The 144,179-nt window shown below is 41.7% G+C and overlaps 1 protein-coding gene and 1 long non-coding RNA gene across 2 annotated transcripts in view; both read left to right on the top strand.

Moving 5' to 3' along the window:
* The window catches only part of LOC124616763, a 10,523-nt gene extending 9,165 nt beyond the window's left edge, over positions 1-1,358 (top strand). The window contains exon 3 of the long non-coding RNA XR_006979879.1: positions 1,249-1,358. This is a non-coding gene — a long non-coding RNA (uncharacterized LOC124616763). The remainder of the gene's footprint in view (positions 1-1,248) is intronic.
* A 33,530-nt stretch (positions 1,359-34,888) lies between these two features.
* On the top strand, positions 34,889-94,615 carry LOC124616439. Its single transcript, XM_047144747.1, has 7 exons — positions 34,889-34,972; positions 39,704-39,839; positions 49,840-49,996; positions 74,572-74,791; positions 79,533-79,668; positions 84,705-84,859; positions 94,421-94,615. The coding sequence occupies exons 1-7, from the start codon at positions 34,913-34,915 to the stop codon at positions 94,613-94,615; spliced, it is 1,059 nt and encodes a 352-aa protein (XP_047000703.1). The 5' UTR covers positions 34,889-34,912.
* Positions 94,616-144,179: the final 49,564 nt, after the last annotated feature.

The raw sequence follows: 144,179 nt of genomic DNA, 5'->3' as shown, positions 1-144,179 counted from the left end.
TAATTATAAGATTCCTTTCTTTCGAGTCTATTCGTAAACGTCTCTGTGTACCAAAAAATGTAAACAGCTTCGAAATGTTAACGCTTGTGAACTTGTACCAATACTTTTTTGGAACAAGGATGATTTCTGGTGAAAAATCGTCTTCTCAGCATGTCTTTACAACAAGTGTTCTTTTATCTTTATCCACAAGCTGTATGATTGTGAGGTAGTTATCTGTAAGCCTAAACTGGAAAAGCTATTACTGTCGTCGATATCCCTACGTACAGAATTTGTAGGAGTTACATATGCTGCAGAACTGCTCATATTTGCCGTGATATAGTTTATGATAAATTTTCTGTATATGTTATTACCTAGTACATCTTATTATTCTGTATGTAATCCTGTTGTTGTCAAATATTTATACGTCCTCGTAACAAAGTTAACATGTAAACCAATGTTCCATTACGTTCGTGACTTAATGTTTCCCCATATGAAGTCGTAGTAGCGTGGTTGGTACCTAAGTTTTTCTTTAATGGCGTAGTTTCTTCTGTAGTATAGTCAATTAGCCAAATGGCTATGTTTTAAAACGCCTGAGACCCGTCATTCATCTTTTGTCGTTGGCTACAGCCTTGATACTGCAGACCTGATGTCAAACGACAAGTTTTGAATCTGGGAATGTGATTGTGGCAGAACTGTTGAGATGTCGCGATAGTATTTCCAGAAAAATCAAGGAGTAGTTGTGTTTTGGCCGAGCGTTTGTAGGCGCTACAGTCTGGAACCGCGCCACCGCTACGGTCGCAGGTTCAAATCCTGCCTCTTGCATGGCTGTGTGTGATGTCCTTAGGTTATTTAGGTTTAAGTAGTTCTGTGATCTTGGGGACAGATGACCTCAGAAGTTAAGTCCCATAGTGCTCAGAGTTATTTGAACAAACCATTTTAGTTGTGTTTGACGCCTGAGGACACTAACGACTATGTCAACAATTACGCACTGCTCACCCCAATCTACACATTCTAAACAGCCTTGATACTGCAGGCCTGACGTCAAACGACAAGTTTTGATTCTGGGAATGTGATTATGTGGCAGAACGGTTGAGACGACGCAGTAGTATTTCCAGAAAAATTAAGGAGTAGTTGTGTTTTGACGCCTGAGGACCCTAGCGACTATGTCAACAATTTACGCACTGCTCACCCCAATCTACAAATTCAAAACCGGCCTCCATCCCGAAGCACAACAAAATTCGATGATTTTAACAGTATTTTCTTTTGCAGAGGTGCTGCCCGAAATAGTGCGTACAGACTGCGCCAAGTGCACTGAGACACAGCTCAAGAAGATCGGAGGTTTCTTCGGAGAGATTTCGCACCGCCACCCAGACCTCATGAAGAAGTTTCTGGACAAGTACGACCCATCTGGAGAATACAGGAAGAAGTACGCCAAGTCCTGGGCTGAGCACGGCATCCACCTCTAATCACCATCATCCCTTGTAACTCTTATATTCAATAAATCTATAATTTACCCTACAATGTAAAAAATCATTTCGATCTACCCACAAACACGGAAATACATGCAGCTGCTAAACTCGTTTGTTCTGTGAACACAGAAACGATCTGCTTTCACCTCAGTGATGAAGCAACCTTTTATTTTAATATCAGCGCCAATTGCACTTTTGGGTCTCAAGAACCAGAAGTCAATCTTTCAGCATGAAAGAGACTAGCCATAAGTGAAAGTGTTTTGTTTAATTTTTTATGACAAGGTGTACCATACATTCTTTTTGAGGACATACACAGAAACTGGAAAGATGGTCATGGAGTGCCACAGCCGTAGATTTTTCAACAAATTGAAGAAGACACTAGTGATTTCCTATGCAAACAACAGGGAGTCTCACTTCACTGGCACAACAACGAGCGGCAATTTCCCATTGACACACTGCCCCAGTTTCTTGATGTCCATGTCTCCAGACATGGTATCATCCTACAGTTCATGTGTACCTAAAGGATTCGTTACATCATTATCTCATGACATGAATCAGGCCTTCGGCAGAACTACAAGAACAGTGACTTTTGTCTTCAAAGGAATCTTGCTTAGCGTAAGTGAAGTTTTTTGTAGACGTTATCTGCATAATTAATGACAATAATATAGCGAAAAACTTTGGTTTTGTAAAAATTTTGCAGTTTTTTTCCTTTTTTATAGTGATTTGCCAACAGTAAATATAAATTCTTATATTCATATCGTTCTCTTTGAAACCCAACATCCTAGCACCATCAGTGTCCAACGTAGATTTCCAAGGTATTAGCAGCAGAGAAACAGCTTAGCTACTTGTAACTACTGCCTCATATAGCTTAGGGAGAGAGAATGCGGATTATCGCAATTTATCTGTCACGGTGGTAAATATTGTATGGGTATTCTGAAGTAAATACATGTTGTAGTTCCACGCAGTAGATTGCAGTAGTGCCAGCAGTACGGTATTACCGCTCGTAGAAACGGCTTGTGGTTTTTTTAGCCTTAATACCTGAAACTTTGGCAACGTCTTACAAGCACAAGCCAACTGTCTATGAAGCATAAAGGGATTCACAGAAGAAGAACTAGATCACAACAAGAGAAACGTGTCGCTTTGGAATGTTTCGGAGCTAGCATTATTTTGCATTTAATTATATATGCGAGTGTTGTATTCTGCAGTGTTGCCATTCCCAGTCAGTATTTAGCTAGTATTTGATCGACTCACCACGTTGTTATATAGAAATTTTTGCCGCTGTGTATGGGATCTTCAGCTGACTGGTGCACTACTACTCCGCCAGTACCACGTCCAGATCTTATGTATTGACATTTCTCCTGCCCACAGGTGTAGAGACGACAATTAAAATCAAGTTATTACTAGCTGGCAGTAGTGTGTGGCCGCGAGTGACGCGATGTTCGGACAGTAGGCAACTAGACGACGAGGCATATACACGGATACGTTAACATCGAAGACTAATTATGTGTTGTAATATCAGCATTGCACGTGGAGAGAAATAGTTGCATAGGTGGCAGCCGTCCTCATAATTTTCCACTCTCAATGTACTACGCAAATTTTGCAGCAGTTAAAAGCTACTTTATTGACAGTTGCTGAAGCTGTCAAAATGGAGAATGGTGGGCCAGTACCTTATGTAACATAAAACTGGCTCATCTGGTGATTTCAGTAGCAGTTTTCTATTTGTCTTCTTTCTGCGCATAGTTCATGTGCTACTAATTTATTCTTAATGTGGTTAACAGAGAGACAACCCAGTAATTCTTTTATTAAGTGTCCACTTAACTTTCACCATCCTTCTGCAATGTTACATGCAAACCGTTTCGAATTTCTTCTTTTCCGGTTTTCCCAGAGTCCATGGCTCACTTTCATGCAGTGCTGTTTTCGCCTCCGTAGCGCAGTGGTAGCGTTACCTGGGTTCGATTCCCGGCAAGGGACTGGGTGTTGAGTATACTTCATCACCATTTTCATCATCATTGACACACAAGTCGCCGAAGTGGCGTCAACTAAAAAGACATGCAATACGGCGGCCGAACCCCAAAGTGGATATCCCGACCAATAAATTCCGTACGATCATTTCATTCAGTGCCGTGATTCAGACGTGCTTTCTCAAGAATTTCGTCCTCAATTTAAGACCTACGGTTGATACTAGTAGACATACTTTGCCTGTGGTAGTGTTCTCCTTAAATCCTCCTTACTTGGTCCATCGAGAGCTAATATGCCGCTACGGCAGCAGAATTTCTTCACTTCGAGTGCTTCACTCACGCTCATAAACTAAGGATAATGCTGATACATTGTGAAACAAAGCTCTGGTTGGCGGTTTGTGGGTTTAAATCACCTCGGGTTATGACGATGTGATGTATTTGACCTGCGGTCGTCGCACGGTGGCGCTGGCAGCAGTCCACATACGCAGACGTGTGTTGGTACATGTCAGAGTACGGTGCAGTGAGTAAGTGTGCAAACGTTTTCAGATGTGCTAATGGTTACTGTCTGTTGCAAATGGATCAAAGAACACATATTGATGACTTTATGAAGGGTAAAATACTATGCTGAATGGAGACAGTTCAAACACAGCAGGTCGTAGCATGGGCCCTCCGTGTGCCACAATGTGTGATCTCAGGATTATGGCAACGATTCCAGCAGACAGGAAACGTATCCAGGCGCTACTGTAGGGGACGTCCATGGTGTACAATACCACAAGAAGACCGATATCTCATCATCAGTGCCCGCAGACGCCTACGAAGTGCTTCAGGTGGCTTTGCTCAGGATCTTAACGCAGCCACTGGAACAGTTGTCTCCAGACACACAGTCTACAGACGACTGAACAGACATGGTTTATTCGCCCTGAGACCTGCAAGGTGCGTTCCACTGACCCCTGGTCACAGGAGAGCCCGTAAAGCCAGGTGTCAAGAGCACAGTACATGGTCATTGGAATAGTGGTCCCAGGTTATGTTCACGGACGAGTCCAGGTATAGTCTGAACAGTGATTCTCGCCGAGTTTCCATCTGGCGTGAACCAGGAACCAGATATCAACCCCTTAATGTCCTTGAAAGGGACCTGTGTGGAGGTCGTGGTTTGATGGTGTGGGGTGGGTTTATGATTTTTGCACGTACATCACTGCATGTCTTTGACAGAGGAACTGTCGGATGTATCTGGACGTCATTTTGCACCTGTAGGTCTGCATTTTCAGGGGTGCAGTGGGTCCCACATTCCTGCTGATGGATGATAACGTACGCCCCCACAGAGCTGCCATCGTGGAAGAGTACCTTTAAACAGAAGATATCAGGTGAATGGAGTGTCCTGCCTGTTCTCCAGACCTAAACTCCATCGACCACGTCTTGGATGCTCTCCGTCGACATATCGCTGCACGTCTTCAAACCCGTACGACACTTCAGGAGCTCCGACAGGCTCTAGTGCAAGAATGGGAGGCTAAACCCCAGCAGCTTTTCGACATCCTGATCCAGAGTGCGCCAACCCGTTGTGCGGCCTGTGTACGTGTGCATGGTGATAACATCCCATATTGATGTCGGAGTACATGCGCGGGAAACAGTGGCGTTTTGTAGCACATGTGTTTCGGGACAGTTCTGAACCGTCATTCATCATTTATTGCATACAAAACAATTTATTCATAAAACGTTTTAGAATTAAAACAACGTATTTTTCGTGTAAATATAAAGGTTCTCGAAACTCAGATGAAGTTTACAATTTTAAAGAAACAATTCGATAATATAATGCTTTTTGACTTAAAAAGAATGATTTAATTTAAAGGAACTTCAAAACTTGTTTGAATGACTGTAATAACAAACTCTCATTGGGCAACGGGTCAACATGTAATACTTCATTTCAGATGAACCAATTAATAACAAAGTTCCGAAAGAACAATGACAATTCCCAGAATTTGTTTACAACAGATAAGAAACCCCAAGGGCTGGCAACCATTCTAATAATGCCTTGCCCCTAAAAACAAACGGCAAGAACTCGATACAGGGATATGAGGTGATCAAACCCCGCTCATTAAAATAAATTTCAACAATACGCAGTAATCGCTGTTACTGGGGACAAGACATCCCCATAGTCTTAATGAATGCAATGGGCGGGCGCAATTCGCGTCCACCAACATTTTTAGGAAAGCATTAACATGTGAATATTTTTCTTTTAGAAGTATAAAAATACGATAGTAAGAAACATGCCAATTTCACTACAGAACCCCAAGTTATGATAACATAAAAAATTAGAACTCTTTTTCCTTAAAATAGAATTTAGTGTCTGCTTGGAGAGCACAAGCTATTAAAGCAAACACTCCAAAATTGTATCAAAGACTTTTCCAGGTAGTACAAAACGAGTTCAACTTATCTTTTGTGTAAGTTCCGTTCACGGAGTGGTTTCCGACGACGCATTCGCAGACAACGGTTGCCACAGTTAAAGCCTCGCTAGCGCGCCCGCTCGCCAGACGCCGGAGGGACAAACAGTGTACCGGTAGACTGCGAAGGTGGGAAGCAAGGATCACAAGCCCCAACCAGGCTCGAAAACTCACACGTTACAAAGCCCTCAAAAACTCAAGTTTTGCCTAGATATATACAGTACAAACCATGCACTAATGAACATTAAATTACGGACACCCCAACTGCGCGCACACCGAACCAAAGCCGGCCTGTGTGGCCGAGCGGTTCTAGGCGCTACGGTCGGAGGTTCGAATCTTGCCTTGGGCATGGATGTGTGTGATGTCCTTAGATTAGTTAGGTTGGAGTAGTTCTAAGTCTAGAGGACTGATGACCTCAAATATTAAGTCCCATAGTGATTAGAGGCATTTGAACCATTTTGTACCAAACCAAATTAACACAGCTAAGCCCATAATATCCCATGGAACCCCTACGCGCTGACACAATTTCATCTGAGTGTACAAAATATAAATTACAAACACATAGGAGGCTACAGCGAAAACAAGTGAATATAAAATTTAATTATTGAAACGCTCGGGTCAAAACTACATCAAAAATGCCATGAAACTAGTTCAATAAATATCCAACTATAAATCTGCCATATAGTCATTGGTTATCCGGTGCAAAGACAGTATCCAGGTCGGCAGTGCACAGACTATATGTCAGTACTGAGAGAGGGTAAAATAACAAACACCCACATTGATCACTGATTTTCAAGGTAACAATGTCAGTGAAACAACTCGAACACTGGGGCGGATAACTTGAATTACTGTTCTGCACCACTCTGAACTTAATGGATCGTAACATCGACAAGCGCAATAAATCATGAATATGAGTTAAGAGTTGCAGGAGCAGACAGGAAACTGCACTTATAAACAACTTTAGGCTAAACACACCTGCCGATATAGGGGCCAGAAAACACGTTAAAATAAAACGACGTAGGCGCAGGAAGCTCAGTTTAAAGCATTTTGAAGAGCCCACTTTTGACAGCATGAATTCTCCATTTCGCAGATACCAGGTACACGTAGCAACAACCGTTGAGCCCCCCCCCCCCCTCCCCCGTCAATTCTAGGGCCTAGGCTCCCCGCCTAGTCCAGCACGTACCCCACACTCCGCAAGTACAGCCGACGCCGGCCAAATCGGCGACCACTTCGCAAGGCACTTGCTGGCTCGTAGTGCTCTGATCTCTTTCCAGAGACCCATTTCCTCTCTCGTACAGTGCGCCACATCGTGCTCGAGTTTAACCACTGACCGAAGACCAAAACGAGGGAAAGAGTCGGTACCAAGAGAGCCGCCACGACTCAAAGCTGATCTTGTAATTTTCAAGTGTGTTCAAGTGTGTGTGAAATCTTACGGGACTTAACTGCTATGCTAAGGTCATCAGTCCCTAAGCTTACACAATACTGAACCTAAATTATCCTAAGGACAAACACACACACCCATGGCCGAGGGAGGACTCGAACCTCCGCCGGGACCAGCCGCACAATCCATGACTGAAGCGCCTCAGACCGCTCGGCTAATCCCGCGCGGCTTGTAATTTTTCTTTACTTCCACTAATAATAGCAATGTAAACAATGGTATACTTTCACCCTGAGTTTTAGTCTCCATGTACTGCTTCTCTCATGCCTGGTATCCCAGCTTGACGTGCTTCAAGGTTCGCCGGACGGTATGGAAATCGATTGAGATCTCTGGCCAGTGCGGCTGGGCCTGTGGGCGCTGGTGCAAAGACATGCCCCCCCCCCTCCACCCCTCGTCACCGTCCGCGTGTCAGCTTATTGGCTCCTGTGGCTGTGGCTTTCCTTTAAAGCCTGCAGCGCAGTGGTTTTAAGTCAGTTGTGGTTCTCTGCGCTGCTGATTGATCTCCATACACACCGTTGGCTTGCTTCTGAATTCGCTACGTCTTAGTTTTCGATCTTGATTTGAGCGCTGGACTCGTTCTTATTCTGTCTTGCGTCCCCCTTTTCTGCCAGTCTTTCGTATTGTCGACCTGTTTGTCTCTGGCAGTTCGCTGTCGATGCTCTCTGCCAGTCGGCCAGTCTCCGCTGGATCTCGTGTCATTTCCGGTTTTGTCTCATTACGGTTCTATACCACGTACAGATTGAACAGTATGGGAGGAAGACTGTAACCCTTTCTAGTTCGGTCACTTCTTCCACCCCCTCTCATTCTTATTGCGCCTTCTCGGTTGTTGTCTGTATTGTATATTACACATCTAGCTGCACAAACTTTTGCACATTTTAGATGGTCGGACACATTTTCTAGGTCTTACACGTCGTTTAAAAGTGTCTTAAGTTTTCTTAAATGTAAACTTCGTCGTCAGTCACAATGCCAGAATTGCTTTTCTTGAGGCTTTACCTTCCGTAAAGAGAATTTTATGATCTAACTAGTCCTCACTTTTCTTTTCAATTCATCAGTTCTTGTCAACGTTTTCGGTGTTTGAGCCATTATATTATAGTTCTCACATTCATTGGCCTTGATATTTTTGTCATTTTGTGGATGATACACTCCTGCAAGCATGTGTCTCATAGATTCAAACACCACTACGTGAATAATCCTTCTGTAGGAATGTTTATGCCTCATGCTTTGTTTAGTTGCAAGTCTCACAAAGGTCTCACAAACTCTAAATTTAGATACCCTAAGTGTTAGAAATCGCTATTCATTTCCTTCTCCATCTTGTTAGCAGATTTCCTACCTTCGTAGTGATCTTTAACCGGTTAACTGCTAGCGACGTATATTATCCGTCCACTGTCGTCGTGCTGTGACGTACGCTGAGATGATAAAAGTCGTGGGGTACTCCTAATATCATTTCGGGTCTCGTTTGGTCCGACGTAGTGCAGTATTCCACGTTGTTTTAATTTTATTATTAGATGTGCTAATCTCAGACATAAGGACATACTTCTGAACTTTTTAAAAACTTTTCTTAATACAGTGCAGTAGTTTTTATAATGTTTCATTGTTTTGTGGTCATGACTCCTCCTAGCTATAAGATACATTTCCCTTTTCTGTTTGTAAGATATTTTTATCCGTTTAGTAAGCCATGGCTTTTACAATTATATTTCACTGTTTTCTTAGGAAACTGTTTTCAAATATACTCTCAAAGGTATCATGAAATAGGTCAACTTTTAAATTAGCATCATGTTCCCTGTACACCTCATCCCAGTCTGTTGCAAGGTTCCCCTAAAATTTTGAAGTTTTAAATCGTTAATGGGACACACTATTTTGGAGGGCTGTTTTGCATTCCTGTACTGAGCTATATCATATACTGTAACTAGCTTTGCATCATGATCAGACAGACCACGCTTAACTGGATAATTTTTTATGTAATTGAACTTATTTTCGTCTATGAAAACGTTATCTATCAGTGTGCTGATTTCCTGTACCACCCGAGTAGGAAAATCAATAACTGATGTCAAATTGAAAGAATCAAGTAATACTTCTAGGTCAAGCTTTCTATCGGACTCTTTCAGAAAATCTACGTTGAAATCCCCACAAACAATAATTTGTTTCCTCTTTCTGACAGGATTCACAACAAATAATCCACGTTTTTCTACAATAGTTGAAAATTTCCCAATGGGGAAACAGCTACAATTATAAAAGTGCCTTTATTTAGTTTCAGCTCATATGCACATGATTCTATGCGTTGGTCTGCGCAAAATTTTTTAGTTTCCAAATTTTTCGCACTATGACTGACTTTAACATACATCCTCTTTCCATAGTGACTCTACTTACATGTGCTGAAAGCTTATATCCACCTACATTTACCATTTCCATACCTGTGACTACATGATGTTCAGACGGGCATAGTATATCTATTCCATCCTCAGTTTCTAAATCTTCTGTACAAACAAGAAGCTTATCTACTTTGTTTTTTAATCCCCTGATATTCTGATGCAATATATTAACATTATTTTTACTGCACTTTTATGTGAATCTTGTGACATACTAACATTATTTTCACTGTACCGTCATGAGAATCTTGTGATATTTTCACATCCCTAGTACCTGCCTGTCTGAACTTTTCATGAAGTTTGATTCCAACCAATGTAGGATGATTGGATACTGATCTTAGCCTAAAAAAGTAATCCCATGAGTTCCAGTGCCCCCACTTAAAGATTTTGCTATCATCCCAGCCAGTTTATCCTTCCCTTTCCTACTGAGATGCAGGCCATGTCTCGTGAAGTCCCACCTACCAATACCATCAGTAGGAACCAAACCTATGCTTGAAAAAGTAGCAGACCAAAGCAACTGATCTAGCTTCATATTGACCTTCCTGACAAAGCAGTTCCATTGGGGCCAGTCATACCGCATGAGAGCAGGAACCAAGCCAACATTTGTATGGTTCGTTGCAGATGCCGTTTTCACTAGGTCACACTTAATATTGTAGCCCTGGTCCCCATCAATACTGTTTCCCGCTCCACCCACTACCACAACATGATCCTACTTTGTAAAACCTTTGCACAATCATCCTACATCCTCTATCACTTGGCTAAGGCATGCACTGGGCTTGAAAATACTTGTGACTTTGTACCTGTCACCTAATTTTTTCTGCAAATTCTGGCCTACACCTCTTTCATGGCTACTACCTGACAACAGAACTTTCCACCTACTTTCTAGGTTTTTTGCCACAGTTGGTTTCCTAGTGAAAGTCTGTTGAGTGCTGAATACACTTTCATCTAGTTCAGACTCTTCCTTAGCTGACTTAGGTAACAAGGCAAATCTATTGTTTGTGCCAATGATAAATTTGTCTGATACTGTTCTCTTTCAGTGGCCCCTGTTCCTTGCTACCACTTCCCACCTGTCTTCACCCTCCTCCGCCCTTAACCTCATCAGTTCCTCCCTAGCACTATCCAGTTCAGCCTGATGGCCTCTTATGTTCCCTTCCCCTTCCGCTATTTTCCTATGCCTTGAAGATAATCTGCAATACCATGAAAGAGACCCATTCACTTCTCCGATTCCAATGGCACTATCGTCATCCCAATGTAAACATCTGCCACAACAGCTGCACAGAACCCCAGAACTGACTTTCGTACGGCAGCTCAAACACCTCTTGCTCATGGTTGTTTAAATATTTTTAACAAAATTCATTTAGGCAATAACAATAATATTCTATTAACTACAGATCACAAAAGCCACTAAAGTTATGTGGAACACTAATATACATGTATAATATTAATACAGTAAAGTAATACAGTTAAACTAACGTTAAAAATCAAAACTTGTATACCCGAAAAATTAGGCTTAAGATCGTGTATGTGCGATACGTACTTTATGCGTTTTGAAAGGAAATAAAAGATAGAAATTAAAACCTTTAATTCTCCTAGTACATACGGTACTACTAAATATATGTGTAATTAAAACAACCTAAATTCTTCACTTAATTCTTAATGTAGTACATCTTATAATTCTCTCCGTAATCCTGTTGTTGTCAGACATTTAAACGTCCTCGTAACAAAGTTAACCTGTAAAACATGGCCCACTATTTACTTCACCAATGTTCCATTAAGTTCTTCACTTGATGTTTTCCCATAAGAAGACGTAGCAGCTTGATTGGTACCTAAGTTTTTGTTTAATGGCGTAGTTTCTTCTGCAGTATACGCAATTAGCCAAATGGCTATTTTTTAAAACGCCTGGGATCTGTCATTCATCTTTTGTCGTTGGCTACAGCCTTGATACTTCAGATCTGATGTCAAACGACAAGTTTTGAATCTGGGAATGTGATGATGTGGCAGAACTGTTGAGATGACGTAGTAGTATTTCCAGAAAAATTAAGGAGTAGCTGTGTTTGACGCCTGAGGACCCTAGCGACTATGTCAACAATTTACGCACTGCTCACCCCAATCTACACATTCAAAACCGGCCTACATCCCGAAGCACAACAAAATTCAATGATTTTAACAGTATTTTCTTTTGCAGAGGTGCTGCCCGAAATAGTGCGTACAGACTGCGCCAAGTGCACTGAGACACAGCACAAGAAGATCGGAGGTTTCTTCGGAGAGATTTCGCGCCGCCACCCAGACCTCATGAAGAAGCTGCTGGACAAGTACGACCCATCAGGAGAATACAGGAAGAAATACGCCAAGTCCTGGGCCGAGCACGGCATCCGCCTCTAATCACCATCATCCCTTGCAACTCTTATATTCAATAAATCTATGATTTACCCTATAATGTAAAAAAATTATTTCGATCTACCCACAAACACGGATATACATGCAGCTGCTAAATTCGTTTGTTCTGTCAACTCAGAAACGATCTGCTTTCACCTCAGTGATGAAGCAACATTTCATTTTAAAATCACCGTCATTTGCACTTATGGGTCTCAAGAATCAAAACTGACAATGTTGAATGTCTATGGAAAAAGTTCAAGCCAATCGTAAAATACGTTTTAGACAGGTACGTACCGAGTACAACTGTGAGGCACGGGAGAAATCCACCGTGGTTCAACAACAAAGTTAGGACACTACTGCGAAAGCAAAGAGAGCTTCACTGCAAGTTTAAACGCAGCCAAAACCTCTCAGACAAACAGAAGATAAACGATGTAAAAGTTAGCGTAAGGAGGGCTATGCGTGAAGCGTTCAGTGAATTCGAAAGTAAAATTCTATGTACCGACTTGACAGAAACTCCTAGGAAATTCTGGTCTTACGTTAAATAAGTGGATTGAAACAGTATATCGAGACACTCTGGGATGATGATGGCATTGAAACAGACGATGACACGCGTAAAGCTGAAATACTAAACACCTTTTCCCAAAGCTGTTACACAGTGGAAGACCGCACTGCAGTTCCTTCTCCAAATGCTCGAACGAACGAAAAAATGGCTGACATCGAAATAAGTGTCCAAAGAATAGAAAAGCTACTGAAATCACTCAACAGAGGAACATCCACTGAACCTGACTGGATATCAATTCGAATCTATACAGAGTACGGAAAGAACTTGCCCCCATTCTAACAGGCGTGTACCGCAAGTCTCTAGAGGAACGGAAGGTTCCAAATGATTGGAAAAGAGCACAGGTAGTCCCAGTTTTCAAGAAGGGTCGCCGAGCAGATGCGCAAAACTATAGGCCTATATCTCTGACATCCATATGTTGTAGAATTTTAGAACATGTGTTTTGCTCGCGTATCATGTCATTTCCGGAAACCCAGAATCTACTCTGTAGGAATCGACATGGATTCCGAAAAAAACGATCGTGTGAGACCCAACTCGCTTTATTTGTTCATGAGACACAGAAAATATTAGATACAGGCTCCCAGGTAGATGCCATTTTCCTTGACTTCCTGAAGGCGTTCAATACAGTTTCACACTGTCGCCTGATAAACAAAGTAAGAAACTACGGAATATGAGACCAGCTGTGTGGTTGGATTGAAGAGTTTTTAGCAAACAGAACACAGCATGTTGTTCTCAATGGAGAGACGTCTACAGACATTAAAGTAACCTCTGGTGGACCACAGGGGTGTGTTATGGGACCATTGCTTTTCACAATATATATAAATGACCTACTAGATAGTGTCGGAAGTTCCGTGCGGCTTTTCGCCGATGATTCTATAGTATACAGAGAAGTTGCAGCATTAGAAAATTGCAGCGAAATGCAGGAAGATCTGCAGCGGATAGGAACTTGGCGCAGGGCGTGGCAACTGACCCTTAACATAGACAAACGTAATGTACTGCGAATACATAGAAAGAAGGATCCTTTATTCTATGATAATATGATAGCGGAAAAAACACTGGTAGCAGTTACTTCTGCAAAATATCTGGGAGTATGCGTACGGAACGATTTGAAGTGGAATGATCATATAAAATTGATTGTTGGTAAGGCGGATGCCAGGTTGAGATTCATTGGAAGAGTCCTTAGAAAATGTAGTCCATCAACAAAGGAGGTGTCTTACAAAACACTCGTTCGGCCTATACTTGAGTATAGCTCATCATTGTGGGATCCGTACCAGGTTGGGTTGACAGAGGAGATCGAGAAGATCCAAAGAATAGCGGCTCGTTTCGTCACAGGGTTATTTGGTAACCGTGATAGCGTTACGGAAATGTTTAGCAAACTCAAGTGGCAGACTCTTCAAGAGAGGCGCTCTGCATCGCGGTGTAGCTTGCTGTCCAGGTTTAGAGAGGGTGCGTTTCTGGATGAGGTATCGAATATGTTGCTTCCCCCTACTTATACCTCCGGAGGAGATCACGAATATAAAATTAGAGAGATAAGAGCGCGCACGGAGGCTTTCCGGCAGTCGTTCTTCCCGCGAACCATACGCGAGTGGAACAGGAAAGGGAGGTGATGACAGTGGCACGTAAAGTGTTCTCCGCCACACACCGTTGGGTGGCTTGCGGAGTAGAAATGTAGATGTAGATGTAGAAGAACCAGAAGTCAATCGTTCAGCATAAAAGAGACTAGCCATAAGTGAAAGTGTTTTGTTTAATTTTTTATGACAAGGTGTACCATATATTCTTTTTGAGGACATACACAGAAACTGGAAAGATAGTCATGGAGTGCCACAGCCGTAGATTTTTCCAACAAATTCAAGAAGACACTAGTGATTTCATATGCAAACAACAAGGAGTCTCACTTCACTGGCGCAACAACGAGCGGCAATTCCTCAGTGACACACTGCTCCATGTTCTTGATGTCCATGTTTCCAGACATGATACCATCCTATAGTTCATGTGTACCTAAAGGATCCCTTACAACTTCTTCTCGTGACATGAAATAGCTCTTCGGCAGAACAACAAGAGCAGTGACTTTCGTCGTCAAAGGAATCTTACTTAGCGTAAGTGAAGAATTTTGTAGACGTCATCTACATGATCAGTGATAATAACACAGCGAAAAACTTTGGTTTTGTAAACATTTTGCGGTTTTCTCCCATTTTAAAGTGATATTCCACTGTTAAATATAAGTGCTTATGCTCATTGCATTCTTTTAGAAACCCAACATCCTAGCACCACCAGTGTCCAACGAAGATCAAGCTAACATAGATAACCAGATATCCAAGGTATTAGCAGCAGAGAAACAGCTTAGCTACTTTTAACTACTGCTTGATATAGCTTATGGAGACAGAATTCATCGACACGCAAGTCGCTGAAACGGCGTCAGATAAAGAGATTTGAAATACGGCGGCCGAACCCCGAAGGGAATATCTCGACCAATAAATGCCATACGATAATTTCATACACTGCTGTGGTCCAGACGTACTTTCTCAGGAATTTCGTCTTCAATTTAAGACCTACGGTTTATGCTAGTACACATACTTTGCCTGTTTGCCTGTGTTAGTGTTCTCCTTACAGCCTCCTTACTTCATCCATCGAGAGCCAATATGCCGCTACGGCATCAGAATTTCTTCATTTCGAGTGCTATTTTGTCAGCAGGATTGATGTTAGGTATATTGCTAGTGTAACTTCAGCTGTAAATTGTTGCAACCACTTTGGTTTCATTTATTATTAATTCTGATACTGAGCTGAGTAATTTGGTCATTCTGTACAACAGTGTAATGGGGTTACAATCGCCAACGTCAATGTTAATGGAAGGACTGGACCACAGACCTCTGATTCGTCATTCATCATTCATTGCATACAAAACAATTTCTTCATGAAAAGATTTAGAATGAAAGCAATGTATTTTACGTGGAAATACAAAGATCCTGAAACTCAAACAAAGTTTACAATTTTAAAGCAACAATTCGGAAATATAAAGCTTTTAGATATAAAAACAATAATTTAATTTAAAGGAACTTCAAAATTTGCTTGAATGACTGCAATAACAACCTCTTATTGAGCAACAGGTCAATAAGTAATACTTAATTTCAGATGAACCAATTAAAAACCAAGTTCCAAATGAATAATGTCAAATCTCAGAATTTATTTACAACGCATATGAAACCCGAAGGGCTGGCAACCATACTAGTAATGCCTTGCCCCTAAAAAGCAAGATGATGGTAATAAACACCAAGAGCTCGATACAGGGATATGAGGTGATTACAACCCCACTCATTAAAGTAAATTTGAATAATACGCAGTAATCGCTGTCACTGGGGCAAGAGACCCCCCACAGTCTTAAAGAATGCCATTGGAGGGCGAAATTCATGTCCACTACCATTTTTAGGAACACATTAACATGGGAATATTTTTTTTTTAGACGTATAAAAATACAATAGTAAGAAACATGCCAATCTCACTAGAGAATTTCAAGTTATGTTAATATACAAAATTAGAACTCTTTTCCCTAAAATAGGATTTGGTGTCTGCTTGGAGAGTACAAGCTACTAAAGAAAACACTCTCAACTTATGTCAAAGACTTTTCCAGGTGGTACAGAAGGAATTCAACTAATCTTTTGTGTAAGCTCCGTTCATGGAGAGGATCCCGATGATACCGTCGCACACAACGGTAGCCACAGCTAAAGCCTCGCTATCGCGTCGGCTCGCCAGACGCTGTACGGACAAGAAGTGTACTGACAGACTGCGGAGGTGGGAATTAAGGATCACAAGCCCCAATCAGGCTCGAAAACTCAAGCATTACAAGGCCCTTAAGAAGCCAAATTTAGCGCAGATACCTACAGTACAAACCATCTACTAGTAAATATTCAGTTATGAACACCCCAGCTGCCCGCACACCAAACCAATTCAACACGGCTAATCTCACAACATCCCATTGAACCCCTATGCGCTGACACAATTTCCATTGTGTGTTCAAAATATAAATTATAAACAGATAGGAGGCTACAGACAAATCATTGAAACAAAAAATTTAATTATTGAAATGCTCAGGTCAAAACTACATCATAAATGCCATGAAACTAGTTCACCAAGTATCCAATTATAAATCTGCCATATAGGCATTATATATCTGGTTCATAGACAGTATCCAGATCGGCAGTACACAGAGAAAATGTCAGTACTGAGAGAGGGTAAAATAACAACACCCACATTGATTACTGATTTTCAAGGTAACAATGTCAATGAAGCAACTTTGACGCTGGGCCCGGTGACTTGAATTACTGTTCTACACCACTCCAACACAATAAATCATGAATATGAATTCTGAATTCCCGGAGCAAACAGGAAACTGCAATTAAAACAACTTCAGGGTAAACACACCGACCGCCGTGTCTTATAGACTGGCTTATGTACTTAAACTGTCGAATTTGTAAAAAAACTCCAGCCCACATATATTTTGATATAAAATAATTTCATTTTAATCTTTGGTACATACGCTACGTATATGTCTCGAAACTGTTGTGCACCTTAAGTGGGAAAAGCAAAAAAATAAGATTATGTCTATAGAGAAACTTTTAATCGGGAAAATAACACTGCAATAACATCATCTCTATATCGTCGCTGTCAATCCCTATGCAATTGTATCATCTCTTGACAACGTAGTTCCAATCTCAAGGAAGCATTGCAGCATCTTTCATATCTGCTCGTTCAATGTCTTCACAACTTTCTGAAAGAGTTGATCCTTCATCGGATCCAAAAAGTGAAAATTATGCGTAGGACGTCACGACTGTAGGATGGGTGTAAGTCAGCTCATAAGTAAAATTTTTAATGCTCTGTAGTACTTCACCAGATGCGTAAAAGAGGGTATCATCCTGAAGTAACTTCGAAAGCTCCACTTTCCTTTTCGGTTTGAGTCAGGTTTTACGTGTCGCAGTAACTCACTGTAGCTGTCACTGTTCACCGTTCGACCACACATATTGCAGTGAACAGCACTGGACCTTCCATATCCGAAGGCACTGTTATGACAGCCTCTCCTGCGGAAGATTGGTGTCTGAAACTTTTGCTGCGGGCTAAGGTGAAGGTTTGCACAGCATATCCGTCCATTTCGATGGTTCACAGTAATGGACCCACGTCCCAACACTTACTGGGAGACTGTTAATTATTTTTCTTCGTCTTGAAAATCCTTTAAATCGGAATTCCACATCTCCGAAAGCTTTCTGTTTGCTACTTCACGTGGTACCAAATGAGTACCAACTTTGCGACAGTTCAGATATTCATAGGCAAATGCAAAACCTGAAGCGTGGCCAAAGTTCAACTCATACCCAATATCACTGAGTCTGGCACGACAAATTCTTCAAGTCATTGGCTCAGCTGAATAAGATATCTTAGACCAGAGAAGGAATGTAAAAGAACAGACAAAATACGATAAGGAGATATTCGACAGGAGGTAAAAATCTAGATTGTGAATGAAAAGCTGGACGAAACAAAATGAAATGCAACGAACATCTACAATGAATGGATCCAGAGAGGCTAGGTGAGATAAAGAACTTTAAACCAAAAGGGAGGGATCCTGGAAGACTGACAAAATGTTGGTAACCGTATCAGGACATAACTGGCCCTGTACGGAAAGTGCGTGAGAAGAAGATTTCCTTTTCAATTGATTTTTTTTTTTTACTACCCAATACGACATATACAGTACAACAGTGTTATTCCTGTTTACGGCTGGACATGCAACCTGGACTTTTTTCCTTTGTTTCCTCCTACATATAGCTCACTAAGAGACGATTAAAGTAAAATGAGAGAGATTCGAGCTCACACAGAAGCTCAGTAACAATTGTTGATTCCACAGACAATTCGCTACTGAAACAAGATTACAGGGAAGTAATGGTGGCAACAAAGTACATTAAGAACAGTACGGTGCCTTACTGAGTACAGATATTGACGGAGATGTAGACATGTAAAATTTTACCGTTATGGTTTTAGTGGTTTTAGTTGACACTGGTTGTCTCCACAGGCTGTAACCCGAATCCTAGACATTCGCTCAGCAGAAGGAAGTTGACCTGGTACCTCCTGAACTTCTGTGACTTTTCGTTACCACTTACAGCAGAAATTTCACTACACCTTAGTGTTACATTTCTCTTAATAAAAGTAATCGCTACTGAATTTTATTGGTTTCTTTTAGCTTCATTTATTGGCAGTTCTTTTTCGTGAGCTATGTGGTGTTGGTTCACAACGTATGATACTCTTACACGGATACCTCGATGTAGCAATAACTGGCTTCATGATTTCCCCGCCTCATTGACCCTCTTTGCTTTCTACAGCGCACTGCAGTATCTGCGGGAGAGCAGGCTTATCTCGTGCATAAGCCCGAACATGGGAGTTGAACCTTCTTCTTTTTCTTATATCGCCTTGTGCGCTATATTCTCACGAACTTCGGCAAGAATAATTTGTTCATCAAGAATCAACAAATTACGTTGTATGAGTGGCTATAAAATGACATGGTTGCTATTCTCACAGAGTAAGTAGGTATGTGACAAAGATGAACGATCAATATCTGGGAATCTTGAGGACTTTTCAGTCGATTTCTGCATCTCTGGTGTATGTAGACAAGTCAGTGCGACCGTGGCCTTCGTTTGTGAACTTTTTTTGCAGGAATAATGGTAATGTAATACTAGAGCCACGAACTGTAGTGAAGTTTCGCACGTAACTTGGAGAAACTGCTGTTAAAAACTGTCTCCTGCTGAAACAACTGTATGGTGGAGACTGTATATCTAGTACACGAGGCTTTGAGTGGTTCAAGCATCTCCGAAGTCACCTAGAAGACGCTGAAGACGACTCCCGCACGAGATGCCCTTCAACATCAACAACACATGGAAATATCGAAAAGTAGGTAAGCTGATTCGATATAACAATCGGCTGAGTATTCGGCCGCTCGCGGAAACTCTAGGAATTTACAAAGAACCAATTTAACACGAAAAAAGTTATCGCAAATTCTCACGATCGATCAACAAGAAGTTCGTGAAAATGTTTGTACTCACATTTTGAATACCACTAAAAATGATCCTAATATCTTGGAAAGGACAACAAAATTTGACGAATCTTTATATTTTATTTATGAATTATACAGTAAGCGCCAATCCATACACCGGAAGCTCCTAACTTTAGGTAGCGAAAGAAACTCGAATGGACATATCAGGATAAAGCGATGACGATTGTTGTTTTCGATAATAATAGAACTATTATCTTCACTGGGTTCCTGAATGTCTAACTATTAATCAGTATTAGTATCTTGAGGTTACGGAGAAGCAGTTCATGGGTTCTGCATAAAGAGAACGCACTGGCCAACACCGCAGTGCCTGTTAAGGTGAACACCATCCTGGGTTTGGACGATCCACTTTACTCTTGGATCTAGCGGCATGTGTATTATGTACGCCCCAAGTTCAAATCTGCATTAAAAGAAACAAGACATCAGCGCGCTGAAGCATCGAAAGAAAAGGCAGTACGTGCTATCAGGTCCCCACAGTGGAACCTTTCCAGCACTACTATCATCAATGGAAAATTTGTATGGAGCGTTGTAGGCATAGAGGAGGGACTAAGTACGTACGTTCCTGAAGTAAAATGTTTTTAACAGCAATAATCCCGTTATTTTATAACCACACCTCACTCAATGGACACACTTCTCTGACGTAGTTCCACGCCTTAGCGATAAATTATTTAGGGTTCAACTGTTATGTTAAGGTATACAGTTACAGATTATATGGCAGAGAAACATAGTCGATTATAATTTTACTGCAATGTACTCAACAATTAAGTTACATGAAGAGTGTTTGTTTCCACTAGCCTCAAAGGAACGTTACATCATAACATGTCGCGGTAAACTCCAACCAAGCAAATAAATTCCTTGTGATGCCTCAAGATTTCATGATCTGTCCAACTGTTCTATATCAACTTGCTTAATATCTGCATAAATGGACGCGGGTGTAAATTTAATATGATGCAGGAGTCTCATTTCAGCGCTTTTTGAAATTCGGCCCTATTATTTACGACAAAATTGGACAAGAATATTTTGCCACTTTAAAGCTAAATCCTATATGTGCTTCACTTTCACCATAAAGTCGTCTATTCGTTTTCCAGGAACAAAGATAGCGGCAAGTATTGCAGAAACAAGCGGTGATGACGTGAGTAGCAGCTTTGCGTCAAACAGGAACTGGTAATTGCCCTATTAAATACCCCCTGAAAATATTTTACTTCTAATCTGTCCTTTGCAAATGTCTGGACAGCTCATAAATCACGCAGCTATATGCAAAATCTCCCCTGTGAAACGTTCAGTGACAGTCAGCAAACGGTGCCCAGTTCTACGTGTAACGAAGTATCGCGCACTATGGGCAGTTTTAGGGAATGCAAAAGAGTTTGGGGCGTGGCACAACACACGCCTATCTCTGCCACACAGGCAGTCTGTGATACCCGTTGCTCGAGCTGCCACTACCGTTCTGCTTTCTACAGCTCAGTCGTTTCAATGACAGTTGTATCCTAACTGCTGTTTTCTGTTCTTTGTTAAGACAGAGTAAATGGTGGGCAACTCTTTCTTCGTAGAGTGGAAAATTATAGCAAGCGCATGCCATTGCTTGCGTGAATACTACCTTTAATAACGGCCTCATAATTTGGGTTAGAGACATCATCCGATACAACTTTTAAATCGCAACTGAAGAAGTCCAGTTATTACTCTAAATGTATGATAAATGAAAATTCTATTGTTGGATATCAGAAATGGGACTTATTGTGTGATTTAGTGTTAAATCATGAACGAATTTTTTATTGGAAACCTGTACGCTCCTCATAATTAATTTCAAATGTGACTTCGTATTTTTGTAATGTTATCAGTTTTAATAAAATCCTGCTTTTAGTTTTTCTCCTTGAAATTAATATATTTGTCCCGGGAATGTTAACTAACTGATCGTAACTTTAGGTATGATATGCTTGGTTACAGACAGGATCAATGGACTAAAATAGATAACTAGGACGCGTTCGACGGTTGCAAGTGCCTTTGTCTGCGTCTTCAAGTATCTCAGTTTCTTCATTCCATCACCTCACCAGTTTCCAGCTTTCCGTGTCTTTGCTCTCTGGGTGCAGGCTTTATATTATATTGTGAGGGTACTTTTCCGTCCATCCCTTGTAGCACAGTAAGATTTCAGGAATCATGCGTGATGCCTCCTTTTAATTTAATTCGGACGCCTGAATAGGAAGGGCGTCTGTGCGCTCTCTTCACTGAGCACATTTACTTTGGCGGTGAGAGCATTGGGTAACGCAACAGCAAGAGGTGCTCCACGGGCTGAAACACAGCAGCAGAGAAGATTTTAATGTACGGGGACTGCGACCCACTGCTAGGATTCAATGAGAGGTCATCGGCGCAGACGTACTCTTAAGGCGAAAGGTGGGAAAATGTATTGCACCCACGAACATGATCGTTTTAGCAGCCCAGGTGACATGGTAAGTGGAGGCGTAATGTTGCGTGTGTGTACTGACCAGTCACCAGTCAACGTTTTTACTGCACTGTACGTCTCACCCATGAGCGTACACTCCGCCCTGATGCAAAAGTGCGACCGCATCTAACAGCGCAGGTGAGTAACTCTTGGAACGAGAGGATATTACTCGGCGAATGGACTGGTCTGCCAATTCTCGCTCGACTTGAGTCCCATCGATCAAGTGTTGGATGTGTTGCTAAGACGTACAGCAGCACGTCCACATGCACTAACGGTCCCAACAGTTGTCAACCCGAGCAGGTGGAGGTACGGAAGGAATGTGGCCAGCATGGGAGTATTGCCGTCCGTGGTGATTACTCATCGTACGTTGAATTAATGAGTCATTCCTGTTCGTCTCGTTTCGTCTCAACTTCACAGAAGCTCTCCTGGCAGGAGGTAGGGGAAGTAGACGAGGTACTGGCGGAAGTAAAGCTGTGACGACGGGTTGTGAGTCGTGCTTGGGGAGCTCAGTCGATAGAGCATTTGCACGCGAAAGGCGAAGGTCCCGACTTCGAGTATGGGTCCGACCCACAGTTTTAATCTGTCAGGAAGTTTCATATCAGCGCACACACCGCTCAAGAGTGAAAATTTCATTCTGGAATGCTCAAAATGTCTTCTGTCATTAGGATTCAGACTAGTTATCTCAGGTTAAGTGTCTTCAAAATAGCGAATGTTACGAGGGCTGCTAAGAAAATGGCGTGTTTTGTAAGTAATTGGCAACAGCACAAACAGTACACACATAGGTGGAAACATCGCCAGCTATACAAGCCAGATGAATACACACCATGTCGTAAATAAAACCGACATTACTGCCGCCATGGTAACGGGAACGGCATAGCCGGGCGTTCTACCGTCCCTAAGGGGCAGGTAACGGCTCTATCAATCGATGCTCTGTCGAATAACTGGCTGCATGAGGGTCAGATATGCTGAATTTGTGAAGCTCTTTATCTAGAATAAACCATCTAATTTTTCTGAAACTGTAACCAATTGTTTGTCTGAACATGTTCATCACGTCTACCGAATTCCGTCCCATTCTAATAATTCCCTTGTGGTGCGTCGGTTTTTGTTTGTCTTAGAGTATATTTACAAAGAGTTTCTGAGTCTGAAATGTTATATGATAATCTTCCTTGACCTTGTGGTGGACGTTCTCCTTACGGCATAAAATCGTCTGTCGTTTGTAAATGAATACTGCTCACAAATAGTGTGCTCTGAGATGCACCGATGTACTGTAGCTCAAAATTGCAGTTTGGCACCTAAGGTATAATTTTTTTTATATCGTACAGAAAGTGAAGTCTGGAAGCACTGACTACATCGGTGTCATGCTCATAAAGTACTGCTATGTAACAGTTCTGATAAAGACTCATCTAGAATATCGCGTCAAAGTTCTTGAGGAAAAACGATCTTTTAGCTTACAGAAACTAGAGAGGTATAATTTAACTATTATTCGAAGCATCATGAGGAAAATACATATGAAAAGGTTACAGAAGTAGGTCGATGTTCTTACCTCATACCAGTCGGGATTCGGGAAACGTACGACAAGTCTAAGTCAGATCAGTATTATACAAATCATCAAGCAATAGTTTTCACAGTTTAACGTAACTTCTTGGATTTTGATCGTGCTTAGGAAATTGATTTATAAAACATCAGATGAAAAATATTGAAATAAGAACCCTTGACGTGGATTCGCAAGTAAGACACAAATGTCTGCTACCTCTTGTCCTAAATTAAACAGACCCTTTTACTAAGAAAATTTCGAGTCATTATTAGTAATAGAAATTTCCAGCGAACTGAGAATCAATACGGCATCCACGTAAGTGGAAACGCTATAGAGGAAGAAATTAAGTTCACTAATACCAGCAGATTGATGACAAGAGAAGATGGCGGATTATTAGCGCCAAATCAACAGTTCAAGGAGTACGCTCTGACATATGCAATCTATTTGTGAAGCTAGCCAAATTCAATATCAAACACCCAATATTTAACAGAATCTTTCAAGTATTTGTGTTCCTCAAATATAACTCATCCCTGAAAGAGTTACGTAACCTACCTTTTTAAAGGATTCCTGAAATAATGCTACTGTAGGAGGATCTATGTCTTCTATATTTAGTAACGTTTGGGAAATACTCATATAGAGACCAACAGAAGAGCGAATTAAGAAGAGAATGTGGAGGCTCCTTTCAAATCCTTCACCTTGTCTCAGGGCAACCGACGACTGATGGGGTCACACAAGCTGGAGGAAACTAGGACGACCTCGGATTACGTGAAGGAGATCTGCGGGCCGGGTACTTAGAAAGACGCAAAAGATACGACTCTAGAAGGCCTTTGGGGCTCTTCCAGGATAGCCAGTGTTTAACTACGAATTAGAGTATTCTGTTATCGGCTGTCCACTCGGAACTATTAGACGGCCTGAGTTGCCGTGCGGTTCTAGGCGCTACACTCTAGAGCCGCGAGACCACTACGGTCACAGGTTCCAATCCTGCCTCGGGCATGGATGTGTGTGATGTCTCTAGGTTAGTTAGGTTTATGTAGTTCAAAGTTCTAGGGTACTGATGACCTCCTAGCTGAAAAAGGTTTGAATGCTGTTGCTTTTTATAGACCAATAACACGGCGATCCAGAGAAGCAATTTTGCTGTTCAATTACCTCATACCACCTCACTTTGCTTCTAATCCTTCGAAAAGGCATTTACAAATTTTAAACGTTATGACACGGTAACTTTGTTCTTCTTCTTCTTCAATTGGCACTACATCCCGGGGTGGGACTTGGCCTCCTCAATAATTTTCTGCCATTCTTCTCTGGACTTCGACCTCAGTTACGGCAACCGACTCGGGCAGCGTCCTCTCCAACCTCGTCGCTCCGTCTCAACCTATGACTTACTATTGCTCTCCTTCCTCCAGGTTCACTGCAGCAGGCTTTCCTTGCGGGATCTGTCTCATCTAGTCGCATTACATGTCCAGCCCATCTCAGTCTACACATCTTTATGAACTTTACCACATCATCCGCCTTATAAAATTCGTTGTTCCTTCGCCTTCCCCAGGTCCAAAATTCCTCCTCAGTATACTTCTCTCACGTGATCTCAGTTTCTTTTCACCCTGCTTTGTAATTATCCATATTTCTGAGCCATAAGTAGGTACTGGGTGTATCAGCGTTTTGCTAAGTCGGCACTTTGTCCCTCGTGATAGATTTAAAATGTCGCAACATTCCAAAGTAGCGACGGCTAGAAGTACTTATGCGAGCGGTAATTTCAGTAAAGATGGTCCCATTTGCTTTTATCTTTAACCCCACATTCCACTCGCTCAAATGTCATTCCATCAAGGGTTATCGTGGGCTGTAAGGGGTGGTTAGTGCAATTACACATATACTTCGTATTTTCTTCATTAATTCTTAGGCCTATCTTCTCTGCACTCAATTTCAGAGCTGAAAATGTATTTTGTAGATCTCTAAGTGTTTTGCTCATTAAATACAAGTCATCTGCATATCCCAGCAACTGTACAGACTTATAGTGGATTTTACCTCTTGTCTGAATTCCGGTTTCACTTACTTCTTTTTCAAGTGCCAAGATGAAAAGTTGGTAGGAAAGCCCATCTCCTTGTCTTAGCCCAGTTCGAAAGGGAAACTGAGGTAATAGCCTGGGCTGCACCCGCAAGGTACACGGGGGATGCTTTAGGGTGACCTATAATAATTTTTCAGGCACTATAAATTCTCTCATTGCCTCATAAAGTTTGGCCAGATTTATTGTGTCATACGCATATTTAAAGTCAATGAAAAGATGGTGGACACCAACATTGAATTCATGTGCCTTTTCTACTATTTGTCGGAGAACCAATATCTAATTTACAGTTGAGTTTTCTGCTCTGAACCCGCATTGATAGTTTTCAATAATGTCTTCTGCTACAGGTGAAAATCCACTAAACAGGGTATTTTATAGTACTTTACTCGTATAATATTTAAAGGCTGTTATCCCTCTGTAGTGGCTGCATTCAAATAGAGCTCCTTTCTTATGCACCAGACGCACTGTCCCTACATTCCATTCTTCTGGAAACTCTTCCTTTTCCCAGATGAGGCACACAGTCTTGTAGATCCTACGATTTAGCTCAATTCTTCCAGCTTTCAATAGTTCAGATGTTCTATTGTCAGTCCCTGATGCTTTATTGTTCTTGAATGTAACAATTTCTTTGTTCATTTCTCCTTGGGAAGGGGTGAAGTACTAAGTCATCATCTTCTGGACGAACTGGGATATCTTCGATAGGGACTCTGAAGCATTCAACAGTTCACTGAAATACTCTACCCAACGCTCCAATACCTCTTGATCATCGGTTAGTAGTGTCCCATTTTACTTTTACTCAGGTTGGTGCCGTCTTAAATGCTCTTCTTTCTCAATTAATTTACTGATAAAATTTTCTAGTATCATTTGTCTTTCCAGTTGTCTCCAGTTCTACCATCTTCTTTCTTTCACGTTCCCTTTTCTTCCACCGGTGCAGTTTCTTGTCTTCTTTCCTTTTATCTTGATAATTTCTTACCGCTAGACGAGTATATGATTACTCAAGCATTTTCCTGTATGCCAGGTTCTTCTCGCTTTCCCTTATTCCACAACCATCTTCAGACACAAGTGGACAGTCAGCACCTCTGATCACAGATGTTGCACTGAGGGTCGATAAAAGGGACAAACGCGCACGAAGCTGGACGCATTTACTGAATTCTAATAAGCTATTGAACGTTATCCGTATTTTTCGCTTGTGAATGTGACCGTATACAATCCACCGGAAGTTACATAATTTCTTTCCTGATTCAAAAAAAAAAAAAAAAAGAAACCGCGAGAAAATTGTGACTGACTCCTACGTTATTTAGGAGTTCTTTTGTACTGAAATGTGTTCTATAACGTCTGTCTTTGATCCGCTAAGAGAGGGGACTGTTGTTTCCAGTATTTTTCTGCATTTATAAAAAAATTTGGACCGCCATTATAGCTGTCACGAGTCCAGTAACTAAATCTCAGATAGCTCATTGCAGAAGGCTGGAAAATCCAACATGTTGTGTAAGTGTTTTACAGCTGTGTATTACAGGTTGTGCCGATTCCTCAACTGATGTTCAAATATCCATCATTCCGGTTCCGGTCACTAGTGACACTTAGTTTCATTCCTGGGATGCTGAAATCTACAGTCAGAAGCTGCTGCGTAGGTAGATCATTGTTACTTGGGGCCGCTGTCAGCTAGGAGTATCGATAACCGTTTGCACACATTTTGGCCTATGAACAAGCAGCCTCGTACCAGGCATCCTCTCACACATTAATACTGATCGGGCTTCCGTTTGTAGCGTAACGAAAGCTGCCACTGGAGCTATGAATCAGCTACCATTAGCTATTATGCCATGGAGCCCCTTTCAGCTAGGTAGAGGCAGTATATATCCGATCAGTGTGTGTGGTCGGGCCAGTGTGGCCGAGCGGTTTTAGGCGCTTCAGTCTGAAGCCGCGCGATCGCTACAGTGGCAGATTCGAATCCTGCCTCGGGCATGGATGTGTGTGATGTCCTTAGGTTAGTTAGGTTTAAGTAGTTCTAAGTTCTAGTCGACTGATGACCTCAGATGTTAAGTCCCATTGTGCTCAGAGCCATTTGATTTTTAGTGTGAGTGGAAACAACTGGGCAATACCAGGCAGCAGCATTAGTCACAAATCCGTATATGATGTGCAGATCCGTGGAATGGTATAACTGCACTCATTCAGTGTTTAATGATGAGAAGCTATGCATTAGCGAGACTATTAAGTGGACGTCCACATCAACATCGTGAATCCTTGTGCAGACAGTTTTCGTGTTGCTTAAAATATTATTAGCATTGTGTCGAATTGTGTCATAAAAACTGGACAACAATTCAATGAGTCAGTCGAACATATAGATGACGAGCAGCAGCCTTGTTGGAATGTTGCACAAATTCTATGACAGCATATGCCATATGCAGCTGCTACGACCAAAGAGTCTCAAACAGGACATTTTTCACGCTGGTCTACATGGTACAAAATGTTTCTGGGTTACTCTCTCCATCGCAGTCAGAGGCATGAGATGCGCATCAGAGGTGGTATGGGAGAGTCATTAGTGGACGGCCATCGATCCACACTACATTACCGAGAAAATCCTTTGACTACGTTTATTTTATTTATTTATTTTTTTTTTTTTTTTTGAGTCAACAGTCATCTGACTGGTTTGATGCAGCCCAGCACGAATTTTCTCAGAGTAGCGCTTGCAACCTACGTTCTCAATTATCAGCCGCATGTATTCCAAGAGCAGTCTTCCTCTACAGTTTTTGCCCTCTACAGCCCCCTCTAGTACCATGGAAGTCAGTCCCTAATAACATAATAGATGTCCTCTCATCCTGTCCCTTCTCCTTGTCAGTGATTTCCTCTCCGATTCTGCGCAGCACCTCATTCCTTACCTCACCAGTCCACCTAATTTTCAACATTTTCTTGTAGCAACACAAATAAAATGCTTCCATTCTCTTTTGTTCCGGTTTTCCCACAGCCCATCTTTCACTACCATACAATGCTGTGCTCCAAACGTATATTCCAAGAAATTTCTTCCTCCAGTTTAGGCCTATGTTTGATACTAGTAGACTTCTCTTGGCCATCATTGCCCTTTTTGCCAGTGCTCGTCTGCTTTTGATGTCCTCCTTGCTCTGTCCGTGATTAGGCAATAGTAATACTGCACGAAAAAGTATTCGAAGATGACACACGACACTTCTGTGGTTGTCTCTCGTACGATTTTGTATTCCAGCGAACAGAGTGTTTGCAAATATCTGCTATAATGACTGAAGCTAATCTGCCACAAATCTGTGGATTGGTAAATGATAATAATCACCAAGTGTGCAACCCGTGTTGTACAACAATAAAATTTCTTTCTTCTCGCACCACAGACACAGACATGCACACACACACACACACACACACACACACACACACACACACACACACACAAACATAAATATACATGCATCATCAACGAACATCTGTCAAAGCTCAATATCAAAATTTCTAGCGCTTGGCAGTCACAATAATAAACATAATAATCGAGTTTGGTCACTTTTCGTACAGTGGAGTAGAAGTTTGTGGAATCTGTTGTCCTAACAATGGTTTGTGACAGTGGTTTATCCTGTCACCATATTATCAATATCCAAACGTGTTTTCATATTTAAGTCCACTTGTCTCTCCAGAATTACATAAAAAGCTTGGCAGTTCCATTAAAAACAATTCGGTATCATAATGCGGCAGGTATGAACGTAAAAATAACTTGCGTACGTCACAAAATTCATCCTAATGATCGCTGCGACTTTCTGGGAACCGCATCTCGAAGTACTCACTGATTACAGATATACGTTTGTATATGATCGTATCAGGTAGGTTCAAGTTATATTTAGTATACCATCATTTCCAAATAAAATCTAGCATTCTAAAAAGTAATGCCTCTGAATTTTTCATGTAAAGACTCTAAACAGTTTTTTTAATTAAATGACTTTATTAATACTCTACATCTTCAGTCCTCATGCCTAAATATTTATTTCTCAACAGTCAGCCTGGCGATGAACACATTTCTGTCTACGAGACACCAGTTTTTTCATATCGTCACCGAAGAATGTTTGACTTTTTTGATGGAGTCCAACCTCACCTCTGCTTGCACCGCTTCATCACTATGAAAGTTAAACTCTTGAAGGTGTTGTTTAAGTTCTGAAAGCATGAAAATCGGATGGGTTGAAATCAGGATTGTATGGAGGAAAATGAGTGACAGTGAACCCAAGGCGTCAGACTTTTGCGGATGTAGCTGCGCTCATGTGTGATCTTTTATTCTCATGTTCAAGGAGAGGGAGCTTATGTGTGGGCGAAGTCTTCAAATTCGTGCCGTCAGGTTTCTGTGCTGTTTCACACTCACTGACATAGTTACGTTACCAATGCCGTGTTAGACGCTTCAGTTCTGTACCCTCTGACGGCAGAGGGTTACAACATGCGTTAGTGATGCTACAAAGTCGACCGTCTAATAAGCATGACAGGTAACAAGTCAACCGATACTTAGAACAGAATGAAAAACTTGGTGGCATTACGTTTCAGCATACCCTCGTAACTGTTCCCTACTTCGGTAGAAGTGCTTAATCTGCCTCCACGTCTGCCAGCGGACATTGCAACACTATCTCACAAAGACGTCGAAACCCCGGTTAACAGCACCAGGCCTCCGTTTCGTTCTTACGCCACCATATTCTCTACCTCATCACGGTGACTGCAAGGCTAAAATCTCATTTAGTCAGTCTCCTTTGAACCCGACGGCACTGACACACATCTCAGCTTTATCTCTGTCTCATCCTCAGACCTTACAATACCTGCAATTATTTTTAAATAACAAATGTGAACGAGCCCAACATAATCATAACAGACTACATGGCAGATATCGGAAAAAAGTATTTATCTATGCAATTTGGAAAGAAACGTTTCCATCAGTACTAAAAATTCAGGCACGAAATCTTATGAATTTTATTGTGCTTAGTTTGAGAGCGACTGCGATTTCTTCGTCAACCAGAAGCAATACTACGAAGACTGCACTAAATCTTGTGACAGAAACGGTGCTAGGAATGACTTCTTGCTCCCGAATTTATATATTTTGGGATTTTGCAAAACCGATCAATAAATAGGATCCATTTTCTTCACAGCAACAGTGTCATTTGAAGGTCATAATAATGGTATTATTCGACAGAACAGAAGAATAAAATAATGCTAAACAGTGTCAAAACATTACAGACCAGGAAACTTCACGTTTATTTGAAGTTTCAATTCTTTGAGAATATTTCCGAAGTTGTCGATTTCAACTAAGATATTTTACCCCGTTTCCTTCACCAAACGTTAGAAAGACTTTTGCGCAATGTTGATTGGAAACAACACAGGGCAAATTTTAGTACTGGGAATCTGTCGTTTACCTAAGTTGGGTTCGTCGTTTAACGTGGGATACAAATCAGTCATTTACTTCTGGAAGCAAACATGCAATTTTATCCTTAGTTTTCCTGGGTCAGAAATGGGAACCTTCACGTTGTGTCTGTGTTATACTCTGCACATCTATGGCAGAGGGTAAAGATGCCATCAACATTTTTCCTGCGTGTGAGAAAGCATCAGAAATGAAACGCCGTCCTGATCTATCCAGTGAAACTACGGAAATAAAACCACGCCTAATGTTAAGGGAGCGCAGATATCCTTCTAAGCGGTATCCACTTCGAAGAACGCCTATCTTTTAATGATTGGCTCAAATGGTTCAAATGGTTCTGAGCACTATGGGACTTAACTTCTGAGGTCATTAGTCCCCTAGAACTTAGAACTACTTAAACCTAACTAACCTAAGGACATCACACACATCCATGCCCGAGGCAGGATTCGAACCTGCGACCGTAACGGTCGCACGGTTCCAGACTGTAGCGCCTAGAACCGCTCGGCCACCCTGGCCTGCTTTTAATGATTGAGACAACTCGCGTTTCATATCCGTGACAACTCTCCCCTATTTCGTGATAATACAAAACGAGCTGCCCTTCTTTGAACTTTTCTCACGTTATCCGTTCATAGCCGGTAAGGATCCTATATGTGCTGCGATACTACAAAAAAGCGTAGTATGTGCAGTCTTCTTAGTAATTCTGTTGCATATTCTAATACTTTAGTCTTTGGTTCATCTCTCCTATGACATTTCCTAAGTGATTTCAGTTCGTGCGTAGTGGTAAAATCAATGTATTTAGTTCAATCTCTCTCTTTTTATTTTTTTCAGATTGGTATGATGTTTCATGCGACACCACGAATTCCTCTCCTGTATCAGTCTTTTCGTCTCAGAGTAGCACCGTACGTCTCAGTTATTTGCTGGATGTGTTCCAATCTTATTCTTCATAAACAGTATTTATCCTCTATAGTTCTCTCTTCCATCGTGGAAACAGTTCCCTCATGTCTCAACAGATGTCCTATCATGCTGGCCCTTCTTCTTACCGGTTTTGTCCATACACTCCTATGATCGCCGATTCTGCGGATAACCTCCCCACTCCTTACCTTTTCACTCCGCCTAATTCTTCTGTTGCACTATATGTCAGATACTTCGGTTCACTTCCGTTCCGATTTTCTCTCAATTCATGTTTCACTACCATACAATGCTGTTCTTTAAATGTTCATTCTCAAAAATTTCTTCCTTAAAATGAAGCAGACTTCTCTTGGCTAGGAATGCCCTTTTCTCCAGTGCTAGTTTGCTTTTTGTGTGCTCCTTGCTCCGTCCGTCCTCGGTTATTTTACTTCCTAGGTGGCAAAATTCCTTAATTTCGGCTATTTCGAGATTCCTGATTTCGATATCAAGTTTGTCATTTTTCCTACCGCTCATTCTTTTTGTCTTTCTTCGATGTAATCTCAGTCCATACTTTGTACTCATTGGACTGTTCATTCCACTCAACAGATCCTGTAATTCTCTTTCACTTTCACTGAGAGCAGCAAATCATCAGCGAATCTCATCATTGATATCCTTTCAACCTGGATTTCAGTCTCACTCTTGAACCTTTCTTTTATTTCCGTCATGGTTCCTTCAATGTTTAGATTGAATAGTAGGGACGAAAGACTACCTCCCTCTCTTACACCCTTTTTACTCCGAGCACTTCGCTCATGGTCTTCCACTCTCATTATTCCCTGTCGGCGCTTGTACATATTGTATATTACTCGTTTTGCCCTACATCTTACCCCTATTCGCCTCAGAATTTCGAACATTTTGCACATTTCGACATTCAGGAACGCTTATTCCCGGTCGACAAATTCTATGAACGTGGATGATGTTTTTTAAGTCTTGCTTCCACTATCAATTGCAACGTCAGAACTGCCTCTCTAGTGCTTTCACCTTTATTAAAGCTGAACTGATCGTCATCTAGTAATTCCGATATTTCTTTTCCCATTCTTAAATCTACAACCATTAAATCTGTGTTATTTAACATATAACCGAAATTTTATGAAATTTATTAGTATTCGTGAGAAGGCCTTCACACTATTTCTTCTTTGGGGCCAACTGTGCAGATATCTTGTCGAAATTATTCTGCAATTCGTTCACATAGACCAGACAAACCGATAGGGCGACTGAGATTGTCTGTTAAATTCTTTAAATAATTACGAACAGCAGAAGGCCTATAACGTTACATTTGAGAACCTCAGATACCATTTCTGTTTGAGTAGATGACGTCCCATGATACTACTCACTGTGATAGTTTTAACAGGAAGTCACGAATCCAGTCGGACAACTATGAGGATGTCACACTGAATAGAAGCCATCTGTGATGAAAATTGTCAGTCGCCCTTTGGAAATCTGGAAATAATCTTCTTGAGATCACTTGTCGTTAGAGCTCATTATTTGTTGAGAATAAACAGCCAATTGTCTTTCACAAGAGCGACATTTTCTGAATCGGTGCTGGTTATGAGTCAACAGAGTCATTTCGTGCATTGCGAAAGAAAAATAAACAAATAAACATCCGGAGAAGTGCGAGTAGGACTCACGTACCGAGGGTTTGGTACAAACTTTATTATTTATACAGACATTTCATTGATACCAGGAATTGAGAATCTAGACATTTCTGGCTTTTTATCGATATCGATGCAGGGAAGATATACACCTACACATTCCTGGGAAAAGGGGATCTTAACAGGATAGGCAGGCATTCGGATAACAAATGAGAAAGAAGTGATATGATTTAATTAAAAATGACCAATTATGGACTTTTTTCCTTTGCATGTAGAGTGAGAGCTTGCTTCCTTGCAGATACTCTATAGTTTGGATGAGCTAGTTTGTGAGCACGAAAATTTGTGACATAAATAGCAATACCTTTTGATTCCATTGAGTTTGAAGCTTACGTTAATTACACCGCCAAGGACTGCAGACCTTAGAATACGTCACAAATTTCAAATTTATACGTCTACCTGTTGCTAATAAAAAGAGGTCTTAAAAGATGGATGAATAGACAGACAGTTATTTAATAAACAACCCAAAAGAATTTTTTTCATGTGTTATAATTCCGTTTTAATAATTTTCGGATTTTTTTCTTTAGTTGTAATGTGAAATTTTTATTCTTGTCAAATTTCATATTTCTAGGTCACATGAAATACCGTATAGGTTTTGATGAGTTAGTTAGCGAGTATCGAAATATGTGACATAAGTGGCCTTATCTTTTTGACCTTGTTAACCCAATAGCTTAAACTCATTCACCGTCAGAGACCTTACAGATTAAAATATGATATAAATTTAACCTTGATATTTTTAACCATTCTTTCCTTGAGAAAAGTGTGACAGACAGGCACCCAGAGGGGCAGATGCAACAAAGTGATGCTATAAGGATTTCTCTTCTACCGACTGAGGTGTGGAACACTAATAACTGGAACAACACAGACTGAGAATTCGCCTAGAAAAAACGAAAGTTACTTTGTAACTCACAAAATTTAATAAGAAAGCTTTGGTCAACGATGATACCTGAACCTTGATGTGTCTTCGGCATTTGTGTGAGGCGGTGGAGAGTGTTTGAGGAGACTAGGTCGTGGCTTGTAATCAATGTGGAACACCGGCCGTGGTGGTGGAGGTGGTAACCGGCCGTGGCCCGCTGTGAACCAGTGGGGCTGAGGTGTCGGGTGATCGACCCCCGCTCCCTCCTCCGGCAACCACAGAGCGATACGCCGCCACTCCAGACCACGCCAGGCCGGCATATAAGCCGCGCCAGCCGTCACTGCGGCACAGTCGACAACAGGTAGCTCACAGCGCCGACACCACCAGCATGAACCGTCACGTAGCTCTGCTCCTCTGCGCCTCATTGGCGTTCGTCGCGGCCACCGAGGTAAGCATCACCTCTCGTCGCCAAGGGCCACTCCGCGTTTCTAGTGCATAGTCTTCAATTAGACACAATCTTCCATAAGCACCCACAATTCTTGATACACAGTTGCCCACAATGCTTTCAGGTAGCAAACCTACTTCAGGCGCACCACTAAGGAACTGCTGTAGGACCTTTGTATTCTAGTAAGTTTATAAGTAGCCTGGTGGCTATGGCCCCATGCTGACATTCTCCTACAATGATGTTCTGTTCGTGGGTCCCCAAATATTTGAGATATCTCATTTTACACTTCTTAGACTGCTGTAGTTTCAATAGGGAATATATGACTTCAAGTTTGTAAGCATTCCTAACTTCAGCTGTCTTCTTAATAACCTACCAGATAGTTATTATTAAAGTTCAGCTACTCACAGAGGCCCAGTGTCGGCTGTGATAATCATACGGCACCGACACTTGTACATATTCTATTGCTTTAAAGTGGAACCCATTTACACTGGAAAAAGAATTAGTTCCAATTTTGGCCACCAGGTGCAAATTTGGCGCTGTGAATGCAAGAAGTATATAAATGTTACCGTATGTAATGGATTAGGAACAGGACGTGGGCAGAAAATGTTAAACCAATGAGAAAGGAATAATGTTGATTTACACAAATTGTTCAGTGTGTGCGCCGGAAACGTCGGCGAGATATTTTACAGGGCTAGAGTTGCACCTTGTGGGCAAATTCGAAACTATTTTTTTTCAGCATAAATAGGTTCCACATTAATGCACTAGCATAATTACCACATCTCGTTGCCATACAATAATTACAGCTCACACAGAACGGTGAGTAGTTTCATTTTAATCATAACCACACAGCAGTTGAATATGTCGTACGACAACTTATTTTTATTCAGTCAGTGAAACTGGCAGCATCGTTTCCATCATGGTACCCAAAATTGCTTCCATGTTCAGGTAGATTTCTATGTTGACCTGAATTTTACACCTTCATTAAAGACTTGTCCTTTGATTTTTCTTCGATTTTTGCTTCCATGTTTCCAACTGTGGTTCTGTCACATTCACTGATAGGCATTCTGATTTGAGAACGCGCAGTAGCACGTAGTTTGTGAGATTCCTGTGAACGCACTTGTTTTGCTGTTCTATTATGCATACTTGCCCTTCCGCCGTAAGGAGTAGTTACCGACAATAGTGACGTAAGCTAAGACATAATTTGTTGTTATGGTATTCAGTGCGAAGACTGATGTAGCTGTTCTAGTCTTCTCTCCTGCAGACGCCGCTACGTTTAAAATATGTGCTACTCCATGTTTCGACCTACAGATCAAGGGATTTGTTTTTCTTAATGACAACGACCAGTTCAGTAGTCCTCATCCGAAATTCCTGGTGGGGAACTATTTTACCTCCACAATATTTTATCAAAGGGGCTACCATCATCAATAAACGTAGGATTAAATCGGCACGTACTCGGAAAATATAATAGCTGTAAATTCCCGTCCTTTTCAGCCAATCACAGTACCAACACACCAACTCCTTGTTGGCTTATGTAAGATTACAGCATAAGTCATTCAGACTGTTGCTCCTGCAACTACATGGAAACGTTGCTGTACTACTTCCGGAACCCTATGCTAGTCTGGCCTCTCTACGGATATGTATGTGTTGTGGTTGCACGAACCGTACGGTGGCTGAATCGTAGAGGAGCACAAACACGACTGTCCACTCCACTCCCCCGCCTCCCGCCCCCTTTAATGGTTAGGTGCGTGGTACGTAAGGGGTGGCATTGTTATCATGAAGCTCACTTTTACCTTAAGAATGGCAGCGAATGTCTAATTTATGGATACTACCAAACACTTATGAAATGTATTGAAATGATCCCGTCGCCACTACTGACAGCTAAATATTCACTATAAACGTCAACCAAGGGACCTGTGCATAACCTTCTTACTTTTATAGTCTTCAACAATGGCAGTATGTGAAATGAATGCATTCGTTGGGATGAGGGTGGTTGTGGAAATGAGAGAAAACTCTTTAAAAACGTATCGTACGACGTGAAATAGTAATCATGAATTTATGATACGTCCTTGTATACACATGACTATGTGTCTAAAACTATGTTTTGGATTCAGAATTTTTCTTCTGGCTTGTACAACGTGCAGAGATCAGCGAGTGTCAGTAGGGCCACATAACCTGTAATTGCAACTCGACTAACATTTTCAATTACAGTAAGCACGTTAGGTCGTAGTAGCAATAGGTAACTTCGATTTTATCCATACATCCAATAGGCAAATCACAACTCAAGGCGACAATGACAAATATGTTTGTCGTCCAGGAAAATAAATTCATTTAGAAAAATCGGCTTGTACGACAGATAATGGACTACCGCACTGGCCACGGTTATTATTTATGGCTATGCTGTATACATATTATACAGTTAATAAATACTTTCAAACAAATAAAATGTATTTGTGATAAGACAAAATGAAAAGGGAGTCTCTAATTCGTTATTAATATGTTACATTTGTGAAATAGAGGTCTGCAGCTGCGCATCCATGATGCCTTTTTGCCTATGGTAGTTGAAAATCTCTTTTATGTTAAAATTTTCCACAAACAGTGAACTTTAGCGCAATATTGTTGCACAATGTCAGAAACTGGTTAAAAAAACTTTCTGACCACATCGCATTCGTTTCTGCCGATCAGAGTGTGTTGAGGAAAAGGGATGTTGACTTAAAAAATAATGTATACGATCACAAAAGTAAGTAAAATATGGTTGCTTGGGAGAGAAACGGGAGAAACAAATAGCGCTACAGGGAAGATTAATTATATCTCTACGCGAAGAAGTGATTACCGGCTAGCAGAAGTAGACTGGCTGCAAAGATACGCTGTATGCAAACCGGGTAACCGTACTTGGCTTTGGAAAACAATAAGTCAGTGTGGGTCAGCGGTACCCATACACACACACACACACACACACAGGCGTACATGCGATGTGGGTCGGGAGTGAGAGCGGTCCAGTCGGCTGTTGCTCACCATTACCGCAGGTCGCGGTTTCACCGACACGCCAGAATAGCTGCATCTGCAACTGAATAGCAGCATACCACGCGATAGTAAACCATTTATTAGTCCCATAACGCGCGATAGTATTACATTTATTGGTCCCATCCGCTACTGAATAACTAGGATCCTGAACAAATGTGAGGTCAACATCAGTTTGTCGTTCAAAAGTAACTCATTAATCCATCATACCCAATTAGCAAATAACGTAAACCCAATTAAGGCTTCAGTGTATAAATTTCAGCATAGTTGTCACAACTTGTATATTAGACACAGGGAAGCGTATTAGAACGTATGGAGGCCTTCCACGAAATAATTACAGTAAGTGAACTGTTGGAATCCTTCTGCACCAGGGAGAACACAAAACGACAAACATGAATACCTGACTGACCATTTCGAATGCACAATCAAAAGGCATAAAGTAAAAGATTACGGAAAGCTCAGACGTACACAGAAACCAAAAACGACAGTCAGCTGTCATTCTGAACGAAACGATTGACAACGAACACACAAAAGTAATAAGGACCCTAGCGAAACTTGCCTCTTCTCTCGAACCACATCATATGCAACAGATTCCACTTAGTTTTATTTACTGTACATCCTCTTTTTGTAGAAAATGTTATTTTTGCAAACATATCAAATTACAAACCGAGGAAGTTTATCCAATATCATTCAGAATTCAAATTCTGTGATACGCTTTAGAGTTTTTAATTAAATGGATGACATATTTGAGAAACAGACTATACTTATTACACTTTAACGTAAAAAACTGTAAAAAATTAATATCTTCATAAATAGAAAAACTACGTAATACCTCTCTTAACGAGGAAACGCTAGGTGCGTGTAACATTTGTAGTGATGTCTGTAAACTCTGAATGTGTTAAGTCCGAATGCAGCGCCCTCGAGAAAGGTAAGCAAAAAATATTAAGGGAATATTTCGTCTTATGAATCCACCAAAAGAATTCTGAACAAAAAGCGATAAATTTAAAACCTACACACTTTTACATCAATGATTTTCCAAGAACAATGTAACTAGAACTAAACCTGCGAACCAGCAGCTGTTGAAGGAGCAAAGCCTCCAAATTACGTCGTAAATAATAATATAAGAGGAACTTAAAATTTAGTAACTGTTTGCGATGGGTCTATATTTCTATTTCAAACAGAGTCACAGTAAGTGCCTGCACAGCATGTGTATATGTAAAGTAACGGAGTTCTAGTTTGAAATACAAGTGACAGTATCAACGATCAATTTCCGCTGTCGTTTTTTAAGTTTCCTCTACTTCTTCATCTTCTGGTGCTGTACCCGAGTTAGGTGACAAAGTTTTGGGATGTGGTCGTTAACGACATTTTCACCTTTTGTGCATATAAAATTAATCGTGTAATTTATGTACACACTTAGCAAACATTTATTGCGTACACACATACCAATGCTAATTTTAGTATATATGCCTTCAACAACTCATTAAGGAAGACTTCAGAAATGTACTACGTGAGGTGGATCATTGGCAAGGTGCTAGAGACATTTTCGGGAAGAAGGTGGCTTCAGTTCCCCGACAGGCTCCCGAGTTGCAGTTTAAAGCGATTGCCAGGATGGTAATTTGAAGGGTACGGGCAATATCGACAGTTTCTTTCGGAAATACGAATTACTGTGCCTGCAATGAGTCCTCTGGTTACAGCGAGTGGTGTGCTGTGTTGCAGGAGAAGTACGCGGCCACGTTTGACAGCCTAGACCTGAAGGAGGTACTGTCGGATGAAACTCGAGTCCAGGATGCGATGCGCTGCCTGCTGGAAGAAGGAGATGCAGCGTGCAGACCCGCCGCGAAGGCGCTCAAGAGTGAGACCAATCGTAGTCTACAGTCTGCTACCCAGTAGTATGGTATAGCCCACACCACAGGCTCACACACTTAAAATGAGGCCCATGCCGTGGATGCAGTGAGTCTGTATTCAGTAATCACGTAGCTGCAGATTGCAGTAACGGGACCCCAATGGAGCAATGACTATTGGAACATGATTGTTCCCCGAATTTAAATAAGTTTGCTTAGAAAGAAATATATGGGTTGGGATAAAGGTATAAGTCAGTCTGAAATTCCTGTCTACTGTGGTTGATACTGCAAGAACTATGTTGTGCACAGTGAACAACCTCCGAGACCATACTCCAATTCCATACAGGAAATTAATTCTTCTCCCAGAATACATAGTACTTATTGGTCCCCAGTGTAAAATTAGAGAAATCCCGGTTTACTGCGGTACGAGTCAACTTTTCCAAGGCACGCACATTTGATTAGCTGTGCAGCTTATCTCCTTACCCTGTAACGCAACGCCAGGCCACCTATATATCTTCTTCCTTAGTGAATAATCTAATATTATTTGTGTTACGTGGTTAGCAAGAAGAGAAAGCGGAATTATCTTGTTAGCGGGAGTGGCGATAAAAACCGGCACAATCAATGACTGTTGATCCGTCACTAACAGAATGATTTGTGGCCATGGAAAGAAATAAACGTATATTAACACCAGTATTTGCGTTGGTTAAGAATGCTTCTTTTAAAAAGATCGAACTCCTTAAAACGAATGTTCAGTAAACACTGGTTCCATTATGCCGATCAATAGCAACGCCGTATTAACAACATCCAAATTCATTTGGTGTTACTCGTTAAATTCCAGGAAAATCATTTAAAACAATGTTAGGACAGAGATTATTATTAATACGGAACAAAAGTAATACAGCTTTGGAGCATATTAACCTAAGTTGTACAAGGATTATCAATATCACCTTCTGCTTTCTGTACAGACAGGAGAGAGGCCAAGAAATAAGTTGTACAAGAAACTGAACTAGTTGCAAGAAATGCTTTCAAACAAAAGCACAACGAAAAGTTGACATAGGTGACTGTGGATTCTCTTTCATATAATAATGTTCTATTGCACTCCACAGGATGCACACAGATATACCCACTGCAGAAATCACTGTGGTCACACTATACCCCTTTATCACCAGTGGACTAGTAAAAACATAACAATTTGGTCGATTAAAATGGTACATTGTTTATCAATCACAAGCGTTAATTCTTCCCTACGACATGTGTTGAATTGCTCTGTAGTCCTCAATTATAGAGGGCGGTCAGAAACAGTCTGAAAAGCTAGTAAAAGTGTTCCAGGGTAGCTTGTGCTGAGAAACAACTTTTAAGAATGAAATTCCAAACATTGCGCCGTTCCTGACTGAGTTAGCATTTAAATTAGTCAATCAGGGCGTTGCGCGAGCCAGAGAAGGCGTCGCCAAACGTGTTCCTCGTTTGGTTTCCTAAAACCGAACAAGACAGTGATACAAAAGTTGAACATGGGACGGTAGCAAGGATCTAACTCGAGGCAAAGCCTGCCCTATCATCTACGCCTGATTAGCTAACTACAATGGTAATTAACTCCGGAACAGCGCAACTTATCGTGTTATCAGCTGAACAATTATTTATTAGCATAACCTAATCTGCAACACCCTTACAAGCTTTTCAGTTTATTCCTCACCACCCTGTGTACCATCAACAAAGCTGTCTGGGAACAAAAATCAGTTCAAAATACTACACACACCGTCTCTAAATGAAAGAAAGAATATTAATTGGTTCACCAAAGCATAACACATGACACTAAAACACTACTCATGGTGTTAACTCACCTTCCATCCTATTACATCTTCAAGCTCGTCTAATGACTGTAGTGATGTAGCAATCCATTCAGATAGTGAGAGGCCTAGGTATCGTCCAGTTGTTCATTGTTATTACCGTTCAAAATTGCGTTTAATTCCACACCCTACTGAGCCAAAATTTTGTGACCAGCTGATTAGTAGCCTTTTGGTGCACTTATAGTACGTAATAAGTAAGTGTGCGCGGCAAGAATTTTAAAATTCCTTGTTGGGTCTGTGAAGGTTTATGACACCAAATATCTACGCACTGGCCACGAGTTTTCTGTAAATCACGGGCCGGAGATATGTAGGGGTGAAGTTGGCGCCCTGAAGCGACACAGATGCGTTCCATTTGTGTCTTTTCATATATATTTCGTGACCAAAATACCAATGTCGTGTTCCTAAAACTGCTGTAGGATGATTCTGGTCTTGTGACGCGGGCAGTTATACTGCTGGAAGATGCCTTCACCATCGGGAAAGACATCAAACGTAATAGGCTACAGGCGGTCTGCAATAATGTTATTGTGGTCCACAGCTGTGATGGTGCCTTCGATTGTTACCACAGATCCTATGGAAGCCCAAGTAAAAGTCATCCATAGCGCGATAGGCGGTAACCTCGGTGAGATGCACGTTCGGTTTCAGGACGCTATATCCGGGCATGACCACCGACCTGGAGTAACAAGAAATGTGACTCAGCATACCAGGCAACGCGCTTCCACTTGATCCACGGCCCAATACCGATAACGGCGTGTCAATTGCAGTCACAGTTGGCGAAGTCGCTGTTTCACAGTGAAAACACATTTCTATTAGCGTAATAACTTGTTTCGTATTGAACTACATTGTCCTGCGGAGGTGGACGCTCACTGGTGTGCTCCGAAACACCTGTGCCCGGAGAACGGGAAATCTCCGAGCTCCACGTTATGTGATGAAACGTGGACGTCCATCAGCTTGTGGTGTACCCGTAGTTTCACAACCTTCAAACAGTTTCCGTACCGGTTCACGGCATAATTACGTGAAAAGCCGACCACATTCGCCGTTTGACAGATGCTCTTTCCGCGGCGTTGAACCATAACAATCTGCCCTTCGTTAGAGTGGCTTATATCAGTGGACTTCTCCATGGCGTAGGCTACGCCGCGAACTTACTCTCGCAGTGCTTCCAGCAAGAGATATTACGTCGCCCTAACTTTTCGTACTCAGTTAATCACAAGCAAATGCCTAATTACCACTATCATTCTCCGCTAATTGATCTGTTCCTTTCCTAGCCTCAAGTCCTGTAAGGTCAACAGTGGAAGATGGCATTCCGTCTACCCTGTACGACTCGCCTTATGCCAGTTCGCTAAGGACAGATGTACGAGGGTGGGATGACTGCCTAGTTAATGTCAGACCCACATTTCCTGGCCCTTCTTCAGCCAATCGATGCTTGTGTTTTGACTTTAGTCAACTTATTCTAAAGGCACTTGAAGCCCTAATATTTCCTCAAATCTATTAGCGTAATAGCTTGTTTCCTATTGAATTACATTGTCTATGTGCGTGAATTATCCGATTTTACACATGTATTCAATGTTTAGAACTATTTTACTAAAATCATTTTATTGGAAATCTTGTTATTACTTTTCAACATAAAATTGATGCACTAGTTCCCACCCAATAGGCTTCTATATCTAATAATCTACTGCCACACTCACCATAGAATTTGGCATTCGTAAGCGGCGGCTTATTATTCTTGGTGTTTATATGTTTATGGTGCAAGAGTTTCAGGATGAGACAGATGTAATGTCTTCCCATATTTCATTAAAAACCTCAGCAGTACACGAACGAAAAGATTAGTACCAAATCCCACTGCCTCTGATTTCTATGTGCTTACCGAACAGTTTTGATACTGAAAGTCCTTGGCAGAATGAAACTGCGATACCGGGACTCCAGACTCCGACCTTTGCCTTTCGAAGGCAATTGATCTACCTAATGAGCTATCCAAGAACGTCTAAAGTGTTATATCGACCAAGCTATCGAAGCGTGACCCATGCCTCGCCCTCACAGCTTCAGTTTCGCGAGAATCTCATCTCCTGTCCCTATACACATTTTTAATCTCCCAGGACGTTGAGAATTGTCGAAGAAGGACCCCTCCTTTTGCCACTAAGGTATAAGGTTATTCAGCCACCTGTTTGGAAAGGTTTTCGTAACTAGCATTCCGTCGTGAAGAGTAAGTGTCATGTCCTAAGCGTATCTACTGAAGGTTGCTGACTGATACGTGTGTAAACAGTTGACGCCACTTCTTGAGTTTCTGACGACTTTGAGAAGTGAGGGAGAGGAAAAAGCTATGGAAATTTCAAATCGAATGAAAACATGCTAAATCTCGAACGTTACAAAGCCCTCAAAAACTCAAGTTTAGCCTAGATATATACAGTACAAACCATGCACTAATAAACATTAAATTACGGACACCCCAACTGAGCGCACACCAAACCAAAGCCGGCCGGTGTGGCCGAGCGGTTCTAGGCGCCACGGTCGGAGGTTCGAATCCTGCCTTGGGCATGGATGTGTGTGATGTCCTTAGATTAGTTAGGTTGGAGTAGTTCTAAGTCTAGAGGACTGATGACCTCAAATATTAAGTCCCATAGTGATTAGAGGCATTTGAACCATTTTGTACCAAACCAAATTAACACAGCTAAGCCCATAATATCCCATGGAACCCCTACGCGCTGACACAATTTCATCTGAGTGTACAAAATATAAATTACAAACACATAGGAGGCTACAGCGAAATCAAGTGAATAAAAAATTTAATTATTGAAACGCTCGGGTCAAAACTACATCAAACATGCCATGAAACTAGTTCAATAAATATCCAACTATAAATCTGCCATATAGTCATTGGTTATCCGGTGCAAAGACAGTATCCAGGTCGGCAGTGCACAGACTATATGTCAGTACTGAGAGAGGGTAAAATAACAAACACCCACATTGATCACTGATTTTCAAGGTAACAATGTCAGTGAAACAACTCGAACACTGGGGCGGATAACTTGAATTACTGTTCTGCACCACTCTGAACTTAATGGATCGTAACATCGACAAGCGCAATAAATCATGAATATGAGTTCAGAGTTGCAGGGGCAGACAGGAAACTGCACTTATAAACAACTTTAGGCTAAACACACCTGCCGATATAGGGGCCAGAAAACACGTTAAAATAAAACGACGTAGGCGCAGGAAACTCAGTTTAAAACATTTTGAAGAGCCCACTTTTGACAGCATGAATTCTCCATTTCGCAGATACCAGGTACACGTAGCAACAACCGTTGAGCCCCCCCCCCCCCCCCCCTCCCCCGTCAATTCTAGGGCCTAGGCTCCCCGCCTAGTCCAGCACGTACCCCACACTCCGCAAGTACAGCCGACGCCGGCCAAATCGGCGACCACTTCGCAAGGCACTTGCTGGCTCGTAGTGCTCTGATCTCTTTCCAGAGACCCATTTCCTCTCTCGTACAGTGCGCCACATCGTGCTCGAGTTTAACCACTGACCGAAGACCAAAACGAGGGAAAGAGTCGGTACCAAGAGAGCCGCCACGACTCAAAGCTGATCTTGTAATTTTCAAGTGTGTTCAAGTGTGTGTGAAATCTTACGGGACTTAACTGCTAAGGTCATCAGTCCCTAAGCTTACACAATACTGAACCTAAATTATCCTAAGGACAAACACACACACCCATGGCCGAGGGAGGACTCGAACCTCCGCCGGGACCAGCCGCACAATCCATGACTGAAGCGCCTCAGACCGCACGGCTAATCCCGCGCGGCTTGTAATTTTTCTTTACTTCCACTAATGATAGCAATGTAAACAATGGTATACTTTCACCCTGAGTTTTAGTCTCCATGTACTGCTTCTCTCATGCCTGGTATCCCAGCTTGACGTGCTTCAAGGTTCGCCGGACGGTATGGAAATCGATTGAGATCTCTGGGCAGTGCGGCTGGGCCTGTGGGCGCTGGTGCAAAGACATGCCCCGCCCCCCTCCACCCCGCGTCGCCGTCCGCGTGTCAGCTTATTGGCTCCTGTGGCTGTGGCTTTCCTTTAAAGCCTGCAGCGCAGTGGTTTTAAGTCAGTTGTGGTTCTCTGCGCTGCTGATTGATCTCCATACACACCGTTGGCTTGCTTCTGAATTCGCTACGTCTTAGTTTTCATCTTGATTTGAGCGCTGGACTCGTTCTTATACTGTCTTGCGTCCCCCTTTTCTGCCAGTCTTTCGTATTGTCGACCTGTTTGTCTCTGGCAGTTCGCTGTCGATGCTCTCTGCCAGTCGGCCAGTCTCCACTGGATCTCGTGTCATTTCCGGTTTTGTCTCATTACGGTTCTATACCACGTACAGATTGAACAGTATGGGAGGAAGACCGTAACCCTTTCTAGTTCGGTCACTTCTTCCACCCCCTCTCATTCTTATTGCGCCTTCTCGGTTGTTGTCTGTATTGTATATTACACATCTAGCTGCACAAACTTTTGCACATTTTAGATGGTCAGACACATTTTCTAGGTCTTACGCGTCGTTTAAAAGTGTCTTAAGTTTTCTTAAATGTAAACTTCGTCCTCAGTCACAATGCCAGAACTGCTTTTCTTGAGGCTTTACCTTCCGTAAAGAGAATTTTATGATCTAACTAGTCCTCACTTTTCAATTCATCAGTTCTTGTCAACGTTTTCGGTGTTTGAGCCATTATATTATAGTTCTCACATTCATTGGCCTTGATATTTTTGTCATTTTGTGGATGATACACTCCTGCAAGCATGTGTCTCATAGATTCAAACACCACTACGTGAATAATCCTTCTGTAGGAATGTTTATGCCTCATGCTTTGTTTAGTTGCAAGTCTCACAAAGGTCTCACAAACTCTAAATTTAGATACCCTAAGTGTTAGAAATCGCTATTCATTTCCTTCTCCATCTTGTTAGCAGATTTCCTACCTTCGTAGTGATCTTTAACCGGTTAACTGCTAGCGACGTATATTATCCGTCCACTGTCGTCGTGCTGTGACGTACGCTGAGATGATAAAAGTCGTGGGGTACTCCTAATATCATTTCGGGTCTCGTTTGGTCCGACGTAGTGCAGTATTCCAAGTTGTTTTAATTTTATTATCAGATGTGCTAATCTCAGACATAAGGACATACTTCTGAACTTTTTAAAAACTTTTCTTAATACAGTGCAGTAGTTTTTATAATGTTTCATTGTTTTGAGGTCATGACTCCTCCTAGCTATAAGATACATTTCCCTTTTCTGTTTGTAAGATATTTTTATCCCTTTAGTAAGCCATGGCTTTTACAATTATATTTCACTGTTTTCTTAGGAAACTGTTTTCAAATATACTCTCAAAGGTATCATGAAATAGGTCAACTTTTAAATTAGCACCATGTTCCCTGTACACCTCATCCCAGTCTGTTGCAAGGTTCGCCTAAAATTTTGAAGTGTTAAATCGTTAATGGGACACACTATTTTGGAGGGCTGTTTTGCATTCCTGTACAGAGCTATGTCATATACTGTAACTAGCTCTGCATCATGATCAGACAGACCACGCTTAACTGGAAAAATTTTTATATAATTAAACTTATTTTCGTCTATGAAAACGTTATCTATCAGTGTGCTGATTTCCTGTACCACCCGAGTAGGAAAATCAGTAACTGACGTCAAATTGAAAGAATCAAGTAATACTTCTAGGTCAAGCTTTCTATCGGACTCTTTCAGAAAATCTACGTTGAAATCCCCACAAACAATAATTTGTTTCCTCTTTCTGACAGGATTCACAACAAATAATCCACGTTTTTCTACAATAGTTGAAAATTTCCCAATGGGGAAACAGCTACAATTATAAAAGTGCCTTTATTTAGTTTCAGCTCATATGCACATGATTCTATGCGTCGGTCTGCGCAAAATTTTTTAGTTTCCAAATTTTTCGCACTATGACTGACTTTAACATACATCCTCTTTCCATAGTGACTCTACTTACATGTGCTGAAAGCTTATATCCACCTACATTTACCATTTCCATACCTGTGACTACATGATGTTCAGACGGGCATAGTATATCTATTCCATCCTCAGTTTCTAAATCTTCTGTACAAACAAGAAGCTTATCTACTTTGTTTTTTAATCCCCTGATATTCTGATGCAATATATTAACATTATTTTTACTGTACTTTTATGTGAATCTTGTGACATACTAACATTATTTTCACTGTACCGTCATGAGAATCTTGTGATATTTTCACATCCCTAGTACCTGCCTGTCTGAACTTTTCATGAAGTTTGATTCCAACCAATGTAGGATGATTGGATACTGATCTTAGCCTAAAAAAGTAATCCCATGAGTTCCAGTGCCCCCACTTAAAGATTTTGCTATCATCCCAGCCAGTTTATCCTTCCCTTTCCTACTGAGATGCAGGCCATGTCTCGTGAAGTCCCACCTACCAATACCATCAGTAGGAACCAAACCTATGCTTGAAAAAGTAGCAGACCAAAGCAACTGATCTAGCTTCATATTGACCTTCCTGACAAAGCAGTTCCATTGGGGCCAGTCATACCGCATGAGAGCAGGAACCAAGCCAACATTTGTATGGTTCGTTGCAGATGCCGTTTTCACTAGGTCACACTTAATATTGTAGCCCTGGTCCCCATCAATACTGTTTCCCGCTCCACCCACTACCACAACATGATCCTGCTTTGTAAAACCTTTGCACAATCATCCTACATCCTCTATCACTTGGCTAAGGCATGCACTGGGCTTGAAAATACTTGTGACTTTGTACCTGTCACCTAATTTTTTCTGCAAATTCTGGCCTACACCTCTTTCATGGCTACTACCTGACAACAGAACTTTCCACCTACTTTCTAGGTTTTTTGCCACAGTTGGTTTCCTAGTGAAAGTCTGTTGAGTGCTGAATACACTTTCATCTAGTTCAGACTCTTCCTTAGCTGACTGAGGTAACAAGGCAAATATATTGTTTGTGCCAATGATAAAACTGTCTGATACTGTTCTCTTTCAGTGGCCCCTGTTCCTTGCTACCACTTCCCACTTGTCTTCACCCTCCTCCGCCCTTAACCTCATCAGTTCCTCCCTAGCACTATCCAGGTCAGCCTGATGGGCTCTTATGTTCCCTTCCCCTTCCGCTATTTTCCTATGCCTTGAAGATAATCTGCAATACCATGAAAGAGACCCATTCACTTCTCCGATTCCAATGGCACTATCGTCATCCCAATGTAAACATCTGCCACAACAGCTGCACAGAACCCCAGAACTGACTTTCGTACGGCAGCTCAAACACCTCTTGCTCATGGTTGTTTAAATATTTTTAACAAAATTTATTTAGGCAATAACAATAATATTCTATTAACTACAGATCACAAAAGCCACTAAAGTTATGTGGAACACTAATATACATGTATAATATTAATACAGTAAAGTAATACAGTTAAACTAACGTCAAAAATCAAAACTTGTATACCCGAAAAATTAGGCTTAAGATCGTGAATGTGCGATACGTACTTTACGCGTTTTGAAAGGAAATAAAAGATAGAAATTAAAACCTTTAATTCTCCTAGTACATACGGTACTACTAAATATATGTGTAATTAAAACAACCTAAATTCTTCACTTAATTCTTAATGTAGTACATCTTATAATTCACTCCGTAATCCTGTTGTTGTCAGACATTTAAACGTCCTCGTAACAAAGTTAACCTGTAAAACATGGCCCACTATTTACTTCACGAATGTTCCATTAAGTTCTTGACTTGATGTTTTCCCATAAGAAGACGTAGCAGCTTGATTGGTACCTAAGTTTTTGTTTAATGGCGTAGTTTCTTCTGCAGAATACTCAATTAGCCAAATGGCTATTTTTTAAAACGCCTGGGATCTGTCATTCATCTTTTGTCGTTGGCTACAGCCTTGATACTTCAGACCTGATGTCAAACGACAAGTTTTGAATCTGGGAATGTGATGATGTGGCAGAACTGTTGAGATGACGTAGTAGTATTTCCAGAAAAATTAAGGAGTAGCTGTTTTTGACGCCTGAGGACCCTAGCGACTATGTCAACAATTTACGCACTGCTCACCCCAATCTACACATTCAAAACCGGCCTACATCCCGAAGCACAACAAAATTCAATGATTTTAACAGTATTTTCTTTTGCAGAGGTGCTGCCCGAAATAGTGCGTACAGACTGCGCCAAGTGCACTGAGACACAGCACAAGAAGATCGGAGGTTTCTTCGGAGAGATTTCGCGCCGCCACCCAGACCTCATGAAGAAGCTGCTGGAAAAGTACGACCCATCAGGAGAATACAGGAAGAAGTACGCCAAGTCCTGGGCCGAGCACGGCATCCGCCTCTAATCACCATCATCCCTTGTAACTCTTATATTCAATAAATCTATGATTTACCCTATAATGTAAAAAAATCATTTCGATCTACCCACAAACACGGAAATACATGCAGCTGCTAATCTCGTTTGTTCTGTGAACTCAGAAACGATCTGCTTTCACCTCAGTGATGAAGCAACATTTCATTTTAAAATCAGCGTCATTTGCACTTATGGGTCTCAAGAATCAAAACTGACAATGTTGAATGTCTATGGAAAAAGTTCAAGCCAATACGTTTTAGACAGGTACGTACCGAGTACAACTGTGAGGCACGGGAGAAATCCACCGTGGTTCAACAACAAAGTTAGGAAACTACTGCGAAAGTAAAGAGAGCTTCACTGCAAGTTTAAACGTAGCCAAAACCTCTCAGACAAACAGAAGATAAACGATGTCAAAGTTAGCGTAAGGAGGGCTATGCGTGAAGCGTTCAGTGAATTCGAAAGTAAAATTCTATGTACCGACTTGACAGAAACTCCTAGGAAATTCTGGTCTTACGTTAAATAAGTGGATCGAAACAGTATATCGAGACACTCTGGGATGATGATGGCATTGAAACAGACGATGACACGCGTAAAGCTGAAATACTAAACACCTTTTCCCAAAGCTGTTACACAGTGGAAGACCGCACTGCAGTTCCTTCTCTAAATGCTCGCACGAACGAAAAAATGGCTGACATCGAAATAAGTGTCCAAGGAATAGATAAGCTACTGAAATCACTCAACAGAGGAACATCCACTGAACCTGACTGGATATCAATTCGAATCTACACAGAGTACGGAAAGAACTTGCCCCCATTCTAACAGGCGTGTACCGCAAGTCTCTAGAGGAACGGAAGGTTCCAAATGATTGGAAAAGAGCACAGGTAGTCCCAGTTTTCAAGAAGGGTCGCCGAGCAGATGCGCAAAACTATAGGCCTATATCTCTGACATCGATATGTTGTAGAATTTTAGAACATGTGTTTTGCTCGCGTATCATGTCATTTCCGGAAACCCAGAATCTACTCTGTAGGAATCGACATGGATTCCGAAAAAAACGATCGTGTGAGATCCAACTCGCTTTATTTGTTCATGAGACACAGAAAATATTAGATACAGGCTCCCAGGTAGATGCCACTTTCCTTGACTTCCTGAAGGCGTTCAATACAGATTCACACTGTCGCCTGATAAACAAAGTAAGAACCTACGGAATATGAGACCAGCTGTGTGGTTGGATTGAAGAGTTTTTAGCAAACAGAACACAGCATGTTGTTCTCAATGGAGAGACGTCTACAGACATTAAAGTAACCTCTGGCGGACCAGAGGGGTGTGTTATGGGACCATTGCTTTTCACAATATATATAAATGACCTACTAGATAGTGTCGGAAGTTCCGTGCGGCTTTTCGCCGATGATTCTATAGTATACAGAGAAGTTGCAGCAATAGAAAATTGCAGCGAAATGCAGGAAGATCTGCAGCGGATAGGAACTTGGTGCAGGGCGTGGCAACTGACCCTTAACATAGACAAACGTAATGTACTGCGAATACATAGAAAGAAGGATCCTTTATTGTATGATAATATGATAGCGGAAAAAACACTGGTAGCAGTTACTTCTGCAAAATATCTGGGAGTATGCGTACGGAACGATTTGAAGTGGAATGATCATATAAAATTGATTGTTGGTAAGGCGGATGCCAGGTTGAGATTCATTGGAAGAGTCCTTAGAAAATGTAGTCCATCAACAAAGGAGGTGTCTTACAAAACACTCGTTCGGCCTATACTTGAGTATAGCTCATCACTGTGGGATCCGTACCAGGTTGGGTTGACAGAGGAGATCGAGAAGATCCAAAGAATAGCGGCTCGTTTCGTCACAGGGTTATTTGGTAACCGTGATAGCGTTACGGAAATGTTTAGCAAACTCAAGTGGCAGACTCTTCAAGAGAGGCGCTCTGCATCGCGGTGTAGCTTGCTGTCCAGGTTTAGAGAGGGTGCGTTTCTGGATGAGGTATCGAATATGTTGCTTCCCCCTACTTATACCTCCGGAGGAGATCACGAATATAAAATTAGAGAGATAAGAGCGCGCACGGAGGCTTTCTGGCAGTCGTTCTTCCCGGGAACCATACGCGAGTGGAACAGGAAAGGGAGGTAATGACAGTGGCACGTAAAGTGTTCTCCGCCACACACCGTTGGGTGGCTTGCGGAGTAGACATGTAGATGTAGATGTAGAAGAACCAGAAGTCAATCGTTCAGCATAAAAGAGACTAGCCATAAGTGAAAGTGTTTTGTTTAATTTTTTATGACAAGGTGTACCATATATTCTTATTGAGGACATACACAGAAACTGGAAAGATAGTCATGGAGTGCCACAGCCGTAGGTTTTTCAACAAATTCAAGAAGACACTAGTGATTTCATATGCAAACAACAAGGAGTCTCACTTCACTGGCGCAACAACGAGCGGCAATTCCTCAGTGACACACTGCTCCATGTTCTTGATGTCCATGTTTCCAGACATGATACCATCCTATAGTTCATGTGTACCTAAAGGATCCCTTACAACTTCTTCTCGTGACATGAAATAGCTCTTCGGCAGAACAACAAGAGCAGTGACTTTTGTCGTCAAAGGAATCTTACTTAGCGTAAGTGAATAATTTTGTAGACGTCATCTACATGATCAGTGATAATAACACAGCGAAAAACTTTGGTTTTGTAAACATTTTGCGGTTTTCTCCTATTTTAAAGTGATATTCCACTAGTAAATATAAGTGCTTATGCTCATTGCATTCTTTTTGAAACCCAACATCCTAGCACCACCAGTGTCCAACGAAGATCAAGCTAACGTAGATAACCAGACACCCAAGGTATTAGCAGCAGAGAAACAGCTTAGCTACTTGTAACTACTGCTTGATATAGCTTATGGAGACAGAATTCATCGACACGCAAGTCGCTGAAACGGCGTCAGCTAAAGAGATTTGACATACGGCGGCCGAACCCCGAAGGGAATATCTCGACCAATAAATGCCATACGATGATTTCATACACTGCTGTGGTCCAGACGTACTTTCTCAGGAATTTCATCTTCAATTTAAGACCTACGGTTTATGCTAGTACACATACTTTGCCTGTTTGCCTGTGTTAGTGTTCTCCTTACAGCCTCCTTACTTCATCCATCGAGAGCCAATATGCCGCTACGGCATCAGAATTTCTTCACTTCGAGTGCTATTTTGTCAGCAGGATTGATGTTAGGTATATTGCTAGTGTAACTTCAGCTGTAAATTGTTGCAACCACTTTGGTTTCATTTATTATTAATTCTGATACTGAGCTGAGTAATTTGGTCATTCTGTACAACAGTGTAATGGGGTTACAATCGCCAACGTCAATGTTAATGGAAGGACTGGACCACAGACCTCTGATTCGTCATTCATCATTCATTGCATACAAAACAATTTCTTCATGAAAAGATTTAGAATTAAAACAATGTATTTTACGTGGAAATACAAAGATCCTGAAACTCAAACAAAGTTTACAATTTTAAAGCAACAATTCGGAAATATAAAGCTTTTAGATATAAAAACAATAATTTAATTTAAAGGAACTTCAAAATTTGCTTGAATGATTGCAATAACAACCTCTTATTGAGCAACAGGTCAATAAGTAATACTTAATTTCAGATGAACCAATTAAAAACCAAGTTCCAAATGAATAATGTCAAATCCCAGAATTTATTTACAACACATAAGAAACCCGAAGGGCTGGCAACCATACTAATAATGCCTTGCCCCTAAAAAGCAAGATGATGGTAATAAACACCAAGAGCTCGATACAGGGATATGAGGTGATTACAACCCCACTCATTAAAGTAAATTTGAATAATACGCAGTAATCGCTGTCACTGGGGCAAGAGACCCCCCCACAGTCTTAAAGAATGCCGTTGGAGGGCGAAATTCATGTCCACTAACATTTTTAGGAACACATTAACATGGGAATATTTTTTTTTTAGACGTATAAAAATACAATAGTAAGAAACATGCCAATCTCACTAGAGAATTTCAAGTTATGTTAATATACAAAATTAGAACTCTTTTCCCTAAAATAAAATTTGGTGTCTGCTTGGAGAGTACAAGCTACTAAAGAAAACACTCTCAACTTATGTCAAAGACTTTTCCAGGTGGTACAGAAGGAATTCAACTAATCTTTTGTGTAAGCTCCGTTCATGGAGAGGATCCCGATGATACCGTCGCACACAACAGTAGCCACAGCTAAAGCCTCGCTATCGCGTCGGCTCGCCAGACGCTGTACGGACAAGAAGTGTACTGACAGACTGCGGAGGTGGGAATTAAGGATCACAAGCCCCAACCAGGCTCGAAAACTCAAGCATTACAAGGCCCTTAAGAAGCCAAATTTAGCGCAGATACCTACAGTACAAACCATCTACTAGTAAATATTCAGTTATGAACACCCCAGCTGCCCGCACACCAAACCAATTTAACACGGCTAATCTCACAACATCCCATTGAACCCCTATGCGCTGACACAATTTCCATTGTCTGTTCAAAATATAAATTAGAAACAGATAGGAGGCTACAGACAAATCATTTAAACAAAAAATTTAATTATTGAAATGCTCAGGTCAAAACTACATCATAAATGCCATGAAACTAGTTCACCAAGTATCCAATTATAAATCTGCCATATAGGCATTATATATCTGGTTCAAAGACAGTATCCAGATCGGCAGTACACAGAGAAAATGTCAGTACTGAGAGAGGGTAAAATAACAACACCCACATTGATCACTGATTTTCAAGGTAACAATGTCAATGAAGCAACTTTGACGCTTGGCCCGGTAACTTGAATTACTGTTCTACACCACTCCTACATAATAAATCATGAATATGAATTCTGAATTCCCGGAGCAAACAGGAAACTGCAATTAAAACAACTTCAGGGTAAACACACCGACCGCCGTGTCTTATAGACTGGCTTATGTACTTAAACTGTCGAATTTGTAAAAAAACTCCAGCCCACATATATTTTGATATAAGGTAATTTCATTTAAATCTTTGGTACATACGCTACGTATATGTCTCGAAACTGTTGTGCACCTTAAGTGGGAAAAGCAAAAAAATAAGATTATGTCTATAGAGAAACTTTTAATCGGGAAAATAACACTGCAATAACATCATCTCTATATCGTCGCTGTCAATCCCTATGCAATTGTATCATCTCTTGACAACGTAGTTCCAATCTCAAGGAAGCATTGCAGCATCTTTCATATCTGCTCGTTCAACGTCTTCACAACTTTCTGAAAGAGTTGATCCTTCATCGGATCCAAAAAGTGAAAATTATGCGTTGGACGTCACGACTGTAGGATGGGTGTAAGTCAGCTCATAAGTAAAATTTTTAATGCTCTGCAGTACTTCACCAGATGCGTAAAAGGGGGTATCATCCTGAAGTAACTTCGAAAGCTCCACTTTCCTTTTCGGTTTGAGTCAGGTTTTACGTGTCGCAGTAACTCACTGTAGCTGTCACTGTTCACCGTTCGACACCACATATTGCAATGAACCAGCACTGGACCTTCCATATCCGAAGGCACTGTTATGACAGCCTCTCCTGCGGAAGATTGGTGTCTGAAACTTTTGGTGGGGGCTGAGGTGAAGGTTTGCACAGCATATCCGTCCATTTCGATGGTTCACAGTAATGGACCCACGTCCCAACACTTACTGGGAGACTGTTAAATATTTTTCTTCGTCTTGAAAATCCTTTAAATCGGAATTCCACATCTCCGAAAGATTTCTGTTTGCTACTTCACGTGGTACCAAATGAGTACCAACTTTGCGACAGTTCAGATATTCATAGGCAAATGCAAAACCTGAAGCGTGGCCAAAGTTCAACTCATACCCAATATCACTGAGTCTGGCACGACAAATTCTTCAAGTCATTGGCTCAGCTGAATAAGATATCTTAGACCAGAGAAGGAATGTAAAAGAACAGACAAAATACGATAAGAAGATATTCGACAGGAGGTAAAAATCTAGATTGTGAATGAAAAGCTGGACGAAACAAAATGAAATGCAACGAACATCTACAATGAATGGATCCAGAGAGGCTAGGTGAGATAAAGAACTTTAAACCAAAAGGGAGGGATCCTGGAAGACTGACAAAATGTTGGTAACCGTATCAGGACATAACTGGCCTTGTACGGAAAGTGCGTGAGAAGAAGATTTCCCTTTTCAATTGATTTTTTTTTTTTACTGCCCAATACGACATATACAGTACAACAGTGTTATTCCTGTTTATGGCTGGAAATGCAACCTGGACTTTTTTCCTTTGTTTCCTCCTACATATAGCTCACTAAGAGACGATTAAAGTAAAATGAGAGAGATTCGAGCTCACACAGAAGCTCAGTAACAATTGTTCATTCCACAGACAATTCGCGACTGAAACAAGATTACAGGGAAGTAATAGTGGCAACAAAGTACGTTAGGAACAGTACGGTGCCTTACTGAGTACAGATATTGACGGAGATGTAGACATGTAAAATTTTACCGTTATGGTTTTAGTTGTTTTAGTTGACACTTGTTGTCTCCACAGGCTGTAAACCGAATCCTAGACATTCGCTCAGCAGAAGGAAGTTGACCTGGTACCTCCTGAACTTCTGTGACTTTTCGTTACCACTTACAGCAGAAATTTCACTACACCTTAGTGTTACATTTCTCTTAATAAAAGTAATCGCTACTGAATTTTATCGGTTTCTTTTAGCTTCATTTTATTGGCAGTTCCTTTTCGTGAGCTATGTGGTGTTGGTTCACAGCGTAGATACTCTTACACGGATACCTCGATGTAGCAATAACTGGCTTCATGATTTCCCCGCCTCATTGACCCTCTTTGCTTTCTACAGCGCACTGCAGTATCTGCGGGAGAGCAGGCTTATCTCGTGCATAAGCCCGAACATGGGAGTTGAACTTTCTTCTTTTTCTTATATCGTCTTGTACGCTTTATTCTCACGAACTTCGGCAAGAATAATTTGTTCATCAAGAATCAACAAATTACGTTGTATGAGTGGCTATAAAATGGTTGCTATTCTCACAGAGTAAGTAGGTATGTGACAAAGATGAACGATCAATATCTGGGAATCTTGAGGACTTTTCAGTCGATTTCTGCATCTCTGGTGTATGTTGACAAGTCAGTGCGAACGTGGCCTTCGTTTGTGTACTTTTTTTGCAGGAATAATGGTAATGTAATACTAGAGCCACGAACTGTAGTGAAGTTTCGCACGTAACTTTGAGAAACTGCTGTTAAAACCTGTCTCCTGCTGAAACAACTGTATGGTGGAGACTGTATATCTAGTACACGAGGCTTTGAGTGGTTCAAGCATCTCCGAAGTGACCTAGAAGACACTGAAGACGACTCACGCACGAGATGCCCTTCAACATCAACAACACATGAAAATATCGAAAAGTAGGTAAGCTGATTCGATATAACAATCGGCTGAGTATTCGACCGATCGCGGAAACTCTAGGAATTTACAAAGAACCAATTTAACACGAAGAAAGTTATCGCAAATTCTCACGATCGATCAACAAGAAGTTCGTGAAAATGTTTGTACTCACATTTTGAATACCACTAAAAATGATCCTAATATCTTGGAAAGGACAACAAAATTTGACGAATCTTTATATTTTATTTATGAATTATACAGTAAGCGCCAATCCATACACCGGAAGCTCCTAACTTTAGGTAGCGAATGAAACTCGAATGGACATATCAGGATTAAAGCGATGACGATTGTTGTTTTCGATAATAATAGAACTATTATCTTCACTGGGTTCCTGAATGTCTAACTATTAATCAGTATTGGTATCTTGAGGTTACGGAGAAGCAGTTCATGGGTTCTGCATAAAGACAACGCACTGGCCAACACCGCAGTGCCTGTTAAGGTGAACACCATCCTGGGTTTGGACGATCCACTTTATTCTTGGATCTAGCGGCATATGTATTATGTATTCCGCAAGGTCAAATCTGCATTAAAAGAAACAAGACATCAGCGCGCTGAAGCATCGAAAGAAAAGGCAGTACGTGCTATCAGGTCCCCACAGTGGAACCTTTCCAGCACTACTATCATCAATGGAAAATTTGTATGGAGCGTTGTAGGCATAGAGGAGGGACTAAGTACGTACGTTCCTGAAGTAAAATGTTTTTAACAGCAATAATCCCGTTATTTTATAACCACACCTCATTCAATGGACACACTTCTCTGATGTAGTTCCACGCCTTATCGATAAATTATTTAGGGTTCAACTGTTATGTTTAAGGCATACAGTTACAGATTATATGGCAGAGAAACATAGTCGATTATAATTTTACTGCAATGTACTCAAGAATAAAGTTACATGAAGAGTGTTTGTTTCCACTAGGCTCAAAGGAACGTTACATCATAACATGTCGCGGTAAACTCCAACCAAGCAAATAAATTCCTTGTGATGCCTCAAGATTTCATGATCTGTCCAACTGTTCTATATCAACTTGCTTAATATCTGCATAAATGGACGCGGGTGTAAATTTAATATGATGCAGGAGTCCCATTTCAGCGCTTTTTGAAATTCGGCCCTATTATTTACGACAAAATTGGACAAGAATATTTTGCCACTTTAAAGCTAAATCCTATATGTGCTTCACTTTCACCGTAAAGTCGTCTATTCGTTTTCCAGGAACAAAGATAGCGGCAAGTATTGCAGAAACGAGCGGTGATGACGTGAGTAGCAGCTTTGCGTCAAACAGGAACTGGTAATTGCCCTATTAAATACCCCCTGAAAATATTTTACTTCTAATCTGTCCTTTGCAAATGTCTGGACAGCTCATAAATCACGCAGCTATATGCAAAATCTCCCCTGTGAAACGTTCAGTGACAGTCAGCAAACGGTGCCCAGTGCTACGTGTAACGAAGTATCGCGCGCTATCGGCAGTTTTAGGGAATGCAAAAGAGTTTGGGGCGTGGCACAACACACGCCTATCTCTGCCACACAGGCAGTCTGTGATACCCGTTGCTCGAGCTGCCACTACCGTTCTGCTTTCTACAGCTCAGTCGTTTCAATGATAGTTGTATCCTAACTGCTGTTTTCTGTTCTTTGTTAAGACAGAGTAAATGGTGGGCAACTCTATCTTCGTGCAGTGGAAAATTATAGCAAGCGCATGCCATTGCTTGCGTGAATACTACCATTAATAACGGCCTCATAATTTGGGTTAGAGACATCAACCGATACAACTTTTAAATCGCAAATGAAGAAGTCCAGATATTACTCTAAATGTATGATAAATGAAAATTCTATTGTTGGATATCAGAAATGGGACTTATTGTGTGATTTAGTGTTAAATCATGAACGAATTTTTTATTGGAAACCTGTACGCTCCTCATAATTAATTTCAAATATGACTTCGTATTTTTCTGATGTTATCAGTTTTAATAAAATCCTGCCTTTAGTTTTTCTCCTTGAAATTAATATATTTGTCCCGGGAATGTTAGCTAACTGATCGTAACTTTAGGTATGATATGCTTGGTTACAGACAGGATCAATGGACTAAAATAGATAACTAGGACGCGTTCGACGGTTGCAAGTGCCGTTCTCTGCGTCTTCAAGTATCTCAGTTTCTTCATTCCATCACCTCACCAGTTTCCAGCTTTCCGTGTCTTTGCTCTCTGGGTGCAGGCTTTATATTATATTGTGAGGGTACTTTTCCGTCCATCCCTTGTAGCACAGTAAGATTTCAGGAATCATGCGTGATGCCTCCTTTTAATTTAATTCGGACGCCTGAATAGGAAGGGCGTCTGTGCGCTCTCTTCACTGAGCACATTTACTTTGGCGGTGAGAGCATTGGGTAACGCAACAGCAAGAGGTGCTCCACGGGCTGAAACACAGCAGCAGAGAAGATTTTAATGTACGGGTACTGCGACCCACTGCTAGGATTCAATGAGAGGTCATCGGCGCAGACGTACTCTTAAGGCGAAAGGTGGGAAAATGTATTGCACCCACGAACATGATCGTTTTAGCAGCCCAGGTGACATGGTAAGTGGAGGCGTAATGTTGCGTGTGTGTGCTGAGCAGTCACCAGTCAACGTTTTTACTGCTCTGTACGTCTCCTCCATGAGCGTACACTCCGCCCTGATCTCATTTTTATGGATGAAAAAGTGCGACCGCATCTAACAGCGCAGGTGAGTGACTCTTGGAACGAGAGGATATTACTCGGCGAATGGACTCGTCTGCCAATTCTCGCTCGACTTGAGTCCCATCGATCAAGTGTTGGATGTGTTGCGAAGACGTACAGCAGCACGTCCAAATGCACCAACGGTCCCAACAGTTGTCAACCCGAGCAGCTGGAGGTACGGAAGGAATGTGGCCAGCATGGGAGTATTGCCGTCCGTGGTGATTACTCATCGTACGTTGAATTAATGAGTCATTCCTGTTCGTCTCGTTTCGTCTCAACTTCACAGAAGCTCTCCTGGCAGGAGGTAGGGGAAGTAGACGAGGTACTGGCGGAAGTAAAGCTGTGACGACGGGTTGTGAGTCATGCTTGGGGAGCTCAGTCGATAGAGCATTTGCACGCGAAAGGCGAAGGTCCCGACTTCGAGTATGGGTCCGACCCACAGTTTTAATCTGTCAGGAAGTTTCATATCAGCGCACAAACCGCTCAAGAGTGAAAATTTCATTCTGGAATGCTCAAAATGTCTTCTGTCATTAGGATTCAGACTAGTTATCTCAGGTTAAGTGTATTCAAAATAGCGAATGTTACGAGGGCTGCTAAGAAAATGGCGTGTTTTGTAAGTAATTGGCAACAGCACAAACAGTACACACATAGATGGAAACATCGCCAGCTATACAAGCCAGATGAATACACACCATGTCGTAAATAAAACCGACATTACTGCCGCCATGGTAACGGGAACGGCATACCCGGGCGTTCTACCGTAAGTGCGGAATGCCACTGAGGGAAAGCGAATAAGGGCTCGGCAAAGGCTGTTAAATATTCACCACAGTAGCAAATTTCATTAACTTGTTCAACAATTTTTTTGGTATAAGATAAGGATCAGCTTAAGGCTTTTCAGTTATCTACATCCGGTTATTTAAATAGATAAACTGAGAGATGAACTCTAAGGGAACCTTTATTACTCAAGCATTCCGTCTGAAATACATGGTAATCAAATGGATCATGAAAAAGATCTTCCGATAGCTGCAATTTTCACAACTGAAGTGATACTAATGACAGTCAAATGGAAGGAAAGATACTTCTAAACCATCGACGGAACAGCAAAACCATTGTGAATTCAAGGGGAATGAAAGGTGAAAATAAGAATATCAAATAGTTCAAATGCTGCGATTCTCTTATGTTCCGGTTTTCCCACAGTCACTATCAAAATGTGCTGAAACGGTTCAAATGGCACTGAGCGCCATGGGACTTAACTTCTGAGGTCATCAGTCCCCTAGAACTTAGTACTACTTAAACCTAACTAACCTAAGGACATCACACACATCGATCCCCGAGGCAGGATTCGAACCTGCGACAGTAACGGTGGCGCGGTTCCAGACTGTAGCGCCCAACAACCGCTTGGCCACCATGGCCGGTTATAAGAATATCCTTTCATCCAAGACTATCAGGACTGACGCATGTGCAGGACACTTTTATGCAGGCTTTTATTCAACAGACTAGGACCGCAAAGCCTAGTGAATATCACCGATAATACATCTAAAAGAAAGAAAAACCGGTGCACCACGAAGGAATTACTCGAATGGAACGGAAGTCGGTAGATGTGATTTATATGTACAGAAAAGCAAATATTTATAATTTCAGAAGAAACCAATGAGTTGGTCAAGCCAAAATCGCGTTAGTCCGCTTTATGCAGACAGTTATTCTTCTTGGCACTAATTGACAGAGTTGTTGTACGTCCTTCTATTGTCAAACTGTGGCGTTAGATCGTCAAAATCCATACATGGTAGAAGGGACCCGCCCATAATGTTCCAAAGACTGCAGATTGAGGAAAGGTGGGGTTTGGCAAGCACGGAGACAACAATAGAAGCTCTCGATGTGTGCGGACAGACATAACCTGGTTGAAATGTAAGTACATGATAGCTCGCCACGAAGGACAATAAAACAGGGTAGTAGAAAATCATCGACATACCTCTGTGTTGGAAGGGTGACGCGGGTGACTACCAAAGAGAACCTGGTATGAAATAACGTGGCATCCCGGACCATCACTCCTGGTTGTCGAACACTCCAGTGAGGTCTGGGGCTTCACCAGACACGTCTACTCTCGTCATCGGGGCTCAGTGCGAAACGGGATTCATCACTGATGACTGAAGAATCAGTGAGGTTCTAGGCTGACGAAGTGTCGGGAGACGTCCTGGTCAGCGGTGGGATACTAACCTAGCCGTCTCCCACCGTAAGGTCTGACAACCAGGAGTGATGTCTGGGTGCGTTTCTTTCACACAAGATTTCTTTAGTTGTCATCTGCAGCAACATTACAGCACAGTGGTACGTCGACGATATTCCACGCACCGTTTCGTTGCATTTCATGGCAAGCCATCCTGTGCTGACATTTCAGCAAGGTAATGTCTGCCCGCACACAGCAACACTTTCTACTGCTTGTTTTCGTGCTTGGCAACACCTGCTTAGGCCAGCAAGATTGTCGGTTATCTTCCGAAATGAGAACATTTGGAGCTCTACGGGCAGGCCCGTACAACTAGCTCTGATTTTCCTGGTGTACCGCACCCGTTGAACAGAATTTGGCAGAACGTCCCTAAGGGGCAGGCAACGGCTCTATCAATCGATGCTCTGTCGAATAACTGGCTGCATGAGGGTCAGATATGCTGAATTTGTGAAGCTCTTTATCTAGAATAAACCATCTAATTTTTCTGAAACTGTAACCAATTGTTTGTCTGAACATGTTCATCACGTCTACCGAATTCCGTCCCATTCTAATAATTCCCTCGTGGTGCGTCGGTTTTTGTTTGTCTTAGAGTATATTTACAAAGAGTTTCTGAGTGTGATATGTTATATGATAATCTTCCTTGTCCTTGTGATGGACGTTCTCCTTACGGCATAAAATCGTCTGTCGTTTGTAAATGAATACTGCTCACAAATAGTGTGCTCTGAGATGCACCGATGTACTGTAGCTCAAAATTGCAGTTTGACACCTGAGGTATAATTTTTTTTATATCGTACAGGAAGTGAAGTCTGGAAGCACTCACTACATCGGTATCATGCTCATAAAGTACTGCTATGCAACAGTTCTGATAAAGACTCAACTAGAATATCGCGTCAAAGTTCTTGAGGAAAAACGATCTTTTAGCTTACAGAAACTAGAGAGGTATAATTTAACTATTATTCGAAACATCATGAGGAAAATACATATGAAAAGGTTACAGAAGTAGGTCGATGTTCTTACCTCATACCAGTCGGGATTCGGGAAACGTACGACAAGTCTAAGTCAGATCAGTACTCTACAGATCATCAAGCAATAGTTTTCACTGTTTAACGTAACTTCTTGGATTTTGATCGTGCTTAGGAAATTGATTTATAAGACATCAGATGAAAAATATTGAAACAAGAACCCTTGACGTGGATTCACAAGTAAGACACAAATGTCTGCTACCTCTTGTCCTAAATTAAACAGACCCTTTTACTAAGAAAATTTCCAGTCATTATTAGTAATAGAAATTTCCAGCGAACTGCGAATCAATATGGCATCCACGTAAGTGGAAACGCTATAGAGTAAGAAATTAAGTTCACTAATACCAGCAGATTGATGACAAGAGAAGATGGCGGATTATTAGCGCCAAATCAACAGTTCAAGGAGTACGCTCTGACATATGCAATCTATTTGTGAAGCTAGCCAAATACAATATCAAACACCCAATATTTAACAGAATCTTTCAAGTATTTGTGTTCTTCAAATATAACCCATCCCTGAAAGAGTTACGTAACCCACCTTTTTAAAGGATTCCTGAAATAATGCTACTGTAGGAGGATCTATGTCTTCTATAGTTAGTAACGTTTGAGAAATACTCATATAGAGACCAACAGAAGAGCGAATTAAGAAGAGAATGTGGAGGCTCCTTTCAAATCCTTCACCTTGTCTCAGGGCAACCGACGACTGATGGGGTCACACAAGCTGGAGGAAACTAGGACGACCTCGGATTACGTGAAGGAGATCTGCGGGCCGGGTACTTAGAAAGACGCAAAAGATACGACTCTAGAAGGCCTTTGGGGCTCTGCCAGGATAGCCAGTATTTAACTACGAATTAGAGTATTCTGTTATCGGCTATCCACTCGGAACTATTAGACGGCGTGAGTTGCCGTGCGGTTCTAGGCGCTACACTCTAGAGCCGCGAGACCACTACGGTCACAGGTTCGAATCCTGCCTCGGGCATGGATGTGTGTGATGTCTCTAGGTTAGTTAGGTTTAAGTAGTTCTAAGTTCTAGGGAACTGATGACCTCCTAGCTGGAAAAGGTTTGAATGCTGTTGCTTTTTATAGACCAATAACACGGCGATCCAGAGAAGCAATTTTGCTGTTCAATTACCTCATACCACCTCACTTTGCTTCTAATCCTTCGAAAAGGCATTTACAAATTTTAAACGTTATGACACGGTAACTTTGTTCTTCTTCTTCTTCAATTGGCACTACATCCCGGGGTGGGACTTGGCCTGCTCAATAATTTTCTGCCATTCTTCTCTGGACTTCGACCTCAGTTACGGCAACCGACTCGGGCAGCGTCCTCTCCAACCTCGTCGCTCCGTCTCAACCTATGACTTACTCTTGCTCTCCTTCCTCCAGGTTCACTGCAGCAAGCTTACCTTGCGGGATCTGTCTCATCTAGTCGCATTACATGTCCAGCCCATCTCAGTCTACACATCTTTATGAACTTTACCACATCATCCGCCTTATAAAATTCGTTGTTCCTTCGCCTTCCCCAGGTCCAAAATACCTCCTCAGTATACTTCTCTCACGTGATCTCAGTTTCTTTTCACCCTGCTTTGTAATTATCCATATTTCTGAGCCATAAGTAAGTACTGGGTGTATCTGCGTTTTGCTAAGTCGGCACTTTGTCCCTCGTGATAGATTTAAAATGTCGCAACTTTCCAAAGTAGCGACGGCTAGAAGTACTTATGCGAGCGGTAATTTCAGTAAAGATGGTCCCATTTGCTTTTATCTTTAACCCCACATTCCACTCGCTCAAATGTCATTCCATCAAGGGTTATCGTGGGCTGTAAGGGGTGGTTAGTGCAATTACACATATACTTCGTATTTTCTTCATTAATTCTTAGGCCTATCTTCTCTGCACTCAATTTCAAAGCTGAAAATGTATTTTGTAGATCTCTAAGTGTTTTGCTCATTAAATACAAGTCATCTGCATATCCCAGCAACTGTACAGACTTATAGTGGATTTTACCTCTTGTCTGAATTCCGGTTTCACTTACTTCTTTTTCAAGTGCCAAGATGAAAATTTGGTAGGAAAGCCCATCTCCTTGTCTTAGCCCAGTTCGAGTGGGAAACTGAGGTAATAGCCTGGGCTGCACCCGCAAGGTACACGGGGGATGCTTTAGGGTGACCTATAATAATTTTTCAGGCACTATAAATTCTCTCATTGCCTCATAAAATTTGGCCAGGTTTATTGTGTCATACGCATATTTAAAGTCAATGAAAAGATGGTGGACACCAACATTGAATTCATGTGTCTTTTCTACTATTTGTCGGAGAACCAATATTTAATTTACAGTTGAGTTTTCTGCTCTGAACCCGCATTGATCGTTTTCAATAATGTCTTCTGCTACAGGTGAAAATCCACTAAACAGGGTATTTTATAGTACTTTACTCGTACAATACTTAAAGGCTGTTATCCCTCTGTAGTGGCTGCATTCAAATAGAGCTCCTTTCTTATGCACCAGACGCACTGTCCCTACATTCCATTCTTCTGGAAACTCTTCCTTTTCCCAGATGAGGCACACAGTCTTGTAGATCCTACGATTTAGCTCAATTCTTCCAGCTTTCAATAGTTCAGATGTTCTATTGTCAGTCCCTGATGCTTTATTGTTCTTGAATCTAACAATTTCTTTGTTCATTTCTCCTTGGGAAGGGGTGAAGTACTATGTCATCATCTTCTGGAAGAACTGGGATATTTTCGATAGGGACTCTGAAGCATTCAACAGTTCACTGAAATACTCTACCCAACGCTCCAATACCTCTTGATCATCGGTTAGTAGTGTCCCATTTTACTTTTACTCAGGTTGGTGCCGTCTTAAATGCTCTTCTTTCTCAATTAATTTACTGATAAAATTTTCTAGTATCATTTGTCTTTCCAGTTGTCTCCAGTTCTACCATCTTCTTTCTTTCACGTTCGCTTTTCTTCCACCGGTGCAGTTTCTTGTCTTCTTTCCTTTTATCTTGATAATTTCTTACCGCTAGACGAGTATATGATTACTCAAGCATTTTCCTGTATGCCAGGTTCTTCTCGCTTTCCCTTATTCCACCACCATCTTCAGACACAAGTGGACAGTCAGCACCTCTGATCACAGATGTTGCACTGAGGGTCGATAAAAGGGACAAACGCGCACGAAGCTGGACGCATTTACTGAATTCTAATAAGCTATTGAACGTTATCCGTATTTTTCGCTTGTGAACGTGACCGTATACAATCCACCGGAAGAAGCATATTGACGGTCTCAGTTACATAATTTCTTTGGTGATTCAAAAAAAAAAAAGAAACCGCGAGAAAATTGTGACTGAATCCTACGTTATTTAGGAGTTCTTTTGTACTGAAATGTGTTCTATAACGTCTGTCTTTGATCCGCTAAGAGAGGGGACTGTTGTTTCCAGTATTTTTCTGCATTTATAAAAAAATTTGACCGCCATTATAGCTGTCACGAGTCCAGTAACTAAATCTCAGATAGCTCATTGCAGAAGGCTGGAAAATCCAACATGTTGTGTAAGTGTTTTACAGCTGTGTATTACAGGTTGTGCCGATTCCTCAACTGATGTTCAAATATCCATCATTCCGGTTCCGGTCACTAGTGACACTTAGTTTCATTCCTGGGATGCTGAAATCTACAGTCAGAAGCTGCTGCGTAGGTAGATCATTGTTACTTGGGGCCGCTGTCAGCTAGGAGTATCGATAACCGTTTGCACACATTTTGGCCTATGAACAAGCAGCCTCGTACCAGGCATCCTCTCACACCTTAATACTGATCGGGCTTCCGTTTTTAGCGTAACGAAAGCTGCCACTGGAGCTATGAATCATGGAGCCCCTTTCAGCTAGGTAGAGGCGGTATATATCCGATCAGTGTGTGTGGTCGGGCCAGTGTGGCCGAGCGGTTTTAGGCGCTTCAGTCTGGAGCCGCGCGACCGCTACAGTGGCAGATTCGAATCCTCTCTCGGGCATGGATGTGTGTGATGTCCTTAGGTTAGTTAGGTTTAAGTAGTTCTAAGTTCTAGTCGACTGATGACCTCAGATGTTAAGTCCCATTGTGCTCAGAGCCTTTTGATTTTTAGTGTGAGTGGAAACAACTGGGCAATACCAGGCAGCAGCATTAGTCACAAATCCGTATATGATGTGCAGATCCGTGGAATGGTATAACTGCACTCATTCAGTGTTTAATGATGAGAAGCTATGCATTAGCGAGACTATTAAGTGGACGTCCACATCAACATCGTGAATCCTTGTGCAGACAGTTTTCGTGTTGCTTAAAATATTATTAGCATTGTGTCGAATTGTGTCATAAAAACTGGACAACAATTCAATGAGTCAGTCGAACATATAGATGACGAGCAGCAGCCTTGTTGGAATGTTGCACAAATTCTATGACAGCATATGCCATATGCAGCTGCTACGACCAAAGAGTCTCAAACAGGACATTTTTCACGCTGGTCTATATGGTACAAAATGTTTCTGGGTTACTCTCTCCATCGCAGTCAGAGGCATGAGATGCGCATCAGAGGTGGTATGGGAGAGTCATTAGTGGACGGCCATCGATCCACACTACATTACCGAGAAAATCCTTTGACTACGTTTATTTTATTTATTTATTTATTTATTTTTTTGAGTCAACAGTCATCTGACTGGTTTGATGCAGCCCAGCACGAATTTTCTCAGAGTAGCGCTTGCAACCTACGTTCTCAATTATCAGCCGCATGTATTCCAAGAGCAGTCTTCCTCTACAGTTTTTGCCCTCTACAGCCCCCTCTAGTACCATGGAAGTCAGTCCCTAATAACATAATAGATGTCCTCTCATCCTGTCCCTTCTCCTTGTCAGTGATTTCCTCTCCGATTCTGCGCAGCACCTCATTCCTTACCTCACCAGTCCACCTAATTTTCAACATTTTCTTGTAGCAACACAAATAAAATGCTTCCATTCTCTTTTGTTCCGGTTTTCCCACAGCCCATCTTTCACTACCATACAATGCTGTGCTCCAAACGTATATTCCAAGAAATTTCTTCCTCCAGTTTAGGCCTATGTTTGATACTAGTAGACTTCTCGTGGCCATCATTGCCCTTTTTGCCAGTGCTCGTCTGCTTTTGATGTCCTCCTTGCTCTGTCCGTGATTAGGCAATAGTAATACTGCACGAAAATGTATTCGAAGATGACACACGACACTTCTGTGGTTGTCTCTCGTACGATTTTGTATTCCAGCGAACAGAGTGTTTGCAAATATCTGCTATAATGACTGAAGCTAATCTGCCACAAATCTGTGGATTGGTAAATGATAATAATCACCAAGTGTGCAACCCGTGTTGTACAACAATAAAATTTCTTTCTCCTCGCACCACAGACACAGACATGCACACACACACACACACACACACACACACACACACACACACACACAAACATAAATATACATGCATCATCAACGAACATCTGTCAAAGCTCAATATCAAAATTTCTAGCGCTTGGCAGTCACAATAATAAACATAATAATCGAGTTTGGTCACTTTTCGTACAGTGGAGTAGAAGTTTGTGGAATCTGTTGTCCTAACAATGGTTTGTGACAGTGGTTTATCCTGTCACCATATTATCAATATCCAAACGTGTTTTCATATTTAAGTCCACTTGTCTCTCCAGAATTACATAGAAAGCTTGGCAGTTCCATTAAAAACAATTCGGTATCATAATGCGGCAGGTATGAACGTAAAAATAACTTGCGTACGTCACAAAATTCATCCTAATGATAACTGCGACTTTCTGGGAACCGCATCTCGAAGTACTCACTGATTACAGATATACGTTTGTATATGATCGTATCAGGTAGGTTCAAGTTATATTTAGTATACCATCGTTTCCAAATAAAATCTAGCATTCTAAAAAGTAATGCCTCTGAATTTTTCATGTAAAGACTCTAAACAGTTTTTTTAATTAAATGACTTTACTAATACACTACATCTTCAGTCCTCATGCCTAAATATTTATTTCTCAACAGTCAGCCTGGCGATGAACACATTTCTCTCTACGAGACACCAGTTTTCTCATATCGTCACTGCAGAATGTTTGACTTTTTTGATGGAGTCCAACCTCACCTTTGCTTGCACCGCTTCATCACTATGAAAGTTAAACTCTTGAAGGTGTTGTTTAAGTTCTGAAAGCATGAAAATCGGATGGGTTGAAATCAGGATTGTATGGAGGAAAATGAGTGACAGTGAACCCAAGGCGTCAGACTTTTGCGGATGTAGCTGCGCTCATGTGTGATCTTTTATTCTCATGTTCAAGGAGAGGGAGCTTATGTGTGGACGAAGTCTTGAAATTCGTGCCGTCAGGATTCTGTGCTGTTTCACACTCACTGACATAGTTACGTTACCAATGCCGTGTTAGACGCTTCAATTCTGTACCCTCTGACGGCAGAGGGTTACAACATGCGTTAGTGATGCGACAAAGTCGACCGTCTAATAAGCATGACAGGTAACAAGTCAACCGATATTTAGAACAGAATGAAAAACTTTGTGGCATTACGTTTCAGCATACTCTCGTAACTGTTCCCTACTTCGGTAGAAGTGCTTAATCTGCCTCCACGTCTGCCAGCGGACATTGCAACACTATCTCACAAAGACGTCGAAACCCCGGTTAACAGCACCAGGCCTCCGTTTCGTTCTTACACCACCATCTTCTCTACCTCATCACGGTGACTGCAAGGCTAAAATCTCAATTAGTCAGTCTCATTTGAACCCGACGGCACTGACACACATCTCAGCTTTATCTCTGTCTCATCCTCAGACCTTACAATACCTGCAATTATTTTTAAATAACAAATGTGAACGAGCCCAACATAATCATAACAGACTACATAGCAGATATCGGAAAAAAGTATTTATCTATCCAATTTGGAAAGAAACGTTTCCATCAGTACTAAAAATTCAGGCACGAAATCTTATGAATTTTATTGTGCTTAGTTTGAGAGCGACTGCGATTTCTTCGTCAACCAGAAGCAATACTACGAAGACTGCACTAAATCTTGTGACAGAAACGGTGCTAGGAATGACTTCTTGCTCCCGAATTTATATATTTTGGGATTTTGCAAAACCGATCAATAAATAGGATCCATTTTCTTCACAGCAACAGTGTCATTTGAAGGTCATAATAATGGTATTAGTCGACAGAACAGAAGAATAAAGTAATGCTAAACAGTGTCAAAACATTACAGACCAGGAAACTTCACGTTTATTTGAAGTTTTAATTCTTTGAGAATATTTCCGAAGTTGTCGATTTCAACTAAAATATTTTACTCTGTTTCCTTCACCAAACGTTAGAAAGACTTTTGCGCAATATTGGTTGGAAACAACACAGGGCAAATTTTAGTACTGGGAATCTGTCGTTTATCTAAGTTGGGTTCGTCGTTTAACGTGGGATACAAATCAGTCTTTTACTTCTGGAAGCAAACATGCAATTTTATCCTTAGTTTTCCTGGGTCGGAAAAGGGAACCTTCACGTTGTGTCTGTGTTATACTCTGCACATCTATGACAGAGGGTAAAGATGCCATCAACATTTTTCCTGCGTGTGAGAAAGCATCAGAAATGAAACGCCGTCCTGATCTATCCAGTGAAACTACGGAAATAAAAACACGCCTAATGTTAAGGGAGCGCAGATATCCTTCTAAGCGGTATCCACTTCGAAGAACGCCTATCTTTTAATGATTGGCTCAAATGGTTCAAATGGTTCTGAGCACTATGGGACTTAACTTCTGAGGTCATTAGTCCGCTAGAACTTAGAACTACTTAAACCTAACTAACCTAAGGACATCACACACATCCATGCCCGAGGCAGGATTCGAACCTGCGACCGTAACGGTCGCACGGTTCCAGACTGTAGCGCCTAGAACCGCTCGGCCACCCTGGCCTGCTTTAAATGATTGAGACAACTCGCGTTTCATATCCGTGACAACTCTCCCCTATTTCGTGATAATACAAAACGAGCTGCCCTTCTTTGAACTTTTCTCACGTTATCCGTTCATAGCCGCTAAGGATCCTATATGTGCTGCGATACTACAAAAAAGGACGAAAAAGCGTAGTATGTGCAGTCTTCTTAGTAATTCTGTTGCATATTCTAATACTTTAGTCTTTGGTTCATCTCTCCTATGACATTTCCTAAGTGATTTCAGTTCGTGCGTAGTGGTAAAATCAATGTATTTAGTTCAATCTCTCTCTTTTTATTTTTTTCAGATTGGTATGATGTTTCATGCGACACCACGAATTCCTCTCCTGTATCAGTCTTTTCGTCTCAGAGTAGCACCGTACGTCTCAGTTATTTGCTGGATGTGTTCCAATCTTATTCTTCATAAACAGTTTTTATCCTCTATAGTTCTCTCTTCCATCGTGGAAACAGTTCCCTCATGTCTCAACAGATGTCCTATCATGCTGGCCCTTCTTCTTACCGGTTTTGTCCATACACTCCTATGATCGCCGATTCTGCGGATAACCTCCCCACTCCTTACCTTTTCACTCCGCCTAATTCTTCTGTTGCACTATATGTCAGATACTTCGGTTCACTTCCGTTCCGATTTTCCCTCAATTCATGTTTCACTACCATACAATGCTGTTCTCCAAATGTACATTCTCAAAAATTTCTTCCTTAAAATGAAGCAGACTTCTCTTGGCTAGGAATGCCCTTTTCTCCAGTGCTAGTTTGCTTTTTGTGTGCTCCTTGCTCCGTCCGTCCTCGGTTATTTTACTTCCTAGGTGGCAAAATTCCTTAATTTCGGCTATTTCGAGATTCCTGATTTCGATATCAAGTTTGTCATTTTTCCTACCGCTCATTCTTTTTGTCTTTCTTCGATGTAATCTCAGTCCATACTTTGTACTCATTGGACTGTTCATTCCACTCAACAGATCCTGTAATTCTCTTTCACTTTCACTGAGAGCAGCAAATCATCAGCGAATCTCATCATTGATATCCTTTCAACCTGGATTTCAGTCTCACTCTTGAACCTTTCTTTTATTTCCGTCATGGTTCCTTCAATGTTTAGATTGAATAGTAGGGACGAAAGACTACCTCCCTCTCTTACACCCTTTTTACTCCGAGCACTTCGCTCATGGTCTTCCACTCTCATTATTCCCTGTCGGCGCTTGTACATATTGTATATTACTCGTTTTGCCCTACATCTTACCCCTATTCGCCTCAGAATTTCGAACATTTTGCACATTTCGACATTCAGGAACGCTTATTCCCGGTCGACAAATTCTATGAACGTGGATGATGTTTTTTAAGTCTTGCTTCCACTATCAATTGCAACGTCAGAACTGCCTCCCTAGTGCTTTCACCTTTATTAAAGCTGAACTTATCGTCATCTAGTAATTCCGATATTTCTTTTCCCATTCTTAAATCTACAACCATTAAATCTGTGTTATTTAACATATAACCGAAATTTTATGAAATTTATTAGTATTCGTGAGAAGGCCTTCACACTATTTCTTCTTTGGGGCCAACCGTGCAGATATCTTGTCGAAATTATTCTGCAATTCGTTCACATAGACCAGACAAACTGATAGGGCGACTGAGATTGTCTGTTAAATTCTTTAAATAATTACGAACAGCAGAAGGCCTATAACGTTACATTTGAGAACCTCAGATACCATTTCTGTTTGAGTAGATGACGTCCCATGATACTACTCACTCTGATAGTTTTAACAGGATGTCACGAATACAGTCGGACAACTATGAGGATGTCACACTGTGATGAAAATTGTCAGTCGCCCTTTGGAAATCTGGAAATAATCTTCTTGAGATCACTTGTCGTTAGCACTCATTATTTGTTGAGAATAAACAGCCAATTGTCTTTCACAAGAGCGACATTTTCTGAATCGGTGCTGGTTATGATTCAACAGAGTCATTTCGTGCATTGCGAAAGAAAAATAAACAAATAAACATCCGGAGAAGTGCGAGTAGGACTCACGTACCGAGGGTTTGGTACAAACTTTATTATTTATACACACATTTCATTGATACCAGGAATTGAGAATCTAGACATTTCTGGCTTTTTATCGATATCGATGCAGGGAAGATATACACCTACACATTCCTGAGAAAAGGGGATCTTAACAGGATAGGCAGGCATTCGGATAACAAATGAGAAAGAAGTGATACGATTTAATTAGAAATGACCAATTATGGACTTTTTTCCTTTGCATGTAGAGTGAGACCTTGCTTCCTTGCAGATACTCTATAGTTTGGATGAGCTAGTTTGTGAGCACGAAAATTTGTGACATAAATAGCAATACCTTTTGATTCAATTGAGTTTGAAGCTTACGTTAATTACACCGCCAAGGACTGCAGACCTTAGAATACGTCACAAATTTCAAATTTATACGTCTACCTGTTGCTAATAAAAAGAGGTCTTAAAAGATGGATGAATAGACAGACAGTTATTTAATAAACAACCCAAAAGAATTTTTTTCGTGTGTTATAATTCCGTTTTAAAAATTTTCGGATTTTTTTCTTTAGTTGTAATGTGAAATTTTGATTCTTGTCAAATTTCATATTTCTAGGTCACATGAAATACCGTATAGGTTTTGATGAGTTAGTTAGCGAGTATCGAAATATGTGACATAAGTGGCCTTATCTTTTTGACCTTGTTAACCCAATAGCTTAAACTCATTCACCGTCAGAGACCTTACAGATTAAAATATGATATAAATTTAACCTTGATATTTTTAACCATTCTTTCCTTGAGAAAAGTGTGACAGACAGGCACCCAGAGGGGCAGATGCAACAAAGTGATGCTATAAGGATTTCTCTTCTACCGACTGAGGTGTGGAACACTAATAACTGGAACAATACAGACTGAGAATTCGCCTAGAAAAAACGAAAGTTACTTTGTAACTCACAAAATTTAATAAGAAAGCTTTGGTCAACGATGATACCTGAACCTTGATGTGTCTTCGGCATTTGTGTGAGGCGGTGGAGAGTGTTTGAGGAGACTAGGTCGTGGCTTGTAATCAATGTGGAACACCGGCCGTGGTGGTGGAGGTAGTAACCGGCCGTGGCCCGCTGTGAACCAGTGGGGCTGAGGTGTCGGGTGATCGACCCCCGCTCCCGCCTCCGGCAACCACAGAGCGATACGCCGCCACTCCAGGCCACGCCAGGCCGGCATATAAGCCGCGCCAGCCGTCACTGCGGCACAGTCGACAACAGGTAGCTCACAGCGCCGACACCACCAGCATGAACCGTCACGTAGCTCTGCTCCTCTGCGCCTCATTGGCGTTCGTCGCGGCCACCGAGGTAAGCATCACCTCTCGTCGCCAAGGGCCACTCCGCGTTTCTAGGGCATAGTCGTCAATTAGACACAATCTTCCATAAGCACCCACAATTCTTGATACACAGTTGCCCACAATGCTTTCAGGTAGCAAACCTACTTCAGGCGCACCACTAAGGAACTGCTGTAGGACCTTTGTATTCTAGTAAGTTTATAAGTAGCCTGGTGGCTATGGCCCCATGCTGACATTCTCCTACAATGATGTTCTGTTCGTGGGTCCCCAAATATTTGAGATATCTCATTTTACACTTCTTAGACTGCTGTAGTTTCAATAGGGAATATATGACTTCAAGTTTGTAAGCATTCCTAACTTCAGCTGTCTTCTTAATAACCTACCAGATTGTTATTATTAAAGTTCAGCTACTCACAGAGGCCCAGTGTCGGCTGTGATAATCATACGGCACCGACACTTGTACATATCCTATTGCTTTAAAGTGGAACCCATTTACACTGGAAAAAGAATTAGTTCCAATTTTGGCCACCAGGTGCAAATTTGGCGCTGTGAATGCAAGAAGTATATAAATGTTACCATATGTAATGGATTAGGAACAGGACGTGGGCAGAAAATGTTAAACCAATGAGAAAGGAATAATATTGATTTACACAAATTGTTCAGTGTGTGCGCCGGAAACGTCGGCGAGATATTTTACAGGGCTAGAGTTGCACCTTGTGGGCAAATTCGAAACTATTTTTTTTCAGCATAAATAGGTTCCACATTAATGCACTAGCATAATTACCACATCTCGTTGACATACAATAATTACAGCTCACACAGAACGGTGAGTAGTTTCACTTTAATCATAACCACACAGCAGTTGAATATGTCGTACGACAACTTATTTTTATTCAGTCAGCGAAACTGGGAGCATCGTTTCCATCATGGTACCCAAAATTGCTTCCATATTCAGGTAGATTTCTATGTTGACCTGAATTTTACACCTTCATTAAAGACTTGTCCTTTGATTTTTCTTCGATTTTTGCTTCCATGTTTCCAACTGTGGTTCTGTCACATTCACTGATAGGCATTCTGATTTGAGAACGCGCAGTAGCACGTAGTTTGTGAGATTCCTGTGAACGCACTTGTTTTGCTGTTCTATTATGCATACTTGCCCTTCCGCCGTAAGGAGTAGTTACCGACAATAGTGACGTAAGCTAAGACATAATTTGTTGTTATGGTATTCAGTGCGAAGACTGATGTAGCTGTTCTCGTCTTCTCTCCTGCAGACGCCTCTACGTTTAAAATATGTGCTACTCCATGTTTCGACCTACAGATCAAGGGATTTGTTTCTCTTAATGACAACGACCAGTTCAGTAGTCCTCATCCGGAATTCCTGGTGGGGAACTATTTTACCTCCACAATATTTTATCAAAGGGGCTACCATCATCAATAAACGTAGGATTAAAACGGCATGTACTCGGAAAATATAATAGCTGTAAACTCCCGTCCTTTTCAGCCAATCACAGTACCAACACACCAACTCCTTGTTGGCTTATGTAAGATTGCAGCATAAGTCATTTAGACTGTTGCTCCTGCAACTACATGGAAACGTTGCTGTACTACTTCCGGAACCCTATGCTAGTCTGGCCTCTCTACGGATATGTATGTGTTGTGGTTGCACGAACCGTCCGGTGGCTGAATCGTAGAGGAGCACAAACACGACTGTCCACTCCACTCCCCCGCCTCCCGCCCCCTTTAATGGTTAGGTGCGTGGTACGTAAGGGGTGGCATTGTTATCATGAAGCTCACTTTTACCTTAAGAATGGCAGCGAATGTCTAATTTATGGATACTACCAAACACTTATGAAATGTATTGAAATGATCCCGTCGCACTACTGACAGCTAAATATTCACTATAAACGTCAACCAAGGGACCTGTGCATAACCTTCTTACTTTTATAGTCTTCAACAATGGCAGTATGTGAAATGAATGCATTCGTTGGGATGAGGGTGGTTGTGGAAATGAGAGAAAACTCTTTAAAAACGTATCGTACGACGTGAAATAGTAATCATGAATTTATGATACGTCCTTGTATACACATGACTATGTGTCTAAAACTATGTTTTGGATTCAGAATTTTTCTTCTGGCTTGTACAACGTGCAGAGATCAGCGAGTGTCAGTAGGGCCACATAACCTGTAATTGCAACTCGACTAACATTTTCAATTACAGTAAGCACGTTAGGTCGTAGTAGCAATAGGTAACTTCGATTTTATCCATACATCCCATAGGCAAATCACAACTCAAGGCGACAATGACAAATATGTTTGTCGTCCAGGAAAATAAATTCATTTAGAAAAATCGGCTTGTACGACAGATAATGGACTACCGCACTGGCCACGGTTATTATTTATGGCTATGCTGTATACATATTATAGAGTTAACAAATACTTTCAAACAAATAAAATGTATTTGTGATAAGACAAAATGAAAAGGGAGTCTCTAATTCGTTATTAATATGTTACATTTTGAAATAGAGGTCTGCAGCTGCGCATCCATGATGCCTTTTTGCCTATGGTAGTTGAAAATCTCTTTTATGTTAAAATTTTCCACAAACAGTGAACTTTAGCGCAATATTGTTGCACAATGTCAGAAACTGGTTAAAAAAACTTTCTGACCACATCGCATTCGTTTCTGCCGATCAGAGTGTGTTGAGGAAAAGGGATGTTGCCTTAAAAAATAATGTATACGATCACAAAAGTAAGTAAAATATGGTTGCTTGGGAGAGAAACGGGAGAAACAAATAGCGCTACAGGGAAGATTAATTATATCTCTACGCGAAGAAGTGATTACCGGCTAGCAGAAGTAGACTGGCTGCAAAGATACGCTGTATGCAAACCGGGTAACCGTACTTGGCTTTGGAAAACAATAAGTCAGTGTGGGTCAGCGGTACCCATACACACACACACACACACACACACACACACACACAGGCGTACATGCGATGTGGGTCGGGAGTGAGAGCGGTCCAGTCGGCTGTTGCTCACCATTACCGCAGGTCGCGGTTTCACCGACACGCCAGAATAGCTGCATCTGCAACTGAATAGCAGCATACCACGCGATAGTAAACCATTTATTAGGCCCATACCGCGCGATAGTATTACATTTATTGGTCCCATCCGCTACTGAATAACTAGGATCCTGAACAAATGTGAGGTCAACATCAGTTTGTCGTTCAAAAGTAGCTCATTAATCCATCATGCCCAATTAGCAAATAACGTAAACCCAATTAAGGCTTCAGTGTATAAATTTCAGCATAGTTGTCACAACTTGTATATTAGACACAGGGAAGCGTATTAGAACGTATGGAGGCCTTCCACGAAATAATTACAGTAAGTGAACTGTTGGAATCCTTCTGCACCAGGGAGAACACAAAACGACAAACATGAATACCTGACTGACCATTTCGAATGCACAATCAAAAGGCATAAAGTAAAGGATTACGGATAGCTCAGACGTACACAGAAACAAAAAACGACAGTCAGCTGTCATTCTGAACGAAACGATTGACAACGAACACACAAAAGTAATAAGGACCCTAGCGAAACTGGCCTCTTCTCTCGAACCACATCATATGCAACAGATTCCACTTATTTTTATTTACTGTACATCCTCTTTTTGTAGAAAATGTTATTTTTGCAAACATATCAAATTACAAACCGAGGAAGTTTATCCAATATCATTCAGAATTCAAATTCTGTGATACGCTTTAGAGTTTTTAATTAAATGGATGACATATTTGAGAAACAGACTATACTTATTACACTTTAACGTAAAAAACTGTAAAAAATTAATATCTTCATAAATAGAAAAACTATGTAATACCTGTCTTAACGAGGAAACGCTAGGTGCGTGTAACATTTGTAGTGATGTCTGTAAACTCTGAATGTGTTAAGTCCGAATGCAGCGCCCTCGAGAAAGGTAAGCAAAAAATATTGAGGGAATATTTCGTCTTATGAATCCACCAAAAGAATTCTGAACAAAAAGCGATAAATTTAAAACCTACGCACTTCTACATCAATGATTTTCCAAGAACAATGTAACTAGAACTAAACCTGCGAACCAGCAGCTGTTGAAGGAGCAAAGCCTCCAAATTACGTCGTAAATAATAATATAAGAGGAACTTAAAATTTAGTAACTGTTTGCGATGGGTCTATATTTCTATTTCAAACAGAGTCACAGTAAGTGCCTGCACAGCATGTGTATATGTAAAGTAACGGAGTTCTAGTTTGAAATATAAGTGACAGTATCAACGATCAATTTCCGCTGTCGTTTTTTAAGTTTCCTCTACTTCTTCATCTTCTGGTGCTGTACCCGAGTTAGGTGACAAAGTTTTGGGATGTGGTCGTTAACGACATTTTCACCTTTTGTGCATATAAAATTAATCGTGTGATTTATGTACACACTTAACAAACATTTATTGCGTACACACATACCAACGCTAATTTTAGTTTATATGCCTTCAACAACTCACTAAGGAAGACTTCAGAAATGTACTACGTGAGGTGGATCATTGGCAAGGTGCTAGAGACATTTTCGGGAAGAAGGTGGCTTCAGTTCCCCGACAGGCTCCCGAGTTGCAGTTTAAAGCGATTGCCAGGATGGTAATTTGAAGGGTACGGGCAATATCGACAGTTTCTTTCGGAAATACGAATTACTGTGCCTGCAATGAGTCCTCTGGTTACAGCGAGTGGTGTGCTGTGTTGCAGGAGAAGTACGCGGCCACGTTTGACAGCCTAGACCTGAAGGAGGTACTGTCGGATGAAACTCGAGTCCAGGATGCGATGCGCTGCCTGCTGGAAGAAGGAGATGCAGCGTGCAGACCCGCCGCGAAGGCGCTCAAGAGTGAGACCAATCGTAGTCTACAGTCTGCTACCCAGTAGTATGGTATAGCCCACACCACAGGCTCACACACTTAGAATGAGGCCCATGCCGTGGATGCAGTGAGTCTGTATTCAGTAATCACGTAGCTGCAGATTGCAGTAACGGGACCCCAATGGAACAATGACTATTGGAACATGATTGTTCCCTGAATTTAAATAAGTTTGCTTAGAAAGAAATATATGGGTTGGGATAAAGGTATAAGTCAGTCTGAAATTCCTGTCTACTGTGGTTGATACTGCAAGAACTATGTTGTGCACAGTGAACAACCTCCGAGACCATACTCCAATTCCATACAGGAAATTAATTCTTCTCCCAGAATACATAGTACTTATTGGTCCCCAGTGTAAAATTAGTAAAATCCTGGTTTACTGCGGTACGAGTCAACTTTTCCAAGGCACGCACATTTGATTAGCTGTGCAGCTTATCTCCTTACCCTGTAACGCAACGCCAGGCCACCTATATATCTTCTTCCTTAGTGAATAATCTAATATTATTTGTGTTACGTGGTTAGCAAGAAGAGAAAGCGGAATTATCTTGTTAGCGGGAGTGGCGATAAAAACCGGCACAATCAATGACTGTTGGTCCGTCACTAACAGAGTGATTTGTGGCCATGGAAAGAAATAAACGTATATTAACACCAGTATTTGCGTTGGTTAAGAATGCTTCTTTTAAAAAGATCGAACTCCTTAAAACGAATATTCCGTAAACACTGGTTCCATTATGCCTATCAATAGCAACGCCGTATTAGCAACATCCAAATTCATTTGGTGTTACTCGTTAAATTCCAGGAAAATCATTTAAAACAATGTTAGGACAGAGAATATTATTAATACGGAACAAAAGTAATACAGCTTTGGAGCATATTAACCTAAGTTGTACAAGGATTATCAATATCACCTTCTGCTTTCTGTACAGACAGGAGAGAGGCCAAGAAATAACTTGTACAAGAAACTGAACTAGTTGCAAGAAATGCTTTCAAACAAAAGCACAACGAAAAGTTGACATAGGTGACTGTGGATTCTCTTTCATATAATAATGTTCTATTGCACTCCACAGGATGCACACAGATATACCCACTGCAGAAATCACTGTGGTCACACTATACCCCTTTATCACCAGTGGACTAGTAAAAACATAACAATTTGGTCGATTAAAATGGTACATTGTTTATCAATCACAAGCGTTAATTCTTCCCTACGACATGTGTTGAATTGCTCTGTAGTCCTCAATTATAGTGGGCGGTCAGAAACAGTCTGAAAAGCTAGTAAAAGTGTTCCAGGGTAGCTTGTGCTGAGAAACAACTTTTAAGAATGAAATTCCAAACATTGCGCCGTTCCTGACAGAGTTAGCATTTAAATTAGTCAATCAGGGCGTTGCGCGAGCCAGAGAAGGCATCGCCAAACGTGTTCCTCGTTTGGTTTCCTAAAACCGAACAAAAGTTGAACATGGGACGGTAGCAAGGATCTAACTCGAGGCAAAGCCTGCCCTATCATCTACGCCTGATTAGCTAACTACAATGGTAATTAACTCCGGAACAGCGCAACTTATCGTGTTATCAGCTGAACAATTATTTATTAGCATAACCTAATCTGCAACACCCTTACAAGCTTTTCAGTTTATTCCTCACCACCCTGTGTACCATCAACAAAGCTGTCTGGGAACAAAAATCAGTTCAAAATACTACACACACCGTCTCTAAATGAAAGAAAAAATATTAATTGGTTCACCAAAGCATAACACATGTCACTAAAACACTACTCATGGTGTTAACTCACCTTCCATCCTATTACATCCTCAAGCTCGTCTAATGACTGTAGTGATGTAGCAATCCATTCAGATAGTGAGAGGCCTAGGTATCGTCCAGTTGTTCATTGTTATTACCGTTCAAAATTGCGTTTAATTCCACACCCTACTGAGCCAAAATTTTGTGACCAGCTGATTAGTAGCCTTTTGGTGCACTTATAGTACGTAATAAGTAAGTGTGCGCGGCAAGAATTTTAAAAGTCCTTGTTGGGTCTGTGAAGGTTTATGACACCAAATATCTACGCACTGGCCACGAGTTTTCTGTAAATTACGGGCCGGAGATATGTAGGGGTGAAGTTGGCGCCCTGAAGCGTCACAGATGCGTTCCATTTGTGTCTTTTCATATATATTTGGTGACGAAAATACCAATGTCGTGCTCCTAAAACTGCTGTAGGATGATTCTGGTCTTGTGACGCGGGCAGTTATACTGCTGGAAGATGCCTTCACCATCGGGAAAGACATCAAACGTAATAGGCTACAGGCGGTCTGCAATAATGTTATTGTGGTCCACAGCTGTGATGGTGCCTTCGATTGTTACCACAGATCCTATGGAAGCCCAAGTAAAAGTCATCCATAGCGCGATAGGCGGTAACCTCGGTGAGATGCACGTTCGGTTTCAGGACGCTATATCCGGGCATGACCACCGACCTGGAGTAACAAGAAATGTGACTCAGCATACCAGGCAAAACGCTTCCACTTGATCCACGGCCCAATACCGATAACGGCGTGTCAATTGCAGTCACAGTTGGCGAAGTCGCTGTTTCACAGTGAAAACACATTTCTATTAGCGTAATAACTTGTTTCGTATTGAATTACATTGTCCTGCGGAGGTGGACGCTCACTGGTGTGCTCCGAAACACCTGTGCCCGGAGAACGGGAAATCTCCGAGCTCCACGTTATGCGATGAAACGTGGACGTCCATCAGCTTGTGGTGTACCCGTAGTTTCACAACCTTCAAACAGTTTCCGTACCGGTTCACGGCATAATTACGTGAAAAGCCGACCACATTCGCCGTTTGACAGATGCTCTTTCCGCGGCGTTGAACCATAACAATCTGCCCTTCGTTAGAGTGGCTTATATCAGTGGACTTCTCCATGGCGTAGGCTACGCCGCGAACTTACTCTCGCAGTGCTTCCAGCAAGAGATATTACGTCGCCCTAACTTTTCGTACTCAGTTAATCACAAGCAAATGCCTAATTACCACTATCATTCTCCGCTAATTGATCTGTTCCTTTCCTAGCCTCAAGTCCTGTAAGGTCAACAGTGGAAAATGGCATTCCGTCTACCCTGTACGACTCGCCTTATGCCAGTTCGCTAAGGACAGATGTACGAGGGTGGGATGACTGCCTGGTTAACGTCAGACCCACATTTCCTGGCCCTTCTTCAGCCAATCGATGGTTGTGTTTTGACTTTAGTCAACTTATTCTAAAGGCACTTGAAGCCCTAATATTTCCTCAAATCTATTAGCGTAATACCTTGTTTCGTATTGAATTACATTGTCTATGTGCGTGAATTATCCGATTTTACACATGTATTCAATGTTTAGAACTATTTTACTAAAATCATTTTATTGGAAATCTTGTTATTACTTTTCAACATAAAATTGATGCACTAGTTCCCATCCAATAGGCTTCTATATCTAATAATCTACTGCCACACTCACCATAGAATTTGGCATTCGTAAGCGGCGGCTTATTATTCTTGGTGTTTATATGTTTATGGTGCAAGAGTTTCAGGATGAGACAGATGTAATGTCTTCCCATATTTCATTAAAAACCTCAGCAGTACACGAACGAAAAGATTAGTACCAAATCCCACTGCCTCTCATCTCCTGTCCCTATACACATTTTTAATCTCCCAGGACGTTGAGAATTGTCGAAGAAGGACCCCTCCTTTTGCCACTAAGGTATAAGGTTATTCAGCCACCTGTTTGGAAAGGTTTTCGTAACTAGCATTCCGTCGTGAAGAGTAAGTGTCATGTCCTAAGCGTATCTACTGAAGGTTGCTGACTGATACGTGTGTAAACAGTTGACGGGACTTCTTGAGTTTCTGACGACTTTGAGAAGTGAGGGAGAGGAAAAAGCTATGAAAATTTCAAATCGAATGAAAACATGCTAAATCTCGAACCTAAATTTTAGTGATAGTTTTCTCTGTAGAGTGTCTTATTTGGTCAATAATTATAAGATTCCTTTCTTTCGAGTCTATTCGTAAACGTCTCTGTACACCAAAAAATGTAAACAGCTTCGAAATGTTAACGCTTGTGAACTTGTATCAATACTTTTTTGGAAAAAGGATGATTTCTGGTGAAAAATCGTCTTCTCTGCATGTCTTTACAACAAGTGTTCTTTTATCTTTATCCACAAGCTGTATGATTGTGAGGTAGTTATCTGTAAGCCTAAACTGGAAAAGCTATTACTGTCGTCGATATCCCTACGTACAGAATTTGTAGGAGTTACATATGCTGCAGAACTGCACATATTTGCCGTGATATAGTTTATGATAAATTTTCTGTATATGTTATTACCTAGTACATCTTATTATTCTGTATGTAATCCTGTTGTTGTCAAATATTTATACGTCCTCGTAACAAAGTTAACATGTAAACCAATGTTCCATTACGTTCGTGACTTAATGTTTCCCCATTTGAAGTCGTAGTAGCGTGGTTGGTACCTAAGTTTTTCTTTAATGGCGTAGTTTCTTCTGCAGTATAGTCAATTAGCCAAATGGCTATGTTTTGAAACGCCTGAGACCCGTCATTCATCTTTTGTCGTTGGCTACAGCCTTGATACTGCAGACCTGATGTCAAACGACAAGTTTTGAATCTGGGAATGTGATTGTGGCAGAACTGTTGAGATGTCGCGATAGTATTTCCAGAAAAATCAAGGAGTAGTTGTGTTTTGGCCGAGCGTTTGTAGGCGCTACAGTCTGGAACCGCGCCACCGCTACGGTCGCAGGTTCGAATCCTGCCTCGGGCATGGATGTGTGTGATGTCCTTAGGTTATTTAGGTTTAAGTAGTTCTGAGTTCTTGGGGACAGATGACCTCAGAAGTTAAGTCCCATAGTGCTCAGAGTTATTAGAACAAACCATTTTAGTTGTGTTTGACGCCTGAGGACACTAACGACTATGTCAACAATTACGCACTGCTCACCCCAATCTACACATTCGATGATTTTAACAGTATTTTCTTTTGCAGAGGTGCTGCCCGAAATAGTGCGTACAGACTGCGCCAAGTGCACTGAGACAGAGCAAAAGAAGATCGGAAGTCTTCGGAGAGATTTCGCACCGCCACCCAGACCTCATGAAGAAGTTGCTGGACAAGTACGACCCATCAGGAGAATACAGGAAGAAGTACGCCAAGTCCTGGGCTGAGCACGGCATCCACCTCTAATCACCATCATCCCTTGCAACTCTTATATTCAATAAATCTATGATTTACCTTATAATGTAAAAAATCATTTCGATCTACCCACAAACACGGAAATACATGCAGCTGCTAAACTCGTTTGTTCTGTGAACACAGAAACGATCTGCTTTCACTCAGTGATGAAGCAACATTTCATTTTAATATCAGCGCCAGTTGCACTTTTGTGTCTCAAGAACCAGAAGTCAATCTTTCAGCATGAAAGAGACTAGCCATAAGTGAAAGTGTTTTGTTTAATTTTTTATGACAAGGTGTACCATACATTCTTTTTGAGGACATACACAGAAACTGGAAAGATGGTCATGGAGTGCCACAGCCGTAGATTTTTCATCAAATTGAAGAAGACACTAGTGATTTCCTAAGCAAACAACAGGGAGTCTCACTTCACTGGCACAACAACGAGCGGCAATTTCTCATTGACACACTGCCCCAGTTTCTTGATGTCCATGTCTCCAGACATGATATCATCCTACAGTTCATGTGTACCTAAAGGATTCGTTACAACTTTATCTCATGACATGAATCAGGCCTTCGGCAGAACAACAAGAACAGTGACTTTTGTCTTCAAAGGAATCTTGCTTAGCGTAAGTGAAGTTTTTTGTAGACGTTATCTGCATAATTAATGACAATAATATAGCGAAAAACTTTGGTTTTGTAAAAATTTTGCAGTTTTTTTCCTTTTTTATAGTGATTTGCCAACAGTAAATATAAATTCTTATATTCATATCGTTCTCTTTGAAACCCAACATCCTAGCACCATCAGTGTCCAACGTAGATTTCCAAGGTATTAGCAGCAGAGAAACAGCTTAGCTACTTGTAACTACTGCCTCATATAGCTTAGGGAGACAGAATGCGGATTATCGCAATTTATTTGTCACGGTGGTAAATATTGTATGGGTATTCTGAAGTAAATACATGTGGTAGTTCCACGCAGTAGATTGCAGTAGTGCCAGCAGTACGGTATTACCGCTCGTAGAAATGGCTTGTGGTTTTTTTAGCCTTAATACGTGAAACTTTGGCAACGTCTTACAAGCACAAGCCAACTGTCTATGAAGCATGAAGGGATTCACAGAAGAAGAAGTAGATCACAACAAGAGAAACGTGTCGCTTTGGAATGTTTCGAAGCTAGCATTATTTTGCATTTAATTATATATGCGAGTGTTGTATTCTGCAGTGTTGCCATTTCCAGTCAGTATTTAGCTAGTATTTGATCCACTCACCACGTTGTTATATAGAAATTTTTGCCGCTGTGTATGGGATCTTCAGCTGACTGGTGCACTACTACTCCGCCAGTACCACGTCCAGATCTTATGTATTGACATTTCTCCTGCCCACAGGTGTAGAGACGACAATTAAAATCAAGTTATTACTAGCTGGCAGTAGTGTGTGGCCGCGAGTGACGCGATGTTCGGACAGTAGGCAAGTAGACGACGAGGCATATACACGGATACGTTAACATCGAAGACTAATTATGTGTTGTAATATCATCAATGCACGTGGAGAGAAATAGTTGCATAGGTGGGAGCCGTCCTCATAATTTTCCACTCTCAGTGTACTACGCAAATTTTGCAGCAGTTAAAAGCTACTTTGTTGATAGTTGCTGAAGCTGTCAAAATGGAGAATGGTGGGCCAGTACCTTATGTAACACAAAACTGGCTCATCCGGTGATTTCAGTAGCAGTTTTCTATTTGTCTTCTTTCTGCGCATAGTTCATGTGCTACTAATTTATTCTTAATGTGGTTAACAGAGAGACAACCCAGTAATTCTTTTATTAAGTGTCCACTTAACTTTCACCATCCTTCTGCAATGTTACATGCAAACCGTTTCGAATTTCTTCTTTTCCGGTTTTCCCAGAGTCCATGGCTCACTTTCATGCAGTGCTGTTTTCGCCTCCGTAGCGCAGTGGTAGCGCTACCCGGGTTCGATTCCCGGCAAGGGACTGGGTGTTGAGTATACTTCATCACCATTTTCATCATCATTGACACACAAGTCGCCGAAGTGGCGTCAACTAAAAAGACATGCAATACGGCGGCCGAACCCCAAAGTGGATATCCCGACCAATAAATTCCGTACGATCATTTCATTCAGTGCCGTGATTCAGACGTGCTTTCTCAAGAATTTCGTCCTCAATTTAAGACCTACGGTTGATACTAGTAGACATACTTTGCCTGTGGTAGTGTTCTCCTTAAATCCTCCTTACTTGGTCCATCGAGAGCTAATATGCCGCTACGGCAGCAGAATTTCTTCACTTCGAGTGCTTCACTCACGCTCATAAACTAAGGATAATGCTGATACATTGTGAAACAAAGCTCTGGTTGGCGGTTTGTGGGTTTAAATCACCTCGGGTTATGACGATGTGATGTATTTGACCTGCGGTCGTCGCACGGTGGCGCTGGTAGCAGTCCACATACGCAGACGTGTGTTGGTACATGTCAGAGTACGGTGCAGTGAGTAAGTGTGCAAACGTTTTCAGATGTGCTAATGGTTACTGTCTGTTGCAAATGGATCAAAGAACACATATTGATGACTTTATGAAGGGTAAAATACTATGCTGAATGGAGACAGTTCAAACACAGCAGGTCGTAGCATGGGCCCTCCGTGTGCCACAATGTGTGATCTCAGGATTATGGCAACGATTCCAGCAGACAGGAAACGTATCCAGGCGCTACTGTAGGGGACGTCCATAGTGTACAATACCACAAGAAGACCGATATCTCATCATCAGTGCCCGCAGACGCCTACGAAGTGCTTCAGGTAGCTTTGCTCAGGATCTTAACGCAGCCACTGGAACAGTTGTCTCCAGACATACAGTCTACAGACGACTGAACAGACATGGTTTATTCGCCCTGAGACCTGCAAGGTGCGTTCCACTGACCCCTGGTCACAGGAGAGCCCGTAAAGCCAGGTGTCAAGAACACAGTACATGGTCATTGGAATAGTGGTCCCAGGTTATGTTCACGGATGAGTCCAGGTATAGTCTGAACAGTGATTCTCGCCGAGTTTCCATCTGGCGTGAACCAGGAACCAGATATCAACCCCTTAATGTCCTTGAAAGGGACCTGTGTGGAGGTCGTGGTTTGATGGTGTGGGGTGGGTTTATGATTTTTGCACGTACATCACTGCATGTCTTTGACAGAGGAACTGTCGGATGTATCTGGACGTCATTTTGCACCAGTAGGTCTGCATTTTCAGGGGTGCAGTGGGTCCCACATTCCTGCTGATGGATGATAACGTACGCCCCCACAGAGCTGCCATCGTGGAAGAGTACCTTTAAACAGAAGATATCAGGTGAATGGAGTGTCCTGCCTGTTCTCCAGACCTAAACCCCATCGACCACGTCTTGGATGCTCTCCGTCGACATATCGCTGCAAGTCTTCAAACCCGTACGACACTTCAGGAGCTCCGACAGGCTCTAGTGCAAGAATGGGAGGCTAAACCCCAGCAGCTTCTTGACAACCTGATCCAGAGTGCGCCAACCCGTTGTGCGGCCTGTGTACGTGTGCATGGTGATAATATCCCATATTGATGACGGGGTACATGCGCGGGAAACAGTGGCGTTTTGTAGCACATGTGTTTCGGGACAGTTCTGAACCGTCATTCATCATTTATTGCATACAAAACAATTTATTCATAAAACGTTTTAGAATTAAAACAACGTATTTTTCGTGTAAATATAAAGGTTCTTGAAACTCAGATGAAGTTCACAATTTTAAAGAAACAATTCGATAATATAATGCTTTTTGACATAAAAAGAATGATTTAATTTAAAGGAACTTCAAAACTTGTTTGAATGACTGTAATAACAACCTCTCATTGGGCAACGGGTCAACATGTAATACTTCATTTCAGATGAACCAATTAATAACAAAGTTCCGAAAGAACAATGACAATTCCCAGAATTTGTTTACAACAGATAAGAAACCCCAAGGGCTGGCAACCATTCTAATAATGCCTTGCCCCTAAAAACAAACGGCAAGAACTCGATACAGGGATATGAGGTGATCAAACCCCGCTCATTAAAATAAATTTCAACAATACGCAGTAATCGCTGTTACTGGGGACAAGACATCCCCATAGTCTTAATGAATGCAATGGGCGGGCGCAATTCGCGTCCACCAACATTTTTAGGAAAGCATTAACATGTGAATATTTTTCTTTTAGAAGTATAAAAATACGATAGTAAGAAACATGCCAATTTCACTACAGAACCCCAAGTTATGATAACATAAAAAATTAGAACTCTTTTTCCTTAAAATAGAATTTAGTGTCTGCTTGGAGAGCACAAGCTATTAAAGCAAACACTCCAAAATTGTGTCAAAGACTTTTCCAGGTAGTACAAAAAGAGTTCAACTTATCTTTTGTGTAAGTTCCGTTCACGGAGTGGTTTCCGACGACGCATTCGCAGACAACGGTTGCCACAGTTAAAGCCTCGCTAGCGCGCCCGCTCGCCAGACGCCGGAGGGACAAACAGTGTACCGGTAGACTGCGAAGGTGGGAAGCAAGGATCACAAGCCCCAACCAGGCTCGAAAACTCACACGTTACAAAGCCCTCAAAAACTCAAGTTTAGCCTAGATATATACAGTACAAACCAGGCACTAATAAACATTAAATTACGGACACCCCAACTGCGCGCACACCAAACCAAAGCCGGCCGGTGTGGCCGAGCGGTTCTAGGCGCTACGGTCGGAGGTTCGAATCCTGCCTTGGGCATGGATGTGTGTGATGTCCTTAGATTAGTTAGGTTGGAGTAGTTCTAAGTCTAGAGGACTGATGACCTCAAATATTAAGTCCCATAGTGATTAGAGGCATTTGAACCATTTTGTACCAAACCAAATTAACACAGCTAAGCCCATAATATCCCATGGAACCCCTACGCACTGACACAATTTCATCTGAGTGTACAAAATATAAATTACAAACACATAGGAGGCTACAGCGAAATCAAGTGAATAAAAAATTTAATTATTGAAACGCTCGGGTCAAAACTACATCAAAAATGCCATGAAACTAGTTCAATAAATATCCAACTATAAATCTGCCATATAGTCATTGGTTATCCGGTGCAAAGACAGTATCCAGGTCGGCAGTGCACAGACTATATGTCAGTACTGAGAGAGGGTAAAATAACAAACACCCACATTGATCACTGATTTTCAAGGTAACAATGTCAGTGAAACAACTCGAACACTGGGGCGGATAACTTGAATTACTGTTCTGCACCACTCTGAACTTAATGGATCGTAACATCGACAAGCGCAATAAATCATGAATATGAGTTCAGAGTTGCAGGAGCAGACAGGAAACTGCACTTATAAACAACTTTAGGCTAAACACACCTGCCGATATAGGGGCCAGAAAACACGTTAAAATAAAACGACGTAGGCGCAGGAAACTCAGTTTAAAACATTTTGAAGAGCCCACTTTTGACAGCATGAATTCTCCATTTCGCAGATACCAGGTACACGTAGCAACAACCGTTGAGCCCCCCCCTCCCCCGTCAATTCTAGGGCCTAGGCTCCCCGCCTAGTCCAGCACGTACCCCACACTCCGCAAGTACAGCCGACGCCGGCCAAATCGGCGACCACTTCGCAAGGCACTTGCTGGCTCGTAGTGCTCTGATCTCTTTCCAGAGACCCATTTCCTCTCTCGTACAGTGCGCCACATCGTGCTCGAGTTTAACCACTGACCGAAGACCAAAACGAGGGAAGGAGTCGGTACCAAGAGAGCCGCCACGACTCAAAGCTGATCTTGTAATTTTCAAGTGTGTTCAAGTGTGTGTGAAATCTTACGGGACTTAACTGCTAAGGTCATCAGTCCCTAAGCTTACACAATACTGAACCTAAATTATCCTAAGGACAAACACACACACCCATGGCCGAGGGTTGACTCGAACCTCCGCCGGGACCAGCCGCACAATCCATGACTGAAGCGCCTCAGAGCGCTCGGCTAATCCCGCGCGGCTTGTAATTTTTCTTTACTTCCACTAATGATAGCAATGTAAACAATGGTATACTTTCACCCTGAGTTTTAGTCTCCATGTACTGCTTCTCTCATGCCTGGTATCCCAGCTTGACGTGCTTCAAGGTTCGCCGGACGGTATGGAAATCGATTGAGATCTCTGGCCAGTGCGGCTGGGCTTGTGGGCGCTGGTGCAAACACATGCCCCCCCCCCCTCCCCCCCATTCCCCCCTCGTTATCTGTAGGCCTAAACTGGAAAAGCAATTGCTATATATTTAGACATCCCTGCGTACAGCCTTTTTAGGAGTTACATATGCTGCGGAAGTGCGCATATTTGGCGTGATATAGTTTATGATAAATTTTCTGTACATACATAAATTAATCCTTTTTTCATAGATCATAAATACCACATTTCGTAATGATGTGGAACGTGTCTTCCTATGCTTTCAGTTGCCCTGTTTCCCTTTACACAGTATTCCAAATTGCTATTCTCAGACATAAGGACATACTTCTGAACTTTTTAAAAACTTTTCTTAATACAGTGCAGTAGTTTTTATAATGTTTCATTGTTTTGAGGTCATGACTCCTCCTAGCTATATGATACATTTCCCTTTTCTGTTTGTAAGATAATTTTATCCCTTTAGTAAGCCATGGCTTTTACAAATTATATTTCACTGTTTTCTTAGGAAACTGTTTTCAAATATACTCTCAAAGGTATCATGAAATAGGTCAACTTTTAAATTAGCATCATGTTCCCTGTACAGCGCAACCCAGTCTGTGGCAAGGTTCCCCTAAAATTTTGAAGTGTTAAATCGTTAATGGGACACACTATTGTGGAGGGCTGTTTTGCATTCCTGTACAGAGCTATATCATATACTGTAACTAGCTTTGCATCATGATCAGACAGACCACGTTTAACTGGAAAATTTTTTATATAATTAAACTTATTTTCGTCTATGAAAACGTTATCTATCAGTGTGCTGATTTCCTGTACCACCCGAGTAGGAAAATCAATAACTGATGTCAAATTGAAAGAACCAAGTAATACTTCTAGGTCAAGCTTTCTATCGGACTCTTTCAGAAAATCTACGTTGAAATCCCCACAAACAATAATTTGTTTCCTCTTTCTGACAGGATTCACAACAAATAATCCACGTTTTTCTACAATAGTTGAAAATTTCCCAATGGGGAAACAGCTACAATTATAAAAGTGCCTTTATTTAGTTTCAGCTCATATGCACATTATTCTATGCGTTGGTCTGCGCAAAATTTTTTTGTTTCCAAATTTTTCCCACTATGAATGATTTTAACATACATCCTCTTTCCATAGTGACTCTACTTACATGTGCTGAAAGCTTGTATCCACCTACATTTACCATTTCCATACCTGTGACTACACGATGTTCACACGGGCATAGTAAATCTATTCCATCCTCAGTTTCTAAATCTTCTGTACAAACAAGAAGCTTATCTACTTTGTTTTTTAATCCCCTGATATTCTGATGCAATATATTAACATTATTTTTACTGTACTTTTATGTGAATCTTGTGACATACTAACATTATTTTCACTGTACCGTCATGAGAATCTTGTGATATTTTCACATCCCTAGTACCTGCCTGTCTGAACTTTTCATGAAGTTTGATTCCAACCAATGTAGGATGATTGGATACTGATCTTAGCCTAAAAAAGTAATCCCATGAGTTCCAGTGCCCCCACTTAAAGATTTTGCTATCATCCCAGCCAGTTTACCCTTCCCTTTCCTACTGAGATGCAGGCCATGTCTCGTGAAGTCCCACCTACCAATACCATCAGTAGGAACCAAACCTATGCTTGAAAAAGTAGCAGACCAAAGCAACTGATCTAGCTTCATATTGACCTTCCTGACAGAGCTGATCCATTGGGGCCAGTCATACCGCATGAGAGCAGGAACCAAGCCAACATTTGTATGGTTCGTTGCAGATGCTATTTTCACTAGGTCACACTTAATATTGTAGCCCTGGTCCCCATCAATACTGTTTCCCGCTCCACCCACTACCACAACATGATCCTGCTTTGTAAAACCTTTGCACAATCATCCTACATCCTCTATCACTTGGCTAAGACATGCACTGGGCTTGAAAATACTTGTGACTTTGTACCTGTCACCTAATTTTTTCTGCAAATTCTGGCCTACACCTCTTTCATGGCTACTACCTGACAACAGAACTTTCCACCTACTTTCTAGGTTTTTTGCCACAGTTGGTTTCCTAGTGAAAGTCTGTTGAGTGCTGAATACACTTTCATCTAGTTCAGACTCTTCCTTAGCTGACTGAGGCAACAAGGCAAATCTGTTGTTTGTGCCAATGATAAAACTGTCTGATACTGTTCTCTTTCAGTGGCCCCTGTTCCTTGCTACCACTTCCCACCTGTCTTCACCCTCCTCCGCCCTTAACCTCATCAGTTCCTCCCTAGCACTGTCCAGTTCAGCCTGATGGGCTCTTATGTTCCCTTCCCGTTCCGCTATTTTCCTATGCCTTGAAGATAATCTGCAATACCATGAAAGAGACCCATTCACTTCTCTGATTCCAATGGCACTATCGTCACCCCAATGTAAACATCTGCCACAACAGCTGCACAGAACCCCAGAACTGACTTTCGTACGGCAGCTCAAACACTTCTTGCTCATGGTTGTTTAAATATTTTTAGCAAAATTTATTTAGGCAATAACAATAATATTCTATTAACTACAGATCACAAAAGCCACTAAAGTTATGTGGAACACTAATATACATGTATAATATTAATATAGTAAAGTAATACAGTTAAACTAACGTTAAAAATCAAAACTTGTATACCCGAAAAATTAGGCCTAAGATCGTGTATGTGCGATACGTACTTTACGCGTTTTGAAAGGAAATAAAAGATAGAAATTAAAACCTTTAATTCTCCTAGTACATACGGAACTACTAAATATATGTGTAATTAAAACAACCTAAATTCTTCACTTAATTCTTAATGTAGTACATCTTATAATTCTCTCCGTAATCCTGTTGTTGTCAGACATTTAAACGTCCTCGTAACAAAATTAACCTGTAAAACATGGCCCACTATTTACTTCACCAATGTTCCATTAAGTTCTTGACTTGATGTTTTCCCATAAGAAGACGTAGCAGCTTGATTGGTACCTAAGTTTTTGTTTAATGGCGTAGTTTCTTCTGCAGTATACTCAATTAGCCAAATGGCTATTTTTTAAAACGCCTGGGATCTGTCATTCATCTTTTGTCGTTGGCTACAGCCTTGATACTTCAGACCTGATGTCAAACGACAAGTTTTGAATCTGGGAATGTGATGATGTGGCAGAACTGTTGAGATGACGTAGTAGTATTTCCAGAAAAATTAAGGAGTAGCTGTGTTTGACGCCTGAGGACCCTAGCGACTATGTCAACAATTTACGCACTGCTCACCCCAATCTACACATTCAAAACCGGCCTACATCCCGAAGCAGAACAAAATTCAATGATTTTAACAGTATTTTCTTTTGCAGAGGTGCTGCCCAAAATAGTGCGTACAGACTGCGCCAAGTGCACTGAGACACAGCACAAGAAGATCGGAGGTTTCTTCGGAGAGATTTCGCGCCGCCACCCAGACCTCATGAAGAAGCTGCTGGAAAAGTACGACCCATCAGGAGAATACAGGAAGAAGTACGCCAAGTCCTGGGCCGAGCACGGCATCCGCCTCTAATCACCATCATCCCTTGTAACTCTTATATTCAATAAATCTATGATTTACCCTATAATGTAAAAAAATCATTTCGATCTACCCACAAACACGGAAATACATGCAGCTGCTAAACTCGTTTGTTCTGTGAACTCAGAAACGATCTGCTTTCACCTCAGTGATGAAGCAACATTTCATTTTAAAATCAGCGTCATTTGCACTTATGGGTCTCAAGTATCAAAACCGACAATGTAGAATGTCTATGGAAAAAGTTCAAGCCAATCGTAAAATACGTTTTAGACAGGTACGTACCGAGTACAACTGTGAGGCACGGGAGAAATCCACCGTGGTTCAACAACAAAGTTAGGAAACTACTGCGAAAGCAAAGAGAGCTTCACTGCAAGTTTAAACGCAGCTACTGAAATCACTCAACAGAGGAACATCCACTGAACCTGACTGGATATCAATTCGAATCTACACAGAGTACGGAAAGAACTTGCCCCCATTCTAACAGGCGTGTACCGCAAGTCTCCAGAGGAACGGAAGGTTCCAAATGATTCGAAAAGAGCACAGGTAGTCCCAGTTTTCAAGAAGGGTCGCCGAGCAGATGCGCAAAACTATAGGCCTATATCTCTGACATTGATATGTTGTAGAATTTTAGAACATGTGGTTTGCTCGCGTATCATGTCATTTCCGGAAACCCAGAATCTACTCTGTAGGAATCGACATGGATTCCGAAAAAAACGATCGTGTGACACCCAACTCGCTTTATTTGTTCATGAGACACAGAAAATATTAGATACAGGCTCCCAGGTAGATGCCACTTTCCTTGACTTCCTGAAGGCGTTCGATACAGTTTCACACTGTCGCCTGATAAACAAAGTAAGAACCTACGGAATATGAGACCAGCTGTGTGGTTGGATTGAAGAGTTTCTAGCAAATAGAACACAGCATGTTGTTCTCAATGGAGAGACGTCTACAGACATTAATGTAACCTCTGGCGGACCAGAGGGGTGTGTTATGGGACCATTGCTTTTCACAATATATATAAATGACCTACTAGATAGTGTCGGAAGTTCCGTGCGGCTTTTCGCCGATGATTCTATAGTATACAGAGAAGTTGCAGCAATAGAAAATTGCAGCGAAATGCAGGAAGATCTGCAGCGGATAGGAACTTGGTGCAGGGCGTGGCAACTGACCCTTAACATAGACAAACGTAATGTACTGCGAATACATAGAAAGAAGGATCCTTTATTGTATGATAATATGATAGCGGAACAAACACTGGTAGCAGTTACTTCTGTAAAATATCTGGGAGTATGCGTACGGAACGATTTGAAGTGGAATGATCGTATAAAATTAATTGTTAGTAAGGCGGATGCCAGGTTGAGATTCATTGGAAGAGTCCTTAAAAAATTGGTCCATCAACAAAGGAGGTGTCTTACAAAACACTCGTTCGGCCTATACTTGAGTATTGCTCATCAGTGTGGGATCCGTACCAGGTTGGGTTGACAGAGGAGATCGAGAAGATCCAAGGAATAGCGGCTCGTGTCGTCACAGGGTTATTTGGTAACCGTGATAGCGTTACGGAAATGTTTAGCAAACTCAAGTGGCAGACTCTTCAAGAGAGGCGCTCTGCATCGCCGTGCAGCTTGTTGTCCAGGTTTCGAGAGGGTGCATTTCTGGATGAGGTATCGAATATGTTGCTTCCCCCTACTTATACCTCCGGAGGAGATCACGAATGTAAAATTAGAGAGATAAGAGCGCGCACGGAGGCTTTCCGGCAGTCGTTCTTCCCGTGAACCATACGCGAGTGGAACAGGAAAGGGAGGTGATGACAGGGCACGTAAAGTGTCCTTTCAGCATGAAAGAGAGTCTAGCCATAAGTGAAAGTGTTTTGTTTAATTTTTTATGACAAGGTGTACCATATATTCTTATTGAGGACATACACAGAAACTGGAAAGATAGTCATGGAGTGCCACAGCCGTAGGTTTTTCAACAAATTCAAGAAGACACTAGTGATTTCATATGCAAACAACAAGGAGTCTCACTTCACTGGCGCAACAACGAGCGGCAATTCCTCAGTGACACACTGCTCCATGTTCTTGATGTCCATGTTTCCAGACATGATACCATCCTATAGTTCATGTGTACCTAAAGGATCCCTTACAACTTCTTCGGCAGAACAACAAGAGCAGTGACTTTTGTCGTCAAAGGAATCTTACTTAGCGTAAGTGAATAATTTTGTAGACGTCATCTACATGATCAGTGATAATAACACAGCGAAAAACTTTGGTTTTGTAAACATTTTGCGGTTTTCTCCTATTTTAAAGTGATATTCCACTTGTAAATATAAGTGCTTATGCTCATTGCATTCTTTTTGAAACCCAACATCCTAGCACCACCAGTGTCCAACGAAGATCCAGCTAACATAACCAGATATCCAAGGTATTAGCAGCAGAGAAACAGCTTAGCTACTTGTAACTACTGCTTGATATAGCTTATGGAGACAGAATTCATCGACACGCAAGTCGCTGAAACGGCGTCAGCTAAAGAGATTTGAAATACGGCGGCCGAACCCCGAAGGGAATATCTCGACCAATAAATGCCATACGATAATTTCATACACTGCTGTGGTCCAGACGTACTTTCTCAGGAATTTCGTCTTCAATTTAAGACCTACGGTTTATGCTAGTACACATACTTTGCCTGTTTGCCTGTGTTGGTGTTCTCCTTACAGCCTCCTTACTTCATCCATCGGGAGCCAATATGCCGCTACGGCATCAGAATTTCTTCACTTCGAGTGCTATTTTGTCAGCAGGATTGATGTTAGGTATATTGCTAGTGTGACTTCAGCTGTAAATTGTTGCAACCACTTTGGTTTCATTTATTATTAATTCTGATACTGAGCTGAGTAATTTGGTCATTCTGTACAACAGTGTAATGGGGTTACAATCGCCAACGTCAATGTTAATGGAACGACTGGACCACAGACCTCTGATTCGTCATTCATCATTCATTGCATACAAAACAATTTCTTCATGAAAAGATTTAGAATTAAAACAATGTATTTTACGTGGAAATACAAAGATCCCGAAACTCAAACAAAGTTTACAATTTTAAAGCAACAAATGGGAAATATAAAGCTTTTAGATATAAAAACAATAATTTAATTTAAAGGAACTTCAAAATTTGTTTGAATACCTGCAATAACAACCTCTTATTGAGAAACAGGTCAATAAGTAACACTTAATTTCAGATAAACCAATTAAAAACCAAGTTCCAAATGAATAATGTCAAATCAAAGAATTTATTTACAACACATAAGAAACCCGAAGGGCTGGCAACCATACTAATAATGCCTTGCCCCTAAAAAGCAAGATGATGGTAATAAACACCAAGAGCTCGATACAGGGATATGAGGTGATTACAACCCCACTCATTAAAGTAAATTTGAACAATACGCAGTAATCGCTGTCACTGGGGCAAGAGACCCCCCCACAGTCTCATTGAATGCCATTGGAGGGCGAAATTCATGTCCACTAACATTTTTAGGAACACATTAACATGGGAATATTTTTTTTAGACGTATAAAAATACAATAGTAAGAAACATGCCAATCTCACTAGAGAATTTCAAGTTATGTTAATATACAAAATTAGAATTCTTTTCCCTAAAATAGAATTTGGTGTCTGCTTGGAGAGTACAAGCTACTAAAGAAAACACTCCCAACTTATGTCAAAGACTTTTCCAGGTGGTACAGAAGGAATTCAACTAATCTTTTGTGTAAGCTCCGTTCATGGAGAGGATCCCGATGATACCGTCGCACACAACAGTAGCCACAGCTAAAGCCTCGCTATCGCGTCGGCTCGCCTGACGCTGTACGGACAAGAAGTGTACTGACAGACTGCGGAGGTGGGAATTAAGGATCACAATCCCCAACCAGGCTCGAAAACTCAAGCATTACAAGGCCCTTAAGAAGCCAAATTTAGCGCAGATACCTACAGTACAAACCATCTACTAGTAAATATTCAGTTATGAACACCCCAGCTGCCCGCACACCAAACCAATTTAACACGGCTAATCTCACAACTTCCCATTGAACCCCTATGCGCTGACACAATTTCCATTGTGTGTTCAAAATATAAATTAGAAACAGATAGGAGGCTACAGACAAATCATTTAAACAAAAAATTTAATTGTAGAAATGCTCAGGTCAAAACTACATCATAAATGCCATGAAACTAGTTCACCAAGTATCCAATTATAAATCTGCCATATAGGCATTATATATCTGGTTCAAAGACATTTTCCAGATCGGCAGTACACAGAGAAAATGTCAGTACTGAGAGAGGGTAAAATAACAACACCCACATTGATCACTGATTTTCAAGGTAACAATGTCAGTGAAGCAACTTTGACCCTTGGCCCGGTAACTTGAATTACTGTTCTACACCACTCCAACACAATAAATCATGAATATGAATTCTGAATTCCCGGAGCAAACAGGAAACTGCAATTAAAGCAACTTCAGGGTAAACACACCGACCGCCGTGTCTTATAGACTGGCTTATGTACTTAAACTGTCGAATTTGTAAAAAAACTCCAGCCCACATATATTTTGATATAAGGTAATTTCATTTTAATCTTTGGTACATACGCTACGTATATGTCTCGAAACTGTTGTGCACCTTAAGTGGGAAAAGCAAAAAAATAAGATTATGTCTATAGAGAAACTTTTAATCGGGAAAATAACACTGCATTAACATCATCTCTATACCGTCGCTGTCAATCCCTATGCAATTGTATCATCTCTTGACAACGTAGTTCCAATCACAAGGAAGCGTTGCAGCATCTTTCATATCTGCTCGTTCAACGTCTTCACAACATTCTGAAAGAGTTGATCCTTCATCGGATCCAAAAAGTGAAAATTATGTGTAGGACGTCACGACTGTAGGATGGGTGTAAGTCAGCTCATAAGTAAAATTTTTAATGCTCTGTAGTACTTCACCAGATGCGTAAAAGAGGGTATCATCCTGAAGTAACTTCGAAAGCTCCCCTTTCCTTTTCGGTCTGAGTCAGGTTTTACGTGTCGCAGTAACTCACTGTAGCTGTCACTGTTCACCGTTCGACACCACATATTGCAGTGAACCAGCACTGGACCTTCCATATCCGAAGGCACTGTTATGACAGCCTCTCCTGCGGAAGATTGGCGTCTGAAACTTTTGCTGGGGGCTGAGGTGAAGGTTTGCACAGCATATCCGTCCATTTCGATGGTTCACAGTAATGGACCCACGTCCCAACACTTACTGGGAGACTGTTAATTATTTTTCTTCGTCTTGAAAATCCTTTAAATCGGAATTCCACATCTCCGAAAGCTTTCTGTTTGCTACTTCACGTGGTACCAAATGAGTACTAACTTTGCGACAGTTCAGATATTCATAGGCAAATGCAAAACCTGAAGCGTGGCCAAAGTTCAACTCATACCCAATATCACTGAGTCTGGCACGACAAATTCTTCAAGTCATTGGCTCAGCTGAATAAGATATCTTAGACCAGAGAAGGAATGTAAAAGAACAGACAAAATACGAAAAGAAGATATTCGACAGGAGGTAAAAATTTAGATTGTGAATGAAAAGCTGGACGAAACAAAATGAAATGCAACGAACATCTACAATGAATGGATCCAGAGAGGATAGGTGAGATAAAGAACTTTAAACCAAAAGGGAGGGATCCTGGAAGACTGACAAAATGTTGGTAACCGTATCAGGACATAACTGGCCTTGTACGGAAAGTGCGTGAGAAGAAGATTTCCCTTTTCAATTGATTTTTTTTTTTTTTACTGCCCAATACGACATATACAGTACAACAGTGTTATTCCTGTTTATGGCTGGAAATGCAACCTGGACTTTTTTCCTTTGTTTCCTCCTACATATAGCTCACTAAGAGACGATTAAAGTAAATTGAGAGAGATTCGAGCTCACACAGAAGCTCAGTAACAATTGTTCATTCCACAGACAATTCGCGACTGAAACAAGATTACGGGGAAGTAATAGTGGCAACAAAGTACGTTAGGAACAGTACGGTGCCTTACTGAGTACAGATATTGACGGAGATGTAGACATGTAAAATTTTACCGTTATGGTTTTAGTGGTTTTAGTTGACACTGGTTGTCTCCACAGGCTGTAAACCGAATCCTAGACATTCGCTCAGCAGATGGAAGTTGACCTGGTACCTCCTGAACTTCTGTGACTTTTCGTTACCACTTACAGCAGAAATTTCACTACACCTTTGTGTTACATTTCTCTTATCAAAAGTAATCGCTACTGAATTTTATTGGTTTCTTTTAGCTTCATTTTATTGGAAGTTCTTTTTCGTGAGCTATGTGGTGTTGGTTCAAAGCGTAGATACACTTACACGGATACCTGGATGTAGCAATAACTGGCTTCATGATTTCCCCGCCTCATTGACCCTCTTTGCTTTCTACAGCGCACTGTAGTATCTGCGGGAGAGCAGGCTTATCTCGTGCATAAGCCCGAACATGGGAGTTGAACTTCCTTCTTTTTCTTATATCGTCTTGTACGCTTTATTTTCACGAACTTCGGCAAGAATAATTTGTTCATCAAGAATCAACAAACTATGTTGTATGAGTGGCTATAAAATAACATGGTTGCTATTCTCACAGAGTAAGTAGGTATGTGACAAAGATGAACGATCAATATCTGTGAATCTTGGGGACTTTTCAGTCGATTTCTGCATCTCTGGTGTATGTAGGCAAGTCAGTGCGACCGTGGCCTTCGTTTGTGTAAGGCCCGTTACTTTTTTTGCAGGAATAATGGTAATGTAATAATAGAGCCACTAACTGTAGTGATGTTTCGCACGTAACTTGGAGAAACTGCTGTTAAAACCTGTCTCCTGCTGAAACAACTGTATGTTGGAGACTGTATATCTAGTACACGAGGCTTTGAGTGGTTCAAGCATCTCCGAAGTGACCTAGAAGACACTGAAGACGACTCACGCACGAGATGCCCTTCAACATCAACAACACATGAAAATATCGAAAAGTAGGTAAGCTGATTCGATATAACAATCGGCTGAGTATTCGACCGATCGCGGAAACTCTAGGAATTTACAAAGAACCAATTTAACATGAAAAAAGTTATCGCAATTCTCACGATCGATCAACAAGAAGTTCGTGAAAAAGTTTGTACTCACATTTGGAATACCACTAAAAATGATCCTAATATCTTGGAAAGGACAACAAAATTTGACGAATCTTTATATTTTATTTATGAATCAAACAGTAAGCGCCAATCCATACACCGGAAGCCCCCAACTTTAGGTAGCGAAAGAAACTCGAATGGACATATCAGGATTAAAGCGATGACGATTGTTGTTTTCGATAATAATAGAACTATTATCTTCACTGGGTTCCTGAATGTCTAACTATTAATCAGTATTAGTATCTTGAGGTTACGGAGAAGCAGTTCATGGGTTCTGCATAAAGACAACGCACTGGCCAACACCGCAGTGACTGTTAAGGTGAACACCATCCTGGGTTTGGACGATCCACTTTATTCTTGGATCTAGCGGCATGTGTATTATGTATTCCCCAAGGTCAAATCTGCATTAAAAGAAACAAGACATCAGAGCGCTGAAGCATCGAAAGAAAAGGCAGTACGTGCTATCAGGTCCCCACAGTGGAACCTTTCCAGCACTACTATCATCAATGGAAAATTTGTATGGAGCGTTGTAGGCATAGAGGAGGGACTAAGTACGTACGTTCCTGAAGTAAAATGTTTTTAACAGCAATAATCCCGTTATTTTATAACCACACCTCATTCAATGGACACACTTCTCTGACGTAGTTCCACGCCTTAGCGATAAATTATTTAGGGTTCAACTGTTATGTTTAAGGCATACAGTTACAGATTATATGGCAGAGAAACATAGTCGCTTATAATTTTACTGCAGTGTACTCAAGAATAAAGTTACATCAAGAGTGTTTGTTTCCACTAGCCTCAAAGGAACGTTACATCATAACATGTCGCGGTAAACTCCAACCAAGCAAATAAATTCCTTGTGATGCCTCAAGACTTCATGATCTGTCCAACTGTTCTATATCAACTTGCTTAATATCTGCATTAATGGACGCGGGTGTAAATTTAGTATGATGCAGGAGTCTCATTTCAGCGCTTTTTGAAATTCGGCCCTATTATTTACGACAAAATTGGACAAGAATATTTTGCCACTTTAAAGCTAAATCCTATATGTGCTTCACTTTCACCGTAAAGTCGTCTATTCGTTTTCCAGGAACAAAGATAGCGGCAAGTAGGGCAGAAACAAGCGGTGATGACGTGAGTAGCAGCTTTGCGTCAAACAGGAACTGGTAATTGCCCTATTAAATACCTCCTGAAAATATTTTACTTCTAATCTGTCCTTAGCAAATGTCTGGACAGCTCATAAATCACGCAGCTATATGCAAAATCTCCCCTGTGAAACGTTCAGTGACAGTCAGCAAACGGTGACCAGTTCTACGTGTAACGAAGTATCGCGCACTATCGGCAGTTTTAGGGAATGCAAAAGAGTTTGGGGCGTGGCACAGCACACGCCTATCTCTGCCACACAGGCAGTCTGTGATACCCGTTGCTCGATCTGCCACTACCGTTCTGCTTTCTACAGCTCAGTCGTTTCAATGATAGTTGTATCCTAACTGCTGTTTTCTGTTCTTTGTTAAGACAGAGTAAATGGTGGGCAACTCTATCTTCGTGGAGTGGAAAATTATAGCAAGCGCATGCCATTGCTTGCGTGAATACTACCATTAATAACGGCCTCATAATTTGGGTTAGAGACATCATCCGATACAACTTTTCAGTCGCAACTGAAGAAGTCCAGTTATTACTCTACATGTAAGATAAATGAAAATTCTATTGTTGGATATCAAAAATGGCACTTATTATGTGATTTAGTGTTAAATCATGAACGAATTTTTTATTGGAAACCTGTACGCACCTCATAATTAATTTGAAATATGACTTCGTATTTTTCTGATGTTATCAGTTTTAATAAAATCCTGCCTTTAGTTTTTCTCCTTGAAATTAATATATTTGTCCCGGGAATGTTAGCTAACTGATCGTAACCTTAGGTATGATATGCTTGGTTACAGACAAGATCAATGGACTAAAATAGATAACTAGGACGCGTTCGACGGTTGCAAGTGCCGTTCTCTGCGTCTTCAAGTATCTCAGTTTCTTCATTCCATCACCTCACCAGTTTCCAGCTTTCCGTGTCTTTGCTCTCTGGGTGCAGGCTTTATATTATATTGTGAGGGTACTTTTCCGTCCATCCCTTGTAGCACAGTAAGATTTCAGGAATCATGCGTGATGCCTCCTTTTAATTTAATTCGGACGCCTGAATAGGAAGGGCGTCTGTGCGCTCTCTTCACTGAGCACATTTACTTTGGCGGTGAGAGCATTGGGTAACGCAATAGCAAGAGGTGCTCCACGGGCTGAAACACAGCAGCAGAGAAGATTTTAATGTACGGGTACTGCGACCCACTGCTAGGATTCAATGAGAGGTCATCGGCGCAGACGTACTCTTAAGGCGAAAAGTGGGAAAATGTATTGCACCCACGAACATGATCGTTTTAGCAGCCCAGGTGACATGGTAAGTGGAGGAGTAATGTTGCGTGTGTGTGCTGAGCAGTCACCAGTCAACGTTTTTACTGCTCTGTACGTCTCCTCCATGAGCGTACACTCCGCCCTGATCTCATTTTTATGGATGAAAAAGTGCGACCGCATCTAACAGCGCAGGTGAGTAGCTCTTGGAACGAGAGGATATTACTCGGCGAATGGACTGGTCTGCCAATTCTCGCTCGACTTGAGTCCCATCGATCAAGTGTTGGATGTGTTGCGAAGACGTACAGCAGCACGTCCACATGCACCAACGGTCCCAACAGTTGTCAACCCGAGCAGCTGGAGGTACGGAAGGAATGTGGCCAGCATGGGAGTATTGCCGTCCGTGGTGATTACTCATCGTACGTTGAATTAATGAGTCATTCCTGTTCGTCTCGTTTCGTCTCAACTTCACAGAAGCTCTCCTGGCAGGAGGTAGGGGAAGTAGACGAGGTACTGGCGGAAGTAAAGCTGTGACGACGGGTTGTGAGTCATGCTTGGGGAGCTCAGCCGATAGAGCATTTGCACGCGAAAGGCGAAGGTCCCGACTTCGAGTATTGGTCCGACACACAGTTTTAATCTGTCAGGAAGTTTCATATCAGCGCACACACCGCTCAAGAGTGAAAATTTCATTCTGGAATGCTCAAAATGTCTTCTGTCATTAGGATTCAGACTAGTTATCTCAGGCTAAGTGTCTTCAAAATAGCGAATGTTACGAGGGCTGCTAAGAAAATGGCGTGTTTTGTAAGTAATTGGCAACAGCACAAACAGTACACACATAGATGGAAACATCGCCAGCTATACAAGCCAGATGAATACACACCATGTCGTAAATAAAACCGACATTACTGCCGCCATGGTAACGGGAACGGCATACCCGGGCGTCCTACCGTAACTGCGGAATGCCACTGAGGGAAAGCGAATAAGGGCTCGGCAGAGGCTCTGTTAGATATTCACCACAGTAGCAAATTTCATTAACTTGTTCAACAATTTTTTTGGTATAAGATAAGGATCAGCTTAAGGCTTATCTACATCCGGTTATTTAAATAGATAAACTGAGATATGAACTCTAAGGGAACCTTTATTACTCAAGCATTCCGTCTGAAATACATGGTAATCAAATGGATCATGAAAAAGATCTTCCGATAGCTGCAATTTTCACAAGTGAAGTGATACTAATGACAGTCAAATGGAAGGAAAGATACTTCTAAACCATCGACGGAACAGCAAAACCATTGTGAATTCAAGGGGAATGAAAGGTGAAAATAAGAATATCAAATAGTTCAAATGCTGCGATTCTCTTATGTTCCGGTTTTCCCACAGTCACTATCAAAATGTGCTGAAACGGTTCAAATGGCACTGAGCGCCATGGGACTTAACTTCTGAGGTCATCAGTCCCCTAGAACTTAGAACTACTTAAACCTAACTAGCCTAAGGACATCACACACATCGATCCCCGAGGCAGGATTCGAACCTGCGACAGTAACGGTGCCGCGGTCCCAGACTGTAGCGCCTAACAATCGCTTGGACACCATGGCCGGCTATAAGAATATCCTTTCATCCAATACTATCAGGACTGACGCATGTGCAGGACACTTTTATGCAGGCTTTTATTCAACAAATTCGGACCGCAAAGCGTAGTAAATATCACCGATAATACATCTAAAAGAAAGAAAAACCGGTACACCACGAAGGAATTACTCGAATGGAACGGAAATCGGTAGATGTGATTTATATGAACAGAAAAGCAAATATTTATAATTTCAGAAGAAACCAATGAGTTGGTCAAGAGAAAGAGCTTCACAAATTGGGCAAGCCAAAATCGCGTTAGTCCGCTTTATGCAGACAGTTATTCTTCTTGGCACTAATTGACAGAGTTGTTGTACGTCCTTCTATTGTCAAACTGTGGCGTTAGATCGTCAAAATCCATACATGGTAGAAGGGACCCGCCCATAACGTTCCAAAGATTGCAGATTGAGGAAAGGTAGGGTTTGGCAAGCACGGAGACAACAATAGAAGCTCTCCATGTGTGCGGACAGGCATAACCTGGTTGAAATGTAAGTTTATGATAGCTCGCCACAGGGTTGTAGAAAATCATCGACATACCTCTGTGTTGGAAGGGTGCCGCGGGTGACTACCAAAGAGAACCTGGTATGAAATAGCGTGGCATCCCGGACCATCACTCCTGGTTGTCGAACACTCCAGTGAGGTCTGGGGCTTCACCAGACACGTCTACTCTCGTCATCGGGGCTCAGTGCGAAACGGGACTCGTCACTGATGACTGAAGAATCAGTGAGATTCTAGGCTGACGAAGTGTCGGGAGACGTCCTGGTCAGCGGTGGGATACTAACCCAGCCGTCTCCCACCGTAAGGTCTGACAACCAGGAGTGATGTCTGGGTGCGTTTCTTTCACACAAGATTTCTTTAGTTGTCATCTGCAGCAACATTACAGCACAGTGGTACGTCGACGATATTCCACGCACCGTTTCGTTGCATTTCATGGCAAGCCATCCTGTGCTGACATTTCAGCAAGGTAATGTCTGCCCGCACACAGCAACACTTTCTACTGCTTGTTTTCGTGCTTGGCAACACCTGCTTAGGCCAGCAAGATTGTCGGTTATCTTCCGAAATGAGAACATTTGGAGCTCTACGGGCAGGCCCGTACAACTAGCTCTGATTTTCCTGGTCTACCGCACCCGTTGAACAGAATTTGGCAGAATGTCCCTAAGGGGCAGGCAACGGCTCTATCAATCGATGCCCAGTCGAATAACTGGCTGCATAAGGGTCAGAGATGCTGAGTTTGTGAAGCTCTTTATCTAGAATAAACCATCCAATTTTTCTGAAACTGTAACCAATTGTTTGTCTGTACATGTTCACCACGTCTACCGAATTCCGTCCCATTCTAATAATTCCCTCGTGGTGCGTCGGTTTTTGTTTGTCTTAGAGTATATTTACAAAGAGTTTCTGAGTCTGAAATGTTATATGATAATCTTCTTTGTCCTTGTGGTGGACGTTCTCCTTACGGCATAAAATCGTCTGTCGTTTGTAAATGAATACTGCTCACAAATAGTGTGCTCTGAGATGCACCGATGTACTGTAGCTCAAAATTGCAGTTTGACACCTGAGGTATAATTTTTTTTATATCGTACAGGAAGTGAAGTCTGGAAGCACTCACTACATCGGTATCATGCTCATAAAGTACTGCTATGCAACAGTTCTGATAAAGACTCAACTAGAATATCGCGTCAAAGTTCTTGAGGAAAAACGATCTTTTAGCTTACAGAAACTAGAGAGGTATAATTTAACTATTATTCGAAGCATCATGAGGAAAATACTTATGAAGAGATTACAGAAGTAGGTCGACGTTCTTACCTCATACCAGTCGGGATTCGGGAAAGGTACGACAAGTATAAGTCAGATCAGTACTCTACAAATCATCAAGCAATAGTTTTCACAGTTTAACGTAACTTCTTGGATTTTGATCGTGCTTAGGAAATTGATTTATGAAACATCAGATGAAAAATATTGAAACAGGAGCCCTTGACGTGGATTCACAAGTAAGACACAAATGTCTCCTACCTCTTGTCCTAAATTAAACAGACCCTTTTACTAAGAAAATTTCGAGTCATTATTAGCAATAGAAATTTCCAGCGAACTGCGAATTAATATGGCATCCACGTAAGTGGAAACGCTATAGAGTAAGAAATTAAGTTCACTAATACCAGCAGATTGATGACAAGAGAAGATGGCGGATTATTAGCGCCAAATCAACAGTTCAAGGAGTACGCTCTGACATATGCAATCTATTTGTGAAGCTAGCCAAATTCAATATCAAACACCCAATATTTAACAGAAACCTTCAAGTATTTGTGTTCTTCAAATATAACTCATCCCTGAAAGAGTTACGTAACCCACCTTTTTAAAGGATTCCTGAAATAATGCTACTGTAGGAGGATCTATGTCTTCTATAGTTAGTAACGTTTGGGAAATACTCACATAGAGACCAACAGAAGAGCGAATTAAGAAGAGAATGTGGAGGCTCCTTTCAAATCCTTCACCTTGTCTCAGGGCAACCTACGACTGATGGGGTCACACAAGCTGGAGGAAACTAGGACGACCTCGGATTACGTGAAGGAGATCTGCGGGCCGGGTACTTAGCAAGACGCAAAAGATACGACTCTAGAAGGCCTTTGGGGCTCTGCGAGGATAGCCTGTATTTAACTACGAATTAGAGTATTCTGTTATCGGCTGTCCACTCGGAACTATTAGGAGGCCTGAGTTGCCGTGCGGTTCTAGGCGCTACACTCTAGAGCCGCGAGACCACTACGGTCACAGGTTCGAATCCTGCCTCGGGCATGGATGTGTGTGATGCCTCTAGGTTAGTTAGGTTTAAGTAGTTCTAAGTTCTAGGGGACTGATGACCTCAGAAGTTGAGTCCCATAGTGCTCAGAGCCATTTTTTTTTTGAACTATTTGGATCTTTCAGTTTTAAGTGATCCACAGTGAACATTCACAATCACTCCACTCACATCTAAACCCTATTCTTTCCCTTTTACTGTCCAGTGTTTCATTCCTCTTTCTGTTCATTGAGTGTATTGCAAATTGTGTACTTTTCCACTTTACTAATTTGCGAGCCTCAAAGAGATGGTTTATTTGATGAAAATCGACTCCTAGCTGAAATAGGTTTGAATGCTGTTGCTTTTTATGGACCAATAACACGGCGATCCAGAGAAGCAATTTTGCTATTCAATTACCTCATACCACCTCACTTTGCTTCTAATCCTTCGAAAAGGCATTTGCAAATTTTAAACGTTATGACACGGTAACTTTGTTCTTCTTCTTCTTCAATTGGCACTACATCCCGGGGTGGAACTTGGCCTCCTCAATAATTTTCTGCCATTCTTCTCTGGACTTCGACCTCAGTTACGGCAACCGACTCGGGCAGCGTCCTCTCCAACCTCGTCGCTCCGTCTCAACCTATGACTTACTATTGCTCTCCTTCCTCCAGGTTCACTGCAGCAGGCATTCCTTGCGGGATCTGTCTCGTCTAGTCGCATTACAAGTCCAGCCCATCTCAGTCTACACATCTTTATGAACTTTACCACATCATCCGCCTTATAAAATTCGTTGTTCCTTCGCCTTCCCCAGGTCCAAAATTCCTCCTCAGTATACTTCTCTCACGTCATCTGTTACTTTTCACCCTGCTTTGTAATTGCCCATATTTCTGAGCCATAAGTAAGTACTGGGTGTATCAGCGTTTTTATAAGTCGGCACTAGATTTAAAATGTCGCAACATTCCAAAGTAGCGACGGTTAGAAGTACTTACGCTAGCGGTAATTTCGGTAAAGATGGTCCCATTTGCTTTTATCTTTAACCCCACATTCCACTCGCTCAAATGTCATTCCATCAAGGGTTATTGTGGGTTGTAAGGGATGGTTAGTGCAATTACACATATACTTCGTATTTTCTTCATTAATTCTCAGGCCTCTTCTCTGCACTCAATTTCAAAGCTGAAAATGTATTTTGTAGATCTCTAAGTGTTTTGCTCATTAAATACAAGTCACCTGCATATCCCAGCAACTGTACCGACTTATAGTGGATTTTACCTCTTGTCTGAATTACGGTTTCACTTACTTCTTTTTCAAGTGCCAAGATGAAAAGTACCCTCAAGGTACACGGGGGATGCTTTAGGGTGACCTATAATAATTTTTCAGGCACTATAAATTCTCTCATTGCCTCATAAAGTTTGGCCAGGTTTATTGTGTCATACGCATATTTAAAGTCAATGAAAAGATGGTGGACACCAACATTGAATTCATGTGTCTTTTCTACTATTTGTCGGAGAACCAATATCTAATTTACAGTTGAGTTTTCTGCTCTGAACCCGCATTGATAGTTTTCAATAATGTCTTCTGCTACAGGTGAAAATCCACTAAACAGGGTATTTTATAGTACTTTACTCGTACAATATTTAAAGGCTGTTATCCCTCTGTAGTGGCTGCATTCAAATAGAGCTCCTTTCTTACGCACCAGACGCACTGTCCCTACATTCCATTCTTCTGGAAACTCTTCCTTTTCCCAGATGAGGCACACAGTCTTGGAGATCCTACGATTTAGCTCAACTCTTCCAGCGTTCAATGGTTCAGATGTTCTATTGTCAGTCCCTGATGCTTTATTGTTCTTGAATCTAACAATTTCTTTGTTCATTTCTCCTTGGGAAGGGGTGAAGTACTATGTCATCATCTTCTGGAAGGACTGGGATATCTTCGATAGGGACTCTGAAGCATTCAACAGTTCACTGAAATACTCTACCCAACGCTCCAATACCTCTTGATCATCGGTTAGTAGTGTCCCATTTTACTTTTACTCAGGTTGGTGCCGTCTTAAATGCTCTTCTTTCTCAATTAATTTACTGATAAAATTTTCTAGTATCATTTGTCTTTCCAGTTGTCTCCAGTTCTACCATCTTCTTTCTTTCACGTTCCCTTTTCTTCCACCGGTGCAGTTTCTTGTCTTCTTTCCTTTTATCATGATAATTTCTTACCGCTAGACGAGTATATGATTACTCAAGCATTTTCCTGTATGCCAGGTTTTTCTCGCTTTCCCTTATTCCACCACCATCTTCAGACACAAGTGGACAGTCAGCACCTCTGATCACAGATGTTGCACTGAGGGCCGATAAAAGGGACAAACGCGCACGAAGCTGGACGCATTTACTGAATTCTAATAAGCTATTGAACGTTATCCGTAATTTTCGCTTGTGAACGTGACCGTATGCAATCCACCGGAAAAAGCATATTGACGCTCTCAGTTACATAATATCTTTGGTGATTCAAAAAAAAAAAAAAAAAAAAAACCGCTAGAAAATTGTGACTGACTCCTACGTTATTTAGGAGTTCTTTTGTACTGAAATGTGTTCTATAACGTCTGTCTTTGATCCGCTAAGAGAGGGGACTGTTGTTTCCTGTATTTTTCTGCATTTATAAAAAATTTTGGACCGCCATTATAGCTGTCACGAGTCCAGTAACTAAATCTCAGATAGCTCATTGCAGAAGGCTGGAAAATCCAACATGTTGTGTAAGTGTTTTACAGGTGTGTATTACAGGTTGTGCCGATTCCTCAACTGATGTTCAAATATCCATCATTCCGGTTCCGGTCACTAGTGACACTTAGTTTCATTCCTGGGATGCTGAAATCTACAGTCAGAAGCTGCTGCGTAGGTAGATCATTGTTACTTGGGGCCGCTGTCAGCTAGGAGTATCGATAACCGTTTGCACACATTTTGGCCTATGAACAAGCAGCCTCGTACCAGGCATCCTCTCACACCTTAATACTGATCGGGCTTCCGTTTGTAGCGTAACGAAAGCTGCCACTGGAGCTATGAATCAGCTACCATTAACTATTATGCCATGGAGACCCTTTCAGGTAGGTAGAGGCGGTATATATCCGATCAGTGTGTGTGGTCGGGCCAGTGTGGCCGAGCGGCTTTAGGCGCTTCAGTCTTGAGCCGCGCGACCGCTACAGTGGCAGATTCGAATCCTGCCTCGGGCATGGATGTGTGTGATGTCCTTAGGTTACTTAGGTTTAAGTAGTTCTACGTTCTAGTCGACTGATGACCTCAGATGTTAAGTCCCATTGTGCTCAGAGCCATTTGATTTTTAGTGTGAGTGGAAACAACTGGGCAATACCAGGCAGCAGCATTAGTCACAAATCCGTATATGATGTGCAGATCCGTGGAATGGTATAACTGCACTCATTCAGTGTTTAATGATGAGAAGCTATGCATTAGCGAGACTATTAAGTGGACGTCCACATCAACATCGTGAATCCTTGTGCAGACAGTTTTCGTGTTGCATAAAATATTATTAGCATTGTGTCGAATTGTGTCATAAAAACTGGACAACAATTCAATGAGTCAGTCGAACATATAGATGACGAGCAGCAGCCTTGTTGGAATGTTGCACAAATTCTATGACAGCATATGCCATATGCAGCTGCTACGACCAAAGAGTCTCAAACAGGACATTTTTCACGCTGGTCTATATGGTACAAAATGTTTCTGGGTTACTCTCTCCATCGCAGTCAGAGGCATGAGATGCGCATCAGACGTGGTATGGGAGAGTCATTAGTGGACGGCCATCGATCCACACTACATTACCGAGAAAATCCTTTGACTACGTTTATTTTATTTATTTATTTTTTTTTTTTTTTTTTTGAGTCAACAGTCATCTGACTGGTTTGATGCAGCCCAGCACGAATTTTCTCAGAGTAGCGCTTGCAACCTACGTGCTCAATTATCAGCCGCATGTAATCCAAGAGCAGTCTTCCTCTACAGTTTTTGCCCTCTACAGCCCCCTCTAGTACCATGGAAGTCAGTCCCTAATAACATAATAGATGTCCTCTCATCCTGTCCCTTCTCCTTGTCAGTGATTTCCTCTCCGATTCTGCGCAGCACCTCATTCCTTACCTCACCAGTCCACCTAATTTTCAACATTTTCTTGTAGCAACACAAATAAAATGCTTCCATTCTCTTTTGTTCCGGTTTTCTCGCAGCCCATCTTTCACTACCATACAATGCTGTGCTCCAAACGTATATTCCAAGAAATTTCTTCCTCCAGTTTTGGCCTATGTTTGATACTAGTAGACTTCTCTTGGCCATCATTGCCCTTTTTGCCAGTGCTCGTCTGCTTTTGATGTCCTCCTTGCTCTGTCCGTGATTAGGCAATAGTAATACTGCACGAAAAAGTATTCGAAGATGACACACGACACTTCTGTGGTTGTCTCTCGTACGATTTTGTATTCCAGCGAACAAAGTGTTTGCAAATCTGCCACAAATCTGTGGATTGGTAAATGATAATAATCCCCAAGTGTGCAACCCGTGTTGTACAACAATAAAATTTCTTTCTTCTCGCACCACAGACACAGACATGCACACACACACACACACACACACACACACACACACACACACAAACATAAATATACATGCATCATCAACGAACATCTGTCAAAGCTCAATATCAAAATTTCTAGCGCTTGGCAGTCACAATAATAAACATAATAATCGAGTTTGGTCACTTTTCGTACAGTGGAGTAGAAGTTTGTGGAATCTGTTGTCCTAACAATGGTTTGTGACAGTGGTTTATCCTGTCACCATATTATCAATATCCAAACGTGTTTTCATATTTAAGTCCACATGTCTCTCCAGAATTACATAAAAAGCTTGACAGTTCCATTAAAAACAATTCGGTATCATAATGCGGCAGGTATGAACGTAAAAATAACTTGCGTACGTCACAAAATTCATCCTAATGATAACTGCGACTTTCTGGGAACCGCATCTCGAAGTACTCACTGATTACAGATATACGTTTGTATATGATCGTATCAGGTAGGTTCAAGTTATATTTAGTATACCATCGTTTCCAAATAAAATCTAGCATTCTAAAAAGTAATGCCTCTGAATTTTTCATGTAAAGACTCTAAACAGTTTTTTTAATTAAATGACTTTATTAATACTCTACATCTTCAGTCCTCATGCCTAAATATTTATTTCTCAACAGTCAGCCTGGCGATGAACACATTTCTCTCTACGAGACACCAGTTTTTTCATATCGTCACTGCAGAATGGTTGACTTTATTGATGGAGTCCAACCTCACCTCTGCTTGCACCGCTTCATCACTATGAAAGTTAAACTCTTGAAGGTGTTGTTTAAGTTCTGAAAGCATTAAAATCGGATGGGTTGAAATCAGGATTGTATGGAGGAAAATGAGTGACAGTGAACCCAAGGCGTCAGACTTTTGCGGATGTAGCTGCGCTCATGTGTGATCTTTTATTCTCATGTTCAAGGAGAGGGAGCTTATGTGTGGACGAAGTCTTGAAATTCGTGCCGTCAGGTTTCTGTGCTGTTTCACACTCACTGACATATTTACGTTACCAATGCCGTGTTAGACGCTTCAATTCTGTACCCTCTGACGGCAGAGGGTTACAACATGCGTTAGTGATGCGACAAAGTCGACCGTCTAATAAGCATGACAGGTAACAAGTCAACCGATATTTAGAACAGAATGAAAAACTTGGTGGCATTACGTTTCAGCATACCCTCGTAACTGTTCCCTACTTCGGTAGAAGTGCTTAATCTGCCTCCACGTCTGCCAGCGGACATTGCAACACTATCTCACAAAGACGTCGAAACCCCGGTTAACAGCACCAGGCCTCCGTTTCGTTCTTACACCACCATCTTCTCTACCTCATCACGGTGACTGCAAGGCTAAAATCTCAATTAGTCAATCTCGTTTGAACCCGACGGCACTGACACACATCTCTGCTTTATCTCTGTCTCATCCTCAGACCTTACTATACCCGCAATTATTTTTAAATAACAAATGTGAACGAGCCCAACATAATCATAACAGACTACATAGCAGATATCGGAAAAAAGTATTTATCTATCCAATTTGGAAAGAAACGTTTCCATCAGTACTAAAAATTCAGGCACGAAATCTTATGAATTTTATTGTGCTTAGTTTGAGAGCGACTGCGATTTCTTCGTCAACCAGAAGCAATACTACGAAGACTGCACTAAATCTTGTGACAGAAACGGTGCTAGGAATGACTTCTTGCTCCCGAATTTATATATTTTGGGATTTTGCAAAACCGATCAATAAATAGGATCCATTTCTTTCACAGCAACAGTGTCATTTGAAGGTCATAATAATGGTATTAGTCGACAGAACAGAAGAATAAAATAATGCTAAACAGTGTCAAAACATTACAGACCAGGAAACTTCACGTTTATTTGAAGTTTTAATTCTTTGAGAATATTTCCGAAGTTGTAGTCATTTACTTCTGGAAGCAAACATGCAATTTTATCCTTAGTTTTCCTGGGTCAGAAAAGGAAACCTTCACGTTGTGTCTGTGTTATACTCTGCACATCTATGGCAGAGGGTAAAGATGCCATCAACATTTTTCCTGCGTGTGAGAAAGCATCAGAAATGAAACGCCGTCCTGATCTATCCAGTGAAACTACAGAAATAAAAACACGCCTAATGTTAAGGGAGCGCAGATATCCTTCTAAGCGGTATCCACTTCGAAGAACGCCTATCTTTTAATGATTGGCTCAAATGGTTCAAATGGTTCTGAGCACTATGGGACTTAACTTCTGAGGTCATTAGTCCCCTAAAACTTAGAACTACTTAAACCTAAGTAACCTAAGGACATCACACACATCCATGCCCGAGGCAGGATTCGAACCTGCGACCGTAACGGTCGCACGGTTCCAGACTGTAGCGCCTAGAACCGCTCGGCCACCTTGGCCGGCTTTTAATGATTGAGACAACTCGCGTTTCATATCCGTGACAACTCTCCCCTATTTCGTGATAATACAAAACGAGCTGCCCTTCTTTGAACTTTTCTCACGTTATCCGTTCATAGCCGGTAAGGATCCTATATGTGCTGCGATACTACAAAAAAGGACGAAAAAGCGTAGTATGTGCAGTCTTCTTAGTAATTCTGTTGCATATTCTAATACTTTAGTCTTTGGTTCATCTCTCCTATGACATTTCCTAAGTGATTTCAGTTCGTGCGTAGTGGTAAAATCAATGTATTTAGTTCAATCTCTCTCTTTTTATTTTTTTCAGATTGGTATGATGTTTCATGCGACACCACGAATTCCTCTCCTGTATCAGTCTTTTCGTCTCAGAGTAGCACCGTACGTCTCAGTTATTTGCTGGATGTGTTCCAATCTTATTCTTCATAAACAGTTTTTATCCTCTATAGTTCTCTCTTCCATCGTGGAAACAGTTCCCTCATGTCTCAACACATGTCCTATCATGCTGGCCCTTCTTCTTACCGGTTTTGTCCATACACTCCTATGATCGCCGATTCTGCGGATAACCTCCCCACTCCTTACCTTTTCACTCCGCCTAATTCTTCTGTTGCACTATATGTCAGATACTTCGGTTCACTTCCGTTCCGATTTTCCCTCAATTCATGTTTCACTACCATACAATGCTGTTCTCCAAATGTACATTCTCAAAAATTTCTTCCTTAAAATGAAGCAGACTTCTCTTGGCTAGGAATGCCCTTTTCTCCAGTGCTAGTTTGCTTTTTGTGTGCTCCTTGCTCCGTCCGTCCTCGGTTATTTTATTTCCTAGGTGGCAAAATTCCTTAATTTCGGCTATTTCGAGATTCCTGATTTCGATATCAAGTTTGTCATTTTTCCTACCGCTCATTCTTTTTGTCTTTCTTCGATGTAATCTCAGTCCATACTTTGTACTCATTGGACTGTTCATTCCACTCAACAGATCCTGTAATTCTCTTTCACTTTCACTGAGAGCAGCAAATCATCAGCGAATCTCATCATTGATATCCTTTCAACCTGGATTTCAGTCTCACTCTTGAACCTTTCTTTTATTTCCGTCATGGTTCCTTCAATGTTTAGATTGAATAGTAGGGACGAAAGACTACCTCCCTCTCTTACACCCTTTTTACTCCGAGCACTTCGCTCATGGTCTTCCACTCTCATTATTCCCTGTTGGCGCTTGTACAAATTGTATATTACTCGTTTTGCCCTACATCTTACCCCTATTCGCCTCAGAATTTCGAACATTTTGCACATTTCGACATTCAGGAACGCTTATTCCCGGTCGACAAATTCTATGAACGTGGATGATGTTTTTTAAGTCTTGCTTCCACTATCAATTGCAACCTCAGAACTGCCTCTCTAGTGCTTTCACCTTTATTAAAGCTGAACTGATCGTCATCTAGTAATTCCGAATTTTCTTTTCCCATTCTTAAATCTACAGCCATTAAATCTGTGTTATTTAACATATAACCGAAATTTTATGAAATTTATTAGTATTCGTGGGAAGGCCTTCACACTATTTCTTCTTTGGGGCCAACCGTGCAGATATCTTGTCGAAATTATTCTGCAATTCGTTCACATAGACCAGACAAACTGATAGGGCGACTGAGATTGTCTGTTAAATTCTTTAAATAATTACGAACAGCAGAAGGCCTATAACGTTACATTTGAGAACCTCAGATACCATTTCTGTTTGAGTAGATGACGTCCCATGATACTACTCACTGTGATAGTTTTAACAGGAAGTCACGAATCCAGTCGGACAACTATGAGGATGTCACACTGAATAGAAGCCATCTGTGATGAAAATTGTCAGTCGCCCTTTGGAAATCTGGAAATAATCTTCTTGAGATCACTTGTCGTTAGCACTCATTATTTGTTGAGAATAAACAGCCAATTGTCTTTCACAAGAGCGACATTTTCTGAATCGGTGCTGGTTATGAGTCAACAGAGTCATTTCGTGCATTGCGAAAGAAAAATAAACAAATAAACATCCGGAGAAGTGCGAGTAGGACTCACGTACCGAGGGTTTGGTACAAACTTTATTATTTACACACACATTTCATTGATAACAGGAATTGAGAATCAAGACATTTCTGGATTTTTATCGATATCGATGCAGGGAAGATATACACCTACACATTCCTGAGAAAAGGGGATCTTAACAGGATAGGCAGGCATTCGGATTACAAATGAGAATGAAGTGATATGATTTAATTAAAAATGACCGAAAAGGACTTTTTTCCTTTGCATGTAGAGTGAGACCTTGCTTCCTTGCAGATACTCTATAGTTTGGATGAGCTAGTTTGTGAGCACGAAAATTTGTGACATAAATAGCAATACCTTTTCATTCCATTGAGTTTGAAGCTTACGTTAATTACACCGCCAAGGACTGCAGACCTTAGAATACGTCACAAATTTCAAATTTATACGTCTACCTGTTGCTAATAAAAAGAGCTCTTAAAAGATGGATGAATAGACAGACAGTTATTTAATAAACAACCCAAAAGAATTATTATCGTGTGTTATAATTCCGTTTTAATAATTTTCGGATTTTTTCTTTAGTTGTAATGTGAAATTTTGATGAGTTAGTTAGCGAGTATCGACATATGTGACATAAGTGGCCTTATCTTTTTGACCTTGTTAACCCAATAGCTTAAACTCATTCACCGTCAGAGACCTTACAGATTAAAATATGATATAAATTTAACCTTGATATTTTTAACCATTCTTTCCTTGAGAAAAGTGTGACAGACAGGCACCCTGAGGGGCAGATGCAACAAAGTGATACTATAAGGATTTCTCTTCTACCGACTGAGGTGTGGAACACTAATAACTGGAACAACACAGACTGAGAATTCGCCTAGAAAAAACGAAAGTTACTTTGTAACTCACAAAATTTAATAAGAAAGCTTTGGTCAACGATGATACCTGAACCTTGATGTGTTTTCGGCATTTGTGTGAGGCGGTGGAGAGTGTTTGAGGACACTTGGTCGTGGCTTGTAATCAATGTGGAACACCGGCAGTGGTGGTGGAGGTGGTAACCGGCCGTGGCGCGCTGTGAACCAGTGGGGCTGAGGTGTCGGGTGATCGACCCCCGCTCCCTCCTCTGGCAATCACAGAGCGATACGCCGCCAGGCCACGCCAGGCCGGCATATAAGCCGCGCCAGCCGTCACTGCGGCACAGTCGACAACAGCTAACTCACAGCGCCGACACCACCAGCATGAAGTGTCACGTAGCTCTGCTCCTCTGCGCCTCATTGGCGTTCGTCGCGGCCGCCGAGGTAAGCATCACCTCTCGTCGCCAAGGGCCACTCCGCGTTTCTAGTGCATAGTCTTCAATTAGACACAATCTTCCATAAGCACCCACAATTCTTGATACACAGTTGCACACAATGCTTTCAGGTAGCAAACCTACTTCAGGCGCACCACTAAGGAACTGCTGTGGGACCTTTGTTTTCTAGTAAGTTTATAAGTAGCCTGGTGGCTATGGCCCCATGCTGACATTCTCCTACAATGATGTTCTGTTCGTGGGTCCCCAAATATTTGAGATATCTCATTTTACACTTCTTAGACTGCTGTAGTTTCAATAGGGAATATATGACTTCAAGTTTGTAAGCATTCCTAACTTAGCTGTCTTCTTAATAACCTACCAGATTGTTATTATTAAAGTTTAGCTACTCACTGAGGCCCAGTGTCGGCTGTGATAATCGTACGGCACCGACACTTGTACATATCCTATTGCTTTAAAGTGGAACCCATTTACACTGGAAAAAGAATTAGTTCCAATTTTGGCCACCAGGTGCAAATTTGGCGCTGTGAATGCAAGAAGTATATAAATGTTACCATATGTAATGGATTAGGAACAGGACGTGGGCAGAAAATGTTAAACCAATGAGAAAGGAATAATGTTGATTTACACAAATTGTTCAGTGTGTGCGCCGGAAACGTCGGCGAGATATTTTACAGGGCTAGAGTTGCACCTTGTGGGCAAATTCGAAACTATTTTTTTCTGCATAAATAGGTTCCACATTAATGCACTAGCATAATTACCACATCTCGTTGACATACAATAATTACAGCTCACACAGAACGGTGAGTAGTTTCACTTTAATCATAACCACACAGCAGTTGAATATGTCGTACGACAACTTATTTTTATTCAGTCAGTGAAACTGGGAGCATCGTTTCCATCATGGTACCCAAAATTGCTTCCATATTCGGGTAGATTTCTATGTTGACCTGAATTTTACACCTTCATTAAAGACTTGTCCTTTGATTTTTCTTCGATTTTTGCTTCCATGTTTCCAACTGTGGTTCTGTCACAATCACTGATAGGCATTCTGATTTGAGAACGCGCAGTAGCGCGTAGTTTGTGAGATTCCTGTGAACGCACTTGTTTTGCTGTTCTATTATGCATGCTTGCCCTTCCGCCGTAATGAGTAGTTACCGACAATAGTGACGTAAGCTAAGACATAATTTGTTGTTATGGTATTCAGTGCGAAGACTGATGTAGCTGTTCTCGTCTTCTCTCCTGCAGACGCCTCTACGTTTAAAATATGTGCTACTCCATGTTTCGACCTACAGATCAAGGGATTTGTTTTTCTTAATGACAACGACCAGTTCAGTAGTCCTCATCCGTAATTCCTGGTGGGGAACTATTTTACCCCCACAATATTTTATCAAAGGGGCTACCATCATCAATAAACGTAGGATTAAAACGGCATGTTCTCGGAAAATATAATAGCTGTAAACTCCCGTCCTTTTCAGCCAATCACAGTACCAACACACCAACTCCTTGTTGGCTTATGTAAGAATGCAGCATAAGTCATTCAGACTGTTGCTCCTGCAACTACATGGAAACGTTGCTGTACTACTTCCGGAACCCTATGCTAGTCTGGCCTCTCTACGGATATGTATGTGTTGTGGTTGCACGAACCGTACGGTGGCTGAATCGTAGAGGAGCACAAACACGACTGTCCACTCCACTCCCCCGCCTCCCGCCCCCTTTAATGGTTAGGTGCGTGGTACGTAAGGGGTGGCATTGTTATCATGAAGCTCACTTTTACCTTAAGAATGGCAGCGAATGTTTAATTTATGGATACTACCAAACACTTATGAAATGTATTGAAATGATCCCGTCGCCACTACTGACAGCTAAATATTCACTATAAACGTCAACCAAGGGACCTGTGCATAACCTTCTTACTTTTATAGTCTTCAACAATGGCAGTATGTGAAATGAATGCATTCGTTGGGATGAGGGTGGTTGTGGAAATGAGAGAAAACTCTTTAAAAACGTATCGTACGACGTGAAATAGTAATCATGAATTTATGATACGTCCTTGTATACACATGACTATGTGTCTAAAACTATGGTTTGGATTCAGAATTTTTCTTCTGGCTTGTACAACGTGCAGAGATCAGCGAGTGTCAGTAGGGCCACATAACCAGTAATTGCAACTCGACTAACATTTTCAATTACAGTAAGCACGTTAGGTCGTAGTAGCAATAGGTAACTTCGATTTTATCCATACATCCAATAGGCAAATCACAACTCAAGGCGACAATGACAAATATGTTTGTCGTCCAGGAAAATAAATTCATTTAGAAAAATCGGATTGTACGACAGATAATGGACTACCGCACTGGCCACGGTTATTATTTATGGCTATGCTGTATACATATTATACAGTTAATAAATACTTTCAAACAAATAAAATGTATTTGTGATAAGACAAAATGAAAAGGGAGTCTCTAATTTGTTATTAATATGTTACATTTGTGAAATAGATGTCTGCAGCTGCGCATCCATGATGCCTTTTTGCCTATGGTAGTTGAAAATCTCTTTTATGTTAAAATTTTCCACAAACAGTGAACTTTAGCGCAATATTGTTGCACATGTCAGAAACTGGTTAAAAAAACTTTCTGACCACATCACATTCGTTTCTGCCGATCAGAGTGTGTTGAGGAAAAGAGATGTTGACTTAAAAAATAATGTATACGATCACAAAAGTAAGTAAAATTTGGTTGCTTGGGAGAGAAACGGGAGAAACAAATAGCGCTACAGGGAAGATTAATTATATCACTACGCGAAGAAGTGATTACCGGCTAGCAGAAGTAGACTGGCTGCAAAGATACGCTGTATGCAAACCAGGTAACCGTACTTGGCTTTGGAAAACAATAAGTCAGTGTGGGTCAGCGGTACCCATACACACACACACACACACACACAGGCGTACATGCGATGTGGGTCGGGAGTGAGAGCGGTCCAGTCGGCTGTTGCTCACCATTACCGCAGGTCGCGGTTTCACCGACACGCCAGAATAGCTGCATCTGCAACTGAATAGCAGCATACCACGCGATAGTAAACCATTTATTAGTCCCATACCACGCGATAGTATTACAATTATTGGTCCCATCCGCTACTGAATAACTAGGATCCTGAACAAATGTGAGGTCAACATCAGTTTGTACTTCAAAAGTAACTCATTAATCCATCATACCCAATTAGCAAATAACGTAAACCCAATTAAGGCTTCAGTGTATAAATTTCAGCATAGTTGTCACAACTTGTATATTAGACACAGGGAAGCGTATTAGAACGTATGGAGGCCTTCCACGAAATAATTACAGTAAGTGAACTGTTGGAATCCTTCTGCACCAGGGAGAACACAAAACGACAAACATGAATACCTGACTGACCATTTCGAATGCACAATCAAAAGGCATAAAGTAAAGGATTACGGAAAGCTCAGACGTACACAGAAACAAAAAACGACAGTCAGCTGTCATTCTGAACGAAACGATTGACAACGAACACACAAAAGTAATAAGGACTCTAGCGAAACTTGCCTCTTCTCTCGAACCACATCATATGCAACAGATTCCACTTAGTTTTATTTACTGTACATCCTCTTTTTGTAGAAAATGTTATTTTTGCGAACGTATCAAATTACAAACCGAGGAAGTTTATCCAATATCATTCAAAATCTGTGATACGCTTTAGAGTTTTTAATTAAATGGATGACATATTTGAGAAACAGGCTATACTCATTACACTTTAACGTAAAAAACTGTAAAAAATAAATAGAAAAACTATGTAATACCTCTCATAACGAGGAAACGCTAGGTGCGTGTAACATTTGTAGTGATGTCTGTAAACTCTGAATGTGTTGAGTCCGAATGCAGCGCCCTCGAGAAAGGTAAGCAAAAAGTATTAAGGGAATATTTCGTCTTATTAATTCACCAAAAGAATTCTGAACAAAAAGCGATAAATTTAAAACCTACACACTTCTACATCGATGATTTTCCAAGAACAATGTAACTAGAACTAAACCTGCGACCCCAGCAGCTGTTGAAGGAACAAAGCCTCCAAAATACGTCGTAAATAATAATATAAGAGGAACTTAAAATTTAGTAACTGTTTGCGATGGGTCTATATTTCTATTTCAAACAGAGTCACAGTAAGTGCCTGCACAGCATGTGTATATGTAAAGTAACGGAGTTCTAGTTTGAAATATAAGTGACAGTTTCAACGATCAATTTCCGCTGTCGTTTTTTAAGTTTCCTCTACTTCTTCATCTTCTGGTGCTGTACCCGAGTTAGGTGACAAAGTTTTGGGATGTGGTCGTTAACGACATTTTCACCTTTTGTGCATATAAAATTAATCGTGTAATTTATGTACACACTTAGCAAACATTTATTGCATACACACATACCAATGCTAATTTTAGTATATATGCCTTCAACAACTCATTAAGGAAGACTTCAGAAATGTACTACGTGAGGTGGATCATTGGCAAGGTGCTAGAGACATTTTCGGGAAGAAGGTGGCTTCAGTTCCCCGACAGGCTCCCGAGTTGCAGTTTAAAGCGATTGCCAGGATGGTAATTTGAAGGGTACGGGCAATATCGACAGTTTCTTTCGGAAATACGAATTACTGTGCATGCAATGAGTCCTCTGGTTACAGCGAGTGGTGTGCTGTGTTGCAGGAGAAGTACCCGGCCACGTTCGACAGCCTGGACCTGAAGGAGCTGCTGTCGGATGAAACTCGAGTCCAGGATGCGATGCGCTGCCTGCTGGAAGAAGGAGACGCAACGTGCAGACCCGCCGGGAAGGCGCTCAAGGGTGAGCCCCATCGTAACCTACACTCCGCTACCCAGTAGGATGGTATAGCCCACACCAGAAGCTCACACACTTAAAATGAGGCCCATGCCGTGGATGCAGTGAGTCTGTATTCAGTAATCACGTAGCTGCAGATTGCAGTAACGGGACCCCAATGGAGCAATGACTATTGGAACATGATTGTTCCCCCAATTTAAATAAGTTTGCTTAGAAAGAAATATATGGGTTGGGATAAAGGTATAAGTCAGTCTGAAATTCCTGTCTACTGTGGTTGACACTGCAAAAACTACGTTGTGCACAGTGAACAACCTCCGAGACCATACTCCAATTCCATACAGGAAATTAATTCTTCTCCCAGAATACATAGTACTTATTGGTCCCCAGTGTAAAATTAGTAAAATCCTGGTTTACTGCGGTACGAGTCAACTTTTCCAAGGCACGCACATTTGATTAGCTGTGCAGCTTATCTCCTTACCCTGTAACGCAACGCCAGGCCACCTATACATCATCTTCCTTAGTGAATAATCTAATATTATTTGTGTTACGTGGTTAGCAAGAAGAGAAAGCGGAATTATCTAGTTAGCGGGAGTGGCGATAAAAACCGGCACAATCAATGACTGTTGGTCCGTCACTAACAGAGTGATTTGTGGCCATGGAAAGAAATAAACGTATATTAACACCAGTATTTGCGTTGGTTAAGAATGCTTCTTTTATAAAGATCGAACTCCTTAAAACGAATGTTCAGTAAACACTGGTTCCATTATGCCGATCAATAGCAACGCCGTATTAGCAACATCCAAATTCATTTGGTGTTACTCGTTAAATTCCAGGAAAATCATTTAAAACAATGTTAGGACAGAGAATATTATTAATACGGAACAAAAGTAATACAGCTTTGGAGCATATTAACCTAAGTTGTACAAGGATTATCAATATCACCTTCTGCTATCTGTACAGACAGGAGAGAGGCCAAGAAATAACTTGTACAAGAAACTGAACTAGTTGGAAGAAATGCTTTCAAACAAAAGCACAACGAAAAGTTGACATAGGTGTTACAATTTTATACATCACCTCATATCTTGGGTGACTGTGGATTCTCTTTCATATAATATAGTTCTATTGCACTCCACAGGATGCACACAGATATACCCACTGCAGAAATCACTGTGGTCACACTATACCCCTTTATCACCAGTGGATTAGTAAAAACATAACAATTTGGTCGATTAAAATGGTACATTGTTTATCAATCACAAGCGTTAATTCTTCCCTACGACATGTGTTGAATTGCTCTGTAGTCCTCAATTATAGAGGGCGGTCAGAAACAGTCTGAAAAGCTAGTAAAAGTGTTCCAGGGTAGCTTGTGCTGAGAAACAACTTTTAAGAATGAAATTCCAAACATTGCGCCGTTCCTGACTGAGTTAGCATTTAAATGAGTCAATCAGGGCGTTGCGCGAGCCAGAGAAGGTGTCGCCAAACGTGTTCCTCGTTTGGTTTCCTAAAACCGAACAAGACAGCGATACAAAAGTTGAACATGGGACGGTAGCAAGGATCTAACTCGAGGCAAAGCCTGCCCTATCATCTACGCCTATTAGCTAACTACAATGGTAATTAACTCCGGAACAGCGCAACTTATCGTGTTATCAGCTGAACAATTATTTATTAGCATAACCTAATCTGCAACACCCTTACAAGCTTTTCAGTTTATTCCTCACCACCCTGTGTACCATCAACAAAGCTGTCTGGGAACAAAAATCAGTTCAAAATACTACACACACCGTCTCTAAATGAAAGAAAGAATATTAATTGGTTCACCAAAGCATAACACATGTCACTAAAACACTACTCATGGTGTTAACTCACCTTCCATCCTATTACATCTTCAAGCTCGTCTAATGACTGTAGTGATGTAGCAATCCATTCAGCTAGTGAGAGGCCTAGGTATCGTCCAGATGTTCATTGTTATTACCGTTCAAAATTGCGTTTAATTCCACACCCTACTGAGCCAAAATTTTGTGACCAGCTGATTAGTAGCCTTTTGGTGCACTTATAGTACGTAATAAGTAAGTGTGCGCGGCAAGAATTTTAAAATTCCTTGTTGGGTCTGTGAAGGTGTATGACACCAAATATCTACGCACTGGCCACGAGTTTTCTGTAAATCACGGGCCGGAGATATGTAGGGGTGAAGTTGGCGCCCTGAAGCGTCACAGATGCGTTCCATTTGTGTCTTTTCATATATATTTGGTGACCAAAATACCAATGTCGTGCTCCTAAAACTGCTGTAGGATGATTCTGGTCTTGTGACGCGGGCAGTTATACTGCTGGAAGATGCCTTCACCATCGGGAAAGACATCAAACGTAATAGGCTACAGGCGGTCTGCAATAATGTTATTGTGGTCCACAGCTGTGATGGTGCCTTCGATTGTTACCACAGATCCTATGGAAGCCCAAGTAAAAGTCATCCATAGCGCGATAGGCGGTAACCTCGGTGAGATGCACGTTCGGTTTCAGGACGCTATATCCGGGCATGACCACCGACCTGGAGTAACAAGAAATGTGACTCAGCATACCAGGCAACACGCTTCCACTTGATCCACGGCCCAATACCGATAACGGCGTGTCAATTGCAGTCACAGTTGGCGAAGTCGCTGTTTCACAGTGAAAACACAATTCTATTAGCGTAATAACTTGTTTCGTATTGAATTACATTGTCCTGCGGAGGTGGACGCTCACTGGTGTGCTCCGAAACACCTGTGCCCGGAGAACGGGAAATCTCTGAGCTCCACGTTATGTGATGAAACGTGGACGTCCATCAGCTTGTGGTGTACCCGTAGTTTCACAACCTTCAAACAGTTTCCGTACCGGTTCACGGCATAATTACGTGAAAAGCCGACCACATTCGCCGTTTGATAGATGCTCTTTCCGCGGCGTTGAACCATAACAATCTCCCCTTCGTTAGAGTGGCTTATATCAGTGGACTTCTCCATGGCGTAGGCTACGCCGCGAACTTACTCTCGCAGTGCTTCCAGCAAGAGATATTACGTCGCCCTGACTTTTCGTACTCAGTTAATCACAAGTAAATGCCTAATTACCACTATCATTCTCCGCTAATTGATCTGTTCCTTTCCTAGCCTCAAGTCTTGTAAGGTCAACAGTAGAAGATGGCATTCCGTCTACCCTGTACGACTCGCCTTATGACAGTTCGCTAAGGACAGATGTACGAGGCTGGGATGACTGCCTAGTTAATGTCAGACCCACATTTCCTGGCCCTTCTTCAGCCAATCGATGCTTGTGTTTTGACTTTAGTCAACTTATCCTAAAGGCACTTGAAGCCCTAATATTTCCTCAAATCTATTAGCGTAATATCTTGTTTCGTATTGAATTACATTGTCTATGTGCGTGAATTATCCGATTTTACACATGTATTCAATGTTTAGAACTATTTTACTAAAATCATTTTATTGGAAATCTTGTTATTACTTTTCAGCATAAAATTGATGCACTAGTTCCCACCCAATAGGCTTCTATATCTAATAATCTACTGACACACTCACCATAGAATTTGGCATTCGTAAGCGGCGGCTTATTATTCTTGGTGTTTATATGTTTATGGTGCAAGAGTTTTAGGATGAGACAGATGTAATGTCTTCCCATATTTCATTAAAAACCTCAGCAGTACACGAACGAAAAGATTAGTACCAAATCCCACTGCCTCTGATCTATGTGCTTACCGAACAGTTTTGATACTGAAACTCCTTGGCAGAATGAAACTGCGATACCGGGACTCCAGACTCCGACCTTTGCCTTTCGAAGGCAATTGATCTACCTAATGAGCTATCAAAGAACGTCTAAAGTGTTATACCGACCAAGCTATCGAAGCGTGACCCATGCCTCGCCCTCACAGCTTCAGTTTCGCGAGAATCTCATCTCCTGTCCCTATACACATTTTTAATCTCCCAGGACGTTGAGAATTGTCGAAGAAGGACCCCTCCTTTTGCCACTAAGGTATAAGGTTATTCAGCCACCTGTTTGGAAAGGTTTTCGTAACTAGCATTCCGTCGTGAAGAGTAAGTGTCATGTCCTAAGCGTATCTACTGAAGGTTGCTGACTGATACGTGTGTAAACAGTTGACGCCACTTCTTGAGTTTCTGACGACTTTGAGAACTGAGGGAGAGGAAAAAGCTATGAAAATTTCAAATCGAATGAAAACATGCTAAATCTCGAACCTAAATTTTAGTGATAGTTTTCTCTGTAGAGTGTCTTATTTGGTCAATAATTATAAGATTCCTTTCTTTCGAGTCTATTCGTAAACGTCTCTGTATACCAAAAAATGTAAACAGCTTCGAAATGTTAACGCTTGTGAACTTGTACCAATACTTTTTTGGAACAAGGATGATTTCTGGTGAAAAATCGTCTTCTCTGCATGTCTTTACAACAAGTGTTCTTTTATCTTTATCCACAAGCTGTATGATTGTGAGGTAGTTATCTGTAAGCCTAAACTGGAAAAGCTATTACTGTCGTCGATATCCCTACGTACAGAATTTGTAGGAGTTACATATGCAGCAGAACTGCACATATTTCCCGTGATATAGTTTATGATAAATTTTCTGTATATGTTATTACCTAGTACATCTTATTATTCTGTATGTAATCCTGTTGTTGTCAAATATTTATACGTCCTCGTAACAAAGGTAACATGTAAACCAATGTTCCATTACGTTCGTGACTTAATGTTTCCCCATATGAAGTCGTAGTAGCGTGGTTGGTACCTAAATTTTTCTTTAATGGCGTAGTTTCTTCTGCAGTATAGTCAATTAGCCAAATGGCTATGTTTTAAAACGCCTGAGACCCGTCATTCATCTTTTGTCGTTGGCTACAGCCTTGATACTGCAGGCCTGACGTCAAACGACAAGTTTTGATTCTGGGAATGTGATTATGTGGCAGAACGGTTGAGACGACGCAGTAGTATTTCCAGAAAAATTAAGGAGTAGTTGTGATTGACGCCTGAGGACCCTAGCGACTATGTCAACAATTTACGCACTGCTCACCCCAATCTACAAATTCAAAACCGACCTCCATCCCGAAGCACAACAAAATTCGATGATTTTAACAGTATTTTCTTTCGCAGAGGTGCTGCCCGAAATAGTGCGTACAGACTGCGCCAAGTGCACTGAGACACAGCACAAGAAGATCGGAGGTTTCTTTGGAGAGATTTCGCGCCGCCACCCAGACCTCATGAAGAAGTTGCTGGACAAGTACGACCCATCTGGAGAATACAGGAAGAAGTACGCCAAGTCCTGGGCTGAGCACGGCATCCACCTCTAATCACCATCATCCCTTGTAACTCTTATATTCAATAAATCTATAATTTACCCTATAATGTAAAAAATCATTTCGATCTACCCACAAACACGGAAATACATGCAGCTGCTAAACTCGTTTGTTCTGTGAACACAGAAACGATCTGCTTTCACCTCAGTGATGAAGCAACATTTCATTTTAATATCAGCGCCAATTGCACTTTTGGGTCTCAAGAACCAGAAGTCAATCTTTCAGCTTGAAAGAGACTAGCCATAAGTGAAAGTGTTTTGTTTAATTTTTTATGACAAGGTGTACCATACATTCTTTTTGAGGACATACACAGAAACTGGAAAGATGGTCATGGAGTGCCACAGCCGTAGATTTTTCAACAAATTGAAGAAGACACTAGTGATTTACTAAGCAAACAACAGGGAGTCTCACTTCACTGGCACAACAACGAGCGGCAATTTCTCATTGACACACTGCCCCAGTTTCTTGATGTCCATGTCTCCAGACATGAAATCATCCTACAGTTCATGTGTACCTAAAGGATTCGTTACAACTTTATCTCATGACATGAATCAGGCCTTCGGCAGAACAACAAGAACAGTGACTTTTGTCTTCAAAGGAATCTTGCTTAGCGTAAGTGAAGTTTTTTGTAGACGTTATCTGTATAATTAATGACAATAATATAGCGAAAAACTTTGGTTTTGTAAAAATTTTGCAGTTTTTTCCTTTTTTATAGTGATTTGCCAACAGTAAATATAAATTCTTATATTCATATCGTTCTCTTTGAAACCCAACATCCTAGCACCATCAGTGTCCAACGTAGATTTCCAAGGTATTAGCAGCAGAGAAACAGCTTAGCTACTTGTAACTACTGCCTCATATAGCTTAGGGAGACAGAATGCGGATTATCGCAATTTATTTGTCACGGTGGTAAATATTGTATGGGTATTCTGAAGTAAATACATGTGGTAGTTCCACGCAGTAGGTTGCAGTAGTGCCAGCAGTACGGTATTACCGCTCGTAGAAACGGCTTGTGGTTTTTTTAGCCTTAATACCGGAAACTTTGGCAACGTCTTACAAGCACAAGCCAACTGTCTATGAAGCATGAAGGGATTCACAGAAGAAGAACTAGACCACAACAAGAGAAACGTGTCGCTTTGGAATGTTTCGGAGCTAGCATTATTTTGCATTTAATTAGATATGCGAGTGTTGTATTCTGCAGTGTTGCCATTTCCAGTCAGTATTTAGCTAGTATTTGATCCACTCACCACGTTGTTATATAGAAATTTTTGCCGCTGTGTATGGGATCTTCAGTTGACTGGTGCACTACTACTCCGCCAGTACCACGTCCAGATCTTATGTATTGACATTTCTCCTGCCCACAGGTGTAGAGACGACAATTAAAATCAAGTTATTACTAGCTGGCAGTAGTGTGTGGCCGCGAGTGACGCGATGTTCGGACAGTAGGCAACTAGACGACGAGGCATATACACGGATACGTTAACATCGAAGACTAATTATGTGGCCCGCATCTCGTGGTCGTGCGGTAGCGTTCTCGCTTCCCACGCCCGGGTTCCCGGGTTCGATTCCCGGCGGGGTCAGGGATTTTCTCTGCCTCGTGATGGCTGGGTGTTGTGTGCTGTCCTTAGGTTAGTTAGGTTTAAGTAGTTCTAGGTTCTAGGGGACTTATGACCACAGCAGTTGAGTCCCATAGTGCTCCGAGCCATTTGAACCATTTGAACCTAATTATGTGTTGTAATATCAGCATTGCACGTGGAGAGAAATAGTTGCATAGGTGGCAGCCGTCCTCATAATTTTCCACTCTCAATGTACTACGCAAATTTTGCAGCAGTTAAAAGCTACTTTCTTGACAGTTGCTGAAGCTGTCAAAATGGAGAATGGTGGGCCAGTACCTTATGTAACATAAAACTGGCTCATCTGGTGATTTCAGTAGCAGTTTTCTATTTGTCTTCTTTCTGCGCATAGTTCATGTGCTACTAATTTATTCTTAATGTGGTTAACAGAGAGACAACCCAGTAATTCTTTTATTAAGTGTCCACTTAACTTTCACCATCCTTCTGCAATGTTACATGCAAACCGTTTCGAATTTCTTCTTTTCCGGTTTTCCCAGAGTCCATGGCTCACTTTCATGCAGTGCTGTTTTCGCCTCCGTAGAGCAGTGGTAGCGTTACCCGGGTTCGATTCCCGGCAAGGGACTGGGTGTTGAGTATACTTCATCACCATTTTCATCATCATTGACACACAAGTCGCCGAAGTGGCGTCAACTAAAAAGACATGCAATACGGCGGCCGAACCCCAAAGTGGATATCCCGACCAATAAATTCCGTACGATCATTTCATTCAGTGCCGTGATTCAGACGTGCTTTCTCAAGAATTTCGTCCTCAATTTAAGACCTACGGTTGATACTAGTAGACATACTTTGCCTGTGGTAGTGTTCTCCTTAAATCCTCCTTACTTGGTCCATCGAGAGCTAATATGCCGCTACGGCAGCAGAATTTCTGCACTTCGAGTGCTTCACTCACGCTCATAAACTAAGGATAATGCTGATACATTGTGAAACAAAGCTCTGGTTGGCGGTTTGTGGGTTTAAATCACCTCGGGTTATGACGATGTGATGTATTTGACCTGCGGTCGTCGCACGGTGGCGCTGGCAGCAGTCCATATACGCAGACGTGTGTTGGTACATGTCAGAGTACGGTGCAGTGAGTAAGTGTGCAAACGTTTTCAGATGTGCTAATGGTTACTGTCTGTTGCAAATGGATCAAAGAACACATATTGATGACTTTATGAAGGGTAAAATACTATGCTGAATGGAGACAGTTCAAACACAGCAGGTCGTAGCATGGGCCCTCCGTGTGCCACAATGTGTGATCTCAGGATTATGGCAACGATTCCAGCAGACAGGAAACGTATCCAGGCGCTACTGTAGGGGACGTCCATAGTGTACAATACCACAAGAAGACCGATATCTCATCATCAGTGCCCGCAGACGCCTACGAAGTACTTCAGGTAGCTTTGCTCAGGATCTTAACGCAGCCACTGGAACAGTTGTCTCCAGACACACAGTCTACAGACGACTGAACAGACATGGTTTATTCGCCCTGAGACCTGCAAGGTGCGTTCCACTGACCCCTGGTCACAGGAGAGCCCGTAAAGCCAGGTGTCAAGAACACAGTACATGGTCATTGGAATAGTGGTCCCAGGTTATGTTCACGGACGAGTCCAGGTATAGTCTGAACAGTGATTCTCGCCGAGTTTCCATCTGGAGTGAACCAGGAACCAGATATCAACCCCTTAATGTCCTTGAAAGGGACCTGTGTGGAGGTCGTGGTTTGATGGTGTGGGGTGGGTTTATGATTTTTGCACGTACATCACTGCATGTCTTTGACAGAGGAACTGTCGGATGTATCTGGACGTCATTTTGCACCAGTAGGTCTGCATTTTCAGGGGTGCAGTGGGTCCCACATTCCTGCTGATGGATGATAACGTACGCGCCCACAGAGCTGCCATCGTGGAAGAGTACCTTTAAACAGAAGATATCAGGTGAATGGAGTGTCCTGCCTGTTCTCCAGACCTAAACCCCATCGACCACGTCTTGGATGCTCTCCGTCGACATATCGCTGCACGTCTTCAAACCCGTACGACACTTCAGGAGCTCCGACAGGCTCTAGTGCAAGAATGGGAGGCTAAACCCCAGCAGCTTCTCGACAACCTGATCCAGAGTGCGCCAACCCGTTGTGCGGCCTGTGTACGTGTGCATGGTGATAATATCCCATATTGATGTCGGGGTACATGCGCGGGAAACAGTGGCGTTTTGTAGCACATGTGTTTCGGGACAGTTCTGAACCGTCATTCATCATTTATTGTATACAAAACAATTTATTCATAAAACGTTTTAGAATTAAAACAACGTATTTTTCGTGTAAATATAAAGGTTCTCGAAACTCAGATGAAGTTTACAATTTTAAAGAAACAATTCGATAATATAATGCTTTTTGACATAAAAAGAATGATTTAATTTAAAGGAACTTCAAAACTTGTTTGAATGACTGTAATAACAACCTCTCATTGGGCAACGGGTCAACATGTAATACTTCATTTCAGATGAACCAATTAATAACAAAGTTCCGAAAGAACAATGACAATTCCCAGAATTTGTTTACAACAGATAAGAAACCCCAAGGGCTGGCAACCATTCTAATAATGCCTTGCCCCTAAAAACATACGGCAAGAACTCGATACAGGGATATGAGGTGATCAAACCCCGCTCATTAAAATAAATTTCAACAATACGCAGTAATCGCTGTTACTGGGGACAAGACATCCCCATAGTCTTAATGAATGCAATGGGCGGGCGCAATTCGCGTCCACCAACATTTTTAGGAAAGCATTAACATGTGAATATTTTTCTTTTAGAAGTATAAAAATACGATAGTAAGAAACATGCCAATTTCACTACAGAACCCCAAGTTATGATAACATAAAGAATAAGAACTCTTTTTCCATAAAATAGAATTTAGTGTCTGCTTGGAGAGCACAAGCTATTAAAGCAAACACTCCAAAATTGTGTCAAAGACTTTTCCAGGTAGTACAAAACGAGTTCAACTTATCTTTTGTGTAAGTTCCGTTCACGGAGTGGTTTCCGACGACACATTCGCAGACAACGGTTGCCACAGTTAAAGCCTCGCTAGCGCGCCCGCTCGCCAGACGCCGGAGGGACAAACAGTGTACCGGTAGACTGCGAAGGTGGGAAGCAAGGATCACAAGCCCCAACCAGGCTCGAAAACTCACACGTTACAAAGCCCTCAAAAACTCAAGTTTAGCCTAGATATATACAGTACAAACCATGCACTAATAAACATTAAATTACGGACACCACAACTGCGCGCACACCAAACCAAAGCCGGCCTGTGTGGCCGAGCGGTTCTAGGCGCTACGGTCGGAGGTTCGAATCCTGCCTTGGGCATGGATGTGTGTGATGTCCTTAGATTAGTTAGGTTGGAGTAGTTCTAAGTCTAGAGGACTGATGACCTCAAATATTAAGTCCCATAGTGATTAGAGGCATTTGAACCATTTTGTACCAAACCAAATTAACACAGCTAAGCCCATAATATCCCATGGAACCCCTACGCGCTGACACAATTTCATCTGAGTGTACAAAATATAAATTACAAACACATAGGAGGCTACAGCGAAATCAAGTGAATAAAAAATTTAATTATTGAAACGCTCGGGTCAAAACTACATCAAAAATGCCACGAAACTAGTTCAATAAATATCCAACTATAAATCTGCCATATAGTCATTGGCTATCCGGTGCAAAGACAGTATCCAGGTCGGCAGTGCACAGACTATATGTCAGTATTGAGAGATTGTAAAATAACAAACACCCACATTGATCACTGATTTTCAAGGTAACAATGTCAGTGAAACAACTCGAACACTGGGGCGGATAACTTGAATTACTGTTCTGCACCACTCTGAACTTAATGGATCGTAACATCGGCAAGCGCAATAAATCATGAATATGAGTTCAGAGTTGCAGGAGCAGACAGGAAACTGCACTTATAAACAACTTTAGGCTAAACACACCTGCCGATATAGGGGCCAGAAAACACGTTAAAATAAAACGACGTAGGCGCAGGAAACTCAGTTTAAAACATTTTGAAGAGCCCACTTTTGACAGCATGAATTCTCCATTTCGCAGATACCAGGTACACGTAGCAACAACCGTTGAGCCCCCCCCTCCCCCGTCAATTCTAGGGCCTAGGCTCCCCGCCTAGTCCAGCACGTACCCCACACTCCGCAAGTACAGCCGACGCCGGCCAAATCGGCGACCACTTCGCAAGGCACTTGCTGGCTCGTAGTGCTCTGATCTCTTTCCACAGACCCATTTCCTCTCTCGTACAGTGCGCCACATCGTGCTCGAGTTTAACCACTGACCGAAGACCAAAACGAGGGAAAGAGTCGGTACCAAGAGAGCCGCCACGACTCAAAGCTGATCTTGTAATTTTCAAGTGTGTTCTAGTGTGTGTGAAATCTTACGGTACTTAACTGCTAAGGTCATCAGTCCCTAAGCTTACACAATACTGAACCTAAATTATCCTAAGGACAAACACACACACCCATGGCCGAGGGAGGACTCGAACCTCCGCCGGGACCAGCCGCACAATCCATGACTGCAGCGCCTTAGACCGCTCGGCTAATCCCGCGCGGCTTGTAATTTTTCTTTACTTCCACTAATGATAGCAATGTAAACAATGGTATACTTTCACCCTGAGTTTTAGTCTCCTTGTACTGCTTCTCTCATGCCTGGTATCCCAGCTGGACGTGCTTCAAGGTTCGCCGGACGGTATGGAAATCGATTGAGATCTCTGGGCAGTGCGGCTGGGCCTGTGGGCGCTGGTGCAAAGACATGCCCCCCCCCCCCTCCCCCCCTCGTCGCCGTCCGCGTGTCAGCTTATTGGCTCCTGTGGCTGTGGCTTTCCTTTAAAGCCTGCAGCGCAGTGGTTTTAAGTCAGTTGTGGTTCTCTGCGCTGCTGATTGATCTCCATACACACCGTTGGCTTGCTTCTGAATTCGCTACGTCTTAGTTTTCGATCTTGATTTGAGCGCTGGACTCGTTCTTATTCTGTCTTGCGTCCCCCTTTTCTGCCAGTCTTTCGTATTGTCGACCTGTTAGTCTCTGGCAGTTCGCTGTCGATGCTCTCTGCCAGTCGGCCAGTCTCCGCTGGATCTCGTGTCATTTCCGGTTTTGTCTCATTACGGTTCTATACCACGTACAGATTGAACAGTATGGGAGGAAGACTGTAACCCTTTCTAGTTCGGTCACTTCTTCCACCCCCTCTCATTCTTATTGCGCCTTCTCGGTTGTTGTCTGTATTGTATATTACACATCTAGCTGCACAAACTTTTGCTCATTTTAGATGGTCGGACACATTTTCTAGGTCTTACGCGTCGTTTAAAAGTGTCTTAAGTTTTCTTAAATGTAAACTTCGTCGTCAGTCACAATGCCAGAACTGCTTTTCTTGAGGCTTTACCTTCCGTAAAGAGAATTTTATGATCGAACTAGTCCTCACTTTTCTTATCAATTCATCAGTTCTTGTCAACGTTTTCGGTGTTTGAGCCATTATATTATAGTTCTCACATTCATTGGCCTTGATATTTTTGTCATTTTGTGGATGATACACTCCTGCAAGCATGTGTCTCATAGGTTCAAACACCACTACGTGAATAATCCTTCTGTAGGAATGTTTATGCCTCATGCTTTGTTTAGTTGCAAGTCTCACAAAGGTCTCACAAACTCTAAATTTAGATACCCTAAGTGTTAGAAATCGCTATTCATTTCCTTCTCCATCTTGTTAGCAGATTTCCTACCTTCGTAGTGATCTTTAACCGGCTAACTGCTAGCGACGTATATTATCCGTCCACTGTCGTCGTGCTGTGACGTACGCTGAGATGATAAAAGTCGTGGGGTACTCCTAATACCATTTCGGGTCTCGTTTGGTCCGACGTAGTGCAGCAACTCAAAATACTGAGACACCCTGTCCTTGTATCCAGCCATAATTACGAAAGAGTTGCAGTGTAGGATTTTGTGCACAAAGTGGCCTCTCGATTATTTCCCGTCAATGGTCGATGGGATTCATGTTGGGCGATCTGAGAGACTAAATCAGTAGCTCGAATTGTACAAAATATTCTCCAAACCAGTCGTGAACAACTGTGTCCCAGTGACATGGGGCATTGTCATCCATCAAAATCCAACGTTGTTTGGGAGCATTTAGCCCATGAATGGCTGCAAACAGTCTCCAAGTAGATGAAGATAACCATTTCCAGTCAATGATTCATGTAATGAGGACACTGTGCAAGGAACACTACAATTTTTTCTGTGTGGCTAAGTTGAGAATTAGTGTCTGACGGAAGGCGTACTGCCGGCCGGAGTGGCCGTGCGGTTCTAGGCGCTACAGTCTGGAACCGAGCGACCGCTACGGTCGCAGGTTCGAATCCTGCCTCGGGCATGGATGTGTGTGATGTCCTTAGGTTAGTTAGGTTTAATTAGTTCTAAGTTCTAGGCGACTGATGACCTTAGAAGTTAAGTCGCATAGTGCTCAGAGCCATTTTTGGAAGGCGTACTAGGGTAGCCTGTACAGTTGCCATGACCACTGACTCTCAATGGCGAAGTGGTCAGTGCATCTGTCCAGTAAGCAAGAGACCAAGATTCGGATCATGGCCCAGTACAAATTTTCAACTTTCTCTACTGATTTAAATCAATGCCCACTCACAGCCAATCTCTGAATTCTTTTATATCTTACATCCCACACCATTATTGATCCCCCATCAACTGGCATAGAGCCTTGTTGACAATTTGGGTCCATGGCTACGTATGGTCATCGCCAGACTCGAAGCCTACAACCAGCTCATCAGCTCTTGCAACCGAAATCAGGACTCATCTGACCAGGCCATGGTTTTCTTGTCATTTGGGTTACATCGATATGGTCACAAGCCCAGGAGAGGTGCTCCAGGGGATGTTGTGCTGTTACCAAAGGTACTCTACCGTCATTGCCCATTGAAGACAAATTTCACCACACTGTCTGAATGGGTATATTTGTCATGCTTCCTCCATTGTTGTTTGCGATTATTTCACGCAGTGTTGGTTGTCTATTAGCACTGCCTTGTTCGTAGTGAGAGGTAATGCCTGAAATTATTCTCGTCAATGTCTCGACCCTGTGGATCTCGGAAAATTGAATTCCCTAACGATTTCCGAGCTGAAATGTTCCCTGCGTCTAGCTCCAACTATAGCCCCGCATTCAAAGTCTGTTAATTCCATCAGGCGGCCTTAATCACTTTAGAAATCTTTTCACATGCATCACCTGTGTACAAATGACAGCTCCACCAATGCATGGCTGTTCTGTATCTTGTACGTTTTACTACTGCCATCTGTGTATGTGTATATCGCTGTCCTACGATTTTTGTTACCTCAGTGTATACTCGCGTATGCGAAAGAAACTGAGTGTACCAAGAGTACTAACAACGGATACATAGGTTTTGAGATTTGCTTAGTAAATTCCAGTGATGCGGAAATATAAAAAAGAGAGGAAAACAAGAAAACAGGGTAGAAGAAGACATTTGCCTATTTCAAATATAAGACAGTCAAAACACAAGAGCTGTGTGAAGACTGCAAAAGCACTCATAATGAAAGAAAATCACTAATGAATTGTTACATGAAAGAAAATGTGGGAAATCCTTTCTAAAAATATGGAACATGACTTATATTGGCTACAGAAACAAATTAAAAATTTTTGAGGCTGATAAAGCAGTTAGAGCGACAGTGGGAGAGCATCTCAAGTTTCTGCTGCTAATAAGCTGAGAACACTGTTTGTATGTTACATATTTCTACGAGCTTCAAACAAGGAGCGACTTTAGTAATGGATAGGAACTGTTATTGCTGTGTACAGATGTGAGTTGAGTTGGTGACCCTCCACTCACAGCTCCAGGCAGTGTTCTGTCAAATGCCTTGAGCCTGCTGCCAAGCAGCATAACTGTAGGGGGTTGGACATAGGGATGCTGTGGACATCGCGCACGTCCCACATGTCCACTGATCAGTTCACTGCTGTACCACCTGTGCTGAGGTTGACCCCTCACCCGTGGTTGAGAGAGACATCATTCCAAAGTCTGGCAGGCAGCAAAAGACTTTCTCAGGGGCCGTTCATAAGGCCTCCCCAGTTTGTTTGTCAAACAGGTTTCAGGTGTTTTCTGTGGCTGACGAATCTTTTAGGCCAGATGCAGTCGTCCACCCTGTTCCAGAGGAAGCTTCTCGGCCTGCAAGGTCTGGGCATTCACAGAGAGTGGGTTTGCTGATAGTTGGGAGCTCCTACACTAGGTGCGTAATGAGGCCCCTTAGGAACATGGCTGCCAAGTGGGGGAAGGAAGCCAGTGCGCACTCAGTGTGCATACCAGAGGGGAGTCATTTTAAATGTAGAAAGTGTGTTACCAGACGCTATGAAGAGTACAGGGTGAAGCCAACTGCAGCTGCTGGCTCATTTCGGTACCAGTGATGTGTGTCGCTTTGGATCGGAGAGGATTTTGGGCAGATAGCGGAAATGGTGAAGACTGCTATGAGACGTGGGACTTAGGGAAAGCAGGAAAGCAGGAAAGGTATGCACGGAGCTTAATCAGTTACTGCTGGTTGCACAGAAACACATACACTTTATTTTTTAAAAAACAAAACTCTCAACAATCATTTTTAAAAGATTTTACTACACTGGCAGCTGAAAACCTTATTAGAAGAATTGCAAGTTATTGTCAGCTGAAGGCCACACACACAATGTTACACACAATCAATGGCTCAAGGCCTGATTAAGAAGGTTGGAAATTACTCATGGGCTGAAGGCCACAAGCAATTTTCAGAATACCCAACGGCTGAAGGCCTGAATTACAAGTAAAGAAGGCAGTTGGATGTTAAAATAACCTTTCTATAACAATGTTAACGAACTGTAACAGGCTATAGTGATGGCTGCAGGTCTTGTAAAGTGAAAATTGAAAATAATTCGTTGGCTGAAGGCCACGAGCAGTGTTAAAAAACAATTAACGTCTGAAGGCCAGGATTACAAGCGGGGAAGGCAATAACATATTAAAACATTGGGTTAAATTTTAAACAGTTATGAGAACTTGTCCAAATCAGATGGAGTGATCCACAGACAGTGCTTCCTGAATCGACCTGGGAAATGTGACTACAGCTGTTTAAGCGGTGAGACAGGCAGCCAAGAGTTGTACTTACATAACAGGATGGCAACTCACACTAGAGGTAGCTTAAGCGCTGGCCGACCGACTAGCCAATCCACCTAACGTCCGATCACCGGAACAATGATGGAATGTTATTAGGTAAGGGTGAAGAGACAGACAGCACCACGTCTTCAGAAACACACCTAAGGCCGAAGGAAACATTAGAACCAAGGTTGACCTCCGAAATACTAATGCATAGTACAATTCAAGAGCCTATCGAACTACATGCTGTGCCGGACAGCATCAACGTGATGAGGAAAGGTACACTGCTGGAAAAGTATGCTAACCTGCAGGGCAGGTAACTGGGGTGTTAGCGGCTACAAGGCAGAAAACACCGCTGGTTGCACTTCACTAATAAGAACAATACTAAATGCAAACTAACATCAAGGAGTATAAAGCGGATAATACCTTACGCCAACCTGATGGACTCCACTTGTTACAGGTGGTCTCAACGAATCTGGGAGCAGCAACATGCAAACAACACCAAGATCTTAAACAATGGAGGTTTCAGTAGTGGACACGCTTCACTCAACTTCAAACGTCCTGGGTTCGGTCATCGGCTACAGCACCTCCGTCCAAAAGTGCCTGCATGATGCCAGTGGTCCCGGCTTGACCTCACGCTGCGGACCTCCTTGCTGCTCCGTCCGAAGCCGAACACTGACATCAGAAGGCAGGCAGCATTTAAATAACTGGACATTAAAAACCACACAAGATACACATGGATCCGCGAAGACAATTCCACAATGTCTCAAACAATACTAAAACCCGTCACTGTTAAACAACACGGACGAATTATAAGTCAGTACAAATACAGAGAAGCCAGAAGCGGTCGGAAAACCAAATGCACGTCGTCCGTTGCAACGACAGACCGAACGAACAACCAACGGTCGTCCCCACTCAAGTCAGGCATGGAAAAGATCCCAGTATAAATCGTCGACTGACAACTTATTGCCATGAGGCCACTTCGACGGGAAGACACACACGCAGGTGAAAGTGGCACTACTCGAATATCACGGTCCATTCAACTAAAACTCGCTGATTCCGGCCCTTGAAGTGGTCGTGCACTCCCGCGACCACATCCTTCTGTCGGACAGTGCATGCGTGTCGCCAGCGGTCGGGCTAGTACTGGCTGTCCGGCCCTCACTGCTGCTCCGTCCCAACTCTACTAGCTCAACAAACGACGACCGGGAAACACTCGAGGTCGCTCCAAAGATAGTACCACAGTAAGCGCTATCGATAAGCGCTGCTCCTGCCACTCACGGACAGGCAGGGTGAGCAAACGCAGTGGCGCCAGTGAACACACTAAGAAAACGAGATGCCACTACCGCTATTACAAGATTCCAAGCTATGATCCGCATCGACGCGAGACATACACGGCTCATGCCAGGCTTGCTTGGGAGATTAAGGCGAAGCATCGTCGGTAGAATCGACTGTGGTCCTTTGGTGCAGAGCCGAGTGGAGGATTTGAATCAGAGGCTCAGGCGGTTCTGTCCCGTGTAGGCTGCATGTTCCTTGACTTGTGCCAAAGGGTGGTAGGTTACCACTAGACACAGGAAGTGGCTACAGGGGCAGCGGGGATGGGCTGTTTTTTTTAGATTAGATTGTCTCAGGAAGCCACAGAAAGGGCGTCTGTCTAAAAGCAGACAGGTAAAAAACAATAAGGTCGATGTAGAAACGATCAGAACTGTAGTTGTAAATTGTCGTAGCTATGTTGGGAAACAACCAGAGCTCCATGCCCTGACAGAAACACTGAGGTTCAAATAGTTATAGGTACGGAAAGCTGGCTAAAACCAGATATAAGTTCAGCTGAAAATTTTCAAACGTCTTAACAGTGTTCGGAAAGGATAGATTAAATACGGTTGGTGGTGGACTATTTATTGCTGTCAGAGGTAGTTTACCTTGCAGTGAAATTGATAATTCCTGCGAATAATATGGGTAGAGGTGGGTAGAGGTTATAATTGACAATCGGACTAAACCATTAATTGGATCGTTTCACCGAACCCCCACCCCCCACCTGACTCGGAAGATATAGTTACTGAACAGTTCAAAGAAAACTGGAGTCTCTTTTAAAATAGGCACCCCCCCCTCGCCCCAATGAAGCATGGACGTGGCTGTTGGTGCGGAGGCTTGCATGCCTTAGCGATACAGATGGCTGTACCGTAGGTGCAACCACAATGGAGGGGTATATGTCGAGAGGCCAGACAAACTTGTTGTTCCTGACGAGGGGCAGCAGCCTTTTCAGTAGATGTAGGGGCAACAATCTGGATGATTGACTGATCTGGCCTTTTAACACTAACAAAACGACCTTGCTGTGCTGGTACTGCGAATGGCTGAAAGCAAGGGGAAACTACAGCCGTAATTTTTCCCCAGGGCTTGCAGCTTTACTGTATGGTTAAATGATGATGGTGTTCTCTTGAGTAAAATATTCCAGAGGTAAAATAGTCCCCATTCGGATCTCTGGGTGGGGACTACTCAAGAGGACGTCGTTATCAGGAGAAGGAAAACTGACGTTATACGGATCGGAGCGTGGAATGTCAGATCCCTTAATCGGGCAGGTAGGTTAGAAAATTTAAAAAGGGAAATTCATAGGTTAAAGTTAGATATAGTAGGAATTAGTGAAGTTCGGTGGCAGGAGGAACAAGACTTTTGTTCAGGTGAATACAGGGTTATAAATACAAAATCAAATAGGGGTAATGCAAGAGTAGGTTAAATAATGAATAAAAAATTAGGAGTGTGGGTAAGCTACTATAAACAGCATAGTGAAAGCATTATTGTGGCCAAGATGGACACGAATCCCACGCGTACTACAGTAGTACAAGTATATATGCCAACTAGCTCTGCAGATGATGAAGAAAATGATGAAATGTATGATGAGATAAAAGCAGTTATTCAGGTAGTGAAGGGAGACGAAAATTTAATAGTCATGGGTGACTGGAATTCGAGAGTAGGAAAAGGGAGAGAAGGAAACATAGTAGGCGAATATGGATTGGGGACAAGAAATGAAAGAGGAAGCCATCTGGTAGAATTTTGCACACGGCATAACTTAATCATAGCTAACACTTGGTTCAAGAATCATAAAAGAAGGTTGCATACATGGAAGAAGTAGGTAGGTGGTTAGTGTTTGACGTCCCGTCGACAACGAGGTCATTAGAGACGGAGCCCAAGCTCGGGTTAGGAAAGGGTTGGGAAGGAAATCGGCCGTGTCCTTTCAAAGGAACCATCCCGGCATTTGCCTGAAACGATTTAGGGAAATCACGGAAAACCTAAATCAGGATGGTTGGAGACGGGATTGAACCGTCGTCCTCCCGAATGCGAGTCTAGTGTATATACATGGAAGAATCCTGGAGATACTAGAAGGTATCAGATAGATTATATAATGGTAAGACAGAGATTTAGGAACCAGGTTTTAAATTGTAAGACATTTCCAAGGCAGATGTGGACTCTAACCACAATCTGTTGGTTATTAACTGTAGATTAAAACTGAAGAAACTGGAAGAATTTGGGAATTTAAGGTGATGGTACCTGGATAAACTGACTAAACCAGAGGTTGTACAGAGTTTCAGGAAGAGCATAAGGGAACAATTGATAGGAATGGAGGAAAGAAATACAGTAGAAGAAGAATGGGTAGCTCTGAGGGATGAAGTAGTGAAGGCAGCTGAGGATCAAGTAGGTAAAAAGGTGAGGTGTAGTAGAAATCCTTGGGTAACAGAAGAAATATTGAATTTAATTGATGAAAGGAGAAAATATAAAAACGCAGTAAATGAAGCAGGCAAAAAGGAATACAAACGTCTCAAAAATGAGATCGACAGGAGGTGCAAAATGGCTAAGCAGGGATAGCTAGAGGACAAATGTAAGGATGTAGAGGCTTAGCTCACTAGGAGTAAGATAGATACTGCCTACAGGAAAATTAAAGAGACTTTTGGAGAAAAGAGAACCACTTGTATGAATATCCATAGCTCAGATGGAAACCCAGTTCTAAGCAAAGAAGGGAAGGCAGAAAGGTGGAAGGAGTATATAGAGGGTCTATACAAGGGTGATGTACTTGAGGACAATTTTATGGAAATGGAAGAGGACGTAGATGAAGATGAAATGGGAGAAATGATACTGCGTGAAGTGTTTGACAGAGCACAGAAGGACCCGAGTCGAAACAAGGCCCTGGGAGTAGACCACATTCCATTAGAACTACTGACAGCCTTGGGAGAGCCAGTCCTGACAAAACTCTACCATCTGGTGAGCAAGATGTATGAACAGGCTAAATACCCTCAGAATTCAAGAAGAATATAATAATTCCAATCCCAAAGAAAGCAGGTG

This window comes from Schistocerca americana, chromosome 5 (assembly GCF_021461395.2).
Source record: "Schistocerca americana isolate TAMUIC-IGC-003095 chromosome 5, iqSchAmer2.1, whole genome shotgun sequence".
Lineage (NCBI taxonomy): Eukaryota > Metazoa > Arthropoda > Insecta > Orthoptera > Acrididae > Schistocerca > Schistocerca americana.
The sequence above is the reverse complement of the archived record's forward strand: the minus strand, read 5'-3'. Positions and strand labels throughout refer to the sequence as shown.

Bases quoted from the DNA above. Each gene is read 5' to 3' on its own strand.
- LOC124616439 (XM_047144747.1), top strand. From the start codon at position 34,913: ATGAACCGTCACGTAGCTCTGCTCCTCTGCGCCTCATTGGCGTTCGTC. The intron at 34,973-39,703 runs GTAAGCATCACC...GCTGTGTTGCAG, and splicing joins CGTTCGTCGCGGCCACCGAG to GAGAAGTACGCGGCCACGTT. The intron at 39,840-49,839 runs GTGAGACCAATC...TTTCTTTTGCAG, and splicing joins CGCCGCGAAGGCGCTCAAGA to AGGTGCTGCCCGAAATAGTG.